This window comes from Sceloporus undulatus, chromosome 2 (assembly GCF_019175285.1).
Source record: "Sceloporus undulatus isolate JIND9_A2432 ecotype Alabama chromosome 2, SceUnd_v1.1, whole genome shotgun sequence".
NCBI lineage: Eukaryota > Metazoa > Chordata > Lepidosauria > Squamata > Phrynosomatidae > Sceloporus > Sceloporus undulatus.
Window position 1 is genome coordinate 110,745,983 of NC_056523.1, and position 141,354 is coordinate 110,887,336.

At 41.7% G+C, this 141,354-nt stretch overlaps 2 protein-coding genes across 5 annotated transcripts in view; one reads left to right on the plus strand and one right to left on the minus strand.

Annotated features, from left to right (window-relative positions):
• The first annotated feature begins 42,355 nt into the window (after positions 1-42,355).
• Positions 42,356-121,280, plus strand: NEURL1B (neuralized E3 ubiquitin protein ligase 1B). Its single transcript, XM_042454937.1, has 5 exons — positions 42,356-42,480; positions 106,969-107,529; positions 111,178-111,885; positions 113,384-113,509; positions 116,164-121,280. The coding sequence occupies exons 1-5, from the start codon at positions 42,447-42,449 to the stop codon at positions 116,406-116,408; spliced, it is 1,674 nt and encodes a 557-aa protein (XP_042310871.1). The 5' UTR covers positions 42,356-42,446; the 3' UTR covers positions 116,409-121,280.
• An 11,913-nt stretch (positions 121,281-133,193) lies between these two features.
• The window catches only part of SH3PXD2B (SH3 and PX domains 2B), a 169,096-nt gene continuing 160,935 nt past the window's right edge, over positions 133,194-141,354 (minus strand). For 2 of the 4 annotated variants that reach the window (XM_042451331.1, XM_042451330.1), the window contains one exon: positions 133,194-137,982. In XM_042451331.1, the coding sequence (XP_042307265.1) occupies positions 136,441-137,982 (1,542 nt within the window). In that variant the 3' untranslated portion in view covers positions 133,194-136,440. The remainder of the gene's footprint in view (positions 137,983-141,354) is intronic. The other 2 variants (XM_042451333.1, XM_042451334.1) reach the window with 2 other exon arrangements.

Below are 141,354 nucleotides of genomic sequence, written 5' to 3' on the forward strand. Positions count from 1 at the left end.
GAGCAGTGGTTCCCAACCTGTGGATCGGGACCCCTTTGGGGGTCGCCTAAGACCATCGGAAAACACATATTTGCATGTAGCAATGAAAATAATTTTATGGTTGGGGGTCACCACAACATGAAGAACTGTCTTAAAGGGTCGCAGCATTAGGAAGGTTGAGAACCACTGATCTAGAGAATCAGACCTTAGTTCTTTCAAAATTACAGTGGTATTTATGTGGGAAGAGAGATGCAACCCATTTTCCTTAAAGAGCTGGTTAAGGTGAGTATGGCTGAGGAAATGTGCAAAGACTTTGGTGTCAGCCTCAGTCATAATGTCCCACTCACACACATGCAAGCACACATTTCCCCAAATTTCAGACTTAGTTTTAGAAGGTTGTTTTAAGTGTATTCCACAGCTGCAGGGCTCTTGTCTTCATCCCTAAGCTGCTGTTTCTTGTTTTTTGTTGTGGTTTCTTTTAATATCCTGTCTTTATTTAACAGCTGATATAGCAGGTTCAGGCCCATGTGCCCTTGGGGAAGATTTTAACATTAGCTGCTATAAAAACACATCAGCGTTACTGAGAAACTGTCTGAGGAATAGAAGAAGTGGCCAGTGATTGAATTTACAGAAGTTTTCCAGCACTGCAGAAATTGTGAAGTCAAAGGCTTTCACAGCCAGCATCCATAGTTTTTTGTGGGGTTTTCAGGCCACGAGGCTGTGTTCTAGAAGAGTTTATTCCTGATGTTTCGCCAGCATCTGTGGATGCCATCTTCAGAGAATGCTGGTGTGGAAGAGAGTGGGGTATATATACTGTTGGTTGAGAGGAAGCGATTTACATGTCCATTTAATGAATGATCCTTTGTCTGCTGGGAACCCCCCCCCCCTCACCCTGAGTGGTTTCCATTTGCATTTGCTGAGTCTTGAAAAACACCAAAATCAAGAACCAGCAAATACAAATGAAAACCACTCAGGGTGAGGAGGGGGGGGGGGTCCCAGCAGACAAAGGATCATTAATTAAATGGACACCCTGAGGTCTTGCCATTGAACAAACAGAACAATACAGAGATTAACATGTAAATCGCTTCCTCTCAACCAACAGAATATATACCCAATTCTCTTCCATGCCAGCATTCTCTGAAGATACCAGCCACAGCTGCTGGTGAAACAGCAGGAATAAACTCTTCTAGAACAAAGCCTCATGGCCTGGAAAACCCACAAAAAACTGCAGAAATTCTCTTTTTCATCACCACCTTTCTGCAAGGATAATTCCATGAAGTCATGGCCACTATTTATGGGTCTTTTTTTTCCTAACACGAATATCAGTTCCCTTACCATATTTGGGCTGTTGTCTTGTTAAGCCAAAAGTTTACAAAGTGATACGAGTATAATCAAAATGTCAACAATGGTGACCACATGCTTTTATGGGATGGGAGGAGGGTTGGCATGGGGTCTTTTTGTCCAACATAGCAGGTGCCTGAGATGTATAGCCTTCCAAATGTTGATCAACTCTCATAATTCCATGCTTTCTAAAGCTGATGAGAACTGTGGTCCAACATGTGGATGGCCACACATTTCTCAAACACTGATATAGACACAGGCTGCAAGGCTGTCTCAAGAAATCCCTGAAATACAGTCAGTCGTATATATCTGGAGGGGTCCATTCCAGCCCCCTCCCACACAGATTGCAAATTCCATGAGACCTCTAGTCCCGCTTTTCTCAATGGTGGTGTGATGTGCACATGACTGCATTGGCATGGCCATGTGAATCCATCACCATTCAGAAGAATGGGGCAGGACCATCTGCATATACTCCAATCCATGGATGGAAAGCCCATGGATAGGAAGAGCCGACTGTACTTGTCCATCTCTTTGTATTGTATGAGCAGTTGTTTTTCACTTATGATATTTATCTGTGGTGAAACTCCACTAATACTAATAAAAAGTGCTCTGAAGCCAGGGATGATCTAGTGATGAAATTTTCCATAAAACTCATGTGCCTCTTTAAAACCTGTTGCACACGTTTTTCAGAGTTGCAAAACTTTGTGAATAGGGGTAATTCATAATTCAAAAATGTTTACAACTGTGAAAAGTTTCAACCTCCTCTTTGTCTAGAACACTTCCTATCTGTTGAACCTGATGCCTGACTTCCTCATCTCTTTAGTGTCTTCTCACTTCAAGCTCTTGACAGCAGCCTAGTCCATCCTGATGTACTGGTTGGTGTGCCATTTCAGAGTAGCTGTGAGAAGTCAAGGTTTTCCCTTGACTAAAAATCTCCCTCCATATAAAAAATTAGATGTTGGGGAAGAAGGGTTAATGCACAATCTTTTCCATGACATGCAAGGTTTGTGTGTGTGTCTGTGTGTGTGCAAGAGGATTAAAACCATACACAGTCTAAAGTTGCATGGTCCTGGGCAAGCTTTTCTACTTTCTTTGTGATCTGTATATACAAATCAGTCTAGTATCTTTCCTTTCAAAGATCCAAAGTAGCCTTTTAAACTTGCCCCTGCTGTTTGGAAGGACTAAATAAATGGTAAATTTAATTCTAATTCTTTGCCAAGTCCTGTTGAAAAAGTCTGAAGCACATTGCCACTTGTAAACATTGTTGAAATGTATTTTCAAGCATTGTTAAAAGGGGTGGGGTGAAGGTGTTAGTACACCCTGCATACTCTGCATTGTAGTTGGGGTTCTCTGTATTTTCATATCTGGAGCTAGCATGCTCTTAAAAGGTCACAATGACCTTTGGAACACCAGGTGAATTTCCGATGAGAAAGGAGCACAGACCCAAGGATGTGTGTAAGACCCAGGTAATGCTGCACACAAAGCTAAATAGGTGTGCTGATCATTCCTTCCTCTCCCAGGCCTTCTGCATATTCCCCTTGCACCAAGAGATAAAGGAGGTTTCATTGCACCAAAACAGTAAGCCAGTGCTTCCTACCTACCAACAGCTATATTCCCAGCCAACTTTCCTATACCTTCACCCTGGGGTTGTCCTAATCCAGCTGCTGTTTTTATAACCCTAAAGTTAAAGCCATCAGCTAGACTGGAATCCCATTGTCAATTCCTGGGGAAACCACTAGGTCTTTATTGCCTGTAAGACAGCAAACCCCTTGAGGCTAGGATATCAGATATAAATATTGATCCCAAAATCTAGACTCTTTGTACACATCCAGCACACAGCACATGCACACACAATATGCATACAATCAGTCCCTAGTCTGCAGTCCGTGTATGAGCTGTATCACTCTTAGACTCCAGTCTGAGCCACTTCTGCTTTCCATAGTCTACTCTTCAAACAGGTAATGATCACCCAAATACACTCTTAAACCTCCACTATCCAATCTCTATACTTTTTTTGACTAGCTCTGAATGATATGTATGGAGATTATCGCATTAACTTTACTGCCAAGATAGACCCAGAATGTAACTTTTTAAAGGCAGATCTTATTGCATTCACCCATTGCTGAGCAGTATGCAGACTGTATGGAACCCGGGCTTCTCCACATCTTTAAAAAGATTTGTCCCACATCTTTTTAAGAACAGGAAGATCCCGTTCTTGAAAAGCTGCCAGAGAAGCATAGGTTGCATATGGGCTGCATACTGCCCAGTAATGGGTGAATGTGATAAGATCTGCCTTAAGAAAGTTACATCCTAGGTCTATCCCTGCAGCGAAGCTAATACGATAATCTCCTGTGTTTGAATACTATTGTGTATTTGATTGCACTCTTGTATATTTCTACATAAGATCTTCTTAATTCATTCATACTTGCAGTCCTTATTGAATACCAGTACACAGATGGAAACAATCCTAAAGTTACATAGGCTTTCACAAGTTTAAACTAACTTCCCCAACATTTAAAGCGAAGCTGACACAGTTGGTGGGGACCCCCAGTCCAACCCATCTTTCTTTAGGTAACAAAAAGTGCTTGGCCATATTCTATACCCATATATAGGGCACCAGATCCCATCTGACCTTGGAAGTAAAATGGGTTCAGCCCTGGTTAGTGCCTGGATGGAAAATAGCCAATGAATTTTGGGTGCTGTAGGTTATATTTCAGAGGAAGGAACCTGCAAAATCACTTTTGAATATTCCTTGCCTAAGAAAACCATATGAAATTCACGGGGTCACCATAAAATGAGAGGTGACTTGAAGAAACATACACACTCACATGTAGTAATATATAACTATCCACTTTGGAGAGCAGATTGGCCAGACTAGGGATAAAAGCATGGAAGAATAGAATATATGTCACAAATACATCTTTCTCCCCACCCCCCACCCCCTTTTTTTAATACCAAGGACTAAGAATGAGCTGTGAGCAATCCTGTCCTGTCCCATCAAACACCCACTGACCATATTTTTGAAATCTGATTTCTTGGTCTTTGGGGAAAAACAGAAGTAAGATCTATTTGTCTTTTTTCTTTCCTGCTGGAACTCAGCCTTGTTACATGGAATTAAGAGGGGTAGGGAAGAAAATTCAACAAAGGGAACAGTATATGCAGCCGCTTCTGCAGCATTCCTACAACATGATGTCTTTCCTTGCTGGCTTTCATTTAGGGGTGAATAGTTAGACCAAAGAATAGTATGGTTCAGAAAGCCTGCTTAAACCAGGCTGTCTCGCTGCTGTTCACTATAAAGATGAAAGACACACTGTTAGGCTATAAATCATGGCTTACAAAATTTGCCCCCAAGAAAGAGGCACATGGTGGATTTGGATCCTTTGTCATTTGTCTGGGGATAAGGGTGGCTGCATGTCACACGCACCCAAGGATGCTGAATGCTGGCTGCCGAAATGCTAAAAGAACATGCTCGGGGAGATAGGGCTTTAAGTTTAATTATATCAGGCACCCAAGTAGGTGCAAAGTGTTTGGCAAAGCAGGCAAGGATGTATTCTGTTCTCAGAATGCCCTTTCAGTTGGATGACTTCATTCTCAAAATCTTTACTCACTGAGGCGGGGTTGGGTGAGGGTATCATAGCCTCCCCTCCACCCCCAGGATAGCTTTGTGTGTAGCAACAAATAAGTAGGGTGAATTTACATTTTAAGAGTGGCAATACAGCATACTGAATTTACTCTTTGGATCTGAACTCTCAGAATACTGTAGCCAACAGGGTGAACGACCATGCCGACTGTGGATTTCTGGGAGTTATCATTCAAAAGTAATATTATTATTTCTCAACTTCTGGCAACACCTGAGCGTAGTAATTAATTTTAAAATATGCAGCCACCTGTGGACCCTACCTTCCCAATATGGAAATGTTGTCTTCTCTTGGTCTTCTGTCCCTTGGTCTTCAGAGAAGAAAGATACAGTATTCTGCTCTCTCTCAAGAAGCCACATGAACAGGGCATTTACTGTCACCTCAGTATTAAACAGAGGAGTAAAACAAATCAAAAGTTTGAGCTAATATTTTTCTTGTAGCAGGAAAGGAGAGGGGTGGCCAAAAAAGAATCAATGCCAGAATTTGTACCTAGTACGTCTGTGCCAGCCTGTGGATGTTTTGAGCAGCTATCGTCGTCTCAGTACAACAGGTATGAATATTTTGAGGACCAATAAGGGATGAAAATCTACCACAGTACCCAGTGTTCTCCCTTATGCTTCAGATAAGATTGTTTTGTATGCTTCATCCTCTTTCTCTGTTGAAAGCAGATGGCATTGTTGTTCCCATATTTGGGAATGTTTGGCTCCAGGGTTATTCCATCTTGTACAGACTTTATTGCAATCACGCCAGTTCAAGGAAATGGTATTTTCAGACATCACAGATCTCTACTGAATTGGATCCCTGTGCTAATTTTATTATATATGTGTTTGCCAGGGGCCACGTTATCAGGTGTGACTAATCACTCTAGGAAAAGCAGGAGAAAAGCACAGGATCTGAAATGTTATAATCTGATTACTTGTACCTCTGTACTGTTTTTCCATTACATACTTTAGTGCTCTAAGAAATTTGTGGTTGTCTCTGGTTAGCTTACTGTCAAGTTATTGAGTGTAACATGTAGCCAGGGGCTAGATAAACTAAAGGCTGATCTTGGTAGCTGAACAGAGTCAGCCCTGGTTAGTAGTTGGATGGGAAACTGCCAATGAATACCAAGTGCTGTAAACTATATTTCAGAGGAAGGTGTTGGCAAAACCACATCTGAGTATTCCTTGTTTAAGAAAATTTTATGAAATTCATTTGTTACATGCAAAAAAGATCTAGAGATCTTAGTGGACCACAGGCTAAACATGTTCTCTTCTTCCCTTTCTTTCTAAGGTTTTGGAACGGGTTGTTTATTCGCGCTGTCTTGAGTTTCTTGAAGCCAACTCCATCCTCGATCCCTTTCAGTCTGGTTTCCGCCCAAGGCATTCTACTGAGACAGCTCTCACTAAAATCTCCAATGACCTTTGACAGGCCAAGGCTAATGGCCTTTACTCTGTTCTCATCCTTCTTGATTTGTCTGCAGCCTTTGACACCGTTGATCACTGTCTCCTAATTGACATACTCTCTGACCTTGGGTTCTCAGACTCTGTTCTTGACTGGTTTAGATCTTACTTGTCTGGCAGATCTTTTGCAGTAGTTGCAGGTGGTCAGACTTCTTCTGTTTCCTTATCTGTTGGAGTTCCCCAGGGCTCTGTTCTGGGTCCCCTTCTGTTTTCTCTCTACACACTGTCCGTACGAAAACTCATTAGCTCTTTTGGTTTTCCCTACCACCTGTATGCCGATGACACCCAGTTGTATCTTTCCACCCCTGACCTTTCTCCAAGGCTTGAACAGCAAGTTTCGTCTTGTCTCACAGCTGTCTCGCAGTGGATGCGCCATCGGCGTTTGAAGCTCAACATGTCCAAGACGGAGCTTCTTGTCTTTCCTCTTAAGCCCACCCTTAAACACTCCTTTTCTGTCTCTGTGGACAACATTTCTATTCAACCAGTCCAGCAAGCTCACAGTCTTGGTTTTATCTTTGATTCTTCTCTGTCATGTATCCCTCAGATCCAGACCACAGCCAAGGCTTGTAGATTCTATTTGTACAATATTGCCAAAATCCGACCATATCTCTCTGCCTCTACTGCCAAGATCCTGGTCCATGCCCTAGTGGTCTCACGACTTGATTACTGTAACGTCCTCCTGGCTGGGCTTCCTCTTTCTCACCTCCGTCCTTTAATCTCTGTCCAGCATTCAGCTGCACACATTATCACTTCCACCCACCACTCTGACCACATCTCTCCTGTGTTGGCATCCCTTCACTGGCTCCCACTCCCTTTCCGCATTCAGTACAAGCTCCTGCTGTCGACATTTAAAGCCCTCCATGGACTGGCCCCTCCTTACTTATCAGACCTTATTTCCCCTCACCTTCCCACTAGGGCCCTCCGTTCTGGTAGTCAAGGTCTGCTTTCCCAGCCCAGGATTTCCTCTGCCCCATCCCGGATTCGCCCCTTTTCACTTGCTGCCCCTCACTCCTGGAACCTTCTTCCCCCACAAGCAAGAGCCATCACTTCTTTAACCAGCTTCAAAACGGAGTTGAAAACCATCCTGTTCAGAGAAGCCTTCCCAGGCATTGCATAATTGTCGCTTACTATTTGATGTTCTTTTGGTGCCTGTTTATCAAACCATTTCCTGTATTGCTATCTACTGTATATGTATTATCCTACTTGAGAGTATATATTTTCCCTGGAAGAAGATTAACCATCCATTATGAAGCCAAGCCCTCCCTCCAGTCCATCTGCCTTGGTCCAGGCCTTGGAGGTAGAGAGGAACTGCTGGACCTCTTACCCTTTCCCTCCACCACTCCCTTTTCCTTCTGTGTCATGTCTTTTTAGATTGTAAGCCCGAGGGCAGGGAACCGTCTAACTAAAAAGATTGTATGTACAGCACTGTGTAAATGTACAGCGCTTCATAAATAAAGGTTAATAATAAAATAATAATGTAATGCAGCAGCTAACAATGCCAATGCAATTCTAGGTTGCATCAATAGAAGTATAGTGCCTAGATTAAGTGAAGTAATAGTTCCACTCGATCCTGCTTTGGTCAGACTTCATCTGGAATATTGTATCCAGTAAATCACAGTTCAAGAAAGATGTTTACAAGCTGGAGTATGTCTGGAGGAGGGTAACCAAAACGGTGAAAGATCTGGAAACCATGCCCTATGAGGAGTGGCTTAGGGAGTTGGGTATATTTAGTCTGGAGAAGAGAAGGCTAAGGAGTGATGTGATAGCCATGTTTAAATATTTAAAGGGATGTCATACTGTAGATGGAGTAAGCTTTTTCCCCCCTGCTGCTCCAGATACTAGGGACGTTATTCCATGGGGAGGCTTTCATCCTCCTCCTGTGATTAATTTGAATTTAAAGCATCCAAACAGTGCAGTCAGGGTTCACACACCTGTGCTTTTCTCCCATCCTTCTTCTGAGAGTAAATCACAATTGCCAGCCTCCCTATGTGATAATCTCCTTACCACCATCTTCCATGACACTTTACTGATGGGGCAAGTGTGCTGGTTGCAATTTACTGATGGGAGAAGGATGAGAGACAAGTGTGGGGGAGTGAATCCTGGTTGCACTATTTGGATGCTTTAAATTAGAATTAATCATGGGAGGAGGATGAAAGCCTCCCCATGTGATAATGTCCTAGGACACAAAGCGATCGGTTTCAACTACAGGAAAAGAGATTCAGTTTAAACATTTGGAAGAACTTCCTGACAGAGCTGTTCCACAGTGGAACACCCTGCCTTGGAGTGTAGTGGAGTCTCCCTCTTTCATGATTTTTAAACAAAGGCTGGATGGCTTTCTGTTGGGAGTGCTTTGATTGTTTATGCCTGTATGACCCTTGTGGTCTCTTCCAGCTGTATGATTCTATGATTCATGAGATCACAATAAGTCAACAGGCAACGTGAAGGCACTCACACACATGCACACACACACACACCATGGACACAGATACAATCAAATATTCCCTTAGTGGCCTGGCTTCTTAACTACAGTGCTCCCTTCTTTTACACGGGAGATCCATTCCAGACCACCCCACACATAAAAGAAAAAGTGCTTATGCTTGAGCCCCATTACAAGTAACGGGGCCCATGCTTGCGGTGGTGCAGGGTGGTGGCAGCGCGCATGCGCGCCACCGCTTCTTCCAACACTGCTTTCAGCATACACTGAAAGTCTCTTGGAGACTTAAAAGCAGAGCCTGAAAGCAGCTCTAGCATCCTTACTGTTTGTCTTCACCACCTACAATGTTTGGAGTGCTAGACTGGGACTTTGGAGATCCAAGTTCAAGTCCACCCTGAGCCTTGAAATTCACCTGGGCCAGACACTGTCTTTCTCCTGGTTTCATAGGAGTGTTGTGAGGATTAGGAGAGAAGGAAGAGAAGCTAGTGTCACGATCCTTTGAGGCTCCCCACAAGGATATATACAGCTTGAACCATCAGAAAGATTCCCATACTTGAAGAAGGGCTTTGGAACATAGTATCTTATTTTACAAAGCTTTATTATATTTCTGTTAGCAAGCAGTCGCACATACACATATGCACAATGCTAACTGGCCAGCTACAGCTGTGTCACAGAGTATGGAGCAGCTAGATATCCAAGTAAATGGGATAGCATACACAATCTGCACACTGTCTTGGGCTCATTGGAAGAAAGACAGGTTTTAAATGTTACTGAAAAAACAGTATATAAATATACTGATACTTATCATTGAGATTCCTAGCTTTTGACAGATCTAATGTTCATAAACATATTTAGCCTTTTTGAAAAAGGCATCTGAGATATTCACAACTAATACATCTTGTGGCAGCAAATCCCATGAGTTAATCATGCATTATGGCAGTGTGCACAAGAAATATTTTCTCTTTCCTTGGATTTCTCCAAGTTTTAATAATAATGACATACAAAGAGTCCTGCAATACAGTGAAAGAGAAGACCCCTACAGCTTTAGATGCAGCTCCTAGCTCTAGCAAAACTCCATGTATAAACTCTTGAGGTTTACCACGCCACAAGTGTAAAATAAAGACATTAATTTCACTGTCTTTGCAGTGAGTAAAATACAAGTAAATTAAAACATGAGTATACAATGCAAAAACCATGAGACTGGGATAGGCCAATATTGCCCAAATGCCTTTTACAGAGACCAGGGTGCTTCAGAGCAAGCAGAGAGAGGATAAAATAATTATGGAGTGATCTAAACCCATTCTGGTGATTTCCCTTTTAAGAAGATGTTTAATGTAAGAGTGGCTGTGTTACCCTATAATGCTGGTCAATACATCTGTTCATCCAACTTTGTATCATTGATTTTTCCAATTATTGGACAGTAGAGAGAATAAGGGTACTTGCAAGCAGATCTGTTACATTTGTTCACCAGTGTTAAGTAGAGCTTTCAACCTGAATACTCCTGCTGCACAATTTTGTACCACTAGAAAAAAATTGTCAAGTTATACCACTTCAGTTGTCTGTAAGTGTTTGTGTTCCTTAAGAACATAAGAAGACACTTGCTCTTCTTATTTGGCATACAGTCCATCTCATTCTAGTATGTGCTTGAATCCCTAGCTTCCAATCCAGTGAGTTAGGACAGGCTGCAAGACATCATTTGCTCTTAGGACAGACTGTAAGACACCCTTTGTTACCTATCAAAGGTGGTGCTGCCACTATTCACATGATTACTAACAGTTATTCTTAGCCTGAACACCTGAAAACATGGGCACATAGAGTAGGACAGGCACACTTTACAGAGCTCCTTACAGTCTACTTTAACTTTTAAGTCTTAAAACCATTGTAAAATGCTCAAGTGGTCAGACCAGCCTTAGGCTCAGAAAAAGAACTAAACACAATTTTCCAGTTGAGATTTTCCATTTTTCCAGTTGACTATATTTATTAATGATCAAAGTACAGAGAAATTCAGAAATACTGGTATAGCTCAAGTTGAAGTGAGCTTGATTATTACATCTGCAACAGAAAATTTGGTACCAAAGGTAGAAATAATATGGAAAGGGTAGGGATGAGTTTCTACATCACAAAAGGAAAAAAATAAAATAAAAAAGAATAGCAGTTGAATATGTTTCAGCAAACTTTTTATCCAAACTGTGAAATGAAACAACCAGGTCATGTAAGCTTTGCACAAGGAAACAAAAACATTTTGAACCTTGTAGAGACCATGTGAAGTTTCTTCCAAAAAGCATCCAGGCATGACTTTTTCTTTCACCATTTTTGTGGCCAGACATCTAGATCTGTGGTGGCGAACCTATGGCGTGCATGCCCTCTCTGGCATGCAAAACCATTTCTGAGGGCAAGTGGAGAAACGGGAGGGCGGGGGAAGAGTAGAAACAGGCGCGTGCCTGTTCCTCCTCTTCCCCTACCCTCCTGTGCCTTTAGCTGTCTCTGGGGAAGTCCCATCCCTGAAAGGCAGATGTCCTGCCCCTAGAAGGCAGAAATCTCACCCCCTGGAAGTCCTACCCTCACCCTCCCAGACATCCTGGCACTGGGTAACACCTGGTGCAGAAATGCCTTTGAGTTTGGGCACTGGTCTCTAAAAGGTTCACCATTACTAATCTAGCTATTTAAAAACTTGCTTGGGGGAGCTGGAGAGGCAGTTTAGCTGCTCTACCATTTTCTTTCTGTTTTGCTGTTCACGCATGCACAGTAAGGGCTTCTGAAAGCAGCTGCTGTTTATGTTGCCTGTTGTAGGCAGGTATGCATACTGACACTTGGACTGACTAAAGCAGAATCCCGTTCTTTGTCTATTGCACTATTTAATACAGACACACTGTTTTGACCTGACTCTGAAAGTGTTTCCCCAGGCCGCCTTCACCACCCTGCCAGTGTTGATGCTGTTTGAAAAAGACCTTCCATCTAATTAGAGGATGAGGAAGAAAGGGTGCTAGGCAGGCATAAAAAGTTGACAATACCACACTACACTGTTATAGTGCTATTATTCCACTTTTAAGTGTATGGCTGCCCCCAGTAGCATTCTGGGATTTGTACAGTTCCATACGCGGACTTGCCAAATGTAGATGTGATGTCAAGCAGACAGCAAGACCCTATTAAATGAATGGTGCACTTGCCTGCATGGTGTGGTGCACAGGAGCACACTGCCATTGAAAGCAATGGGACTTGAAGTCCTGAGGTATTTCTTTTAGGTGGTGGTGGTGGTGGTGGGAGTCTGGAATGGATCCCCCACATAAATCAAGGGCCCACTGCAGTTCAGTGAAGCCCAAGAAATCTCTGGCTGGGAATTGCAAATCCCAGGATTCTACAGTAGGCAGCCATAACAGTAAAAGTGGAATAATTATTCTTCACTGTCAGAGCCTGAAGTGTGTGTGTACTTGACTAGATCCACCTGTTTTAAGAATAATTCACTGAAGCTGCTGGTGGGGGGTGCATATGGGACTCTGCAGCATGGCACAGGACAGCTTTGATTCTTTGTCAGGCCCCTGAAGGAATTTTTACAAGTAAGGATATCTTGGAGTGGGGAAAGAGGAAGCAACTACCAGAAACACATTGTATTCAAACTGATCAAGAGATGGCCTAGGATGACATTATAAAGTGTCATCCAGGTGGTGCCTGAAGCCTATTAAGACGGATCTTTTCCGGCAGACCTTTCCAGGCTAGACCACCCCTGCTTACCTGCCTCCCCCTCCCCATCCTTCCCCTTTTCTCCTCTTTTTTTCCATCCTCATTTCTATCCTATTCAGAGCCTGCTACAAAATCTCTTATTTATTTTAATTGTTGTTTTATTTTATTGCTTTTAATGTCCCTTTGTTTTAATCCTTTTTAGAGTTACTTATTTTTTTATAACTGGGGCGAGGGATAGGGAGTTGGGAATTTGTAATATATACCTTTTTAACTGTATTTGTTTTAAAGCTGTAATCTTCTTGGATTCTCTTCAATTAAGCGGAATAATAATAATAATAATAATAATAATAATAATTATTATTATTATTATTATTATTATTCCTATTTAATGTAAGTCTGGGTTGTAGGAAGAAGGGGGAGGGGATCAAAGATCAATTAGAAAGTAATACAAACTTTACTACTTCTAGATGGGTATGTCTTTTGTTGAGAAACATGTTCTAGTAAAAAGAGAGAATAGGTTGGTCCTTCTTTGAAGGTGCCAGCCACAGATGCTGGTGAAATGTCAGGAATAAACTCTTCTAGTATATGGCCACATAGCCCGAAAAACCCACAAAAAACTAGAATAGGTTAGGTTTGTCACATGCCCCATTGTGATTCACTGTATATGTGCTACATTTACCAACAGGGAAACAGCCACTTCAAGAGAAAGAAGACGTAATACAGTTTAAATGGAAAGAACCATGTAGCTTTCAGGATTAAAGCGTTAACATGTGGACAAATCCTTGAAAGTGTCTATATCTCTGCTGGGAAATAATACAAGATTGAGCAAGTAATTTTGTGTGCTTTACTAAGCAGTCAGTAGATACTGTCTACTGATCCACCCAAAGGTGCCAGATGCAGATGGCATGGAAATGCATTTACCTCACCTCTCCAATTTCTTAAATGAGTTAATCCCCCACTTCCAGTTGCTAGTTCTGAGAGCTAGATCCAGTGTTAGTTCTAGAATCATAGAATTGGAAGAGACCCCAAGGGCCATCCAGTCCAACCCCCTGCCATGCACAATCAAAGCACCAGATGGCCATTTAGGTTCTGTTTAAAGACATCCAAAGAAGGAGACTCCACCGCTCTCTGAGGGAATGTCTTCCACTGTGAAGCAGCTCCTGCTGTCAGGAAGTTCCTCCTGAGGTTTAGATGGAATCTCTTTTCCTGTTGTTCGAATCCATTGCTGCTTGTCCTAGTTTCTCGAGCTGTGGAAAGCAAGCCTGTTCCCTCTTTGATATGACATCCCCTCAAATATTTAAACATGACTTTCATGTCTCCTCTTAACCTTATTTTCATCAGGATAAATATTCCCAGCTTCTACCTAAAGTAGACCCATTGAAATTAATATTGTTTGTTTGTCATAACTAATTTAACTCTCACTGATTTCAACAGGTCTGTCCTGGATAGGACTAACATTGGATTTATTCCCTGAATATTAAATGCAGACTGGTCTGGGTTCCTTCTTCCCAAAGCTGACTTCACAGTCATGGGCAAGACTGAGGTAATAGTTCCTGGTAGTTGATCACATGAGGCTGTTAGTGTTCTTAAATCGTTGCTAAATCGTTCTTAAATAGTGCTGTGTCCAGTGTGTGTATTTAACTGTTTTGAAATCGTTTTGTAATCATTTATTGCTGAATTCTGATATACCAACGTTTTAAGAACACTAACAGCCTCATGTGAAAATCTTTACTGTTAGCAAGTAGAGCTCTGGTAAGATATTTTTTTATTTTATTTTATTTTATTTTTATCTGTGCTCTTAAGGTTCTCCCCAAAATTAGGCAATTACAGCTGAGCAGTGGCACATCCTGAGGCTCCATTGTGGTGAAGGGTTTTTAGCATATTTCATAGCTACTGATGTAACTGTTCTTGTCCCCTGGCCCTCTGATCTCTCCCCCCCCCCCTTTTGCTATTGTGAGACTTTCTATTATGGTTCTTGTTTGCTAGCTGTCTTGAACATGTGGAAGATAGGATCTAAATATTTTAAGGAATACATAAAAGAAAGCAATATCTAGACCAGTGCTCAAGGGTGGTTGGCATGAGGAATAAGCAGAGGGGGGCTTTCTTAAGGCACAAGTAACTTTGACCTCAGAGTTTGGCCTGCTTGAGGGGAAGCTGCTGCTACCCTGTGAAAAGTGGGAGTCATACATTGGCTGATCTGAGCCTAGGGAACAGCATCAACCTCCCAGAAAGGACAGTGGCGGGTTGTGGGGCCACATTCTGCTATCTGGGTTGGAACAGCTAATGACACCTCTCCTCTTTTTTAAAGTGCTTAATATAAAAAACTAGCCAAGCAGTTTTGAGACACGTGACAGAAATTCCCACATCAATGTGGCCTCATCCCTGTGGCAGTAAGAATACAATAACAACAAATGAAATAACTAATGAGTTGCTACCCTTACATAATACATAACATCTGCTGCCTGAGGTGTCCAGTGTGGTCTCCCTAATGCAGGGATGGGGACTCTGTGGCCCTGCAGATGTTGTTGGACTGCAACTTCCAGCAGCCTTAGCCAGCATAGCTAAGATTGAGAAATGCTGGGAATTGTGGTCCAGCTATATCTGTAGTGCCACATAGTTTGCATATCTGCCCTTATGGTAGAGTTGGTCCTGGTGGGTGGATGTAGCCATCCTGGCCTTCCTTTTTAAGAGCAGGAGCTGCATTTAGAGGGGGCAGGGGGATTAAGACAGGAGTGCTTGGATTTGTAACAAATAAGTTATATTAACAAAGTGGTGGTGATCATTCCACGCTTTGCCTATTCCTCATTCTAAATGTGGAGACAAAACACTGAGTGAGCACACACAGATCTTGACTTTTATTTTAATCTGACCCTGTTCCAAGATCTATGAAGAAATCTTCAAGCAACTAGAATTGTTCACAGGGACCCTTCCTCCCTCTGTATGTACGTGACTTCTGAGATATTTTAACAGCAGCCCATTTATTGCAACTGGAGATCCAAGCAGAGCCAAGCTTTAGAGATTCATATTGGGGGCAGGCAGCTAACCTGAGGACAACATGTGTTAGCTTTCAGAATCTATGTCAGAGCTTTGCAATGGCTAAGGACACTTTACCAAATATGGGCCTGTTTATTTTTAACAAAAACATAATGAATAGATGGCTTAAGGGGATTGGTAATAGCATTTACAGATGTGCAGTTCAAGATTGCTGGTTTCAGTCCACCTAACACAGCTGGGATTTTTTAAAAACCTCTTTAGTGTTAGTGACTAATTTAATGCCAGTTCTTTAAGCCAAACTAAAACCTTTCCTAGCATGGAACTGAAAAGGGGAAAAAAATTACCAGCTAACTCTATGGCTTCTGTTAACTGCACAGGTGTAAAAACAATGTAAAGAGTGGAAATTCTATGCAATATACTGTAACTGGAAGTGATTCTCCAGGGTCCTAGGCTAGATCTCATCTGCCTTTGCAACTAGAAACTCCTCCTCCTTCCCCACAGGTGGAGACAGTAGTACAGAATTGGGTGTTGTTGTTTTTTTTTTGCTTCCCACCCAAAACAACGTGTCTCAAGGTGGCTTGCAATTTAAAGAAAAACAGATAAAAGCACATATCAGTTGAAACATAGCACCCAAACATACATCAAGTACCTACAGAATTAAAATTTTAAAATATAATCCTTTAAAAAGCAAAACATAAAACCAGTATAACACACTATTAAGGGCCATTTCCTTTTAAACAGTCAGTTCTCAAAGACTTGTTGAAATAATAAAAAATGTACTCATCCATTCATAGAAAGAGGGAGCCAGCCTAGCCTCTCTAGGAAGGGAGTTCCATAGCTTGGAAGCAGCCACCAAGAAAACCTTCTCCTGTGTTACCACCAGATGTGACTGTGGGCGTGATGGGACCTAAGGCAGGCTCACAGTGAAAATCTGAAAAGTCTGGGCAGGTTTGTAGAAGGAGAATATGGTCATTCAGATAGCTTGGATCCAAGTAGTATTGGATTCCATAGGTCATAACCAGTGAATTATACCTGTTAGCCAGTGGAGCTGTTCTAAAAATTCAGTTGTGTGTTCCCTGTAACCATCCCTGGAACAGCTGACATACAAAGTATATGTTTGGCCACAGGGCAGTTATTACCAGTGATGCAGATGTGAGTGAGTTGACTCAGACTCAAGTTGCTCCAGTGACTTGACTTGGACTCGACTAAGCAATAAGTGATGCACTGACTTGCAACTTGTATATTTTTAGCAACCTACTTGCTGGCATCATTCACTTTGAGGAGCAAGCAAGACCTGCCCTGAGAGCACAGGGACTGGGGTACATTTCTCCTAGGGTAGTGGTTCCCAACCTTCCTAATGCCGTGACCCTTTAATACAGTTCTCCATGTTGTGGTGACCCAAACCCATGGAATTATTTTTGTTGCTACTTCATAACTGTAATTAAATAGGTGTTTTCTAATGGTCTTAGGCGACCCCCATGAAAGGGTCATTCGACCCCCAAAGGGGTCCCAACCCACAGGTTGGGAACCACTGTCCTAGGGGAACAACAAATGCATTAGGCAGTGAGCTTGAGATGGAAGGATCTTTTTAAAAAAATTTTAAAAGCTTTAGAAGGCTCCTCTGATCTGCATCAGGCCTTAATCCTGACTGAAGCCCATTGCTTAACACATTTGCTGTTCCCCTCTGAGAAATGCACCCCATCTTCTCTTTTTTTTTTCCTGTTAGAAGTTGACTCCCAGACTTGGGACTCAACATGAGACATGGTTTAAAAGTATCTTGCAAGGACTTGAGACTTGATTTGAGACTTGGAGTAAAATACTTAAATACATCACTGCTTATTATGTAGTTACAGAGAGTGCTGGCTATTACATCTAATGCCCAAGAATGGGAAATATGTTTTCCTATGGAAGAGGGACCATTAAGATCCAGAGCACACTGCAGAAATAATCCAGTTTGAGACCACTTTAACTGCCTTGGCTCAGTGCTAGGGAATCATAGAAATTGTAGTTCATTGTGGCACTGGAGCTCTCTGACAGAGATAGCTAAATGTCTGACAAAACTACAGTTCCCAGAATCCCCTAGCATTGAGCCAGGGCATTTAAAGCAGTCTCAAAGTGGATTATTTCTGTAATGTGTTTTGGACCTAACCCACCAGAAAAATCCACTCAAGGCTGCAACCACTGGTGAATGGAGCCTAACAATATGGGGCTGGCAGCACCATAGCACTGCATGGTCTTTTCATTGTGTACTCTTCCATCCTAACCATTCTCTCTTTTTCTTGCTCACCGTCTCACCTCCTTGGGATGAATTGCTTTTTTTCTCCTTTGGACTACAACTCCCCAATCCTTTAGCCAACATGGACATTTTCCACGTTGTAGACCCAAAGACTATCATTCCCAAAGTTTTCTGTGTAAAGAGAGAGAAAGAGACAGAGAGTGACAGACACACACACACAGATAGAGGTATAGAAAGTAATTCCTGAAGAGCAAAAGTAAGGTCACATCATCTGAAGGAACAGATGATGCCAAAAACACCATGAACTTGGGCCCCAGGATGCATTCAGTCCACAGGTGTGCCACTCCAAGTTGGTCCATAATACCTCACCTAATCAACAGCAGCAATCCAAAGTATCAGGCCAAGGGGGCTTTCCCCAGCCCTGAACTTAAAGCATCAGTTTTACTGAGTGGTCATGCCTAATAATAAATGCATAAAGAACATTTACAAAACTTATCCATTCTGTGTTTCCTATCAGGCTGATTTCTCTTCACTGCCATCAAGCCACACAGAAACAAAACATTAGATAAAGAACATGGGCACTGACCTGACATCCTTCCTTCCCCACATTGCCAGGGTTTATAGATTACTGGAGAAGGCGCATTGCCACCTGCTTGTCCACCATAAGTGGTGCATGGCTGAAGAAGGAAAAAGCAACTATGAAACTTGAACTTGTACTACAACATTTACATGGGCAACTGTATGTATATTTTTAAACCGTAGGCCTCTGCAATGGAGTAGATGCAGTATTCAGGTTTCACATGCTATGTTGCCTGGGCAACATGACGCTTAATTGCTGTGACAACATTCTGCAGCAGTGCTTTTAGGGATGGGGGTCCAAAAAGCATGATTTTTTCTATTTGAATAATTTCATGATTGAACAGAGCCTGCAGTGTTGAATTTATAAAGCCCCAGGAAGCAAGATCTCTCCCTTCCTCCCTCCCTCCCCCCCCCACACACATGTACCCCTGTTTCATACATGTACCCCTCTATTTTTAAAATAGGCATATTTCACCCATGCTTTCCAACCCAGATATGTGTGTGTGCATGCAAAAGGAATTAGGTGATTTATTGTGGTGACACATTTGGCAAAATCTGTTTATCAGAAAAAAATGTTGCCATTTAACCTAGTGCTGGAAACCACCTGGGTTAACATTTAGGGCTCCTAAAAGGCTGCTAACATGTTGACATTTTATATTATCTCTACCTGCTGCCAAAAAAAGCTAGTTTGTGACTCTTTCAACAAGCCTTTGTGGCACACTATAACAAAAAGACCAGATGGCATCCAGTGCATTACTCCAATTCACAAATTCTGAATCTTTGAAGAATGGCAGGGGTCAACTGTGGAAGAGTTCTTTCTGCCAGCTTTCACTAGGAAAATTAGATTGCTTATTGGACTTGTGCACTGAGAAACAACTTTATTATTGGACAGATTTTGGTATACTTTTAACAGCATCACATTATGCAGAAACTAAGTAGGCAAAGTGTCATATTCACCCACCACTCTCCACGTCAAATATGCCTGTGCCAAGTTGTTATGAAAGGGAAAAAAGAAAGGATTATTATTATTATTATTATTATTATTATTATTATGCTTTATTTATATAGCGCTGTAGATTTACACAAGGCTTATTTCTTCCTTCCTTCCTTCCTTCCTTCCTTCCTTCTATCCATCCATACTGGGTGAGAGAAAGGTAGGGTAGAAATTATAAATAAATAAATAAATTTTCAAGTGTCAGTGCTCCAGGGGATGGAGAACATAGGCTATTCTTTTGCAGAAAGCATTTTGATTACTTTAAGTGTAAATATTGGATCAACTGGGTAGCTGGAGTGTTTATTAATTTGTAATTAAATGCTATTGATGAATGTGCTTTATAAATATATTTTGTGATTAATTGATAATGACATAAGTCATTAGAGACCTTTTGTTAAGTGGATGTATACAGTTTTACCAAACAGCCAAACAAATCTAGAGCCTTCTTTGGTGACCTTGCCAGAGTGTGATTGGGAAACTGTGTCCAGAGTACACTTTGCTACTTGCAAGAAAATATCTTACTGCTCTATTCTTTTGCTAAGAAGATGGATGAATTTTGACTTTGTCATTATGTTTAACCATTTGTCCACCTGCATCACACACCCTTATGAAAGCCGATGCATTGTCTCTTGTGTTTTCTAGGTTCTTGCTTTACAAAACAAAACAAAACAAAACAAATCCTGCCCACTTCAAGAACAGTTTGTGTCTCTATCTGTGTGCATGCCATTGTGTTCTACAATTCCACATCATTCAGCTTATTTGTGGTTGCAACTTACATAGCCCTGCAAGGAACAATATCTTATTCTTAGCTAACGGCTCTCTTAGGTGATTTCTGCAGGCCTACCTTTCAGGTGCTTAACTGAAAGCCCTTTTTCATATTCCTCATTGGGTGGGTATCTGATGAGGGTGGGCAAAGTATGGGTTAATACACTTTGCAGAGCCACTGCTTGGTTACTGCAGGGAGCTTTTTCAGTCCATTTAGGATGAAAGAAAAATCCAATTGCAACAGGAATGCTTGTTTGGCTTAAATTAGGTTACTTCTCGGCAGGTGCCAAATCAAATTAATCAATGGCATAAAGAGCATATTACCCATATAGTAATAGTTTATAGATATGATAGGTCAACAATTTGACATGCTATGTCCCATTGAATCTCCATTACTGTTTCTTCAGTACAATTAGTTGCCAGAGTGTCTTCCTGAAACCTGTGTAAATGAATGTGCATGTGTATAGATAAGAAGAGAAGAAGACCCCTGTTGGGTCAGACTAATTACCTACCATGTCCAGCATTCTGTTTCCACACCAACCAACAAACCAAATGCATTTGGCCAACCCACAATGAGGACTTAAGTTCAATAGCACCCTCCCACTCATGTTCCCCAGCATACTGCCTCTGATCCTAGAGGGAGCAGATAGCCATGGTCACTAACAGACATTGATAGCCTCATCTTCCTGTAGACTTTTATATCATTAGCATGTCAAAGAGAACATTTGTAGTTTAGCATTCGCTAGATTTTTTTAAAAAAATCTGCCTTTTAAGGTTAAATGGAAAGTAATTGGCTGTGCGTTGAAATTCACAGTGAGTAAATAATTTAATGCAAGTAGGTATGATTCATTTTGGCTTGCTAATACCATATACAAATAAAATCCCATATTTAAAAAAAAAAACAGTTTTGCACAATGCCATAACATTGGGCTAAACCTCTGGATTATGATGAAATAAAGTTCCTGTCTTGTTACCACTGTTTGCCCAGTCCAGAAAAAGTTTCCTCAAGCATGAATCTATTGACTGTACAGAGATTAAACTACAATGCCCATTGTTCCTCATAATTGACTGTACAGGCAGGGCTCATGGGAGTTGCAGTTCAACATCTGGAGAACTCCATATTTCCCTATTTTCTCTTATAATTCATTCCTTATAGATTATTTCTTTTGCTGTCTGCTAGTCAGTACTACCCAGCAAGCGCCTATGAGGATGCAGAGGATGTCACTTTTATCTTTTCAGAGAGAAAAAGTTTAGCTATTAAGATTATCAATAAAATGTATTTATTGATTTCATTTGATTTGATATACAACAGGGCATGAATGATCTCCAGATTATAATTCATGGCAGGCATGCAATTTTTTGCAAAATATGGAGTACTGGTGGGGAGTTTGTATAGTGTGTGTGTGTATGCATGTCTTCAAGTTGCCTGTTGACTTATAGTAACCCATGATTTTCATAAGGTTTTCTTAGACAAGGAATACTCAGAAGTGGTTATGCCAGTTCCGTCTTTTAAAATGTAGCCTACAACACTTGGTCTTTCTTGGCATTCTCCCCTCCAAGTACTAACCGGTGCTGCTTAGCTTCCAAGTTCAGATGGGATCTGGGGTCTTTAGGCTATTTATTGTGTACCCCATAATAAAAGGAATGATTTCTTGAAATCTATACACAGCACATTAAGGTTAAGACAAGGGCTCATGCAGTTTCACAGATGTAGTTCAGTCCCATGGTTTGTGGCATATGCAGCTATAGCAAACTATATGTGCAAAAATATTTCAAATTACATATAACTCCACTTCAACTATCCACTTCAAAGTAATTTCCCCTATGTTGCTCTATGTCAGTCCTACCGGCAAAGAAGGATATGTTATAATTTTTATTTGGTATGGTATAATTTAGCTGGCAATTTACTTACATTTCATTTGACCCTATGCCAAATGTGATCTTGATCTATCAAATTTAGAGTGTCCAAGTTGCATGGCTGACACACTAGCCATGTTTGGCACCTCACTGATGCTTGCAATTCTCTATTTTGCCAGTTGTCTGGAGAATGTTTTCAGACACTGGCAAAACACTCTAGATGACTGGCATGCACCTCTGCAGCCTTGAGGACTGTGAATTTGCAGCCATTTGTAATAGGACTGGGAAGGAGAGAATTCCCCATTAAGATAAGGAGGATGATCATTGAAGTTTTGTAGATCTTCAAGCCTCTTGGAGCAATTCTCGGGCTTTCATTATTACTTATTCTGAGAATGTGGTTTGGATAATGCAGTTCCTATGCTATACCCTGACTTCTGTGAAGATGAGTCACACACCCACTTGACACTTGAATAAACACACATCTATAATTTAAGCTTCCTACAAGGCTTTGTGGAGAGTCTCCCAGCAGGAAACACCTTTTCTTGCTCTGCATCCAAGGGCAGTTCAAGATGTTTTTTGAAGGGTGTAGGTTTTCCTTTGGCTGCACTGGAAGCTCCAGCTTCCCCTGATTTCCCCCTCCTGCACTTTAATGAAAAAACGGTTCCTCCACAGGTGACCTATGGAGGCCCTGGGCATCCTGTTGCTTGTGTTAGGAGCAGGAGAAAGAAAACAACTGATTTCAGCCTTGAAGCTGTGTGGGTGGCGTGACAGCACTGTGCAGGAATTGAGGACATGATGTATGCCACTCCTTCCTAAACAAACAGCTCTTGGATGTGCATTTTGGAAATTGATCAATCTGCTTGCTTGGACAATTATTAGTACTATTGTCTGCCTATTGGCACTGAGGCAACTAAATCACAAGACAAGAGAGCATTGAAAGTTCTCTAGCAAAGCCTTCTCTGCTACTCCTGTGTATGATGTGGAAGCCAATGGCCCTTTCTTAAGCAGAACCTTTCTGTTTTTTGGAGGAAGGGCAGAAGATGTGATTTCTCTTGCCATTCCTAACTGGATTGGGGGGAGGTTGCATGGTGCTGTTTTTTTTCAAAACAACAACAACATATTTTTACCTGTCACAGGTGTGACATCTATATAATAGTAGGTATATAAAAACATAGTAAGTATATAAAAACATGCATGTACTTGAATGGAAAGTTATGTCAAAATTTCAAAGCAATTGGTGAAGAACTTTTGGAGATTTAAAATTTTGAACAAATGAACATTTACATTTTTATTTATATAGATATCATTTCTATTCATTTTTGTAGGTTTGCAAGAGCAAATATTTTTTAAGAATTAAACAATTATGATGTGGTATAATGTTTTAGTTAACACGGTGTGTTGGGAAGTTAGTCTGATCTCACTTCAACCATAAACTTACCAGGTGGTCTCACGGATGTCACCATCTCTGTTTTAATCCCCCCAACACCCACCAGTTATGCTATCCTATATTACAAAGATGTGGTCAAAATAATGGAAATTGTGTGTGAAGTCAGATTTTAAAAACTCAAAACATTCTGTATGGGTGCCAAACAATGTAATGCTAGATCAGTAAAGATCATATTATTATTGTTGTTGTTGTCCTCCTTCTCCTCATTCTGTGTACCAACATTACAGAATTAAAGCAGTTTGACACCATTTTAACTGCCATGACACTATCCTACAGAATCTTGGGATTTGTAATTTGGTAAAGTGGTCAACCTAGTCTGTTAGAAAGCTCTGGTGCCTCACCAAAATACAAATCCCAGCATTCTGTAGAATAGAATCATTGTAATTAAAGTGATGTTGAGGAATTTCAGCACAGAATAAGTAAAGAGATAGTACAGGAATACCTGTTCAACCTAAACGAATATAAGTCTCCAGGACCAGATGAACTACATCTAAGGGTATTAAAAGAACTGGCAAATGTAATATCAGAGACATTGGCAATAATCTTTGAGAAGTCCTGGAGAACAGGAGAAGTGCCAGCCGACTGGAGGAGGGCAAACGTTGTCCCCATCTTCAAAAAAGGGAAAAAAGAGGATCCCAACAATTATCGTCCAGTTAGTCTGACATCGATACCAGGAAAGATTCTAGAGCAGATAATTAAACAAAAAGTCTGTGAACATCTAGAAAGCAATTCCATAATCACAAAAAGTCAACACGGGTTTCAGAGAAAGAAATCATGCCAGACAAACCTGATCTCTTTTTTTGATAAAATTACCAACTTATTAGATGAAGGGAATGCTGTGGATATAGTATATCTTGATTTCAGTAAGGCCTTTGACAAAGTTCCCCATGATATTCTTGCAAAGAAGCTTGTAAAATGTGGGCTAGACAAAGTAACTGTTACATGGATTTGTAATTGGTTGACTGGCCGAAGCCAAAGAGTGCTCAACAATGGCTCCTTTTCATCCTGGAGAGAAGTGACCAGTGGGGTCCCACAGGGCTCTGTCCTGGGCCCAGTGCTATTCAACATCTTTATCAATGACTTGGAGGACAAAATTGGGGGCATACTTATCAAATTTGCAGATGACACCAAATTAGGGGGAATAGCTAATACCCCAGAGGACAGGATCAAGATTCAAAATGACCTGAATAGACTAGAAAGCTGGGCCAAAGCTAACAAAATGAAATTCAACACAGAGAAATGTAAGGTACTGCACTTAAGGGCGGAAAAACGAAAAGCACAGATATAGGATGGAGGACACCTGGCTGAATGAAACTACGTGTGAAAGGGATCTAGGAGGCCAAGTAGACCACAAGTTGAACATGAGTCAACAGTGTGATGCGGCAGCTAACAAGGCCAATGTGATTTTAGGCTACATCAATAGAAGTATAGTGTCTAGATCAAGGGAAGTCATAGTGCCACTATATTCTGCTCTGGTCAGGCCCCACCTGGAATACTGTGTCTAGTTCTGGGCACCACAATTCAAAAAGGACATTGAGAAACTGGAGCGTGTCCAAAGGAGGGTGACTAAAATGGTGAAAGGTCTGGAAACCATGCCCTATGAGGAACGACTTAGGGAGCTTGGGATGTTTAGCCTGGAGAAGAGAAGATTAAGAGGTGATATGATAGCCCTTTCAAATATTTGAAGGGATGTCATATTGAGGAGGGATCAAGCTTGTTTTCTGCTGCTCCAGAGACTAGGACCCGGAGCAATGGATGCAAACTGCAGGAAAAGAGATTCCACCTCAACATTAGGAGGAACTTCCTGACAGTAAGGTCTGTTCGACAGTGGAACACACTCCCTCGGAGTGTAGTGGAGTCTCCTTCCTTGGAGGTCTTCAAGCAGAGGCTGGATGGCCATCTGTCGGGGATGCTTTGATTGTGTTTTCCTGCATGACATGGGGTTGGACTGGATGGCCCCTGTGGTCTCTTCCAACTTTATGATTCTATGATTCTATTCACCCATCATCATCGGACTTCATCATTATCATTATTTATACATCACCTTCCCCTCAAACTAAGGCTTACTCTATCACAATACTACTTTGCACCTGTACAGAATCACAGAGTTGGAAGAGACCACAAAGGCACCTAGGTCAACCCCCTGCCATGCACAAAATGTTTTTTTTTAGTTTCAGAAGTTGGCTATTTATGTGTTATCATAATCAATAATTAAATTAATAACCTCCCAGCATCATTGATGACTTGTGGAATCTATTCTTGAGCAAAGGAATGCAAGTTAGGAATTCCCCCTCCATCACCTGGATATTGAAGAGACTGTAATTAATACCGCATGTCGACAAACCCCTTGTTAATGGGCACTTCCAAAAGGCATAGAGGGCATTATTTACATAACACACATTAAACATGAGACTAATTGATAAAATGGCAATGCTACACAGTACTAAGGGAGCAACTATATCAAAGTTAGCAATGATGATAAGCTCCAAGGCCTTCAATAGGGATAGGAACATAGCAATTGCCACATATTTACAGCATACCAAACAATTGAAGGATACCATAGTTTCCCCCCTCTCCTCCAAAAATCACTTAGGAAACAAGACTGACTATAGCATGTGTAGCAATGTTAATAGGTTTCTATTATTGTTTCATCATGGTTTCATGAGATTAGGAATAGGGTTGTTCCTGCCAACCACTCTGCTGATGATTGTACAAGCAACAACTCTTGGCCAGCTGTGCATTTCTTAGCTGAACAGCATATGTACACAGAGTTCTTCCCAGAGCTTGGAGAAACTACTTTTTTAGATGATAACTCCCAGAATTCCCTGGGCAGCATGTGTGTGGGGAGTTTGGGAGTTGTAGAATGAAAAATCACTGTCCCAAACACTGTGGTTCCTCCACATGAAGGAGGATTCTGGATCTGTCAGGAATCCCCATGGCATATGCTCTGCTGCTCCATCTGTATGTAAATACAGCTCTTTCACATGGCTGTATAAACTCAAGCTGGTGTGAGGCTTTGGCAGCAGAGTGGGACTTGGACAGCACCAGCCCCTTGTAGGGTTGTAAAACCATGACTAGTTTGTGCTACATGTGACGATGAATAATTATCATACAGGTATACCTCAGATAACAAACTATATGTGTTCCTAGGCATTACTTCTCTAACAGAAAAATTTGTACCTGAGGCAGAAATATTATGGAAGGAATAGGGATAGTTTCCTATACCATAAGAAAGAACAGCAGTTCAACATGTTTTAGGGGCAGTACAGACAGGTGGGAAAACGCCGCCCCTTTTTGCCATGTAGCATTGTCACAGCAACCAAACGGCAAGGCACCAGTGTGCAGCAAAACAGGAGCTGCCTAGAGTGGCTCCTTTTCGCACTGTCGTAAGAGCTGCATCGCAGCCCTTATGACGCCGGTTCCTGGAAGAGATGTGTGGGTGCTACACATCATCAACACGCTTCCCCCCCCACTGTGTGGGCGGTGACACACAATAGTGGCACCGCCCGCATGTAGTAGTGTTATGCCCAAGATTGTAAGGGCAACCTGTTTATCCTGAGAGCGTGTGATGAGAACCTCTCCCTCCGTGGACCTATTCACAGCAAGGCTGAGAAAGACATTGAGACACCAAATTTGGTTTTAAACACCATGCATGTAACATTTATTGAATCACACAAGTAACACAAACATTGATTATCAAGAGCTCTTTCACTCACACATTCATACAATACTCACACACACTTTCCTTCCGCCGAACATTGATCAGTTGTTCTCGAAGGCTGGGGATGACACCGTTGCCGCGGTAGATGCCAACAAAATGGAGATGACAGTCCAGGGTCTTTATACTTTTTCTTCTCTCTGGCTTTTGGCTGCTGAAGTCTTGCAATATTGCAGCCCATTACTCAACTTCCTCTATTTGGGAGGACAGACAGGTTGTTCAGATCAGTCCGTGTTCAAAGCAGCTCATTCTGTTCAAAGCTCTCCATTGTCCTGTCAGTTCCTCATCATGGCGACTCAGGAGGTAAGGTTCTTCCCGGTCATAGTTCGTCACACCTGGACGGCACCCCGCTTCAGCTTCCAAGTTTTCAGACTTTCCTCGCCTCGGTTGCCAAATACTTTCGTCACATCAGTGCTCTGCGCGGAACCATCTTGTTTGGTCTTTTAGCTATGTTTAAAGCACAATTCCTTGGTTCTTCGGTTCTTCAGCTCTGGGTTTGAGTCAGAACTCACTCATTCGTCTTACAGTAGGGCTCAGGAACATGCAGTTGGTGCACGCCCTGAACCCTACTATCGCCACCAGGCCACTGCTTCCTGGCAGTGTGTATTGGGCCTTAGCATACTTTTTATCCAAAACTAGTGATATGCATGTATTAAATGGAACAACCAGGCATGCTAAGCCTTGCATAACCAAATAAAAGCATTGTGCCATGGGAGCTTACAGCACTTTTGAGAATAAATGAAAGACAGAAGTTGGTAGCATGAGGTTTCCTAGACTTGAGTCTACTTCCTCAGATACGTTTGGTGAACCTTCTGAAGACCACTGGAAAGCTTCTTCCAAAATACATCAAGGAATGTAGATCTTCTTTGTTTTTTAATATACTGGGGGTAGCTAATGAAGCAACTTATCTATTTTCCCCTTTTTTATCTGTTCTCCTGTTCATGCATGCTGAATAAGGAATTCTTAGGGTGGCTACTGTTTACTTTGCCTGTGGTAGGCAGGCACACATATCTAACGTAGAATTAGATGTTCGCACAGCTTCAGTTGTATTGCATTGTTTACAGCAGATATGCTGCTGTAAACCAAAACCAAAAGTTTGTTTCTCCAGCCCTTCTTCCCATCCTCCCAACACTGATGCTGTTAAAAAAAATCCAGCCAAGAGAATGAAAAAGGGCCTGAGCTGACTGGACACGAAAGGCCTTGTTAAAAGGAGCTTCTTTGCTAGAGGCTTTATTGACTGGGGTATGCCTGTAGTTTTCTTGAACTGCAAGAGAAAAATGAATATTTAACAATATTCTTTCCATATTCTAACATCCTGAAGCACTGCAGAGGCATTACTTTATGGTGAGAAAACATATTTTTGTGCGTCTGTGCAGAAAACAGATTTCTTGCTCACCTGTTATTATTCCCAGCAGATTTTCCCAGCCACCAAGAAACCCATTTTGGGGGGTTGAATAATGATACATTTTCTTTCCATTACTACCCTGTAAGAATTCTTTCAAAAGGAAGGGATTTCACTGAAACCTCTAGAACGTTCCAAAGCACTGTATGAATAGATGAACACTCTTTGCCCTTAAAATAAATGTCTCAGAATATGGCAGATGGGCATTGACTTTACTTCTATGATAGTTTGGAATGTATGTTTGTCTTCTGTAATCAGAAATACTCTGGTGAATAAGGATGGGAGCTGGGTAGCAGAGTTGCAGAAGTGAGAAATAATTGTAGACCTGTTAGAATATTAAACACTGTTTGCATAACAGTTCTTGTGCTGCTGTTAGCAGAATGCTGTCTGACTTTCTCCCACCATATTTCCAAAAAATAGACATAGGGACTAGACATAGGGCGTGAACAGATAGACCAAAATAAAGCTACTTCGGGTCACTTTGGAAGTATGTTATTTAAATGCTGCATGTGTCCTAAGAGGCCAGAAGTTGCGCCAAAGACATGCTCCAGTCCTAAGGACTGGAGTGAAGCTTTGGCACCACTTCTGGCCTCGTAAGATGTGTGTGTCCTTTAAACAGCATACCTCCAAAGTGACCGGAAGCAGCTTTATTTTGGCCTGTCTGTTCAGGTCCATACTTAAATAACCTTATCGGGTTAGTCTCATCTCCTCCTCCTTTTTTTTTCTTTGCTATGAGAAACAGGTTTAGTTCCAGCAAGGTTCATGTCCTGCGTTATAAAACTGGATTCATACTACTGCCGTAGTCAATAAAGCCGTAGTTGTTTGGAACTCTGTCCCACCAGCTCTTCTTCCTTCCCACTTCCTGTTCTTCCTGACCTTTCAAGGTGGATCTCCCAGTCTTAGTGATTACAGGTCTCTTGTTGTATCTGAAACCAGCACAGCATGACTGCCAAGACATTATGGATTGAGTGCTGCAGGTGGGGGTCTTTCAAGGCCAGTTTTATTGTTTGAATTCCTATTCTAAAATACTGAGAACAACTGAACTAGTTGCTTTACTTTATACTAGTCTTTCATTCCTTTCCCTGTTTTGTAGCTACCAGGGACTCATACTCTGTGGTTTAATTCTAATGGATTTTTCTTCCCCTTCTCCTTGAGCTATTTAACAATAAACTTCACATTAATTAAAGTTTTCATCACTTAGAACTAAATTCTTTAAGTGCCAGTTCTCATGAAGACCAAATGGCACCATCCATGCACAATAAGGTGGTATCAGTATAAGTGGGAAATCGTCCCCCCTGCTGTTCAGAAATGCTCTCACCAAAGTAGAAAAACCCTACCTAGGGTGAGGCTCAGTCCAATTAAAGCTAAGCATGCTTCACGGCTATGGAATGCTGGATAGCTGTGGAGCTTATTGCACACATTTTTGCCCCCAATATGGGCACGGGCAGGGGACACGTGTGGCTGAGTGAAAACACATTTTATCGCATGCCATATTGTTCTCAGGGTGTCCCCATGCCATTACCCAGCCATAAGCTATCCCCAGTCAGGGCTCTGCCGTGTGAATTTGCTCAATTGGAAAGCTTCTGTCTTTCAAAATTCACATGCCTGAGCCCTGATTGGGGACGGCTTAGGGCTGGGCGATGGCATGGAGATGCCTTGAAGACAGTATGGCATGTGATAAAATGTGTTTTCACTCAACCACGTGTGTCCCCTGTCCGTGCCCAGATTGGGGGCAAAAGTGAGTACGATAAGCTCCTGTGAGAAGTATAGGGAATGGACAGTGGGGATGAATTAGAAAAAACAATGATGGTATACAACAGCAACAAATTGGGAACAGCAAAGATGCTGAAAGGCTTCACATGCCCCCAAGCAAACATACAATGTCTGTCCCTTGTACCCATTCTTTTTACAGCTAACATACTTTGGAGTAGCACAGCCCTGTCATGCTCCCCCATCGTCCCATAATATTAAGGGAAACAGACCACTGAAAACACCTCTGCAGCCATCTTTATCTTAGGTTTATTCTTCTCTTCCTACTTAGAACAGAGTGAAGACACCAGGAAGTGATGTTGTTCTTCTTTTGTGTTTTGTGGGTTTAGGAGAAGGTGAACATCTAGAAGATTTCAAATTCCAAAGCACCAGTAGAGAACATCTGGATGGTGGAAGAAGTGTGGGTTAGAAACACAGAAAACTTCCTTATTCTCAGATTATTGGTCCATCTAGCCTAGTATCTATTGTCCCTGTGACATTGAACCTGGGCCTTTCTATATGCAAAACATATGCTACCCTGCCAAGTTTTTGCCCAGACATCCTTGTAGGAATCATGTCTGAATCCTGTTCCAATTCTGTTATTGTTCCACCTAGAGAACTGAAAGAGAGTGCAAGTAATTGATAACCTACATTTATATGTATATATAAAATTAAGCAATTTCAAAGGAACACCAGAGAAACTCAGAATTCTACCTGTTACGTCTGAGTAGTTAGGAGAATGAGCTGGATGGAGGTATTATCTGCCCAAATAATCATCCTTGATGAAATAATGGACTGCACTTACTTTCCTCAGGGAAAGGATTAAGTAATCCTTTGTCAGATGCCCAATACAGCCCACATCTCTTGTAGCACTGTTGTTGCTGTTGTTGTTGTTGTTGTTGTTTGGATTATGCTTGTTCCCTACAGAAGCCAGCTGCTATTAACAGCTTAATGACATCATATAAGCTTCCTTCATCAAAATATGAGATTAACCTGCCTTTTGCATGGTGGGGGGGAGGAAAGAAAACCATTTCTGAATGGTTGACTTCATTATGTGAGGTGTATGGTGTGGGGCAGTTCTTTCTGCTCTTCATTAAAATAAAGGAGGTTGTGTGGGAGCAACTCTTTGTGCCACTGTTCCTTTGGAAGGTAAAAGTGAGCTGTTACTTAGAATAAGGGAATCTCACCGCACACAACCCTGAAGTACTTCAGGGATTTATTAAGCCCTGTAATTATATTTGCCTTCAGAAATGTGAATTAGTTGAAGGGAAATTTCCTTTCTGGATGGCAACCCCTGCCTGTGCTCTTTCATGACCCGTATTTTCCTCTCTGGGTTTTTCTGTCCCATCCCACCACCTGAACACATTTTCCTTCTCAAAAGAAAGCATGTATTTTAGTGAGCATTTCACTTTTCTTCCCCCATTGGATAGTTTTTGTCTTTGTTTTGCTATCAAGGCAACTTTGCCAATGGTCCATATGTCGTTATACTGAATGAACTTGTCATTCAGTTCCTGTTGTAAATGGAGGAGGGAGTTCTCAGGGTTGTCAGGAAAGAGGAAAGGGGGGTTTTCTGAAGTCGAAGGCTGTCATGGCAGGCATCCATAGTTTTTTGTTGGTTTTTTTGGGCTATGTGGCCATGTTCTAGAATAGTTTCTTCTAGAACATGGCCACATAGCCCGAAAAACCCACACAAAAAAACTTATAAAAAGGGTTTTTTTTAATCATTGGGTGACTTCAAGGATGGAAGCGGGAACAGACAAATTGGGAATTCTTACTAAATTCTAGGACACTTATAGGCTAGGCTGGGAAGGAAGGAGGGATGTTTCTAGACAGTGACAAGTGTGTACAGTGCAGGAGAAGTGCTATTTTCTTATCCAAAACATCTTTCTGTCTTTGATTTGTCATATAGCATAGTTTGGGATGGATCTCTCATTTGTTGTGCATAGATTCCCACTGGATTGGGGCACTCTGTCTAGACAATGTTTTATATTACTAAATTTTTTGATTTTAAAAAAAAATCTCACTCCCTGCTCCTTAGGCTTTCAAACATGGACAACGTGTTTTTGTTTTTCAATAAAACATGGTTTTTAAGTGATATCTTCTTGCCTGCTGCACAACCCATGGTTAAAATAGAGGTGGTGGATAGTCATTCCTCAGACAAGGTTCATAGAAAGAATGTAACAAAGCAACCCAAGGACTTAGATACTCGCACAAAGTCTGTCCAATCACTTCTCTCCAGCCACCCAGAAAGCAAAGCTAGGCATCCCTGACTGAGGAAACCTTTTCAATAATGAGGTTTTCTGCTATCCTTGCAGAATATATATAAAGGGGGAAGACTGGGAACCCTCTGTCTTTGTAAATAATTTTCATAACTGAAAGACTGCTATAGAGAAATATCATCCAACCCAGTGCGGCTCCTTTATACTTTAGCCAAAGCTCTTTAAGTATCCAAGACTCTGCAAACTCCACACATACATGCACATTTTGACCCCCAAAAGTCTGCCCTGGCAGAATATATGGCATTTCACATAAAAATTATGGGGCTACATCCCGGCGTTTTGTCTCTTCTGAAGCCTTTTGTATGTTCATTTAAAGAACAAGGCTATAACTCTTTGCTGACTTTATTGTGCCACACCCTTGGTGTTTGTAATTGTTTTGTTTTTACTATGTTCCTCTTCACTGGTATGAATGAAGCCTTATTGACTGATTTTTGGGGGATCTCTAGCAATAGTTTGTATGCTCTTCTTATCCCCACCCTCGCATTAGACTATGCTTGATATAAAGAGTTGTTCTGCCATACTACCATCTTATTACTTTTTACTTTATTTTTATTGTGATTGTCTGCTTTTTACTTTGAAAACTCTTTGAGCTGATTTTAATTTGTGACAGGAAACAATTCTACCAATATGTTCCCATGTGTCCCTCACTTGGGAATGGTGATCATGAGGTGAATTTTCCCTGGCAAAATTTTCATTCTCTGATGTAATTGTTTTCTAGGCTAATGCCTGAATCAGTTGGATTAAATAATGCTATTGGGTAAGCATGTTATTAGATAACATGGTGTAATGCACATGTCTCTGTGTGTTTCAAGGTAGAAGCCAAGGATCTCTGACACCAAGGTACATCTTGATTGGTACTTTTGGGTGTACTGCTATCTTTAATGAGCACATGGTATGAATATTTGAATATTTAAGGTTAATCTGATAGCACAGCTATGCAAAAGCAATGGTGTAATATTATCTAGTATCTCATGTTCATCTGATAACCCAAATTATGCAAAACAAATGCCTCCGTCATGCTAAAATTTAGCAGATAAACTAATATCTAAAGCCAATCTAATGTTCAGTAATTATAGCAAACATGTTCTCAGATGAAACAGATAAGTCCATAAGGAACATTTTTTTACTTATTGTGCAAAAGTTGCACCTTATCCAGAAAAGACAAGATGAAGGCTGTAGTCTTAGTTTTACAAGGGAGTAAACATCCTTAAATATAGTAGGACCTACTGTATATACTCGACTCTCAGTCGACCTCATGTATAATTCAAGGTCAGGTTTTGGGGCTAAAATGGTGGATTTTGATATGACCCATGTATAAGTCAAGGGTAAAATTTAGGAGCATGTATAGGATGGCGCAAAGGAAAATGATGCCAAAGAGCTTAACAAAATTTCAGCAATTTGTGCTCCCACTAAAAGCTGGATGGATGAGAGAACAGAGGAGGGTCAGTGCTCTCAGGACAGATTACCCTTTTGCCTTTCACCAAGGGATGATTCCCTTTTTTTACATTACTTACATTGACCCATGGATAGGTAGACTCAGGTTTTTTAGGTCAATTTTTTTTACTAAAAATTCTGGATTTATATATGAGTATATACAGTATTTTACTTTACTTCCAAGTAAATAAGTTTAGGATTATGCTATAAAACTGCACTGCATGCACATATACCTGGGAGTAAGCCTACAGGACATAATGGGACTAACTTTTTAAGGAAGTGTGCAAACATTGTGCTCCAAAATACCAAAAAACAGTTTCTAGTAGTTTGCTTTGAATTTTCATCTGAATGGCAAATGAACAGCAGAAGGATCCCATACCGTTTGAAGCTCAACATGTCCAAGACAGAGCTTCTTGTCTTTCCTCCTAAGCCCACCCTTCAACTCTCCTTTTCTGTCTCTGTGGACAACATTTCTATTCAACCAGTCCAGCAAGCCCGCAGTCTTGGTTTTATCTTTGACTCTTCTCTGTTGTGTATCCCTCAGATCCAGACCACAGCCAAGGCTTGTAGATTCTTTTTGTACAATATTGCCAAAATCCGACCATATCTCTCCACCTCTACTGCCAAGATCCCTGTCCATGCCCTAGTGGTCTCACGACTCGATTACTGCAACATCCTCCTGGCTGGGCTTCCTCTCTCTCACCTCCATCCTTTAATCTCTGTTCAGCATTCAGCTGCACGCATTATCACTTCCACCCACCGCGCTGACCACATCTCTCCTGTGTTGGCATCCCTTCACTGGCTCCCCCTCCCTTTCCGCATTCAGTATAAGCTCCTGCTGTCGACATTTAAAGCCCTCCATGGACTGGCCCCTCCATACTTATCAGACCTTCTTTCTCCTCACCTTCCCACCAGGGCCCTCCGTTCTGGTAGTCAAGGTCTGCTGTCTCAGCCCAGGATTTCCTCTGCCCCATCTCGGATTCACCCCTTTTCACTTGCTGCCCCTCACTCCTGGAACGTTCTTCCCCCACAAGCAAGAGCCATCACTTCTTTAACCAGCTTCAAAACGGAGTTGAAAACCATCCTGTTCAGAGAAGCCTTCCCAGGCATTGCATAACTGTCGCTTACTATTTGATGTTCTTTTGGTGCCTGTTTATCAAACCATTTCCTGTATTGCTATGTACTGTATATGCATTATCCTACTTGAGAGTATGTATTTTCCCTGGAAAATGATTAACCATCCATTAAGAACCCAAGCCCTCCCTCCAGTCCATCTGCCTTGGTCCAGGCCTTGGAGGTAGAGAGGAACTGCTGGACCTCTTACCCTTTCCCTCCACCACTCCCTTCTCCTTCTGTGTCATGTCTTTTTAGATTGTAAGCCCGAGGTCAGGGATCCGTCTAACTAAAAAGATTGCATGTACATCGCTGTGTAAATTTACAGCGCTTCATAAATAAAGGTTAATAATAATAATAATAAATACCATGGATGTCAGAAGGAGATTCTTGTCCATATGAGCTTCCCTAATATGGGTATTTAGGCAAGCTTTGAACATTTTTTGTTAGAAGTGGCAGTGATGGAGTAATAAAGATTTTGTCTTAAAGCACATAGCAGTTTTCAAGAAATTATTCTACTCCTCAAAGCCAGTATACAGGAAAAGGGTAATAATAATTATTATATTTCTTACTTGCGTCTCCTATTGGATCAAGGTATGAATAGGATTGCCCTAAGGTGAGTTCAGTGTGGATACACCAAAAAGAATGGGTGGTGGTGATGGAATCAGACTTATGGAAAATGAGTTTAAAGTACATGACCTAAAATTATACATCAGAAAGCACTATTCAGTTAAAAAGCCTGAATAGGGCAACTAACAGCATGTTTATGAAGAACAAGAATCTTCTGAGAAGGAACTCCCAAGATCCAATTTCATCCTTAAAATTGACCTGACTTGTAATAATGATAATAGGATTAAAGGCTTTAAACTGAACTAAGGGAACAGTAGCCTAAAGAAAATGCACACACCTTAGGTGGGAGGACACTAGCAGCCAGGTTGTTGTCAGGTGTGAATTTTAGAGACTATATAACACTGGTCCTGCAAGAACTGCGCTGGCTTCCACTTTGCTTCCAATCTCAATTCAAGGTGTTGGTGTTAACCTACAAACCCCAAAACCTCCACCCTGTCATGGACAAGGTGGGACTGAAGGCCACTACCCAGATCCCCCTCAGGGGTAGTGACCTATTAGAATGGTCTGCCCTTGAAGGCTGATGGAACCCAAAAGGTTCTAGGAGGCCCTAGAGGGTTCTATGGTTGGGAATGACGGTGATTCTGTTGAAGCCTTGGTTGATACCTGGAATAAGACCATAGACATTATCGCTCCCAAGCGTCCTTTCCGAACTGCTTCCGATAAGAAACCATGGTATACTCAAGATCTTCGGGAAATGAAGCAGGCCGTGCAATGACTAGAGCGCTACTGGCGGAAACATCGCCGCTTATCTGACAAGACACTCCACAAGGCTCTTCTTGACTCTTATGGAGTGGCAGTCGATGCAGCAAAGAATTTGTTCTATGCTGCTCGTATTGCATCAGCAGAGTTTCATCCAGCAGAGCTGTTCAGGGTGGTTAAAGAGTTAACCCAATGGTCTCCCACCCTGAACTCTTTATTAGAACCAACTAAACCTGCTGTGACACATTCAACAACTTTTTTGCTTATAAAATCTCTCAGATAAGGGTCGTTCTTGACGCCGGTATTACAACAGAAATTATAAGAGAGGTGTCCAGTGACTCCGTGGACCATATTAGAATGGATCATTTTGAGTTTGTAAATACTGATGAAGTGGACAAGCTTCTTGGATGTGTAAGGAAGACAACATACCCCCTCGATCCTTGCCCATCTTGGTTGACTGCCCAGGAAGGGGATGCAGTAACAGCATTACTTCAATCTATAATTAATGCATCCCTTAGGGAAGGGAAATTTCCATCTAAGCTTAAACAAGCAGTGGTAAAACCACTTTTAAAAAAATCCTCCTTAGACCTCTCAATAAGAAACAATTATAGGCCAGTCTCCTTATTACCATTCTTGGGCAAAGTGATCGAGAGGGCAGTTGCCTTCCATTTCTAGGCTATCTTGGATGAAGCCAATTATCTGGACCTATTTCAAACTGGCTCCAGGGTGGGATACAGAGTTGAGACTGCCCTGATTGCCTTTGTCGATGAGCTCCATCTGGGCATCGATAGGGGAAGTATGACCCTGCTGGTGCTCTTGGACATCTAAGCGGCATCCGATACCATCGACCATGGTATCCTTCTGGAATGCCTGAGGGAGTTAGGCATTGGGGGCACTGCGCTCCAGTGGTTCCAGTCCTACCTCTTGGGCAGATTCCAGATGGTGATGCTGGGAGACAGCTGCTCTCGTAAAAGAGAGCTGACATCTGGCGTCCCTCAAGGCGCCATTCTGTCTCCCATGCTGTTTAACATTTACACGAAGCCGCTGGGAGAGATCATCTGGAGACATGGGGCGTGGTGTTATCAGTATACTGATGACACCCAAATCCATTTCTCTATGTCGCCGACTGTTGCAGTGACCAAGGATGGCGTCTCTCCTCTAAATGCCTGTCATGAGTTGGTAATGGGCTGGATGAGGGAAAATAAACTCAAGCTGAATCCAGAGAAAACAGAAGTGCTCGCGATAGGTACTCCCGGTCCAAGGACGGAGATTTACCAACCAGTCCTGGACAGGGTCACACTTTCCCTAAAGGACAAAGTTTGCAGTTTGGGAATACTCCTGGACTCGTCTCTACAGCTGTCATCTCAGGTGGAGGCAATGGCCAGGAGTGCTTGGTACCAACTTCAGTTGATATGCCAACTGCGTCCCTACCTGGGCCAGAGGGATCCTGAAGCAGTAGTACATGCACTGGTAACCTCTCATCTTGATTTCTGTAACATGCTCTACATGGGGCTCCCTTTGTACCAAGTTTGGAAGCTTCAATCGATCCAAAACGCTGCAGCCAGATTGGTCACAGGAACATCAAGATTTGACCATATTACTCCAATATTAAGATCTCTTCATTGGCTGCCGATCAGTTCCCGGGAGCAATAAAAAGTGTTGGTTATTACCCTTGAAACCCTACATGGCTTGGGCCCGAGTTACTTAAGGAAATGCCTCTCTCTACACAATCCGACCCGCAATCTTAGAACACCAGGGAAGAAACTATTGGAACATATGAAAACTAGACTAACTACAACTTCCCATAAAGTGTTTACAGCCACGGCCCCTAAATTATGGAACAACTTACCAGAAGAGATCCATCTCATTACCACCTTAGGAATGTTACAGACTGCCAAAATAAAGCTTCTTCGGGACTCTTTGGAGGTATGCTGTTTAAATGACGCATGCATCCTAAGAATCCGGAAGCTGCACCAAAACTGCACTCCAGTGCTTAGGAATGGAGTGTGGTTTTGGCGCAACCTCTGGACTCTTAGGACCCATGCATCATTTAAATAGCATACCTCCAAAGAGACCCGAAGCAGCATTATTTTGGCCGTCTGTAACAGGCCATAGAAGCCTTTAAAAAGGCACTTAAGACAGATCTCTTCTGGCAGGCCTTTCCACCTGACCTTTTATAGCTGATTTTATGGAACATTCCCACTCTGGCTTGATAGCACAGGAAATTGATGACAATTTGGCCTTTTTAGTGATTGGTAGTAATATTGCTGTTGTTTTACTGACTGTATTTTTAGATAATATTGTATTTTGTATTGTATTGTGGTTTTTATTCTTTGCTGTAATCCTGCCTCGATCCGCAGGGAGAGGCAGGAAATACAAATAACATTTATTATTATTATATTATTAAATGTCTTGAGGCCAAGATATCTGATAGACCGCTTCCACCCATATAAGCCTGTGAGAAATCTGAGATCTTCAGCACAGACCCTGTTCTGTGTCCCAACACTCATGAAGTTAGGTTGGTGGGTGCATGTAATGGGGGCTTTCTTCATAGCAGCATCTCAACTGTGGAACTCCCTACCAAGGAAGTTAGACTGGTCTCATCAATTTTAAGCTTCCACAGACAACCAAAACAGTTCTGTTCCACATGGCATTCAGTATTTGAAATTGCAGTTTTAACTGTTTCAAAACTGGATTCAAGGGCCTCATTCACACTACATTTTGAACCTGTTTGGGAACTGGGTTAAAAGGGGGTGGTTCACACTTGCACAAGTTTTCTTGACCTAAATATCAGGGAGGGGGGTGACGCAAATCTCCCTTAACCCAGTTCTTTTGAAACTAGGCATTTGCCGAGTCTTTTCAAAAGAACTGGGTTATTTTAGGGAGCCACCAACAGGAATGTGTTGCCAATCCCATTCAGGGCACTCAGGATGGAGGGGCAATGGGTAGAGGGGCAGAACATATCCATCCCACAGGTCTTGGCAAACCGCCATTGTTTTTCCCTTCTTGGCACTTCATGGGCAAAGATACATTCAGCTCTTTATGAATTCAAATTTACTGTGCTGTCAAGTGGTCCCTTTAAATCACTGTGCAGCTGTTTTCTGCTTCTGCTGGTGAATTGGTTCCCTTTCTCCTGTTGGCCAGAGGTCAGAGACGTCAGGGGGGTTCTTTGGGGCGCTTGATGTGACATGATTTTTTAAAAAAAAAAAGTTTGACAGTTTCTGCATAGTTGCATTTGCATGGCTTTGCAGAAGCAGGCATTCGTGGATGCTATGGGGGATTCTTCCCTAGCATGCATGGATTCATGGGTGCCATCGGGGATTCTACCCTGGTGTGTATGGATTCATGGCTATTAATTGCTGAACAAGATAGCAAGTACATTTCTATAGATCTATAGCAAGTACATTTCTATAGCAAGAATATTTCAAGATCTGCGATACTTGATTGATAGTAAAAAAAATGTTGGCTCCGATCGCCAGTTTAAATTAGTTCCAAATGAAATGTGAACACAAAGTGGGTTAAATTGCCACAGACAGCTTTGATCATGGCAAGCATAGTCTGAACATCCATTTAGTGTCAAATCGATGGTGGGATTCGAATCGATCCAGCGCAAAAACATGAGTGTGAATGAGGCCTAGGACTGGTTTTAGACTGCTTTGAGGGGTTGTTAAAGAGTATTTTAATCTGTTTTAAAAATGTTTTGACTTTGTATTATTTTAATTGATTTTTATTTGTTCTATGCCTCAGGAGCCCTTGTGAGCTGGGAGGTAATACAGAAATACTTTAAACAAACAAATAAATAAATATTAACTATAGTAGTTGCCAGAATTTCAAGGTCTGTTAATATTCTGTAAATGTCTGGTTTATTTTTCATGCAAATGTGAACTCTATGCAAGAAACACAGAATTTCTTGGACTAAATTAATTAGAATGCATTATATAGAGAGATGTACATGATGGAACAAAATGTCTTTCCGGTGTATATTTTTAAATGTATCACGAAGTTGATAATTTGATTCTGAGGAATTATTAAATTATGAACATCTCATCTTTTACCAAATGGTTGTGTACCACATAGAGGCCAAGATCTTACATAGCTGCACATAGCTTAAGAGTTCTGCATGTGGAGCACTTACAGCCCCCTATCACCAGCCCCAGGATTGATTGTGTTGCTGCAATAGCAATCCCCCAATGGACATTGTGTGGGTGGTGCTGGATCAGAGACGGTTGTGGGCATGTTCTGCCAAGATCCACAGTGGTCCTCTGGAGGTCTCAGCAGACGATGTCACCAGTCTATGGGACACAGCCAGATGCTTCAATATCTTCTGCTTTCCGCCAGCAAAGGAAGGAGGGGTCAGCTATAGTAGAAGCATCACAAAGGAGTTGCAAGGGGTGTGGAGTGCACCAGGTGATACCACTGCTCCCTAAACACCTGCCTTTTGGCAGAAATGGTCAGTGGCATTTGCCTGTGTCCCTTTAAAATGCTGGAGTTCAGCAGAAGAGATGGTCTGACTGAGAGGAGACTCAGTGGGAGGAGAAAGGAGGGGCTGGGTTTTATAAATTATGTCCCCCCCCCAAAAAAAAATATTATTTTTAAACTTTCTTTAAAAACATCACATCTTACCAAATTTTCACTTTAAGCACATGAAACTGTACATGCAGATACATTCAGGTTGGCATATGATATTCTAATTTAAAGATATAATTTTGCTAGCTGTTCATGTCACAACTATTGCCTTTACATTCAGTGGTATATGGGAATTACAATATATGAGTAAGGGTTAGTACAAAAGACATTGCTAAGGATTCTGTATGGTGTGATATGGGAGGAGGTCAGTGTGTGTGACACCGTGTGTTATTGCACTAGGTGACACCAACTCTAGTGATGCCACTGAGCTATAGCAGCAACATGATGAGTCCTGGGGGGACTTTGTTCATAGACAGGGGAGAAAGGGAATGCCAATTTCAACAACATCCAACAAAATACATATACAAGCACAAGGTGGAATTTTATTTACATATGCAGGCCAATGTATTTAGTCTCTCAAATTTTCTAAATACCCTTTTAGCGAGGGAGCCAGAATCATCTACCTGTAAATTCTGAGTCTTTTTTATTTTGTATGTCTGTTCTAAATAACAACATTCTTAATATACTTTGCATGCAGATACTTTTGCAAAACTGGTTCCATTTATTTATTTATTTATTTATTTCATTTGTATGCTGTCTTTCTCCCAGAAGAGACCCAAGGTGGCATACAAATTTATAACAGGAATAGAACACAAATCCAATATTTTTTATGACACTATTTTCAGTGAGTCCACAAGAATGTCGCTTGGGATACAGTTGAAAATTGATTTAACATGTTAATATCAAATGTTAACATCTTAGTATTCCCCTATGATTCCCTATGGGCAAGTATTCTGCAACGATTCCTTATGGGCAAATGGCTTCCCAGTGCTTCCCTATGGGCAGGTATGGTGTACCTATGGGCAAAGTCTTGTAATTTGAGTACGTCCCGTTTATTACCGTGAAGGTTTGGGGCTTTGTCCCTTTGGAGCCCTGTCCTCCTTCCTTGGCGGCGCTGAGGAGGAAGGGGACCCCCGCCCTGCTCTCCCCCCTCCCTCCCTCCCTCCCTCCCTCTCTGGGCCCATTGTGACGCCTGGGCTCCTCCAATGGGCCTAGTGCCGAAGGCAGGCAAGGCAAGGCCCGGGCGCTGGGCCCGCCAGGCGGGGGCTGCCAACTTTCAAACAATGCGTGCTGGCGGGGCTCCTCCCCGGCTGGGCGGGAAGAAGGGCTGGGCTGCCAGCCTTGGGCCGGCCTTCGCTGGTGGGGGCTGCTCCTCCTCCTCCTCCTCCTGCTGCTGCTGTTGCCGGGGCTGCTGGCTCACAGTGCTGCTGGGGGGAAGGCAGGGGAGGGGGTGGCAGGAGAGGAGGAGGGCCAAGCAAGCCCCCCCCAGGACCCCCGCCGCCGCCGCCCCCTCCTTTCCCGCCCATGGCAGCCCGGCCCGGCCCTTGGTGAGGGGCTGAGGAAGAGGCGAGATGGGCAACACGGCGCACAAGACCCTGGCTGCAGGTAAGCCCAGGCAGGGGAGACCCTGGAGGGACCTGGCCCCAGGAGAGCGGCTCTCTAGGGAGGCCCCCTCCAGACTCGCCTGAGAGAGAGAGGCTTCCCAGGCAAGGAAGGGCGCTCCCTCCCCGGAGATGCTGCCCTGCCCTGGCTCTGCATCCTCCGGAGGGATGGCAGGCAAGAGAAGGGCGGCCAGGCGGGGTCCCCCTCTGTGGCCCCCATTCCAGCCTCCTGAGGGCTAAGGACAGCCTTGCCCCTCCTTTGCCCGGACGCCGCCTCTATTCCAGCCTCCTCCCGGCCAAGCAACATCCCCGAGGGTCCTCCATTGTGGCCAGGACTAAGCAGCATGGCTTTCTCTTTCGAGGCGTGCTTCCCGCTTTTCTTTGGCCAGGGTCCCTACATTGCCCCCGAAGTCCTCTATGTTGAGGTGCCTGGTCCTCCTTGGCGGTGGGGGGAGACCTCTGGCCGCCCGAACTCTCCCTCTCGCCTTCTCCCTCAGGCCCCAGCCACACTGTAGATTTAACCCGGTTTGACACCGCTTTAACTGGCCTGGCTCAATGCTCTGGAATTTTGGGAATTGGAGTTTGTTGTGGCCCCAGAGCGGAGCCAACCCGGGTGAAATCCAAAACACACTGCAGAAATAATCCATTTTGACACCGCTTTAACTGCCCTGGCTCAGTGCTAGGGAATCCTGGGAATTGCGGTTTATTATGTGGCCCCAGAGCTCTGACAGAGATGTCACACAAAGCTACAGTTCCCAGAATTCCCTAGCATAGAGCCAGGGCAGTTCAAGCACTCTCCAACTGGATCATTTCTGCGGTGTGTCCTGGACCTTCATCTGCTAAACCAGATGGTCTTCATCCCCCGTGATTCAGGGTTACTGGGTCTTTCTCATGTTGTGGCTGGCTGGTGGGCAGAGGTGGGCAGGGGTGGTGCCTAGGGAGAGCCTTGCCACTCAGCCCTCAGCCTCCCTATTTGGGATTTCCTCCCTGGGAGAACCAGGGGTAGCCTAGTGCTTGGAGCATTAGGACTAGGACTCTGGAGAGGAGGGGTCTCTCCCAGCTCAGCCATGAAACCCATTGGGCAGCCTTGGGCAAGTTGCACTTTCTCAGCCTTAGGGAAAAGCAATGGCAAACCTCCTCTGAACCAGTCTTGCCAAGGATATCTCGTGACAGGGTCACTTTAGGGTCACCAGGGCTGCATCCACACTGCAGAGATAATCTGGTTTGACACCACTTTTAACTGCCAGGGCTTAGTGCTACAAAATTCTGGGAATTGTAGTGTGGATTCTGTAGCACTGAGCCATGGCATTTAGAGTGGTGTCAAACCAGATTATCCCTACAGTGTGGATGCACGTATATGTCAGAAAGACTTCAAGGCACACAACACACACACACACACACACACACACACACACACACACGCCTCCAGCCATCTCCAGGAGCTGCAAAAGGAGGCGTGGCCAGAGCACCGAACATGCTTGGCATGCGTAAGATTCCAGGTTCAACCCCCAGCATTTCTAATTAAAACCTTCTCTGGTTGCAGCAAGCAGCAGCAGCAAACGGGAAGATCTCCTCCCAGGGGCTTTCATAGATGTGTGATGGGTCAAGGCAGACACTGCTGAGCAGGGTGGGCTAGTGAAGTCTGAGTCCAGTGTAAGGCACCTTCATCAGAAAGAAGGGAGTTAACCTGCTTTTAAAAAACTGATCTGACCTGAAAGGAATCACCCCCCCCCCCGCTCCACACCTTCAGTCTGATGAAAACTGAAATGGCTGAGTCCCACATGATACAGTCTAAATAGTATATAAAAGCACCTGTCAAAGGCTACACCTCCATGCATTTACTTGGAATTAAGGTCCAGAGGAAATGTTATGGCTTCCCTCCTGGTCTATATGTCTGAGATTTGGTTAAGAAAGAGCCGGAGGGAACAGGTTCAGGGGCTTTTTTGAGATGAATATGATTGGCAAATTAGGCAGGCAATAGAGACAGATGCTGGCACTGGTGGCTTTTGTTCACTAGCCAAGTGGCATGCTAGCCACAAAAAAGGTCAGTTTCTAAGGCAGATGGTTTTCTGGAGGGAGGGGAGGAGGTTGGCTTCTTCTTTCCTTCTTTTTTGAAGCCTTGTCTCTGTAGCATAAGAAAGAATATGCTTTTGAAAATTCAGGGCCTTTCAGTATCAAGATGCACCCTCTCTCCCCAATCCTGAATTGAAATAAAAGCATTGGATTTCAGCAACAGAAGGGATGTACCCCCCCCCCCCCAAATATAACAAAAGATGGCAAAATTGGTGTTTCTGGCTGGGGATAAAGGCCATTTATGCTGTCTTTAATTGTGAAATGGGTTTGCAAAAGAGAGGTTGTTGGGTTTTTTTTTAAAAAAAACTTTTTTGAAGACTTTTGTATGTAGTTTCTGCTCAGTAGCTCAAACGTGGTGGTGGTGGTGAAGGGTATTTTGAAATCACTTTTATTTTGATTTATAAGAAAGGTTCTCCTCCTGCCCCAGCCACCCAGCCAGTATTGTTCTGATACAATGGAAAGCAAAACGTTTCCTTTTTTGCTAGCAAGTGTGTAATAGGGGCTCTGCTGTTCATCCCTGTTGTCAGTGGGCAATGAGAACATTTGTTTGATGAAGAATGAAGAGTATTGAATTGCTTCTTTGAGCTCCTGTAAGCCTGTAGCTTCAGCTGTCTACCTCCCTCTCCCCTTGCTTTCTTTTCAGCTTTTCTTTTGAGCAGTCTTATGTGTCACATTTAGTATACTTGGCTAATTTACTAAAGCTGGCAATACATTTCTCCAAAATGTGGCTGCTACATGGCATGATTATGAAGCTCCCATGCAATATGGTGTGAGGGATAGATGACCTCAAGCCTGAATGTCTCTTCTTAGTACTGTATTGCAAAACCATTTTATTAACTCTGGCTTTTGCTCTGTTTAGCTTGACCCCATCCCCCCCCTCAACTTAAATTTATGTTAATTCTATCTCTGCTTTGGGATTGGGATGAGATGTAGAAATAAATTAATGTAGTTTATAGGCACTCGTCTGATTCTACAAAGGAGATGTTACTGGAAACAGTTCTTATGTATTTGGGCACCTGAAGGATGTTTTAGAGTCTAGAATTTAGAATTCTGAGACCAGCTCCTAATCTGCATGAAACATCTCAGGAGAAAGAAGCTTTTGTTTCAAAACCTCATCTGCTGCAGCAGCCATAAAGGTAACAAAAGGTAAAGCTAGTCCCTTGACATGAATGTCTAGTCATAACCGACTGTAGGGGGTGGTGCTCATCTCCATTACTAAACCATAGAGCCAACATTGTCCAAGGACTGCTCTGGTGGCCATGTGGCCAGCATGACTGTACCAAATGCTGTTACCTTCCCACCAAAGTGGTACCTATTTAGTTACTTGTATTTGCATGATTTCAAACTGCTAGGTTGACAGAAGCTGGGACTAGTGACAGGAGCTCACCCCATCACTGGCATGCCAGTGGCTTATTGTGTTCATAGGCACGGTATAGTTTAGGCCAGTCACTTTTTCTGGGCACAACCTACTTCACAAGATTGTTGTAAAGACAGAATGCTTGGTATGAGAATAGTATATGCCACCCTGAGATCCCTAGAGGCAGTGCACAATGGAAGTACACATGCATGTGTGCACACACATCCAGTCTGCCTGTTTGCCCATCTATTTATATTCTTGGTATGCATAGTGTCAGAAGTGTTTTATTTTCTCCGTATCCTACAGAGTAGAGTCCTCTAGAAGCCTTGGGACAAATCTATTCTTGATATAGGGTTCATAGTAGATTCAAACGCACAAGCTAAATGAGTCACCAATAATGTAGGTCTGGGCACATTTGAAAGCATGGGAATTGCATAAAGGTCTTCAGAGTTTTGGCATGGAAAATGTTATTTCCATGTAGTGGGATGGTGGCAGCTATATGATGCCTATGAAATCAGGTAGCATGTTGGGCATGGATAGAGGAGAGTGAGCATTACATCTTCTGATGTGGAAAGCAATGAGAAGATGTTTTATGCAATGCCTGAAGGTTAAGAGGTTATTGTAGCTCTTTCTGTTGTTTTGCTAGGCTTAGCTGCTTATCTCTACTGAGCTGGCTTTGGAGTGGGGCTACCTACTCAAATATGAATGTTAATAGCTGAGAATTTAACATCCTTGACTCATAATGGACCTGCACTCTTATCTAGCATAGAACTGTCTCATGTCACTTTTGCAGTTATAAAATTGCATAGCTTGTGTTAATGGGTATTAATTTGAATTCCAGTCTGAATTTCATTATCCAACTGGAAGATCCTTGACCAAAAAAACAAACCCTTAACCAATTTTCTTCCTTCCATACATCTTACATGGTATGCATGTTTCTTTTTTCACCAGACCAGATTAACAATGGATAGTAAGTTTGGAAAGTTGTTTTTTAATATGGATATGAACAATTCCTAGTGGTTAAAACCCACTTTCCCCTACTTTGCTGGAGATGTTGTACAGGATGTATAACTATAATTTTGCCACAATCGTTAAAAATAACAGTTTCTTTGAAGAGCACATGACCTGAGGTTCATGAAAAGCAGTGCATTTGTTAAGATACATGGTTGGCAAAATAATGCCTTATTTTCTTGCAAAGGTGACACTCTGTTTTATGAAACTGGCATTTTCATCACATTTCCCCACAACAGTTGCTGGAGAATAGAAATTCTTCAGGGCATATTTAAATTCTTGGGCCAGTTCCATTTGAAAAATAGCAAGAGTGTTTAGAATGATTGTCTGACTGCCCTAATATCTCTAGGAGACTTTCATCTGAAATCTGAAGAGCTTCTTTTAAATTGTGACAGCAGATGCTCTTTCTTATTTAAAGAAACAAAATTTCTTTTGCCTTGTCAAAACAGCAACAATTTGTACAAAAGCTAGTACAAGCCAGCCTAATATTAGCTCTTTAGAAAATCTTAATGTTTCTATTATCACTTTAGAAAATCTTTTAGTTTTTGGACCCGTAGTTCAATTGTTGAGTTTCTTTTTGCTTTCTTGAATTCAACATTAAAGAGTTGGTTTTGCTTTGGTGGAGTTTTTTTTTTTTTTTTTAATTGGAGGCGATAGTTTTATTCTAATCCCAGACAGACAAAATCCAGGCAGGGCATATTTACTTACATCATGGAAAAAGCCCAAATAACCAACATACCTTGGTATCTGTTAGATACTTTAGCCTTTCATGGGAAAATATTGGGGGAAACTAACATTTCTGAAATTCTCTTCTTACTGCCTTTTAGGCTATTTGGCTGCAGTCCTATGCTCACTTACTTGAGAGTAAACACTATTGAACTCAGTGGAACTTACTACTGAGTAGACACAGGACTGTATTATCAGCCATTAGTGGGAGCTACTATACTGCCTTCTGCTTTTGCCATTTTTTAAACAAAATCTTTTTGAAAAAAAATCTTGGTTTTGACATCTGCTTGGCCAGTATTTTGATAGTTAACACATAGAAGAAGAAGAAGAAGAAGAAGAAGAAGAAGAAGAAGAAGAAGAAGAAGAAGAAGGTGGTATTAACAACAATTGCAGAGTACTGGAATGAATAATAGCACCTTGGGCAAGTCACATTTTCTTAGCCTCAGGAAGGCAAAGGCAAATCCCTTTTGAACAATTCTTGCAAGGAAAATCCCATGATAGGGTTGCCTTAGGGTTGGCATATGTAGGAAAAGACAAGAATGCACACAACAATGTCATTTTTGCATTGGGTGTAATAAATAGGTTAAGGTGCAATAAATATATATCTTGTTTTTTGAATACTCTGATGTGTATTTTAATACTCTGATTTTTTTATGTAGGTAACTGTTGAAACAATTGAGAGGACATAACCTTTTTATTATGCTTATCTGGAAAAACAGATTCTAAATTACATACTATCCAATTGTAATCATTGTGACTTTTCTGGATTAAACTGCTTGAGAAGTATAGGTCTAATTTGTCCACTCCTCCCCCATTTCTATTCTTGAAGTGGCTATTGACAATTCCTTGATAATCTTTATATATTGTTTCCATTTTTCATAGCATCTCACATCTGTTAAAACAGTGGTTTGTCATGGTATCTGAGCCCACTCAGTTTTATCCTTTCAGTGCTTTGTTGTTGTACTTTCCAATGTACAACTCTTAAGGATAACCTGTCATGTTGTTTTGTTAAGTGTGACTTGCCCAAGGCCACCTAGTGGGTTTCCATGGCTGAGTTTCCACCCTGGTTTCCCAGAATCCTAGTCCAACATTCAAATCATTACACCATGCTGGCTGTCCATTCTCCTCTGCCTTCTGTATTTTTAAATTGTCCAAATGTTGCTTGATTGCTTTTTAAATATTTTTTGTTAAATTGCTTTAAATTTATTTATTGTTTTATGATTGTGCATATTTACTGTTGTTTTTATGTTGACAAATCTCTTCCTAGGAATATTGTCATTGAAAGCATAGTGTATACATTTGTTGAATAAATAAATGGAGACCATAGTAGGGGCACATAGCATAAAGCTTAGAAAGGTTATCATTTGTGTAACAATTCTCAAAACGTCCCACCTAGCATAACTACTGGCTATGCTGGCTGATGGTATTCTAGGGGCTGTATTACAAAAAAAACCTCTAATGTTTCTGAACTCTGCATGTCACTGTTTCTATATAGCTGACTATGGCCCCGTGCAAACAGGCCAAAATAAAGCTGCTTCAGGTCACTTTGGAGGTATGCTGTTTAAATGATGCATGCGTCCTAAGTGTCCGGAAGCTGCACCAAAGCCATGCTCCAGTCCGGCTTCCAGACTCATAGGACGCATGCATCACTTAAACAGCATACTTCCAAAGTGACCCGAAGCAGCTTTATTTTGGCCTGTCTGTACGGGCCCTATGTTAGTTTCCTGCAGCAAAATCAACAAAGTCCTGATGCACCTTAAAAGCTAAGAAATTTATTATAGTGTGAGCTTTCATGAAAGTGGCCTATGGTCCACAAACATTCATGCTATAATAAATTTGTTCGTTTTTAAAGTGCCTCAATAATGATTATCTTTCACCAGGGAATGCTGGGAATTGTTAACTTATAATTTGTGCTATATGTTTGGGTTTAGCTGTTCCACTGTGTAGTGGCTTCCTGAACATTTATGAGCAAACCAGCTTCAGTTTGTTGGTCTCCTGCTGTATCAGCTGATCAGCTAGGTTTGCAACACTGCAGTGAATGAGTAAGGCTTGTTCTGACTTGAAAAACTGGCTAAAAGGCAAAGTTGCTGTTGCTGGATTATGAACAACATACCAATCTATAATTTTGTGACACTTTAGTGGCTTAGTATTTAATGGCACCCATTTGTGGTCTGAAGCTATTTTCCTCTTATCTAAATTAGTTTATATCTTGCTTTTCATTCAAGGTGGATTTATAGTTGACCACTCCCCGTTTGACGTTCATTTCACCCTTTCTTCCAACAGCCAGCTGTCTTTATGGATGTCTAATTATTACTTTTCACCTGTGCTCTGCCACTTATTAATGGGACATATCTTGGTTTACAACCAGACCGTAGCAGGTTTCTCTCTCATTCTCACTCTCTGTATGCTTTGGTGTTTGACTGTGTGCATATAAGAGAGAGAGAGAGCAACTGTAGAGATTGCTTTGATATTTGATTGTGTGTATGAGAGAGTTAGAGAGCACACATCTTCAAAAAGAGTAAGAATATATTCAGACACCTTGTCCAATCCAGTCTTCATAACGGTCATATTAGGTCATATGTATATCATATCCTTAGGACATCAAAACAGGATTTTGGTACTTAATTTTTTTTCTTTGTTTTTAATTTTTTTACAGTGGGAATTCAAAATGCTTAAATCCTTTCTGCAAACCAGTCTCCAAATCAAATAAAGGATATTGAGGAAAATGAAACAAAATCTGTGTCACCTGATCACAATGTGGCATTTGCTCATATTTTCCCCCACCATCTTCTCTTTCTTTCTGTTGCAGATCTACACACCCTCTACAGATCTCCTTTCTTCTTTATCTTTAGTTCATCTATCCTCATCTTGGATCTACTACAGCTCAGGAAAAAATTACTTTGTTAGATTACCATTTCCAAAATCCTCAAGATAGCATGGACAATAGTGCTTAAAAATATTCCCTCATGCTCTTTTTGGAGCTCAGAGTCAACTTTTCACCATTGAGTCCAACTGTTCCTCTTCTCTAAATTTTAGAAATACATAGTATTCTGGATTTCCAGAAATAGCTGAAGGACTTTCCCAGCTTGCTTCAGAGAAGTCTAGAGAGACATTTTTGAAATTCAACTCTGTAGCCAAATACAACTCTGAGGCCACATAGACACACATTTGGGATGACTGTTTGAAAACCACAGGGAAGGAAAAGAGGCAGCAAATGGCAGGCAGGCCTGATGAGAACATCTGGTCCAAGCATGAACAGAAACAGAGCAGCTGGCCACTCAGCTGATGTTTGGACCTCCAAACATCCATTTCAACTGATGATGGTATGCAGCTTCACCTCTGGTATAAGTACAAATTATGATAGAGGTTGTCCTGACTTGGCTAGGGAAGAGAGAATACTAAAATGTTCTAACAACCCCCTTCCCATTCTCCTGGACCAACATCAAGGATTTTCATTCCTTCTTGTAGTCTCTGGAAACAATCTCTTGGTAGAGGCTTCGTAAGAATATCTACAATCAGCACTTCAGTGTTGCAGTTTTCTAATGGTACAGATTCATTTTGACACATCTCTTGCACCTGATCTTGAATACGCTGTTTTATTTATTCAATAAATAGCCATAGTTTGTATAGAAGCATCTTACATGCTTAACTAATAACAATGGTGATAACATTGTATTTCTCTTCCTCCATACAAATTAATGCAATTGATATTTATTCCGAAGGAATTTTCAGAATTCATTCACATACCATGAAGTATCCAGAATTCACTGTTGTACTTTCAGGCTTATGGAATTGCATATTCCTCTCAAACTATCCAGATAGTTCAAGTGCTGGTTAGCTATTCTGGTACAGTGGTTACCAGAGCTACAACTGGCCAGTGATAAGGCAGAATGTCCAAATGGATTTTTCTTTTCCCCAGTCTTAAGAATATTAAAAACATATTCTCCCCCACAGCATTCTTTTGACACACTGAGTACTTGTATGACTCTTGTTCATTTTAGTGGGAATTGAATAAGAAAACATCCTGATGCATTTTTACCCATGGGTGATATCTGCCTGTCTCCCATTCTGTGACCCTTTCAAGGAATACTCCATGGGACTTGAACTGACTGCTATGACTTGCCTTATGCTAGGATTCCCTCTCTATAGTACTGAGAGCATGACTTAATCAAAAGTCCTTTATGCATCACAGGCTTGCCAAATTGCAATTAATTCAGCTTTGCTTCAGTATTAGTATTTACACTTAGTTTATGTCCCAACTGATTTTATGCTCTCTCTTTCTCCCTACTTCTTTTTGCCAGTATTTAACTTATTAAACCCAATTGGGTTATGAATTCACTTACACACACCCATCCCTTTTTCTGGAATCACTATTGTTGCCTTGATGCCTGAATGCTCAAATGTATAGATAAAGTTAGTGTCTCTCAGTCTTTTTATATGAGAGTGTAAGCTTCATTATGTGACCAATGATGATGATTCATTTGCAAGATTACGTAACATTCCTGTTCATATTCTAAAAATCTTCTTGCAAACCAGTTCCACTCTTGTTTTAATCAAAGAAGAAGAAAAAATCTGCCTCTTGTACACCCATGAATTAAGATAGTTCTGGGTATGTGGAGCCTGTTGTATAGTTACTTTAAAGGGAACCTCCATTCCAAGCATTTTGTCCCTCAGTTTAATCTTTTCAGACTACAATTCCCATGATCTTAGGTAGCATGGGAACACTAGTGAGGGAGGACAGGTATTGTACTCTAAGCAGTCTGGGGTTGGGGACATGCCAGCTGGGAAAACACTGCTCTGTTTGTTCAGTTTTTTCAGAGCAGTTGGGTAACTCAGGATCAGAGGCAGGGTAGATGGACAGTGGCAAGGTGTATGATGGGTGGCAATGACATCCTCTCAGAAGAAACCTGACGTGTTCTTTTAGGAGAGGTAAGAAGGGAGAAAGAGGTTGTTAACTGAACATTGTATCACAATTGGCAATCCTTTTTTGTTTGAAATTATTAATAAATGCTAACATCTCTTTTCTCCATTTGCTATTTTTAAAGAAAAACAAACACTTTTCAGAGACGTTTGACACTGAATGATAGACAAGGATGCCTATCTTCTGATGAAGACATCATATATCTGATGAGGACAGACGACTATATATTTTCAGAGTTTGGTAGAACAGGGAATTTTGGATAAACAGCTTTCTCTTCAAGTCATATTTGCTGGACTCTTCTTCCAACCAGGAAAGGCTGCAGGTGATCCTAGAATCCTAAAATCATAGAGTTGGAAGAGACCCCAAGAGCCATCCAGTCCAACCCCCTGCCATGTAGATTGCTTCCATTGCTCCTGATCCTAGGAGTTTATCACACGGGAGGATTTTCTCTTAATTTCGAATGAAAAGAAAGTGGGGCCAGAATGCATTCACATGAATTCGCTAGTTCAGTGAATTTATGTGAATTCAAATTGTGTTCGAACTGACTTCCCATTGCCCGAAAATAGCATGCCATTGCCCAAAATTGCATATAGAGTTTATCACGCAATAACGTTAAACCCCATGATTGCGTTCGGATTGCCATTGGATTATATTTCCAATTTCCCTTATCTGATAAACTCCCTAGTTTCTGGAGCAGCAGGAAACAAGATAGCTCCCTCAATATGACATCCCTTCAAATGTTTAATTTAATATCCTGTCTTCCTTTACATCTGCTTTCCTCCCAAAGATGCATGCCATTCAAAAGCAAATGTCTCTGAAAGGTAAATGGGGACAAAACTGGATTTACATGGTTTATTGTAAAGGGCAGCCGCTAATTCTCCTCCTCAGAGCAGTTCCATGTTTTGAAGGAAGAGAAGTCCTGTTTACTGTGAGCCATAGCCAGTGTGGTGTAGTGGTTTGAACGTTGGACTATGATTACAGAGACAAGGGCGGGGTACAAACCGCCGCTTTGCGGCGCTCCCCCGCCGCCGCCATTTGCTCCGCGCGGGAGCCGCAGCAGCCAAACCGCGCGACTCCCGCGCGGAGCAAAAAAGAAGCTCCATTTCGGAGCTTCTTCTTGCGGCTTCTCTATGACGTCGCGAGGCGCCTGGCGCGGACTCGCGACGTCATAGGTGCCGCGACACGTCTGGACGCTGTGCGTCCAGTACGTAAAGATGGCGGCGCCCATGTAGAAGGTGCGCCGCCATCTTGTACGTATAGGATACGTACTAGGGTTAGGGGGGTGCGGAAGCACCGCCCCTTCCTAACCCTAGTACGTATCCTATACGTACTATATGGCGGTGTGTATCCCGCCAAGGGTTCCAATCCCTGCTTGGCCATGAAAGCCCACTAGGCAACCCTAGGGCAAGTCACACTCCTTCAGTCTCAGAGTATGACAATGGCAAACCCCCTCTGAAGAGACCTGCCTTAAAAAAAATCTATGCTAAGTTTATCTTAGGGTCTACATAAGTCAGAAATGAGTTGAAGAAAACTACACAACATATATATTAAACTTTATACAAAAAACAGATTCAGTCTGTTCTTACGGCTTTTTTTTTTTTTTGGATAATACTTTTCCACTTCTTTTTCCTGTGAGATGGCAAATTATATACTCTTTCTGTTGTGAGAGCCCAAAGACCAACCTGAACATGTCAATATCTTTTACTCGACCACTTGCCATTGGGCTTGCTTAACCTGGAGGCAGGGAAGTCAAACTGTTAAGCATTTTGGTTCATTGTTAGTTCAGCTGCAGTTGCACTTTGGTTCTGATTCAGGTCAATAAAAATTCAGAATCCAGTTTCATACACATTTTCTTTGTTTGTCTGTTTTAGGGTGATGTGGCAGTGGGTGGCTGGGATTTGGGAGGGTGGAAGAGAGGGCTTGGACCCACAATCCTGAGATTATACTTTGGCATTAATTCAGGTGAGACAAAGAGAAGGGACTTTTATTTATAATTACCACTTTCAAACTGGAGGGGAGTTAAGCAAAAATGCCTAAATCTATTTTAACTGTCAGTCATAAGGACTCCAAAGAATCAGTGAAACAAAACATGCATTTTAAGCATCTGACAACTAAATGCTTAGTATAAATCAGAAACATGTGGAATATTTCAAGAATTAATCCAATCAGTTTCTATGTTATAACTTTTATGTTGATCAGACCCCACAAATGCTGCTCAGGCTGAGCCCTCAAAGAAGGCAGGGCATAGAAGCTAGGAACCCCAAGTACAGGTTGTGCATCCCTTATCCAAATTATTGGGAACAGAAGTGTTCTGTATTTCTGATTATTTTGGATTTTGAAATACCTCTGTTTGCATATACACAAAGAGACATAATGAGGCTGAAGAGAGACTGAGGATCTGTGAAATGGCAAGCAGCATGAATTCCTTCCATTTCACAGATCCTTACATCTCCAGCTGCATCTCTCTCCAGCCTCATAAATACAGTATATGTATGTATTATGCTACTAGTGTTGCAGCTCAAAATTTTGGATTTCAAAGTACTTTGGATTTCAGAATTCTGGATAAGAGATACTCAACCTGTATATAAATACTGTACTTCCAAAACTTGGTCTTATATCATCTGCTCTGATTCTAGTAGGATGGTTGGGTGTTGGGTGAGTCCTTGTTCTGAAGTTATAACCTTACCTCTATGCACTTACCAGAACCTTCACATCTGTTCTCATTCTATTCTTGTTCAAGAAGTACTTTCAGATAATGGTTTGTCTTCTAGCTTTATCCATAGATAGATAGATAGATAGATTGATATGATTTGCCATGGTAACTCAGCAGGTTGCTGTTACCTGTTTTTGTAGGAGTGGGTGAGATCTAGAGTGATATATTGAACTGTACACTTACTATAGAAACCAGGCTAAGTCATTTCTCACAATTACTTCCATTGTCTGAAGCAACAACTTCTTTGGTTTGATCATGGGATTTATTTATTTACTTCTTTTATTCTGCTTCTTTCTTCCAGGATTACGTAGATGTGGTTTTTATTGTAGGTCTGCAAGGAGCATAGTCTCCTAAATACAGTGGTACCCCGGGTTACGAAATTAATTCGTTCCGCGGTTAATTTCGTAACCCGAAATACCTTCGTAAGCCGAATTCCCATAGGCGCTAATGGAAAAATAGCTCTCTGCTGCCCTCCGGTGGCGGAAAATAGCGCCGCGGTTTTTTCGTAACCCGAAGAAACCTTCGTAAGCCGAAGCAATAAATCCCTATGGGATTTTTTCGTATCCCGAAAAATTCGTAACCCGGCGCATTCGTATCCCGGGGTACCACTGTAGTTGTCCTCTTTCAGTTGCAGTGTTGCAATCTCTGTCTGTCAGGGAGTGTCTGCAAAAGGCAACTCTTTCTACTTTGAGACATATTGTCCACTGGTGCATTTCTTGAAGTTGGCTGTTGCCTGTAAAATCAAAAACAAAATCTTTCCTTTTGTTATAGTGCTACAGGATTCTTTATTGCACCCGTTAATTGCAACAGAGTACCTTTTTGCTAGACAAACACCAGAGTTCCCTTTCTGGTTTTATTATTTATCTGAAAACAGTAAAAACACTATTATTATTTAGCTAACTCCACAGAAATTTATTTATTTGAGATGGCCTCATTCTTCTTGCCAGCCCAGATATTTGGAAGAAATGCATAGTATATGTATGCTGCAAGCGGCCTGAGAGAGATCCCACTACAGTATAATCTCCAGGAAGAAAATTTTCCGTTGTTTCTCTGCTTTTTGGAAAGTTGCTTTACTACTTCTGTCTCTTGAGTTCCTGGTAAATGTTAACACTGCTTACCCTGTTTGACAAGTCAGAGATTAATGAAAAAATACCCAAGATTTTAAACTAAGAAGGCAGGCAGAGTGAAGTAATTCAACCCATGTTTATCTTCTTTCTCTCAGTTTAAACAATGTGGTTACAAGGCTGTTTTTTAAAAAAGTTTATGTGATTTATTTCTGTTTTTCAAGGAGGCCCTAACTTTAATTTCAATCAGTTCTTTGACCTACATGGAATAAATAGGGAGTTACCCGTGATCTTCTTCTGTACAGACTTTTTAAAGGGCTCTTTCTTGTCACACACATTAGCTCCATTGGAGAGAAGCTGAACATGGAGTCTTGGGCTTGGTGAGTTAACATGGTGCAAGCTGGTGATTCAGTAGTTGGCAGGAATAACGGGAAGCTGTTTCACATCTTCCAGTAGGAATGATTAAAGAGTTATTATTTCACTCTCACTGGCACAGAGGAGCAAGTGAACTGGGGACAGGGAGAGACCAGAGCTTGGAAAAGAACCATTTTGGAGTCCAGCGTCTAGTGACTATGTTGGTCAAGGGTTTCTGGGAGTTGAGTTCCACAAAAGTAACTTTAATGAGCTCTAGGAAAGGCATAAGTTTGGAAGCATACTAACTGTGAGATGTCTCATGTTATTTAACTTTGCCTGTGGAATAACCTGTTTGTTAAATGCAATCTCAGACACATTCTTACCATAATAGCCTTTTCCCCCATATTTATACACATTACAACTCAGTCAAGAGATTTTTGAGTTGATGCTGATTTTCTAGAAAATCAGATCTTGAGCTCTCTCTCTCTCACACACACCTTTCTGTTCCTCATTTGTAGATGTTTAATCCTACTGATCAGATGAAAAGGCAATTGGGGAGTTTCTGTGTCGAGTCTTTTCTTATTAGCTTTATAATATGGAAGGATGGCAGGTGAAGCCAACTCTGGATGGAAATGAGACTATAAAGGTCCTGAAATGAGCCACATACACAAGTACAAATGTTACTGCCTTGTTTATACCCATTTCTCACTCAGCACACATGTTCACACCCTTGTTCCCATTTGATGAATCCAAAATAATTTCCACACTTTCTTTCTGTACTGAATTTCACCAGTGTGGATTACAGTCTTTTCCATATAAAAACATGGAATGGAAGCATTAAAAAGATTTCTTGTTTCACCCTCTCTGTCAGATATGCTAGCGAGTAATTACTTCAGGTTAAATCATTTTAATGATACCAGGTGGGTGACAAAAAGGAAATAATTTTCTCTCACTTTCTGAAAATCACTATTATATGTATTATTTTAAAAAAAACCTCCGGTAAAAGTTTCTGCTGCCTAATCTAGTGGGTACCTGTAATCATAACCAGTTAAGGAATCATATTAGTTCCTGTGTAGATTGTGATTAATGCTAAATAACTTCCCTTTTCACCAGGACCATCTATCGCATCAAACCACACTTACTGTGACAAATATTCATGTTGCTTATGTAGTGTTTAATTTGCTTTAAAACTGATGAGGAAGGAGAAAGTAGGTTTGCAGTGAGGTGTGGGTGGCTCTTTCTTGTGACATCAGCTACCAAAGCAGATGTTTTATTCACCATGGACAAGCAGTTGTGTAATTAGTCTTCTGGGGTAATTAGTCCTAGTGGGGATTTGAACCCTGGTCTCCAGAGTCCTAATCCAGCACTCAAATTACTAGGCCATGCTGGCTCAAATTTCTAATTTGAAACTAGTATATATTAATGCTTATACATTTCTATTTCTGTATAAATACCATTGGGACAAACTATTTTCATACTAAATTAACATCCTGGTATTTTATGTTGCTGCAAAATGTGCTAAGTTATGATGGAGTGGTGATGAGAAAGCTCAAGTAATATGCAAGACATTTCCAAAGGAAGTTGGGCCATCTGTGCTTAGATTTGTGGTATGTACACTCTGTCCTAATTAGGAATGCTTCAAATGATTTTGTGTTTCAGAAATACAACTCCTAAATGTTTTACTCTTGGGCCCTCTTTAAAGAAAATTTGTCCCAAATTACAGTGTTCAATAGGAGTATTCTCACGTCTTTTTTCTTTTTTTAAAAAACTGCTGCCTCAAGCATTATGAGATCAGTCAATGCTTTTGAATAGGAGCTAGTGGACAATCACAGGATTTTCATGTGCTTTTGGTTTGAGCTATAGTATGTTCCATTCATTAACTACACTGCGACGGACACTTGTGGACCTCCAGATGTTTCTGGACACTAATGTATATTACTATATCCAGCATAACCAATTGTGAGCTGTGGGATCTTGTGAGTTTCAGTCCAACAAATCTAAAGAACCACAAGTTATTCACACCCTTGTTTAATATGCTTATATGGAGCACAACAACACTTACCAAAACTGTTGCTTGTGTATTACTGTATTTGATACTGTGGGATAGAGACATTTCTAAAATACATTTCTGAGAAAAGCAAATTCAGCATCTGAAATTGTCTTAAGATTTGGAAATTTGGTCTGTATGCCATCTGTTGGCTCTTGAAGGAACTTTGGCAAAATGGCTGCGATCTTATGCTTTCCAATATAGTGTAAGAAGGTGTTACACAAGTTTTACAGACAGAAGGTAAAAGAGGATTTTATGGGAGAGGGAGGGAGAGAAGGAGTAACATTTGAATGCTTTCCTTCTTGAGCTCTGCATTTGCCAGTAGTCTAATACAGAAGTTTTACATCTATGCACACCAAATCTAGACATAAAATAACAAAATGAACTTCAACAGGGAGAAATGTAAGGTACTGCACTTAGGGCGGAAAAATGAAATGCACAGATATAGGATGGGGGTCACCTGGCTGAAGAAGATGACATGTGAAAAGGATCTAGGAGTCCAAGTAGACCACAAGTTGAAGATGAGTCAACACTGCGATGCAACAGCTAACAAGGCCAATGCAATTTTAGGCTGCATCAATAGAAGTATAGTGTCTAGATCAATGGAAGTAATAGTGCCACTCTATTCTGCTCTGGTCAGGCTCCGTCTGGAATATTGTGTCCAGTTCTGGGCCCCACAATTCAAAAAGGATGTTGAAAAACTGGAGCTTGTCCAAAAGAGAGCGACTAAAATGGTGAAGGGTCTGGAAACCATGTCCTATGAGGAACGACTTAGGGAGCTGGGAATGTTTAGCCTGGAGAAGAAAAGGTTAAGAGGTGATATGATAGCCCTGTTTAAATATTTGAAGGGATGCCATATTGAGGGGAAAGCAAGCTTGTTTTCTGCTGCCCCAGAGACTAGGACCCAGAGCAATGCATGCAAGCTACAGAAAAGGAGATTCCACCTCAACATTAGGAGGAACTTCTTGACAGTAAGGGCTGTTTGACAGTGGAACACACTCCCTCGGAGTGTAGTGGAGTCTCCTTCCTTGGAGGTCTTTAAACAGAGGCTGGATGGCCATCTGTCAGGGATGCTGTGACTGAGAGTTCCTGTATGGCAGGGGGTTGGACTGGATGGCCCTTGTGGTCTCTTCCAACTCTACGATTCTATGATTCTATGATAAAACACAGTAGCCTTGTGTGGAGGTGGGGTACCAATTATTCTTCAGTACTATGGCAATGGCAAACCTCCTCTAAAAAAATCTTGTCAGGAAAACCCAGTGATAGTCCATTTTAGGGTTGCCAGAAATGATTTGAAGGCATTCAGCAGCAGCAGCAGCAACAACAACAACAACCACAACAACATTTTAGATCTTCATTGTTGTTGTTTACTGTCAATTGACTTTGACTTACAATGACCCTATGAATGAGAGACTTCCAGGAGACCAGCTCATTAACAGCCCTGCTCAGGTCTTGCAAACTCAAGGCTGTGGCTTCTGTGATCAATTCAGTTTTAAAATGTAATGTGGTCTTCCTCTTTTCCTACTGCCTCCCATTTTTCCCAGCAGTGTATTTTTTTTCCATTGAGCCATATCATTATATGTCTCAAGTATGATAGACTCATTTTAGTATTTTTTTCCTCTAGTAAAGTTTCAGGCTTCACATCTTTTCAATCCCACTGATTTGTCTTTTTGGGAGTCCATGCTGTCCATAGAACTCTCTTCCAACACCACATTTCATACGAGGCGATTTTCTCCCTGTCAGGCTTCTTCACTGTCCAGCTTTCACAACCATACATTGAAATTAGGAATGCTGTAGCATGGATTTTTCTAGTTTTGGAATCATTCATTTTTATACCTTGTATATACCAAATACTGTATATAAACTGTATGTACTGTATATGCTGTCTAAAATCTGTATGCTCATTGATCATAGATTTTTGTTATTGTTGTTGTTGTTGGGGCTATTCACAACATTTGGGGAATGACGTCAATGAAATATGTTACTAGAACATTTCTTAGCATCTGAAATATATTCTGTTCCTTACATTTTCCTGTGCCTTTTGGGGAGCCTGCCAGGTTCTCCCACATATCTTCTGTTCTGCTGTATCATCTAGCCTTGTAAGTGCTTATCAGCTGTGTTGGTCTTTGAGAACAGTTTTGTTAGGTTCTTGAGCAGTAAAGATAACTGGCCATAAGTTTTTTTAAAAATGAAATGGCTGATTACTTCATTTAAGTCATGAAATTATTTTCTCTAGAGAAGTCCTTTTGGTTTTGAGTGACTTTTTGGAAGGAAGTGTCTTGAGAATTACAGGCAAAAGTATGCTAAGAATGGCACTTTTTCACACCATCTGCAGCTGATCTTCACACAGGGGTGGGGAGCAAACTGTACGGCATCTTGTGATCTGTCACTTCGCACTCTCCTTCCAGATTGTTGTGTTTTTTTAAGCAAAATCTTAAACTTTGATAACAAGTGCTAGATTTCTGTCTTGAAGAAAAAATGCATTCTTCCCTTGCCTGGCAGCTTACCCAATCCTTGTCTTTTCTCTGCAGAGCCCCTTTCTCTCTTGTTTCCATTTTCTTTGAGGCTTTTTTTTTTTTTTTTTGTGGCATTGCATCCTTTAGCCTTGCTTCCTTTGATAAGAAGACAGGGACCCATCATACTTTATCATGGTTCTGTGGCTTCCTTCCATACTATTGTAATAACATTTGTAAGGCTGGGTCAGGGTGGGAGCAACACTTGTTCCCTTTCATCAGAACGTTGTTCAGTCTTCTTGATTTGATGACTGAAGATACGTTGGGCATCCCATGGTTTGACCTCAAGAGGGTTGATATTTTGTGGGCTTTTGGTACACTTGTAGAAGGCTCAAAGCTGTTCAAGTCTACTTTCTGCAAGCCTCAGTATGGATACTGAAGAATTTTGCTTTGGGGCCCAGGTAAAAGTAGTGGAGACAGTAGCAAATGCTCCCTAGTCCTTCGAGGGACATGGACAACAAAGCACAGGACCCCCAATAGAAAAATGGCACTAGATGACTAATTTCTATTAGGTATTCTAGGTTGTAGTCGCAGATCATGACAAGAAAAGACATTCTGCTAGAGCCTTGGAGTAGGAGCTACTGCTGCTGGTGATGGTTGGTTGTGGGTTCAAGTTGAGCACAGTTCTGCTTGCCCTGCTCAATGCAATGTGTGAGCATGCCTGTGCTCATCCTGAATTTCTCACAAGCACATAAACAGGGATACTGACTTTTATGATTTTTTCTCCTCCTCAATTGCTTGTAATTTTCTATTGACTCTAGTCAGGTGGAATGGATTCACATGACTTCCTTATCCCCATTTATTTCCAAAATGCACTGCAGTCATAGTCAAAACAATAATGGGGAAGTGGCTTCCAGACCCCTGCCTTAACCAATATTGGGGAACTCAGAACCTGGTTGTTGTATGATCCTGTCTCAAGGCTCTTGAACCCTTAGAACTGACTATGTTTTAAATATGCTGTATTTGTAGAATAAGACTAGTATGAATTTCTGTACAGATATTTGATGGGGCAGAAGCACAAACATAATTTTTACAAAGATTTAGGAGAGATAAGAAGAAAGTGTTCATGCACTGATAAGCAACACATGTTCAACTGGAGGTACTCCACAACAACTGTGCCACCAACATGCCCCAGCAAGATTCATTGCTGCTTCTGTTTCACAGACGTCATTGTTAATTACTGATGTTGTCATTTGTTCCTTCTCCATATAATCAAAATATTTACTGTCATACTCATGTCACTGTTTTTCAGCAGATCAGATGTCTATGTAGGTGACAGTTTTGAGAAACCTGGAGGTCTCCACCTTCTATTGCAGTTGATGTCATATAGACAATCATGAAGATAGGCATTATATAAGTGGTTGGATAGCAGCTGCTGTTTCAAAGCTGCCACTTTCTTTACTTAGGAATCCTTCCTTCTCTCCTCCATTCCTTGTGTTTAACCTTGCCATTGCATATATTTTGAGAACCATTAATTGTGCCTAGATGTATGACTTAAAAAGCTTTATTTTTTTTATTTTTATTATTAAAGAAAGACATTACTTACATAAGCCACACACAAGATATCACAATAATACATTAAAAACAAAAACAAAAACAGAAACATTAAGGAAAAGGAAAAAACAAACAAACAAACAAAAAACAAAAACCACATGAAACAAACAATAAGCAAAACCATCAAAACAATACCATAAATAAAGGTATTTTCTTCATAAATGGGTTCGGCAGTCTGTGATATTTACATTATCAATACATACATTTTTTATCTAGTGTGAAGATCTTATTATATTAAATGACTATGTCTAATAGAGATGAATTTAATTATATCCACAATCCAGCAAATGAATATAACCTATTTCCATATCTGTTACATCCTTTTCTTCTACTTTAATACTTAAAGTTTTTAATTTTCCTATCTATTTCCACAAATTTTATCAAAATAGAAATAAATGGAAATTGATAAAAATTTGTGGAAATGACTTAAAAAGCTTTATAGTGTGCTCTTAGTACAACTGGCCTTCACATTTGTGGCTTTGACCTCTGTGGATTTGATTATTTGTGGTTTTAATACGTTCTCTCTAGGAATCTCTAGGTCCTCCAGTGCAACTCTGCCAGAAGTTGACCATGGAGTTGTGCTGGAGAACCTAGAAGTTCCTAGAGAAAACACTTCTCTAGGTATTTGTAGGTCCTCAAGCATGATTTTGTGATCAGTGTCTAGCAGAAGTTGACTATAGAGTTGCAGTGGAGGAGTTGGAGATTCCTAGAGAATTGTTCTCTTATATAAAAATAATTGTGGTTTTTTATTTGTGGTTTTTCCACATTCACTGACAGAGAATATGTAGGGATCATTATAGTGTCTACTCAGAAGTAAGTAGAAGTAAGTTTAGTGGGGCATCCTCCCATAGAAGTGGTATAGGACTCTAGACCTAAAATCCTTAACAGAAACCAAAGACAAAAAAGGGAATATAAAAATTAAAACACTGAGAAAATTGTGAGAATGGTGGCTATTGGTATGAGTCAGTTTCCAAATAAAAACTTTGCAAACTGAAAGGGCTTTGTTTACATCCTTACTCATTTCATTTGCATGAGTTATTTCACATACATTAATTATACTTAAGACTTCTGATTGAATTCTGATTAAGTACATTCATACACACTTTCCCACCCTGACCTTAGTACCTTATATCTTGTATGGCAGGGTCTTGTAGGGGCTCTACAGTAGTGCAATGCCACTTGCTTCAATACCTGTATATTTAATGAGCTTGCACAAGGAGGTCTCTGAGACCTATTTCCACAGGCAGCTCCCTGAGTGGCACAGCAGCACTTCTGGTCTGATCTCATTTGTTGTTGTTGTTTGCCTTCAAGTAGCTTTTGACTTATGGTAACCCTAAGCCAACTCTATCATGGGGTTTTCTTTGCAAGATTTGTTCAGAAAGGGTTTTCTATTCGCTTCCCTTGAGGCTCAGAGCACATGATTTGCAGAAAGTCATCCAGTGGGGTTGATGGCCCAGTGGAGAATCAAACTCTGGTCTTCAGAGTCTTAGTCCAGTAGTGCTAGTTAGTGTTAACACTAACTAATACCACTGGCTCTCAGCACAAATCCAAAACTGCAATTGGCTGGCTGAGTGCTCTCTGCACTACAGTGGAGTTATGCCAGTGAGCTTTTTGTTTCAGTGACTGTGAAGAAGATATGCGAGCTTCTTCTTAGGCTGTTTAATTCTTAAGTAACCCACAAGCATACCCATGAAATATTCAGTTAGGGTTTCTAATGTGTGGATTTCTTTTATTTTTTTAGTGATGATGCTTTATTGTTAAGGATGTCTTTCCTTTTTTGCTCTCTCCATTTTAAAACATTTCCCAAAATACAACTCAGTATTTCTAAGGGAAATAGCTTTTAGGTGATCCAGCAGTCTGCAAATTCTTGATTCTTCCCCCCGCACCCCAGGTGTCTTGTTTGTTTTGTGTTGTGCATGTGGGAGTGTGATGCTTATGAAAACTGTCTTGCCCTACAGTATGCAGGTTTTTTTTCTAAGTGAAAAGATGTATCACTTGCATGTCTGTCAGGAGTCATCAGTCTCTACTCATCTGTCAACTAGGCTTCTGAGAAATGAGTTAGCTCACAGATGAATATAATGCGACAAGAATTTCTTGTGGCCTGTTTCCTAAATTGCCTTGCATTAAGTTAATTTGAATGATTTTCTGTTCATAGACTATTTTACAGTAGTTAATTTAAAACTCTAAAGTATTCAGATTAGTAAATCTGGAAATCTTGTTTCTCCATAAAATTCTTTACATAACTACTGTACATATATACACAGCAAATAATTCTGCATGTATTTTAATGGATTGATGTGTAGTTTTGAGGTACAAGATAAGCAGGCAGTTAAAATAAAATAAAATTGGGGACATAAAATCATTTAGAAGGTTGCCTACTGTAAATTACTGAACATGTTATTTCTGAGCAAACAGTATGCATTTTCAGATGACCAAGATCAAAAAAGCTTTAAAAAGAACACCCTGTTCAAGAAGAAAATGTTCCTTAAAGATTTCCACCCAAAGAAAAATACAGATGTTTAGCTGGATCCAGAGTCAGCCATACATAAAACAGACCTTTTGAAAGTAATGTCTCTTAAATTGGTAGTGACTAATTTAAATCTCACTAATTTCAGTACGTCTATTCAAAATATGACTAGCTCCAGATTATTAAAATGGTCACATAGAGGATATAGGAAATAGCCTTTTTGTAGGGCTGCTGATGTGTGCCTCAAGCTATAACATCTAGACCTATTTACTCAGCATATTTGTGTGTAGGGGTTCTAGACTAGTTACAGACATTGTGGGAGAAGGAGCTCTGCATGCATTTGGAGAGATTAATTGGAGGTCTGGCCCCATATATTACCAGTACCTCTGCATTGAAAGTTAACAGTCTTGTAGCATCAGGTATACAGATTCTTTCCCTGCTGTTCTTTCCCCCTTCTCTGCTACACCATGAAATCTTCTTAAGCCTACCTGATGTTTTAAACAGTAACTACTATTTGTAGTACTTTTTACAAACATATAGCCTTAGGTTCAGTGGCAGAAGGAAGATGAAACAAAACAAACGATGAAAACCTAGGGCCAGAGACTTCTGAGAAGATGAAGAAAAATTACTAATGCCTGGGAGAATAAATCTCCTAGGGTGTATTTATATTTATTATAACTAGGGTTTATCTGAAATACCTCCTGAAGTAAATGTACCCCGTCCAGAAATACAAGTTAATGAGTTTGTAGATGCAAGCACATATGCTTGGCACCATGTTGAAGTTAAACTAATGGGCCTTCCTTCCAAGCACATATGGAGAGGTTAAGGGTGTTAGATTAGAGTGCAAACAATTGGCTAGGGCTGCTGTAACTGTCATCTTGTATTTGAATCTGCTTGGCTGTTTTCTCAACTGGCCACAGTTTGGCAGTATACGCAGAATGTATGTTGTGTGCCTTTTGAATTGGGAGGCAGAGATGACAGGTTTCATTATACCAAGCAGGAAACAATACTTTAACATTTGAAAGGGTCTAATTTTTCCTCTCTTCAAAGTAGAAGTGGGCAAACTGTGCCCCTCCAGATATGGTTGGACTGCCAGTGTTCTGCACCATTTGTTATGTTGGGAACCATGAAGCCCTCCCAATGGTTGGGACTTGGAACCCTACAACTTCTAGAGGACTACACAAATCCCATTCCTTGTTTAAAGGATTTGGGCAATACTTAGGGAGGGACTACCTCCTTTCATTGGTCAAGGGGCACAGCTTTAATGTCTTCCCAAGGGCTAGTAGAATATATTCTGCAAGATAAGCAACTATTTCTGAGTCTGCATAATGGGTGTTGGCATTTTTCTGTCCTGGAAGTTAAATTTGGATTACTTTGTCACAGACTCATGCAAAATGAATCGCAATCCATACACCTCCCTAGACATCTTAAAATGTCTGTCAAGGGGGTTATGATTCTCTTCCTGAGATCAACTGAGGTTCTTCATTCATTTTGTTTTAAAAGCCCTGACACATTTTGTCTGAACAGCATAAATGTTTGTCGGCAGTTCATACTTTGTTTTATTAACTCTGTGAGAGGGAACAGCCGAGATCTCACGTCCCAGAGGTGCAACAGCAGTGCAGTATTGCCTAACAACCTTCCTCTGAAAATTGGCAGTTTCTACAAGGAACACCTTTCCTTCAGGCAGTTATCTTTAGCCTCTCAAATGATAAAATATATTTCAGAAGAATGTTTGCAGTATTTGACTGTATACTAAGACTGGTTGAAACCTAGAACAACCAGCTCATGTGTAATGATACAGCTTAAACTGTTATCCTGGCAAGAAAATCACACCCTGATACTTGCCTGTTTTTGAAATCTCATCTAAACTAAAATAGCACATGGCCCTAAGTATGTGTGTGGGCCATTTAAAGTAAGGAGCATTGTGTCAGCAAAAGCAAAGAGTTCACCCTATGCAAATGACACCATCAGAGACAGTGCCTTGACCCCCAAAGTCTTGACTTCTTCAGGCTTTTCTCACATGGTGCTATTAACAGCCTGTCTATGTTCACTTGGAAATCAAACCTAGGAACCCAAGGTCTTAAATCCTAAGAAGAAAGTGGTTGATGGGAGGTGGTTTTTCCATTCATATCTGCCCTTAGCCTCTCTGAAAAGAAGTCCTCTTGAATAAGGTGGATGGTGGTTTGGTGGAGGGAAAAGTGAAAATGCTGAAAACCAGGCAGAGACATCCTTTCCCCCTCCTGATTTTTGATCCCTGATATTCAGGAGAGGCTTTTCACAGGGAGGCTTGGAGAGGAGTTGCTAGGTATAGTGAAGCTGTGAAAGTTACCTTCTGTCAACTCAGTTTTCAAGATCCATGACAGGCTGTTAATCAGCAGTGATCAGCAGTACCAAACTTGGAAAGAAAGCAATTGTAATCCAGACAAGGAAGGAAGATTAGACATCCTTGATCATTAGTTCTTTTAAAGAAGGTTTTTTTAAAAAAAAGAAATGCTTATCGCTTTGAAAAATAATCTTTGAGTTTCACCTATCTCAGGTTGCCTAGGATGTTACTGAAATATAGTGACATGCCTAATGTCAGCCAGAAAATTTATATCTAAGCTAAGGATTGGGCTTCAAGCTTTCTAACTCGTGGTCTTAATTATTATTATGATGTATCAGAGGCTTATGAAATATTTAAAGGATCTTAGCCTTCTTTGGGAGGCATTAGGGGTAGTGGTGAATGTTTTTGTTGTTGTTGTTGTGTTAGGAAAAGAAAAGGGGAAAACTGGTGTGAAAGTGGATCAGCAATAGTTAGTAGAGTGAAGGATGGGAATACTCTGTGTATGTATGCGCCTTCAAGTCACCTGTCAATTTATGGTGATCCTTAGAATCATAGAGTTGGAAGAGACCACTAGGGCCATCCAGTCCAACCCCCTGCCATGCAGGAAATCCAAATCAAAGCATCCCTGACAGATGGCCATCCAGCCTCTGTTTAAAGACCTCCAAGGAAGGAGACTCTATCACCCTCCGAGGGAGTGCATTCCATTGTCGAACAGCCCTAACTGTCAGGAAGTTCCTCCTAATGTTCAGGTGGAATCTCTTTTCCTGCAGCTTGCATCCATTGTTCCGGGTCCTGTTCTCTGGAGCAGCAGAAAACAAGCTTGCTCCCTCTTCAATATGACATCCCTTCAAATATTTAAACAGGGCGATCATATCACCTCTTAACCTTCTTTTCTCCAGGCTAAACATCCCCAGCTCCCTAAGGCGTTCCTCATAGGGCATGGTTTCCAGACCTTTCACCATTTTTGTCGCCCTCCTTTGGACACGCTCCAGTTTCTCAATGTCCTTTCTGAATTGTGGCGCCCAGAACTGGACACAATATTCTAGGTGGGGCCTGACCAAAGCAGAATACAGTGGCACTATTACTTCTCTTGATCTAGACACTATACTTCTATTGATGCAGCCTAAAATAGCATTGGCCTTTTTAGCTGCCGCATCACACTGTTCACTCATGTTCAACTTGTGGTCTACTTGGACTCCTAGATCCCTTTCACACGTAGTTTCATTCAGCCAGGTGTCACCCATCCTATATCTGTGCATTTTATTTTTCCGCCCTAAGTGCAATACCTTACATTTCTCCGTGTTGAATTTCATTTTGTTAGCTTTGGCCCAGCTTTCTAGTCTATTCAGGTCATTTTGAATCTTGATCCTGTCCTCTGGGGTATTAGCTATTCCCCCTAATTTGGTATCATCTGCAAATTTGATAAGTATGCTTCCAATTCTGTCATCCAGGTCATTGATAAAGATGTTGAATAGCACTGGGCCCAGGACAGAGCCCTGTGGGACCCCACTGGTCACTTTTCTCCAGGATGAAAAGGAGCCATTGTTGAGCACCCTTTGGGTTCGGCCGGTCAACCAATTACAGATCCATGTAACAGTTCCTTTGTCTAGCCCACATTTTACAAGCTTGTTTGCAAGAATGTCATGGGGAACCTTGTCAAAGGCCTTAGTGAAATCAAGATATAGAGGTGGTTTTGCCATTTCCTTCCTCTGAAATATAGTTGACAGGACCTGCTATTCGTTGGTGGTCTCCCATCTGAGTACTAATCAGGGCTGACCATGCTTAGCTTCCAAGACCAGATAGGATCCTGGTACCTTTAGGGTATACCAGTAGTATTCAAACTTTTTACCCTTGGGACCCTCCCCCCTTTACATCTATCTAAGGATGTCATCCCCCCCTTAAAGTGTGTGTGTGTGTATGTGTGTGTGTGTGTGTAATTATTTAGTGTGCATATTTTCATTTGCACATGCATGTATATTCATATTTTAATGTTTTATAAGGAAATTCAAATTAGAAGAATTTTCTTTCAGTAAATCAAATATTTAATTCAATGCATGTGTAAATCTGACACATAAAAAGTTTTGGAAGAAAACAAATTGGATTAGGGCCTCCAAGTCTCGTGTGTCCCCTTGATCAACTCTCCCATTTCCACAATGATCCTGCCCCACAGTTTGAGAACCACTAGTGTATATAGTACTATGTTCATATTCCTTCACACTGACTACTCAAAATCTGAAAGTGAAAGAGAAAAGAGACTGCAGTTCCATTGTAGAGAAATAAGGTGTTGCCACAGTACTCCTGAGAGGGAGTACTTTGGAAGAAAAAGAATGTGTGAATGGCCATCTATTAACCAGAAGGGAATTCAGTTGGAAATGGGGGCGGGGGGGGGGGGGGGATTGGATGAGCCACTGATGCTTATAAGTCTCAATGGACTTCCCTGGGTGGGGAGGGAACTGGAAGAGGGGGAGTTGGCTTCCATGAACCTGATGAAGGTGACCTGGGGGAAGCAAGTGGACAGGGGAACCAGCTTTCTCATTAGTTTGAGCAGGATTACAGTTGTCCCTTTGTATCCACTGGGGTTTGGTTCTAGGACCCCCCATGGATACCAAAATTTGTGGATGCTCAAATCCCATTAAATACAACAGCACAGTAAAATGGTGTCCCTTATATAAAATGGCAAAATCATGTTTGCTTTCTGGAAATATATATAGATATTGAATCCGTGGAATCTATGGATACAGAGGGCTGACTGTACTTCAGAAGAAGCAGGCAGGTGGCATGCCTCTCTTGTGGACGCTGAGGGGGTTTCTAGATGGGAAAAGGAAGGGCTACATGGGGTTTGCAGCCCCTTTCAGAGCTGATTGGCACCCTGGCCCAGTACCTGTCAGAACCACCACCCTTTTCTTTCTCAGCTGGGTCCCTCTGGAAGCGCAAGAGGTGTTGCCAGTCATTCCTTTCCCCCACAGGCCCTCATTCCAAAGATAAGCACCCCCTTCTCCTTTCTTTCATTTTGAAGGATTCTATGAAGAAAGTAGGCATCAAGAGAGAGCTCTATCCCCTTCCAAGGCCAGATTTTTGGTAGGTGAGGAGCTGATGCCACCCTACCTGTTGGGAGGTGCCTGGCCCAACCACATTAACATCAATTAACAGCTTGGAGAGATTTTTGCATCCTTTCCTCAAATCTGGTGGTGGTGAATCAGTCCATTGTTGCTGCCAAGACAAGGGTGTTGTGATAACAAGGGATGCCCCATCCAACAGCTTTGCATGACATCATCGAACACTTCTCTTCTGTGTTCCCAACCTTCCACACACACTTTGAATGATAAATCTACCTGGACATCTGCAGGGAAACAGATTCCCTTTTGTGTATTTTATTTGGAGATTGTACACTGGGCATAGGGAGGCACACAACTAATTGTGTCATGCTGTGACATAGACCGTCATTTGGGTGTCACCTCCTCTGATGGTGTCACATGATGGGGTGTGAACTCATGTATTCTCATAGCGATAACACTGGGGTTTGTATCCTTCTCAGTGAGGCTTTTGCAAGTGCAGTTTGTGATGCATTGGTGTTTGTTTCCACAACTCTAAATGACTCTCAAGCTCCATAGAGCAGTTGTCTCTCCCCTTCCATTTTTCTTTCAATTAAGCTTTAATAAACCAGGATCCTACCTAGTGTAAGATTAACCATTTCCATCTCCATTGGCAAAGTAGGCAGTCTTAATAGAATGTTTGTACAAGAGCCATTGCAACAAATGGCTCTCTTTAGGGAAAGCACAGTCTGTGCCTGAAACTTTAGCAACTCTCATGGTTGTTGCTTTTTTTTTTAACAGCAACAAAGAGAGACTGTTTTTTGTTTGTTTGTTTTTTGTTTGTTTTTTTACTTTATAGGGATAGCTTTCATCCCAGTGCCTTGGGAATAGTGATTTTCTGTTTGTTCTGAATTCTCTTAGATATGTTTTTCCCTTCACCTCCCAACAAGAGTCTTCCATTTGGCACAAGCAGAGCTTTATCCAGCCTCTGAAAATAAATGGACTTTGCATCCTGCCCCAAAGGCTGAGAAGTTTAAGTTAGGTAGGAAGGAAGATTATAAGGGTGCAGTCCTGTGAATACTTGAACAAAAATGCCACCAAACACATTGGAACGTCCAAGTAAGTTTGCTTAGGCCTGTGCTGTGAAAGACCTATTTCATCCAGTAGCTATGTATATCAGATGTGGGCAACTTGTCACCCTCCAGAAGTTGGACAGCAGTTCCCATAAATCTTAGTCAAAATGGCCAGTGGTGAGAGAAGGGAAATGCAACTAAACAACTTCTTAAGGTCACAGGTTGTCCACCCAAGGTTTTCCTCTTCCTTATCTTGATTTATCTAACTGACATAAGTTACTTCTTGGTGGCAAACTCCAAAGGGGTAGCTATATCTGTCTGTAGCCACAGAAAGAACCAAAGGATCCTTGTAGCACCTGGAATGACAATTTTTGTGGGGAGTGAACTTTCGTGGACTAGAGCTCACTCCATCAGATTTGCATCCAGTGAAAGTGGAATCCTACTCAAGAACTGAGACTTCCACTTACTTTCTTCCCCCACGCATCATTCAGTGCACAGAACTACTCAGCACCTTCTTTGCCTCAATCTGGTGCTCAAACTGAGGGAAATGGAGCAGAGGACACAATAGGGGAAACACAGCACAGAATCAGTAAAGAGATAGTATAGGAATATATTGTTAATCTAAATGAATTTAAGATTCTGGCACCAGATGGACTACATCCAAGGGTATTAAAAAAAACTGGCAAATGTAATTTCAAAGCAATTGGCAAAAATCCTTGTGACCCCCGGGAAAAAGGGGAAGCCCCAGCAGACGGGGGGGGGGAAAACTTTTCCCCCTTTTAAAAAGGGGGGGGGGGGAGGAAGAGGATCCCAGCAATTATTGTCCAGTTAGTCTGACATCTATACCAGGAAAGATTCTAGAGCAGATCATTAAACAGAGAGTCTGTGACCATTTAGAAGGGAATGCCATAATCACAAAAAGTCAACATGGGTTTCTCAAAAACAAGTCATGTAGACATAGCATATCTTGATTTCATTAAGGTCCTCCATGTTATTTGTGAAAACAAGATAGTAAAATGTGGGCTATACAATGCAACTTTAAAGTGGATCTGTAATTGGTTGACTGGCTGAACCCAAAGGATGCTCAGCAATGGCTCCTTTTCATCCTGGAGAGAAGTGACCAGTAGGGTTCGACATGGTTCTGTCCTGGGACCAGTGCTATTCAATATCTTTATCAACAACTTGGATGAAAGAATAGAGGGTATGCTGATCAAATCTGCAGATGATACCAAATTAGGAAGAGTAGCTAATACCCCAGAGGAGAGGATCAATATTCAAAATTACTTTAACTGGGTCAAAACTAACAAAATGAACGTCAACATAGAGAAATGTAAGGTACTACACTTAGCCAGAAAAAAATAAAATGCATAGATATAGAATGGGGGGACACCTGGCTTAACAAGACTACATGTGAAAGGAATCTAGGAGCCCTAGTAAACCACAACTTAACATGAGTCAACAGTGTGATGTGGCTGCTAAAAAGACCAACATATTTTTAGGCTGCATCAATAGAAGTATAGTGTCTAGATCAAGGCAAGTAATAGTGGCACTCTATTCTGCTTTGGTCAGGCCCCACCTGGAATACTGTGTCCAGTTCTGGGCACCACAATTGAAAAAGGATGTTGATAAGCTGGAATGTGTCCAGAAGAAGGCAACTAAAATGGTGAATGGTCTGGAAACCATGCCCTATGAGGAGAGACTTAGGAAACTTGATATGTTTAGCCTGGAGAAGAGACGATTAAGAGGTGATATGATAGCCCTGTTTAAGTATTTGAAGGGGTGTCATATGAAGGATGGAGCAAGCTTGTTTTCTCCTACTAGAGTTTTCTGTTTGTTTTCTGCTTCTAGAGAATAGGACCCAGAACAATGGATGCAGGCTACAGGAAAGGAGATTCCACCTCAACATTAGGAGGAACTTCCTGACAGTAAGAGCTGTTCAGCAGTGGAACACACTCCTTCTTTGGAGGTCTTTTAAACAGGCTAGACGGCCATCTGTCAGGGGTGCTTTCATTGTGAGTTCCTGCATGGCAGTGAGTTGGACTGGATGGCCTTTGTGGTCTCTTCCAACTCTGTGATTCTATGATTCTATACCCCACCAGTGAGTCCACAACTCTCTGGAGCAGATTTTATGCACAGAGAGGAGGCAGTTTCATCATTTCACTAGCAGTTTCCCGTTCTGTTTGCTTTGGCCAGTGCTGGATACAACCTAGAGTGGCACAGGACTCTCTTTGGGGATGTCAGGAGCATGCACAGTAATTTTCTATGTTTTCCTGCCTATGTACTATTTGTGGAGCTGAGTTTGCATACATTTCATCCTTGTCTTATAACAACTCTCCATCTCACTTGCATGTGAATTAATCTCATTTGGGTAGTTCTAAAATATGGCTGCACATTCTTGAATGCAAGAATGTCCATTATAAAAATTATGAGGGGAAATGCAAGACAGCCCAGAGGGACATCATTTTATTTTTCGATATAAAATTGTTGTGTTCAATAAATCCTCTTCCCCAGTCATGTATTCCATGTAAACTGTATATTGTATTGTATTGTTAGTTTGTGAGTAGAGTAACTTGGTCTGAAGGGTAAGATCTATTTTTGCTTTTTGCAGAGAGATCTGTTAAATTCTTTACTGAATTGCAGTTGTTAAACTAAATCTTAACTATGTTCTGAATTCTACAAAGGACAGACATTTCCCAAGAAAATAATCCCTTTCTGAACCCCTGAGTAGTATGATAAACAAGATAATGTTGCTAAGCTATTGGACGTTGTTTTCATGATCTTTTATAAATTGTATTTTTTGTTTGTTTGTTTGTTTGAATTTTACATTTGGGGTAATATTTTGTGAAGAATCCTGGGGTCTTTGAGGTTAAAACGCCAAATAGAAATAAGATCCCTATAATTATACAATAACTATGTTGTAATAGTTGTATTACAAACACACACACAGAGTAATATTTATAATAAACAAAAAAAAAATCCTCTCTGAATTAGTTATAAACAATTTCTGACTCTCCTCTCTCACTGCCCCCCTCTGGGTTCATTATAAATTATTTTTGAAATGTATACTTTAGTTCACAGTATCTGTGTAAAAATAAAATGAATATTTTATGAAGAGCCGGCCAGTGATTATTTAGCTTCACCCATGCATTCTTACACAAACATTTTCCTTCTGCTTTGCCAGAACCTTGTTTAAACCATGTATAAATAAGAAGTAAAACAGCAGACCACAATCCAGCACCACTCTGTGTCCAAGACTGCTGGAAACAAAATTCTTCAAGAGGCCCCTGTTCCATTACGGAATTTGTAACAATTCTCTAGAAAGAAGCCCTGTACATATATGCCTGTGTTGAGTCTACTGCTTAACAAAGTTGCTCTTGGTATGAATAACAATAATAAGCCTACTTAGAACTGGCTAGATAAAAGAGAGTTTGCACTCTTGTAACTATCAGGAAGAGACTTGTCATGTCTCCCCTTGCTTAGTCACAAAACTATAGTCAGCTTCTCTCAGCTGGGAGCACTCCAAATTTGATGGTGGGCTCCTGCCTTCACCATCAGCCCCAGAAGGGCCCCGTGTATAGTCCAATGCCTTTGGAGGGCACCAAAATGGAGCAGGCTCCTTTATGTACAATAACATACATACTTCAAACTGTCATGGAGAAAAGTAGTTTGGATCCTGAACGAACACATACAAATATTCTCTCTTTCTATCTCAAGCCTGAGGCTGGCCCAAAGCAGCTGTGCTGCTGCATTATTGCTTTGTTGAGGGGAGAGATTATGGACATGGGGAGTGTACAGCTAGGGGAGGTAAGGGGTGATTTTGTTGGTGTGAGCGGGGCTCCCATTGGAGTAGTATGGGGCAGGGGGAGATATAGCGGTAGGAGAGTGGAGTCATATTGGAAGGGAAGGCGAGATCGATGTGTAATATCTATCTCTCCTTCCATCCACTCTCCTAGCCAAAGGAATCTGAGGGTCAGTCCAACTGTACCACAAACCCTGTCTCTGCTCCTGTGCAATGCCAGGTCCGTAAAAAACAAGACCCACATAATATACGATCTATTGAAAGATAAGAGCTGCGACCTGGCTTGCATTACTGAGACCAGGCTTGGGCCTGAAAGCGAAGCTGTGTGGGCTCAGGCCCTGCCTGCCGGGTACTCAGTTAAGGACCAGACCAGGTTAGGTGGGCGGGGGGGGGGGGTTGCTTTGATTCATAAGAACACCCTTTTCTTAACCAGGAACCATGTCCGGCAAACTATCCATATCGAGTGTATTTACCTGACCCTGAAGGCCAGAGATAGTTTAGGGATTCTGTTGGTATACCGGCCACCCCGTGCGCTAACAAACTCCCTGGTCGAGCTGACACAGCTGGTCTCAGAGCTGGTGTTGGAGTCCCCTAGGCTTCTTGTCCTGGGGGACCTCAACATCCCCTTCAAGGCCAGCCATAGTCCAACTGGTGCGGCTCGGGAGTTCATGGCTACCATGACTGCCATGGGTCTATCTCAATTGGTCTCGGGGCCTACGCATTCCACTGGTAATACTCTTGATATGGTTTTTTGCACAGACATGGAGATTCCGTGGGCGGAAGTAACCAACATCTCCGCCTTGTCATGGACGGACCATTTCCTGGTGGAGGCTAAACTCAAGGCATCTACCCAGCTCCCCCCGGGGGTGGCGGACCTATTAGAATGGTCCACCCTCGAAGGCTGATGGAACCCAAAAGGTTCCAAGAAGCCCTAGAGGGGTATATGGTTGGAACTGACGGTGATTCTGTTGATGCCCTGACAAACACCTGGGATACTGATCTCTCCAGGGCTATACACAGTATCGCGCCCAAGCGTCCTCTCAGGCCTGCTTCCCAAAAACAGCCCCGGTACACGGAAGATCTCCGGGCAAGGAAGCGGGTTCTGCGACGACTAGAGCGCAAATGGCGAAGACACCAGGACTTCGCCGACAAGGCACTCCTAGACTCTCTTTCGGAGGACTATGGAGTGGCGATAAGCGCAGCAAAGAATTCATTCTTTTCTGCGCGTATCGCGTCCGCAGAGTCACGTCCGGCAGAGCTGTTCAGGGTAGTGAGGGAGCTTACTCAGCTACCCTCCTCCCTGAACTCTATTTTGGAACCATCCAAAGCCTGCTGTGACGAATTTAACAACTTCTTCGTGGATAAAACCTCTCGGATAAGGGCTGATCTCGACGCCAGTATTTCTACAGAATCCAGAATAGAGGACTCCAGAGCTTCCGTGGACTCTGTTGTACTGGATCAGTTTGAGTCCGTGAGTACTGAGGAAGTGGACAAGATCCTTAGAAGTGTTAGGAAGACAACCTGCTCTCTCGATGCCTGTCCCTCTTGGCTAGCAGCTCAGAGGGGCGTGGCTGTAACCACTATGTTACGCCTCATAATTAATTCATCTTTTAGGGAAGGGCATTTTCCATCCAGCTTAAAATTGGCCATTGTAAAACCGCTGATAAAAAAGCCCTCCCTATACCCCCTGATTCATAACAATTACACTGCTCCCTCGGGTTACGAAATTAATTCGTTCCGCGGCCGCTTTCATAACCCGAAAAGCCTTCGTAAGCCGAATTGCCATAGGCGCTAATGGGGAAAAGCCGCGTTTTGTGCGAAAAAGCGCCGAAAAGCACCAAAAATTTTTTTCGTAACCCGAAATAAATTTGTAACCCGGAACAATTATTTCCAATGGGATTTTTTCGTATCCCAGAAATTTCGTAACCTGGGTATTTCGTATCCCGAGGTACCACTGTATCGGCCTATTTCACTGCTGCCTTTTTTTGGGGAAGGTGATCGAGAGGGCGGTTGCCATTCAGCTTCAATCGGTCTTGGATGATACTGATTTTCGAGACCCATTTCAAACTGGCTTTCGGGCGGGCTATGGAATTGAGACTGCCATGGTCGCCTTGGTCAATGATCTCCGTCTGGGCATGGACAGGGGTAGCATGTCCCTGTTAGTGCTCTTAGACATCTCAGTAGCTTTCGATATCATTGACCATGGTCTCCTTCTGGAACGCCTGAGGGAGTTGGGAATCGGGGGCACTGCGCTACAGTGGTTCCGTTCCTACCTCTCGGGTCGATTCCAGATGGTGCAGCTGGGGGACGTGTGCTCTGATAAGAGGACCCTTACATCTGGTGTCCCTCAAGGAGCCATTCTGTCCCCCATGCTATTTAACATTTACATGAAACTGCTGGAAGAGATCATCCGGAGACACGGGGTGCGGTGTTACCAGTATGCTGATGACACCCAAATATGTTTCTCTGTGTCTCCGACTGCTGCAGTGACCAGGGATGGAATCTCTCCTCTAGATGCCTGTCTGGAGTCAGTAATGGGCTGGATGAGGGAAAACAGACTCAGACTGAATCCAGAGAAAACGGAAGTACTTGTGATAGGATCCCCGGATCCAGGTTTGGAGATTTGTCCACCTGTCCTTAATGGGGTCATGCTTCCCCTGAAGGACTCTGTTTGCAGTCTGGGGGTGCTCCTTGACTCGTCGCTCCACCTTACATCTCAAGTGGATGTGACAGTCAGGAGTACCTGTTATCAGCTTCAGTTGATACGCCAACTGCGACCCTACCTGGGCCGGGGGGGACCTTGAAACAGTGGTACGTGCTCTGGTAACCTCTTGGTTGGATTTCTGTAATGCGCTCTACATGGGGCAACCCTTGTACCAAACCTAGAAGCTTCAATTAGTGCAGAACATGGCAGCCAGACTGGTCACTGGATGCTCCAGGTCCAGCCATATAACACCTGTTCTGCAAGATCTACATTGGCTGCCTATTCGCTTCCGGGCGCAATACAAGGTGTTGGTTATAACCTATAAAGCCCTAAATGACTTGGGCCCAGGGTACTTGGAGGACCGCCTCTCCCCATATAATCCGCCCAGCACACTCAGGTCAGCCAGGAAGCAACTTCTGAGGGTTCCTCTTTCGAAACACTCTGCGACTTCACAGAGGGCGTTTTCAACCTCAGCCCCGCAGTTATGGAACTCGCTTCCCGAAGAGCTCCGCTCAACCCCCTCCCTCGACCAATTTAGGAAGAGACTCCAAACCTTTCTCTTCGAACAAGCTTTCCCCCAGATGTTGTAACGCTTCTTCCCCCCCTCCTTTTTGCACCTGCACTTTGGCTAGTTTTTGTATGGTTTTAATTCTGTGTTTTTAATTCTGTTTTTAAAGTGTGTTCTTACACTGTTTATATTTATCGTTGTTGTTGTCATGATGCTGTAACCCGCCTTGATCTCAAGGAAAGGCGGGCTATAAATAAATGATTTATTTATTTATTATTTATAATCAGAGAACGGATGCTGAGGCGTCAGAAAAGTACTGAAAGTCTGAAAGAGTCATGCACCATACAGCTTGCTTTGTGTCTAGGTGTGGTGGAGGATGGTCTTCCATCAGCAGACTTGAAAAATGCATTACTTTCCCAACCAGTTGGCTTTTGTGCATAAAATGTGAAGGGAAAAACCATGTAGCTCTTTAGGCAGCAAAATGTCTGGCCTTGAAGAATCAAGTACACATGTCTGCAGCAGAATGACTGTTAATGGCTGATATTTTTATTCTGCACTCCCATGCGTGATTGCTTAGAAGTATGTCCCATTAAATTCACAGAGGTTTTCTCACTGATAAATTGTCTATAGCAGTTCTATCTAGAGCAGGGGTAGGCAACCCTTTTGAGCCGGGGGCTGGGTTGCTGTCCCTCAGACAACTGGGGGGCCAAAGCCAAAAAATAAATAATTAAATAATTTTTAAATAAATAAATAAATAAATAAACTGAGACAAATGTAGGACAAAATTTTCAAATGGAGGGCACTTTTTAAATAAAAATGAAGGTCATGCGAAAAAATTTGCTGATTTTTTAAAAAATGTTAATATAAATGCATGTTTCTGAGGCGTCTATAGACAATTGCCCCACCATGCCCCTTGTGCAAGACGCCAAAGGCTCCAGCGGCAATCGGCAGCAGGGCCGGGCTGGGGCCGGTCCCAAGGCCTCGCCGGGCCGCATCCGGCCCACGGGCCGCAGGTTGCCTACCCCTGATCTAGAGTGTTCGTACTTGGATCCTTGCTGGTGCATGAGGCAGCAGCTGCAGTTTTGCAGAGTTTGCAGGAAACAATGAGGATATTAACAATAATATGGCACAAATATAGTATAGCTCCATGGCAGAAAGTAAAAAATTGGCAGTCCATGACATCAGATAACTTAAGAATTACTGGTCTATAACATTACAGCCAGTACACTACATCAGCCACTTAGTTAAGTATACTAACCTCTCTCCTGGCTTGAAACCCCCACCACTACTACTGATGGAAACACCAGTCACCTGTGCTCTGATTGCTGGCAGAATGCAACTGATGCCCAGTAAATTTGGTTACTTAGTTGTAACTGTTCTGTATTCACGATTGCTGCTTAGTTACAATTGTGACACTGTTGCCAGAATTGTACAAAATGCCCACCAACATACTTTAATTGTGTGGTGAGAAGGAGGTCCATTCTGCCACAGAAAATGAGCATGAGTGAATTATGTTTTTTTCAGGTTTGGGAAGGGTCTGGAAAGGAAAGTTTTCTTAAGTAGGTGATATACAATACTGGGCTACAGTGCAGTCTTAATGTCTTGAGACCTTTAGCTCTGTCTTTAGGTAACTGGATCACCAATCTTAGGCCCGTTACAAACGGGCATTTTAGTATGCGCTCCGCGCGTGCTAGGGTTAAAAAGGGGCGTCCTTTCCGGATACCCCCAACCCTAGGACGCGTGGAGCGTGCACAAAATGGCGGCGGCTGTTCCACACGGCCGCCGCCATGAGGACGTCACGACCGCGCCACCTCTATACGGGGCGGCGCGGAAGTGACGTCCTCGCTCCGCACCAGGGCACCTAGTGCGCCCTTAGCGCAGAGCAGGAAGGAGCTCCGTTTCGGAGCTCCTTCCTGGTTTGGTCTGCTGGGCACAGCCTTCACACGGCTGCGCCCAGTGGACCAAAGGAGAAAGGGGCCCTTTCTCCTCCTCCCCACCACCACAGGGTGTCCTTGGGGCTTGAAGCCCCAGGGACACCTCTTTTCAGGCTGCGGAGAAGCGGCGTTTTGCTGCTTCCCCGCAGCCTGAAAAGCGGTGGATCGGGGCCTCAGCGGCTGCCGTTCTGGCCACTGAGGCCCCGATACACCGGGGAAAGGGGCGGGTGCAGCCCGCCCCAAACAGGCGGTCTGTAACCCGCCAATCTTTTTTAATAGATGTGAACTGAAACCGAGAGAAGTCGCATATTCACACACACACACACACACACACACACAGCTTAAACCTTTTGATTCATTACAGGTTCTCGCCAGCAAACAGCTAAGCATTCTGACCACCTTGGTAGGTACTTAAAAGAAAGGTTTGTTGACTTTAGAAATGCCACAAGCAGGAAGCTAATAAATATTTTACAACAGCAAGATTGAGCACAAGAATTCCTAACATTGCATCCCTGCCATCATTTGTTACAGTATGAAAAGTGTTTCTTAGCTAATATTTACAAGTGGAACCCACATCAATACATTGCAGCATGGAGTTGTTCTGTTTAGTGTTCCAATCATGCAGCTCTGCCCTTCTACAGAATACTCCATTCCATTCCTTCTTAGCAACCAGCCATCATACTGTGGCTGTAGTCCATTTTTAGCAGTAACTTCCTCCACCCATTCAGTTTGTATGCCTGCAAGTCTTGCAGCGTCTTCCACCTCCAGTGACCGCTGCCTCATGTGTACAGATGGGGCCATTCTGGCTACATAAAGATTCACACTTACTCTAAACTTTGAAAACAAAAGGCCTGATTTCTATTATGCTATAAAGGTAAATGACACTTTACAGAAAGCTTCTTCCCCCTGAAGGTTTTTGTCCCTAAGAGCTTACAAATTTTAGTTCTGACAGTGACAAAAGTTAGCAGTGGGTGCGTGGAATGTATTAGTTCAGGGTGACACAAGGTGAATGATGTGTTATTGGTACAAAAACCACATGAGTACATGGTTCAAATGTTACTCCTGACATTAATTCAGCTGATGACTTTAGACGAGCCTCTTTTTATCCCACTCAGGCCCTTGCCTGCAGTATGGGAATAAGGCTGGTTTACTTAATCATGGACATTACTGACTTGCAGCAGTGCTACAAGAATTATAATGTGTGAGGAACACTCGATATAGAAATGCTAAATATTCCATATTGCCTCCATTTTATTGGCTGCTTATGAAGAGTTAGAGGTGAAATCCCAATGGTTTTGTTGATAACTACCATACTTTCTTACTACCAACCACACTAACTGGGGCATTGGTTTTACTATTCAGAAATATCTGGAGGACCAAAGGTGAAGAACCTTTGGACATCCAGATATTTCTGAATTGTAAAACCAAAGCCCCAGTTAGTGTGGTTGGCAGTAAGAGAGTAAGGCAATTGTCGTCAAAAACATTGGGATTTCCAAAGTTTCTCTACCTTTGAGGCTTTGAGAGAGTGGCCTGGCTAGATCTCTTCAAGGGATCAGTAACAACAGTACAATATGAACCCATGCCCTCTAGTTTTGGTTCTTCATTTTCCTTGGCCATGCTGTGTCTCCTTTATTTTAAAGTGTTCCAAAGTTCCATCCCCCTTTTGGTCATTATCTAACATTATTTAACTATTAGTCTTTAACAGTTAGTCACTGTAATGTAGTTCCCTTTAGGTCTATAGGGATGGAGTGGATTTCCTGTCCTCTACAGACAACAAAATTCTTTCCTTGTTCCTGCCTCAGTAGCAAACATCATATCAGTATATGAAATGTTTTACAAGTGAACACACCCTTTCCATGGCCTGCTACATCTGAATGATGGAACAAAATGGAGCATGAGCATGCTGGTACAATATTGTTTGGGATGTGGGAAAGGAGCAGCACTGAAGGCCCTTGCATCTGATCTAAAGTAAAATCTGCAGATGTTCTTATAAACACAAAGTGACATAAGCACTATTGATATTCTTGTTTCTATGCCATTTGTTATTACCTTAAAATGTTGTCTTATCATAGTTCTGGTCTTTTGAAAATGTTTTTCAGTTATATTAATATTTTGGTTAATATGATTTATCATTATATAATTTATAGAAAATAATAGAAATATAATGAATCATTTGGGGAGTGATACTAGCTGTTACAACTTAATTTAGCAGCATCTTTTAGTAACTTCAGCCAAACTTTAGTAAAAAAAAATTAGCAGATATCCTGAGAAAAGGAAAGTTCATGAGCTGGGTGTAAGGCAACAGCAGTAAAGCAGAAGGAATTTGGGCTAAGGCCTATCATGCATTTTTGTGGTGCAGTAACATAACACAGAATAGTGTTTCATGGATAGTAATGTTGTTGTGTCTTCAAATCATTTCCAACTTATGGCCTCTCTAAAGTGAACCTATTACAGGGTTTTCTTAGTAAGATTTTTCAGAAGGAGTTTGCCATTGCCTTCCTCAGACTGAGAGAGTATGACTTACCAAAAACCATGTCTTGGATTTTCCACAGTTGAGTATGCATTGGAACCCTGGTCTTCTGAAGTCCTAGTCCAACACTCAAACCACTGTACCACACTGGTTTTGGATACTAGTATACCACCCACCTTTAATGATGAACACAAAATCTTTGAAGACATTATCTCTTTTAATATTATATTGAAGACTAACGCTAGAGTCAATTTGTCTAAGAACAAGAGCTTCCTGTGTTCTCTTCTTCTTTCATTTCAAACTATGACAGGTATTTGGGAAAAGCAGAATGGCTCCCTTTCCTGCGAGGTAGGGTGAATTTCGTATCTCCAAGCACCAGGGTATGAATGACAGTGCGATGCATTTCCCTTTAACTGCTAGGAAGGTCATTGGCTGCCCCCTTACTAAAGTGAGGAGAGGTACAGTCTGTGTTGTGGATTGTCCAGCCAGTCTCATTCTTCTGCTATGACAAATACAGCCAGAGAGCAGTTGTCTTCCTTCTGACTCATTGTGAGGATGGAGAACAGGCAGGCTGGATCTCTGGTGATCTATGCTAGCTGTAAAAAAGGTCAGCTATGCTAAGCGAGGTATCGGAGTGATTAAGCCTGCTCACTCCATTTTTTTCTGAGGTGATCTTCAGAGTGTGAATAGCAGGGGTAGCAATTAAGGGTGAATAGCAGTAACAGTTGTTCAGGGCATGGCATATACCTCCTGCCTCAGGTAGTGGGACAATTTCCACTGTTTCTGGAAAGACACATAATGTTATATCTAAGATATAGCTCAGATGTAGGAAACAAACAGCTGTTTCTTATGCTTACTGAATATACTTACTCAAGGCCAAGTCAGATTTAGCTAGAATCTACGTGATTCTTTTTTCCTTTTTCTTTTAGGGTAAATCCAAAGCCCAGTACAAATACTACTGTCCCAATCCAGAGGCAGAAAGTATATTATGGTCTTACTTTGGATTGGTTCTCAGGCACCAGCAATTTACTTTGTAAATACTGTGAAAACAAACAGAAGGATCTAGCTGCTCATTATGTTCACTGTGGGTTTCAGAATTAAATCCCATTGAGTTCAATGGAACTTTCTCCTGAGTCAGTATTCATAGGATTGTAGCCTGAATGTCAAGTGACTGGTGCTGTTTATGAAGTATTCAGACACATATACAAAAGAAACAGGGGTGAGGAGGGACGCCTTGGAATAAAATCTATGTATATTCTTTAGCAATCAGGAACTTTCGAGTGAAAATCAATAGTTTTTATCAGGACAAGGCTCAACGTGGAAAAGGCTGCTTGTCAAATTTGCATGGTATCACGTGACTTAACTTCCACTAGTTGACTTCAGTGGTCCACAGTGTTGTAACATCTATGCCAAACATATTAATGAGTATAGTCTAGAAACTGACAGGCAGCTTTAATTGTAGTAAGATTAATTGCCTGACTCAGTGACAGCACATTTTTCTTTGGCCACAGGCTGAAGGTTTTGTGTCCTTTTTTCATATTTTCAATTCCTCGCACATGGACAAATCTTTCTAAAAGCTTTATTGTTGAAGTAAATATAAGCAGGGAAAAACTTGGGTGTCAAATGAATATGATCAATTACAGCAAATTGAAACAGCTTCCACGGCTCCCATCTATCTGTTGAGCAGTTGCTTCTATCTTATTTTGCAGAGGGGAGGCAGATTATTAGAACAGACTGAAAAACACTTATGTCCTGTTTTGTCTCCATTTGTCTTCAACCATTCCACTGTCAATTTTACAAAGCTATGTGAAAGAGGGAGGCTTGCTGACTGAAATTGAAGATTACTTTGTATATTTTTCAAATATGAACTTAGACCCGGTACAGACTGGCGCTATGTGATGGCCTGGGCCAATGTTAGGGCTCAGGAGGGTGGAGCGTTTGCATGCTCTCTAGCCCTATCGTGCATCACCGGCACCATCTTGGCATGCCCCCGTATAGGCGGGGCACACAACGATGATGTCCACATGGCGCAGCACCCAAACAGTGCTGCGCCGCGTGGATGTCATCAGTGTGTGTGAGTGTATGAATGGCACTGCGCGAGAGCCCTAATACATACCTGCCAGAAGTGGGTTCTTTTTAGGGCTCCTGGAGGCCGTGTCATTTGGTTGCTGCGGCCTCCGTCAGGGGCAAAAAGAGGCAGTCTGACGAGCCCCTTAGTATATACTCTTGAAAGTTAGGCCAAGGTCCAGTGTTCGCATAGGTATGCTCATCACTCAGTGGCTGCAGCAGTAAGTGGAAAACTACATGTATGAATGAGGTATCAGAGATCAGATGTACATGTCTGTGTGATCTGATACTTTGAAAATATGCTGAGACATAGAATTTGATCACTTGAACAAGCATATTAGTATACCCCAAGAGAGCCCCCTTAATCTTATATCCACTTGGTGGTTTTGCTTCAAGCCATGCTGGAAAAGATCAGTGTATAAGACAAAATTGTTACCCAGGAAGGGCAAGTAGAGATGCACCCATGGGGGCCTGAACCCTGTTAAAGGATTAAAGTAGACCATGTTTCTCCACACTTCTTTTGTATTTCCAAAGCAAGTCATTGTAAGCTATGATGGAAATGGCCTGACTAAGGGGCTATACAGACCGCCCCAATGGGGTAGTCTGCAGCCACCCCTTACTGGCCGGATCGAGGCTGCAGCAACCTCATGCCACAGCCCCAATCCGGCCTATGGAAGGTGCAAAAAGCAGCTGCAAAAAGTGGCTCCTTTTTATGACCTACAAGGGGCGCCATAGCTGCACCAGCACAGCTTTATGATGCCCTTCAGTGCTGCATCATGTGGATGAAGCATTGGAGTTGCGCCATGATGGCAAACGCTGCGTGGACTGGCACACATCAAAATGGCATCCTGGGGGTGGAGTTAGGGCACCCAGCATAAGGATGCTGGCCCTGACTTTGCACACAGGCTGGCACAAAGTGCCGGACTGTATAGGCCCTCAGTGTAAAATACTTCTTACAGCTGTATGTCTGGTTTAAGTGCTGTTTAACTTGTAGATGAGGGAAACAATTAACAATGAATTAAAGAGTCATGTCCTAAAAGAACTTGAAGCTCATAACTAATCTATTGCTGAGGCAAAGTGAAGCAGAAACTAAAAGGAAAAATATGCACATTGGCTTAGATACAAAGAGTATTACACCACAGTAAAGATGCTTCATGAGAGCCAGCATGGTATAGTGCTTTGAGTGTTGGACTATGACTCTGGAGACCAGGGTTTGAATCCTGACTCCGCCATGTAAACCCACTGTGTGACTTTGGCCAAGCCTCAGAGGAAAGAAAAAGCTATTGCCCTCTGAACAAGTATTGGCAAGAAAATTCTGTGATAGGCTTACCTTAGGGCCACCATAGGTTAGAAATGACTTGAAGGCACACATACACACATGAAGACACTTAACACACAAGGCAATCTCTCAAAATACCGACCTGCAAACACCTGGAAAAGCACATATGCATGTACAAAAGATATATATGCATGTGGGAGTCACTACCTAAATACTGACCATCTTCAGTTGATGATATCTTTAATGTGGAATGCCATCATATATTTTACTACTAGTTTTGTGTAGCTTGTACAAAAAGTTTTACCTAAAGGAACTGAGAGAACTTTAAAGGGTGTGTGTGTGTGGGGGGGGAATAGTATTTGCTTAAATGTTGCTTAGTATCCTCTGGTTTTAGTGCATCTAGCATTGTTCCTTTCATAAGTTGTTAGGGCTTTCCCACAGAGATGAGAAAAGCATTGTTTAATTTCAGCCTGATTTTGTTTGAAAAGCCTAATTGAAGCTGTAGTAGCCCATCCATACATAGTCTGTGCAACCTGTAAAACAGATACTGGACGATCAGGAGTGCCTGCTATCAGCTCCGGCTGATACACCAGCTGCACCCTTTCCTGGAAGTAAAGGACCTAGAAACTGTTGTACATTCACTGGTAACTTCACAACTTGATTTCTGTAATGCACTCTACATGGGGCTACCCTTGTGTCTAGTCTGGAAACTTCAACTAGTGCAAAATATAGCAGCCAGGCTGGTCGCCGGAAAAACTAGGAGTGACCAAATAACACCCATCCTAAAATTTCTTCACTGGCTGCTATTAGTTTTCAGGCACAGTACAAGGTGTTGGTTATAACCTTTAAAGCCCTACATGGCTTGGGTCCAACCTATTTGAGGGATCACCTGCTCCCACATAATCCGCCCTGCACCCTCACGTCCTCTGGGGGGAATCTATTGCAACGTTTAAAAACCAGACTAACTGCTACCCCTCATAGGGCCTTCTCTGCAATTGCTTCCACAGAATGACTGCCCCCCCACATCATTAACCCACCGCTCTGTCCTCGTTATATTTTTATTGTGTTTTTTAATTGTGTTTTTAATAGATATTTTAATTGTTTAATCCTGTTTTAAGGGGGGAATTTGAGACATAATGTTGTAAATGTTGATATTTTAATATGTTATGAGCCGCTTTGATTGTCTCGTCACAGAAAAGCGGGATAAAAATAAAAGTTTTATTTATTATTTATTAGATCCCTGCCAATGTTTTTGAACTTTTAGTTTTCAGTTAATCTGGACTCCCTCAACTCAGACTGTTTAAAACAGGAAGTGGCTGCTACTGTTCTCACAGACACATCAGAATAGGGGACAAGGGAGAGGAACAAGTGAATCTAAGGTTTGCTGTTCATTTAAGACTATTCTGTGGTATATTGCAGGGGTAAGAAAAGCCTACTAGCAGCAAGAGGTGTGCCACCAAAAAGTGGTGCCATCTCAAAAATGCACCCTTTTCCCCCTCTGTTTTATTATAGAAGGGAACTTGATGCCATTCTTCAAAGCTTTTTGCTGCAGGAGGTTCATGTGTGTTCGTAAAGAGATGGCGCAGTAGCTGCCAACTTAGGATGGCACAGGCAGTGATGCAGCCCCCATGAGATGGTATACATCGGTCCTTGGTATAATGCGGGGGATCCGTTCCGGACCCGCGCATACCAAAATCTGCGTATGCTCAAGTCCCATTGTCCCGGGGAACAACATCCCTCCCTCCCCCTCTCCTCCCCCCAACTCTTTCCTTCCCTCCCTCCCTCCCTTCCTGCCCTCCTTACTTACCTTTTCTCCCCGGTGTCGCGTCGCTGCGCCGCCGCGCCAGCCGTCATCGCGTAGCAGGGGGAAGGCCGGGTGGGGGTTTTTGGGGCAAAGAAGCTCCACCCACCACCCGGCCTTCTGAGCGGCGGCAGCAAGAGGACCAGCACCAGAGGCCTCTGGGCCTCCTCTCCGCACGCCGCCGCGACAGCACCTCTGTGCAAGGGCCGGGTGGCGGGCTGGAGGCCTCTTGGCCTCCAGTCCACCACTCGGCCCCTGCACGAGGTGCTGGGCGCCGGCGGGGAGAGGAGCCGAAGAGGCCCGGGCGCTCGTCCTCCTCCTTTCCGCGGCATTGCCGGGGAAAGGCCCGGGTGCTGCTCTTAGATGCTGCACCAGGCCTTTCCCCTGAATGTAGCTGCGGAGAGGAGGCCTCCGGCGCTGGAGAGGACCAGTGCCAGAGGCCTCCTCTCCGCTGGCAACCCGGGCTCGCCGGGGGAAAGGCCTGGGCGCTGCTCCTGGAGGCCTCCAGGAGCAGCGCCAGGCCTTTCCCCTGAATGTAGCTGCGGAGAGGAGGTCTCGGGCGCTGGAGGACCAGCGCCAGAGGCCTCCTCTCCGCTGCCACCGCTTCTGGGGGAAAGGCCAGGCGCTGCTCCTGGAGGCCTCCGGAGCATCGCCAGGCCTTTCCCCCCGGCAATGGCGGCGGAGAGGAGGAGGAGGAGGATGAAGCGCTGGGGCCTCTTCGGCCTCCTCTCCACTGCCGGCGCCAGCAGCTCGATGCAGGGGCTGAAGTTGGCGGATTGGAGGCCAAGAGGCCTCCAGCCCGCCACCCAGCCCTTGCACAGAGGTGCTGGCAGCGGCGGTGGCGGCGGAGAGGAGGCCAAAGAGGCCTCTGGCGCTGGTCCTCCGCTGCCGCCGCCGGGGGGAGGAAAGAGGAGGGAGGGAAGTTGTCACCAATGGCGGCGTGCGTGCACGCGCGCCACCATTGGGGACAAAATCCCCGGATTTGCCATACGCATATGTTCAAATCCGTGCATGGCAAATCCGCCAACTGTAATATGACCACACACATACACCAGGAGGTTGCCCACACCTGGCTTATCATTAGGTCCCAAATAGAGCTTGGTTGCCCCTGGGAATGCTTGGGGAAAGGATATGCTGTCTTACAATGGATGAAGTTCAGGAAAGTTACTTTTTGTGGGGGATTACAGCTCCCAGGATAGCCATTCTGGCTGAGCAATTCAGGGGACTATTGTCCAGAGTAACTTTCTCAAGCTCTGGCCTCGGACACAGGGGGAATGTCTGAATGTAGTTTATTATAGATATTCTGTATCACTCCAAAAGAGAAGTGAATTGTGACAAGATTTTACTCCTGACCTTTTTATTTATTGATGAAATAAGGTATGCCTTGTTCTGGATTTTATGTGACAACTAGGGGTATTTGAATTTAGCTTCAGTAAGCCAGTTGTTTGTTCTCTCAGCAGTTTGGCTTGTGACACTATAATATGGCTAAGGGATGTTCTGTTAATGAGAATGACATGGCCCTTAGGTAATTTTCCCATTCCAGGTAACAGGTCCATTGTATGTGGATTTTAACGATGTGACTGATCCTTGCCTTTGTAGGAACTTTCCCACTGCAGAGAATGAGATGTTTTTATTTATTTTTTATAGAGAGGAACTGCAATGCACAAAGGTTCATTGCTCTAGGACATGTCATGGGATAGATGATTAAATTGGTAGGAGGGAAGGAAATTAAGTCACAAGTGAAACTCATGAAGTTTGCTCTCAATAACACAGTCTACTGTTTTGCAAGTCGTTGCAAGATGAAGCTGCAAGGAGGAAAATGGTGGCTATATCTTGCCATTTCAGATAATGATGTAGTAGTGATGTTAGTGAGAGCCTGTGTGGAGTAGTGGTCTGAATATTGGACTCCGGCCTTTGGAGACCAGGGTGCAAATCCTCACTCAGCTAAGAAAACCCACTAGGTGAACCTGGGCAAGCCATATTCTCTCAGCTCCAGAGGAAGGCAATGGCAAACCTCCTTTGAATAAATCTTGTAAAAAAAAGTCTAGTAAAAGTTCAGTATAAATTAGAGCTGACTTGAAGAAACATAACACCACAAATAATGCTAGTCCTAAGGTTATGATTTCTACAGAGCTTGGAAAAGTTACTTCTGGATAGTAAAATTCCCAGAATCCTTCAGCTAGCATATCCAGTGCCATATTGGGAACTGTGATTAAAAAAAAAAATCCTGTGCTCTCAATTACTAAGTGAAACAATGGGGTTAGTGTGATATGAGAACAGAATAAAGACTGTGTGTAATAGGAATTCTAGTGGAATTTCTGTGAACTTTCTGCTGTTTGTAAAGTTTCATTTCCTGCCATCCACGTCCTCACTTGGTTCCTTGGCCTAGAATCTAGACCCTAAACCTTTCTTTAGAAATCTGGGTCATATAAAACATTCTCTGGTTGGGAAGAAAAAGAAGGAGGAGGAGGAGGAGGAGGAGGATTTTCTTCTAAGGACATTTCTAGTCAGTAAGCACGTGACAGATAAATACAGCTCCTTGTATGACAAGTCAGATTCGCCCTCAGAGTCAGCTAAACTGTACATTTGCACATTTGGAGACAGTATGGATCAAAATCCAGAATGTAAAACCAAAGCTGCTTCCTGCCCACATTCAGGGCAAGAAGCCATCCTAGTGCTGTAGTGTTGGTCTTTATTATTATTATTATTATTATTATTATTATTATTATTATTAACCTTTATTTATAAAGCGCTGTAAATTTACTCTGTAGTAACACCAACAAAGCCTCATCCCTCATATGTAGCTTCTAAAATGTGAAAAGGAAATGATTAAATATGAATCTGTGGCAATGGCTACCTTATCCATTCTTCGTTCCAAAGGTGTTTTGAAGTCTTAAAAAACATTCTAGATGGGTTTGAGGTCAACCAAAAATGCAGCGGTCACCCACCTCACATCATTTGAACAATAGGATATTTTAAAAGGTGTGTGATTCAGAGAGTTATGAATCCCAAGAGTGGGAAACACAGAAAAATTAAGGAGCAAAACATAATTTTCTTTTTTTGTCTACAAAGCCTTATTTTATTGAAAATTTGGGGAATGGGTTGTGGAATATTATATTTTAGAATGATAAATAAAATGTTTAACACAAGTTGAAGTAGCCTAATGGTTTGATAGTATATTTTTTTTCCAATTATTCCTAAAATTTTCATTTTATTTTTGGATGGTGTCAAATTTTCTGGGAACTTCAGATCTCTCTGTCTATACTTATAGATATAGACAGCTATAGATATACTTCTTTATTTCTGTAACATCTAAGCAGCACACATATTGTGAAGACTGCATCTTTTGGGGTCCAGAAAAAAACACAGAATGAAATAAACACGTAAAAATATTCCAGATTTTCTTTTGCTGTATTTGTTTATGGAACAGTTACCACATTTTAAATATATATGCTTTAAGAGACTTTATTCATGCACTAGATTCAAAAACCTGGAAAATTATACCTTCAAAGAGATGTCGATCAGCTGTTTCTACCCATAATGTTCATTGCCAGGGATTAATACAAATAAAACAAACTGGTGAAAAAGAGACTTTTTTCCAGCAAATATATCAAAGAACGCAAAGAGATAATGCTTGTAGATGTAAATTAAAAAAAAAATAGTGAACTGTGAAGACACAAAAGATGGCTTTATAAAGTAAAGGAGGACTGTTGAAAACCTAGCAAAATACAATGGGCCCTCCATATTCATTGATTTGTTATCCATAGATTCAAGCATCCACAGCTTGAAAATATTAAAAATATACATAAACACCAAAAAGCAAAGCATGATTTTGCCATTTTATATCAGGCATATCATTTTACTATCCCTTGTATTTAATGGGAGTTAGACATCCATAGAACTAGTAGGAACTAGAGGGGGGGTGGTTAAAAGTTGAAATAAAGTTTTGATGGGACTTTAAACTGATAAACAATTAAAACATAATATGCCAGACATAACTGTAGTTGAGAATAAGAAAGTTTGAATTATAGATGTGGCTGCATTTGCACTGTAGAAGAAATAATCCAGTTTGACACTGCTTTAACTGCCAGGCACAGTGCTATGGAATTCTGGAAAATATAGTTTTGTGAGCCATTTAGTCTTCTTTGTTTAGAGTTCTGGTTCCACAACAAGCTACAAATCCCAAGATTCTGTAGTACTGAGCCATGGCAATTAAAGTGGTATCAAACTGGATTATTTCTGCTGTGTAGGTGCAGCCTAAGAGCAGGGAGAGATGATAAAATATTGAGACCTACAAAGGGAGAATCAGTGCCACTGGGAAAAGAAAACAACTGTGGCTCTATTGCTGGTAGGTGCTCTTGAGAGCAATTCCAAATAAACTGAGAAATCATCTGAATTAAATTGCCACAGATAGGAACACAATAGGCCATTGCAAAATGTGTCATTATTTGAAATGTGCCACGTTGTCCAGTGATTCTTGAATAGAATCCAAATCACTGATAGTCCAGAATGCCAGTCAGTATTGTATGAAACTGAGAATAATAATAAATGGAAGACTAGGTCCCCATTTCTCTACCCATGATAAAGAGAAGTTAAACCTCTTCTGGTTTTGAGGTAAATTCCACATTCCAACAACGATCCTAGAAGCTCTTCTTTGCACTTGTTAAATTTTACATACATTCTTCTGCAAAAAGGATGATTTAATAGCATGGAAACAATGTTAAAAAAAACTATATCAATGCCTTATGTGTAAATAAAAATACTTCCCTGCCTTAGAAGAAACACTATGCCAAATGCATCCAACAACTGCAATTGCTTTTTATTGTTCCTTCAGATTCAGTATTACTTCGGTCACTCTCGTGCCATAAAGATACTTGGATTTTGAGGTTGTGGGTTACCTTGGCACCTGACAAAGAAGCACCAGGCAGCATCACCATAATATACTTTCTAGAACTTCAGACTTCTAACCTGAACTGAAATCCAGAACAAAGATTAAGAAAACTCTTTCCTTAACATAAGCTAACATGAGAAAATGCATTTTAATGGGCTTTGTGGGTCAGGTACAAAAAATGGGGGTATTACACCCAGGAATTGTGCCATATCTACTTCTCATGGTTCATTGTAGAGGTGTAGCAAGAATTCTGCTACCCTATCAAATTTCCCTTCCATCTCAAATTTCTAGCAGCACAGAGAGTGAGACACTGAAGACTGTTCACGCCTAAAACTCTGATACTGGCTGTGTTCACATTCCCTTGGTAACTTTGCCTGTTCTTTTCTGTATATGCCTAAATTGTATTTTTAATTACCCAGCTGGATTTTTGAGCTCCATGCTAGAAATTTGGGGACTGAAGAAAAATTTCATTTGGGAGGAGCAGAATTCTTACTTAGGGTGGCAATGCCTCCCCTGTAGTCATACCCCTGGCTTACACCCTACAAATAACAACCTTCAGCTTTATACAGAACACTGAGAACTTCCTAGAAAGCTGCATCATATAAAATGTCAAAGCCCATTCTTGCCTCAGTGCTAAGTCAAAAGAACCAAAATCTAAACACCGAATGAATAAATGCTTCTTACAGCTCTGAGGCACAAACACCTGTTCTCATTTACAGAGACAGGCAACAGGAGCAATTTGACCAAGCTCTCTATCTAAAGCATGTGAAAGAAGAACCCCCAGAGATCTATATGCCAACAAGCCTCAGAGCTTGTTCTCATAAATCAATTACTGTTTAAAGCTTTTTCATTTGACTTTGTTCTCTCCTGGGTGTTTCAAACTGTATTTCAAATGGAGTCTTCTACTCCCATTGTGAATATGCCGTAGAGGTTTTAATTAAGTGAGAATATACAAGGGCAAGAGCTGACAACAAGTAAGGGCATCATTTATGGAGTCCCTCTAGAAAAGAGTGTTTGTTCAACATCTCCTCACTCCCACTGGTTCTATTTTTCCAAATCCCTTCTTCCCCATGGCACAATACTGCCTCTGTGCCTTCAAGATGCCTGTCAACATATGGTAACCCAATGGATTTCATAGGATCTTCTTAGGCAAGGGAAACTCAGAGATGGTTTTGCCTGTTCCATCCTCTGAAATAAACCCTATAGCACCTGGTATTCATTGGCAGTCTCCCATCCAAATACTAATCAGGGGTGACCCTGCCTAGCTTCCAAGATGAAACAGGATCTGATACCTTTTGGGTATATAGGCCCTCACAATACTGTATTTCTCTGTTGTTCCACTCATCATGAATCCAAGTGGACTTTGAAAGTACTGTACAGATTGAAATAATTCGGGGACAAATCAACAAGAAAAATAAAACATGTTGGACAAAGCAGCTAAAGGCTAGCACTCTGGTGACAAGCACCCAGTTCTACTGTATGAGGACAAATGTCTTAATAACACGAATTCCCACGTGGAGCAAATAGATTCACATTGTGTACATAGTATCTGAATGTTTCAAAAGTGCTTCCAGTGACATAAACCCTGCAGTGAAGTTGCAACTGTAGAGTAGGTAGTAAAAAAAGCAGTTGTATTAAATAATTGTTCTGAGTGGAATGCGACTAATAAAAAATATTGAGTTGCATTTGCCTCTGACAGTGTTGTTCATTTGTAGACTAAAACCTCAAGCACCTGATGTGCCATGAGAATTTGTTCTCACCTCTAAGGCTAGAGGTGAGGACCCATCTGCCCTCCAGAAACAGATGGACATCACTCCCATTATGCCTTACTGTTGACCAGAATTGCTACAAATAATGGATCTTGCTATACAACATTTGGAGGTCCAGGGAACAAATGGACTATTAAAGATAATGCCAAAAGCTGGTGAATTGGCCAAAGGAGATTATATTTATTATATATTAAATAGATGAATATAAATATTCTATTTTTTCTTGTAAGAAAAGGCTTGGGAGTATGGGACTGATATGCTCCATACACGCCAGGTAAAGGAGGAGGGAGTAATTGTGTCCAGTCAACAGTACCATCAATTTACTGGATAAGTAGTGTGCTAAAGGAATTTATAACCTGGATTATATTTCTAACATTAAATGTTGGTTTTAAGATTTTGTGTAATCTTTTTATATACTTGATACTAGTATTCTCTTTCACTCTCTTATGTTGGATATTGTCAGCTTGCAATGTTCTCAAATATTTGCAATTTTCATCCTGAGTGACACTTGTAATGATATTGCCATTGTGGGTCTTTAATCTTTCTGACTGAACAATGTTACTTCTATTTATTGATAGTGTAGCACATTTAGGATTGCGGGGAGAGAAAGAAAACAGAGGAAAGGGAAAAGTACAAGAATGACTGACTCTAAAATTGTCACTAAATCTTTTAGGAGGAAATTGGTGGAAACTGTCCAAGAGCAGCTTTGGATGCTAGTAAGAAGCATCAATACAGGATGCTGAAGTGACATCCTTTGTTCATGATTCCTGTGTAATATCTGCAATAGGGATATGCTGAAATGTGTGCTCCCCATGCATCTGGGGATTCCACCACAAAGTTGTATAGTTTCCATCCTTACAATGTTAATGATTCAAGATGTATAAGTGACTCTTTTGCTAGTTCTTTAGAAGAACAGGCCTGAATCACTCTAACTGTCAATCTAAGAACCCTATCACATTCATTTTTCCCCCATTACAGGAACGGGAAGGAAACACTTGGGACCGCGCATCACCATTCGGTGCTGAGGGGCGCCATTTTACTTGGCTGGAAGACTTCCGACCCGAACATTTAACACCCCTTAGCACTGAATGGAGTCGGCTTGGGGCCGGGAAACAGAATGGAGCCATTTTGAGGACACTTTAGTGAGCAGTAAATTCCATTTTTTCTTGGTGACGCACGGCCCCAAGTGTCCCCTTCCCATTCGTGTAATGGGAGAAAAATTCGTCTGATAAGCTTCTAAGTTAGCATCTTACTGCCCACAGCCAATATTTCCCCCCTCTCTGCCTTTGAAATGTTGAATAATTTAGGACAGGATGCTGGATATATTGGGTCTGCTTAAAATGTTCTCTGACAGAGAGTCAAGGGATGATTTACTACTTGCTGGAGGGCTAGCACTACCATATTTGGGCTTGGGAAGGAACATCCTTCTAATTCAAATGAACTGTTGGCTCAGATGGGAGTTGGGAAGGATTTGTTTTCCTGTAATATGTAGCTTGTTTGTGATCTGGCACTATCTGATCTCTAAGCATCTTGGCCAGTTCTCCTTGTTCTCTGATCATGGAACATTGTAGTCTGATTATTATGTTGGTTAATATTTTGTGGGCTGATATGTAGTTGTTCTGGCTTGATGCAAGGCATTGGGCTATATCAGGATTGACCAACTGCGGCTTCCCAGATTTATTTATAGCTTAAAAACCTCATCAGCCATATCCAGCATCCCCAGTGGTATGGTCATTTGGGAATTGCAGTCCAAAAACAACAGAGGTGTCATAGCTGCCTGCTCCTCTTCTGGCCTCTTCTGCTTTCATGATTCACTAAAGCCAGATACTCCTTTACTCTTCTTGTGCATTTTTTTTTTTTTTTTTTTGGTAAGAGGTATGTAGTTTATTAATGTGTCTTTCAATTTCAGTATTTCCTATAATTTGCTTGTAATTGCCATGGCTGTTGAGAGACACCAAACAGCTTAAGTCATTTGAGTGTTCAAGAGATGAACATTGTGTGATTGTAATGTTGATAAGTTTAGTTAAGAACCAAAGAGGCACAGTATTTTTCTGCTGTGGAGGAGAACATGCAAATTATATTTTGAATGTCTCGGGGAATCTTTTTTTTGGTTTAAATATTGTTTACAGTAAAAGTTATATTCTAAAATGGAATTTTGAAAGCTACAGCATATTTTTAAAGTAAGCTTTGCTCCCCCCCCCCCCTCAGTTACACAGCCAAACAATACCAGAAATGTACTGAGGGTAACTATTTTTTAAACTTATTTCTCTGGTTTTCTTTCTTTCCTTTTTTAAAAATATACAATGCAAAGCCAAGGTTTTGAGACACATCTTATTTTTTTAATGAAACAAATATAACAGCAAAATTCTATTAAGATTGGCATCCAAGAGCTTTTCTGAATCCAGATGGGTGGGATACAGCATCTGGCTCTATATCCATACAGCCAGGCTCCACCAGTCACACATCTGACTTAATTAGCTAAGTAAATTAAAAGAGATATGGATTAAATGAATATGTATAACTAATGAGGGCTACACAAAGGAGTAGGAGATTACCTGGAATATTTGCAAACCAATAATCTGAAGAGATTAAAAAAATAAAATAAAACCACTGTGATCTTTCTGTTTTTAAGGAACAGAAACACATTCGTCAAATTCAGATTACTTGTAAATAGAACCATTACATAGCTCAATTTCCCCCCAGCTGCCACCACCCCCTAAACTCAAGACAGTGTGTAAACCAATTGCCCCCAACAAGCTGGGTACTTGTTTGAGCGACCTCTGAAGGATACCAGGCTGGGTTGAACCTAAGCCCCTGGCTGGTATTGAACTCACTTGTGGTTTGTGAGTGGCTGCAGTATAGGCATTTAACCACTGCACCACCAGGGCTCACTGTTTACATTACATGAAACAAAACTTCCTCCATTCCAAATAGACCGTATCTTCTTTCAGTTCAACTCTTTATTCCCTGCAACATTTCATTTTTTTTTCTTTCAGTATTGCTCTGTACATGCCCTGAATCTAAAGCATTATAGGTAGAATGTCCATTTCCCTTCCAAATATTTCTGGATGTTCGGGTGTTTTGCATTATGTGTTCATTTTTGTCTTTTGTGGGGAAAACCCTGAAATTCTTTAATAAATCAATTAATTAATAAATAATAAAGGGGGCACTTAATGGCCACTTAATGTTGTTCACGTTATATTTGATGTTAAACCTCAACCAAATTTAATGTCACAAGTTCCCATATGATCAGTCATACTTCAGGAGATGAGCTTGCAGTCATATAGAAAAGCTTTAACTGAAGACCATGCCTACTTGAGTGGGCTCGAGCACTTATCACTGCTTCTTTTGCCACATGTCACAGAGGATGAATAGACTAGAATTTAGTTTAATATTTGCAGGTTTATGGCTTGTTGGTTCACGAGAACCCAGGTATTGTAAATTAAAATAAACCCTGTGTTAATTGCTAGATGAACCATCTTCAAATGCTGGACTATTTGTATGGTTTGTTTAGCAAAACAGAATTTATTTTTCCTGGCTGACATGTGGCAAAAATCCAGGAAGCTGCTAATGTAACACTAAATTCTGGTCTGTTTCTCCTTCCAGTCATGTGAAAGGAAGAGGAAAGGACACAGGAAGTATGGGAGCCTGGCAAACCATGCAGACTCATTTTTGTTCATCACATAACCTGAAATTATGGCCAACAGTTGCATACAGATACAATCATTTCCTGTTAATACTTCAGCTATTACAGTTTACCATCCATGGCTTGAAAATGTTTTTTTTAAAAGATTCCAAAAAGCAAACCTTGATTTTGCCATTTTATAAGTAGAACAGCATTTTACTATGCCATGGTATACAATGGGAATTGAGCATCCCTGGATTTGGCACCCACGGTGTATCCTGGAACCAACCCCACCAATTCACTGATTTGAACCTCTATTATATAATGCACCAAATCTGTTGCTGATTAGATATGCAACCTCATATTATAGCTGCACATTTCCCTTCACTGAAAAAAGTGGTGATTATCCACTGGAATGACATCAAGTTACTAGACTGTGCTGATTTAAAGTGCATGAGAATAGTTTTTTACACTCTTTTCACCCCATCTCCTATGTAAGGAACTGATTTTCAGCCTTCCAAGTTTTTAAAGTACCTTGACCCAAAATGATACTTGCTATTGGGACATCTGTGTTTTCAGTGCTCTTTGATTTTCTTAATATCTTTCCTGGCTTTAGCCAAGTATTTTATTTTTTGAAGGATTACTGACAGGTGTTCATGCTAGTAAAAGGTGGCATTATAAATGCATTATCCATTCATTTCCTTCTGGATAATTTCCTATTGTATAATCTCAACGTGCTTTCCTGTTTTTTTTTCCTTCAAAAATAACCTCTGGCCTAAACTTCCCATTCATCAGCTGAGAATGAAAGTGGCACTTTGGCTATACAATTGCTTTTCCATCTCATTTGACATTGCTCGTCAATCCTTTCAGCATTCTCTAGTTTTGTGCACCGCATCAGTAAATAAACAGAAAATTCTGGTTGATATTCAGCTCTGTTCGTGTATTGTACTGTCCTTCTTTCCTAGACTTTTGTGCAAAATAACTATGATGATTGTTGTTTCTGTGTTTACCTTGATAACATTGTTGGCATGTTTTTGAGGGACCAAAACATTGTACTAACAGAATATTTTAAAGGAAAGTTCAATGTTTAAAAAATTGAGAGCAGCTCTTATCTGTTGTTTTTTGTGTGGCGAACAGAGTAAGTCTAATATTAGTCCTATCTACTGCAGATCCATTGAAATTAATTAATTGTGATTATCAAGTTCCATTCATTTCTGGGGATCTTCCTAGATATAACTAATGTTGGAGTTAGGCCAGTACAGGTTGTTGTTGTTGTTGGTGGTGGTGGTGGTGGTGGTGTTGTGTGCCTTCAAATTGTTTCCAACTTATGGAAACCATAAGGAGACCCTATCATGGGATTTTCTTGGCAAGATTTGTTCTGAGGGGGTTGTCATTGCCTTCCCCTGAGGCTGAGAGTATGTGACTTGCCCAAGGTCATTCAGTAGGTTTCATGACAGAGCTGGGAATCAAACTCTAGTCTCCAGAGTTGTAGTCCAACACTCAAACCACTACACCATGCTCAACACTCATAAAACATAAATTGCTTTTGTTTTTAGGCTTAGGTCCCCTCTCCAAAATATCTTATTATGTATATATATGCAAATATGGGTATTCCAAAATCAAAACAAAACAAAACAAAAAACTCCAAAATCCAAAACACTTCTGAACCCAATTTGGATAAAGGAGACTCATTATGTAACAATAAAGATCAGTTGGACTCCATACAAACTATAGCACTGTTCTGAGAGCAAGCATATAGTTTTGCCATTCCCAAAGCAAATGTCTTTTGTTTATGACAGTGGCAACAACTGGAAGAAGGCTGTATTTCATTAACACAAAGCTGGATTTGTTAATGGTTGATATGTCTGTGTATGCAAGTCTTTGTTTTGGAGTCCTTTGGTCTTATCATGGTCTTATCAAAGTTTACAATAAATCTTCAGCTATTTACTGAAGTAAATGCTGCCTTGAATGCCTGGGAAATGTTTACCTTTAAGCCTATCTATTACTCACTATTCATTAAGCAGTGAAGTGTGTACCACTGTTGTAGTTCTCAGTCCATTCTTTCCCTATAACTCTTTGTTCTTAAGATAAATGTAATGAAAAGAAATATTTTACCAGTTCCGTTTCTGTTTGTCACCTAAAGATAAAACTGTGTGCTTATATTATTCCCACTACTGGTTGTTGGGTTATTTTTTAAAAAAAGATCCTAAAAGGGCAGGTGTTTCTCACCTCTCCACGACTGCCTTGTAGTCTGTTGTTGTTAACTGCCTTTGACTCATGGTGACCCTGTGAATGAGACACCTCCAAGACACCTCAGCCGCTCTGCTCAAGTCTACAGACTCAGGGCTGTGTCCTCCTTGATCACGTCTATCGATCTTATATGTGGTCTTCATCTCTTCCTACTACCTCTACCTTTCCAAATATTATCATCTTTAGCGAGTCATGTCTTCTCATGACATGACAGAAGTATGACAGTCTCAATTTAGTGTCTTGGCTCCTAGAGAGAGTTCTGGCTGGATTTGTTTAGGACCCATTTGTTTGTCTTTTGAGCCATCCATGATGTCCACAGAACTCTTCTCCAACACCACAGTTCACATGAGTTGATTTTTTTTATCAGCTTTCTTCACTGTCCAGCTCTCACACTCATATACTGTGCTGGGAAATACGATAGTATGGACAATCCTAACTTTAGTGTTCTATTGTCTATTTTTGCACTTCAGGATTTTGTCTCATTCTTTCCCAGCTGCCCTTCCCAGTACTAGTCTTCTGCTGATGTCTTTACTACAATGTCCATTCTGATCAATGATTGATCGAAAGTATGGGGAAACTTTAACTATTTCATTTTCCTTGTCATTTACATTGAATTTGTGTAAATCCTCCATGGCCATTATTTTTTGTTTTCTTGTAATTAAGTGTGTGTGTGTGTGTGTGTGTGTGTGTGTGTGTGTATAAAATCACAGAGGTGGAAGAGGCCACAAGGGCCATCCAGTCCAACCCCCCTGTCATGCAGAAATTCCCAGTCAAAGCAACCCTGGCAGATGTCCATCCAGCCTCTGTTTAAAGACCTCCAAAGAAGGAGACTCCACCACTCTCCAAGGGAGTGTGTTCCACTGTCAAACAGCTTGTACTGTCAGGAAGTTCTTCCTAATGTTTAGGTGGAATCTCTTTTCTTGTAGCTTGCATCCATTGTTCCGGGTCCTATTCTCTGGAGCAGCAGAAAACAAGCTTGCTTCATCCTCAATATGCCATCCCTTCAAAGAGTTAAACAGGGCTATCGTATCACCTCTTAACTGTCTCTTTTCCAGGCTAAACATACCCAGCTCCCTAAGTCGCTCCTAGGACATAGTATCCACAACTTTCATCATTTTAGTCACTCTCCTTTTGACACACCCCAGCTTGTCAACATCCTTTTTGAATTGTGGTGCCCAGAAATGGACACAGTATTCCAGGTGAGACCTGACCAAAGCACAATAGAGTGGCACTATTACTTCCCTTGATCTAGACACTATACTTCTATGTATGCAGCCTAAAATTGCATTGGCCTCTTTAACTGCTGCATCACACTATTGACTCACGTTCAACCTGTGTGTGTGTGTGTGTGCGTGCGCGTGTTTGTGTATAAAGTTCTCAGAATGCTGTGGCCAAAAGCACCACATTTTTGCCTGCAGGAAATTGCTACTGCTTTCTGGTCTCAACTTTTCTACTTATGCTAACTTATCCAGTAAAGCCAGAGGGTAAATTATAACCCACAGGCTTCTCATGGGATGCTCAAAAGCTTCTCTCCCATTTATTTATTTTGGTTTACTAGTCATTTAGTTTCCCTTCTTTTGGAAAGTTTTCTTTAAACATGTATCTGTCATCCTTAGCAGGATGTTTACATTATAAGCCTATCCTTGTAATGTCCTAGAGGTACTACGGCCTACAGATTTGATCTATTAAAGATATCAGTCAATAGATTGTTTGTGATGGTTGCTTGTTTTTTACTGGTCCCTCCTTCCATGCCTATATATTATTATTATTATTATTATTATTATTATATTATTATTATTATATATGCCACCCAATCACTGGGAATCCCGGGCGCTTACAACAGAGGGGATAATAGATGGTTCCCGCCCTCAGGCTTACAATCTAAAAAGACACGACACAAAAGGAGAAGGGAATGGGGGGGGGGAGGAGCGGTCCATCATCTCTCTCCCCTGAGGCCTGGACCAAGCAGATGTACTGGAGGAGGGCTCTCTTCTTCAGGCTAGCCCGATGGAGCTGGGCCAGTCCCACTCTCCCCCCCCCCCACAGGCCAAAGATGACAGTTATGGAGAGAGGAGCCTCTTCTTCAGGCTAGCCCGATGGAGCAGGGCCAGTCTGTTCTCTCCCTCACAGGCCTAAAGATGACAGTTAGGAGGGAGGAGCCTCTTTCTTCAGCCTAGCCCCGATGGAGCTGGGCCAGCCTATTCTCTCCCTCCCAGGCTGAAGATGATAATTATTTAATGAATGTGTATCTTCATTAAAAATAAGGAAATCATTATTGAATACTTGCCATTACATTGTTCCGCCATAGAATCATAGAGTTGGAAGAGACCACAAGGGTCATCCAGTCCAACCCCTGCCATGCAGGAAATCCAAATCAAAGCATCCCGGACAGATGGCCATCCCCAGCTGTTTTGAAGAACTCCAAGGGGAGACCACTACACTCCGAGGACAGTGTGTTCCACTGTCGACAGCCCTTACTGTCAGGAAGTTCCTCCTAATGTTGAGATGGAATCTCTTTTCCTGCAGCTTTGCATCCTGCTGCTCCGGGTCCTAGTCTCCTGGAGCAGCCCAAAACAAGCTTGCTCCCTCCTCAATATGACATCCCTTCAAATATTTAAACAGGCTATCATATCACCTCTTAACCTTCTTTCCCCAGGCTAAACATACCCAGCTCCCTAAGGCGTTCCTCATAGGGCAGGTTTCCAGACCCTTCACCATTTTAGTCCCCTCCTTTGGACACACTCCAGTTTCTCAATGTCCTTTTGAATGTGGCGCCCAGACTGGAACAATATTCCAGGTGGGGCCTTACCAGAGCAAAATAGTGTCAGTGCACTATTACTTCCCTTATCAGACCTATACCTATTGATGCAGCCTAAACCCGCATTGGCCTTGTTAGCTGCCGCATCGCACTGTTGACTCATGTTCAACTTGTGGTTACTTTTGGACTCCTAGATCCCTTTCACATGTTGTCTCCTTAAGCCAGGTGTTCCCCCATCCTATATCTGTGCATTTCATTTTTTCGCCCTAAGTGCAGTACCTTACATTTCTCCCTGTTGAAATTCATTTTGTTAGCTGTGGCCCAGCTTTCTAGTCTATTCAGGTCATTTTGAATTTTGATCCTGTCCTCTGGAGTATTAGCTATTCCTCCTAATTTGGAGGAGAAGTCATAGGTTAGACCCATAAGGAGAAGTCATAGGTTAGACCCATGAAAACAGCTTTGCAGGAGCCAATTGTTTTTTTCATAAATTGCACGTGCAATTGGAGTGCTTCACAGAGCTTAATTTATCTTTTTTAATTTTCCCCTGGCTGTGCAATTCAATTCTGGCATCATAAAACAAAATGTCTGTCATTATACAAGATGAAATATCTGAAATACAAGACAGGAACAAAGATTCCCCAAATGAGTTTTCAGAATGTAAGCTATCCTCATCTACAACTCATGAGAATTATGTGGCTCTCTGGATGTCATTGGACTCTAACTCCCAGTAGGCCTAGCTGGTGGGGAGGGGGTGCAGAGAGTTGAACAACATCTGGAGGACTATATTATTCCCACCCTGCTCTAAATTTAAGATGCTAAAGCTTGGAAACAATTAAAATTGAAAATCAAGTTTTAAACACATACTATAGATTTCAAGTAGGCATGATACAACAACATAACATGGTGTCTTTTAGGCACTACAAGATGCTTGCTTAGTTGGACTGTTTCAGCAGACTATCACACGAGTTACTGATTTGTGGGCTTAGTTCTCCTAGGCTGCATCTGCACTGCAGAAATAATGCAGGTTGATACCAGTTTAACTGCCATGTCTCAGTGCTATGTAATCCTGGGAACTGTTGTAGCACCAGAACTCTCTGACAGCAAAGATGTCTAAATATCTCACATAACTTCAGTTCCCAGAATTCCACAGGATTGAGCCATGGCAGTTAAACTGGTGTCAACCTGGATTATTTCTGCAGTGCAGATGCAGCCCCATTTGGTATGACAGACATTGCTTTTCATCTGGCAGAAGAAGATCAACAGTACAAAGATAAATTGAACATGTCTCAGAATGTTTTTAACCCATGTTGAAGATGTCATGATAAGGGGGGCTCCTTTTTAAATATGTGGTGGACCTTAAGAAGGTGAAGAGTTAGTGGGCTAAGATTTTTATCTTAATCCAAAAAAAATTAAAGGTAAATTTTGTAATATCACGAGAAATATTTTCATTAGGCATTATGGGGAAAAGGGCATGCATGGTGGCTCAGTGGTTAAGCTGCTGAATCTGATGGTTGCAAGATCGACAGGTTTTCAGTTCAAGGCCCAAATGCTGCATGATGGACTGAACCCCCGTCACCGACGTTATGGCAGAACCACCCTGGCCCAATTTAGGAAGGGTCTCAAAACCTTCCTATTTAATCAGGCATTCCCCGTCTAAATTTCCTGTGGGCCTCCCTCCTCTCTCGTGGCCGTGAGGTTGGGCTAAGGGGTTTTTTATTGTTTTTAAGGATTGTTGTTTTTATATGTGTTTTAATCTGTTTGCTGTTTGCACTTTGGTGCATTTTGTTAGCCGCCCTGATCGTTCGGAAGGGCGGGGTATAAATAAAAATTTTATTATTATTTATTACTAGTCCCAGCTTCTGCCAACCTAGCAGCTTGAAAGCATGTAAAGGTGCAAGTAGAAAAATAGGTACCATTTCAGTGGGAAGGTAACAGTGTTCTGTGGGGTCATGCTGGCCACATGATCACAGAGTTGTCTTTGACAACAGAGTCTCTTTGACTTAGTAATGGAGATGAGCACCACCCTCTACAATCAGACATGACTAGACAACCTTGTCAAAGGGGAAACCTTTATCTTTTTATGGAGAAAAAACTAGAGAGGAAATATGATTACTTCTTTGATATATGATAACAGCAACAAGAATACTGTTTGCTCAAATTTGGAAATGGACTGAAGCATTGGCCATGGAAGAATGGATTGTTAAAGTTACCAAGTTAGCCCAAATAGTCAAATTAATGTGGGTTGTAAAGGATAAGCCAACTGAAGATTTTTTGAAAGATTGGAAACCATTTATGGATTTTTTTTTAGCAATAAGAAATCCGATGATGTAATAATCTGTGTTTATGCTATTTAGTTATTTTAGTAGGATTATTTAGTTGGGAAAAATGTTTTGTTTTTCTTTCATTCTGGTCAGGATGTGTGGGAGAGCAGCAGATGCCTGTTGTATACATTCGTTATATGCCCTTTCCCCCTTTCTGTCTTTTTTCTCCTGCCTTTTTGTTTTCTGAATGTCTGTTACTTTGCTTGCAAATCAGATTGTTTGTGTTAGAATTGTTTTTTTTAAAGGGGAAAAAGGGGGGGGGGAGAAAAAAGAAAAATAGTACAAAGATAAGTCTACACCTTAAAATATGGTACTATACAGTGTTCCTGACACACAAGTTACCTCCCTACCTGTGGAGTGAATAGTTTAAGGATGACATTAAAGATTCAAGGAACTTCACAAAAGCAGGTACCTTCCTCCATGCTGCTCCATTTATAGAGCAGTGCATGGAAACCAAGGAGCAGCAGCCAATCACAACACCTTCATCAGTGGCTTGGCCTTTTCCTCTTTCTTGCAGAGCACACAGGCTGCCTAAGTAGGATGTTCCAGACTGGTTGCTCTATTTTACATCCACATTGAGTTTGGATGGATTGAAGTATTTGATATTTCATAGTCTGGAACCCTAGAACTAATTGCTTGTGTTTACCTGAAAACCAGAACAGTTGCCCCGTCAGGGGATCTGTTGGTACCCAACAAAAGCAAAGGGGCAAAAGCAATATTTGAACATTTCATCTTTTTTTTCCTTTTTAAAAAAGTTTGTGGAGGTTAAAAGGAAACAATTTGTTGGTGGTGTTTTTATAATTTTAGAACTAATTCTGTTTGAATATTGGCCCCAAGCAGTACTTGTTTTAAACTGGTAGGAAAGGTCTCTTATATCATAATTTCAAGAACATAAAATACCAAAGCTTTGCCCAGATGAAGGAATGGCTAATACCAAGTTACTTGTCAAAATGTTAGCAGCGCAGAGTCTGTATATGTCTCAGTGGATGGATGAAAAGAAGCTGCTCTTCTAGCATTACTGTCTAAGTTAGAATGGTTTGCTTCAAGTGAGAAATTCTTACAATGCCTTTTCTTTCCTCTTTTTGCAGACTCCAGCCAACAGGCCCGCTCAGTATCTCACAGACCTTACTACACATTGCCTAATGGTAGCCATGAGAGGCGTTCTGTCCTCACTATTACTGAGCCCCCGCGTTTCCACTTCCAGGCCAAAGGAAAAAACATCCGCCTGGATGCCCATTCTCGCAAGGCCACCCGGAGGAACAGTTTCTGCAATGGCATCACTTTCACTAACCGACCCATTCACCTCTATGAGAAAGTGCGGCTCAAGCTGGTCTCCGTGCACCATGGGTGGAGTGGGGCGCTACGCTTTGGCTTCACCACTCACGATCCATCACTGATGAGTGCAGATGACATCCCAAAGTATGCCTGCCCAGACCTAGTAACAAGGCCTGGCTTCTGGGCCAAAGCTTTGCCAGAGAGATTTGCGCTAAGAGATAACATCCTGGCATTCTGGGTTGATCGCCATGGGAGAGTTTTCTACAGCATCAATGATGAAGAGCCAATTTTGTTTCACTGTGGCGTCAAAGTCTCTGGGCCTCTCTGGGCACTGATAGATGTTTATGGAATCACCCATGAAGTGCAAATACTAGGTAAGTATGCATATTTTTTGTAACAAAATTTTTCTATCTATATGCTAATCTTTTCTACAACCAGATATGTGCTCACAGAGAAGGCAATTTCAAATCAAATTTTGGGGTTTTATTATGAGACGGCTACAGGTTGCTTGTCTTTCATTTTACTGTTTGCTTTCTGATTGACCATAACTGTGTAGAAGAAAGCCAAGACGGCCATGGAAAGTACCTAATGCTGCTTACTTTCAAAAAGTTTCCTTTTGTCTCACCCATCTGAACCTTCTCATTTTATTATTGGCACTCAAATAAAACTGCTGCTTATATTGACAACCATAAAATCCCAATACTAAGCTTTGCATTTTTATTTTCTTCTAGTCAGGTCTACTTAGAACTTTCACTCCCCTAAGTGTATTCACTCCTCTGGCAGATGAGCTCCTTACAAAATGAATGGAGATTAACATTGCAAGCAAAAAAGCCACATGAATATATAATTTCCACTTATCTCCCAGCTCTTTAAACCCTTGAGAATGCTTCCTCTTATCTTTTACTTGGGGAGTGATGTAATCTAATCATTGTTTGCAGCATAGAGCTTTGGTTCAGTTCCACTGGGATATGTTTATGGCAGCACCTCATATCACAGTGCCTGCCATATGTTTTAACATTCAGCTTCTACAATTCCCCCCTGTTGATTGTGTTAGCAGAGTCTGATGAGAGCTGCAGTACGGAATATCTGGCAGGCACCAGGCTGGGATGGTCAGCAAGGAGCAGGTGTTTACTTTATTCAACTCCATCTTCCATATAGGATTGCAGTTGAGTCCTTCCTGTTTCTTCTTAATTTACAGCACTGGGATTTACAGAAGAAGCAGAGGTTAAAAACTGCACAAATAATCCCAAGAACTATGTCTTCTGTTTGGGTTAGGAATGGTGTTGTGCAGCAGCAGCCTCACCAGAGCTTCCATTGTAGACAGAAAAGACAAAGAAGGTGGTGTGATTTGGGACACAAGTGACCAGTCTTAGAACCTCCACAGTAATTTCAAAACCAAACCCATTGCTAGCTCTTGCATGCTTTTGAAAATACCTTTACCTTTAAGCTTGTACCTTTAAATGACTGACAGCACCCTCTCATGAACCAAACCTCCACTTGAAAATGGGAAACCTGTAATCAGGTTTTTGCCCTCCCATGGTTAAATGTATCACCCAACTAAAGTGCAGAAGATTCCTTATCTCTTTTCTCATTTCTACTTTCCCTTTAACTCTTCCCCACCCAGAACTATTTTATTTGGCACAGAGAGATAGCAGTTAAATTGCAGTTTACTGTCTGCCAGTCACTCCAACACAGCTCACAAGTTTTATCTGCAGAGCAGGTTTTCCTGAAGCAAGCAAATGGAGGTCTGACTTTGTACTCTTTCCTATGGTGCCAGTTTGGACTGTAGCATACCTGGGCATCATGGTACACATACATTGGCAACAATTTTTAAAAATAAGGATGTCACCTTTGCCAGAAGCTGCTCTCCTCAAGTCTTAAATAGCACATCTTCTACATGGAGCCCCTTGATAAGGTCCCAGTTCAGTTGTGCAGGTGTCCTTAGTATGAAACAGGGCTAAACCTTTGGCAAAGTGTGCACCAGTGACCAAGGAGCCCAAGGAAATGAGCTGATGCCCCTTGCACTTATGCTTTGGCTTCACAATTTGCCAGGAGAGTGCTATGACTCATCTTCAAGGTCCGTCCTTTCTCTCCTTTGTTCAGTCTTTAGATCTCTTTATCTCCTTGGAGAGCCACTTAAAGCCTCTCACATTACATTCCTGCCCTATCAGGGTTTTTAGAAAGCACAGCACCTAGACACAAGAGAAACACCAGCTTCTCTGCTTATCAGAGAACTCTGGGAGGGACAGCAGTGTCGTAATGCTCTTTCCAAGAGTTTGGAAACTTTTCCAAAGTGTTGGCTTTTTCCTCTCCTTAAATCTATCCCATTTAGACAAGAGATTTATTGCTCTTGAATTATCACCTTGTCCTCCAGAGTGATAACTTGGCTTCAGTTACTCTTACCTACAAGTATAGCTCAATGAGATGTGATTGTGGACTTATTTTTGTCCTACAGAGACAAGCCCCTGAATACATATTTACAAAGCACTAAGGGTCTTTGGTGCCACTGCCTGTGATGCATTTGCTGTCTCGGGTCTTCTCAGAACATGCTCTTAACACATGCCTCGGGTATACTCTGGGGTTATCGGAATAAAGCCAGCATCATTTACCCAGCTTGATCTTTTTGGTGTCAATTTACTGCTTGTATCTGCTGTAGCTCTAGAGTTGATTTAACAAGAAGGATTAGGTATGCTTTGTCATCTTATTGTGGGCATAATTGGAAAAGATAATTTTGATGGAGAGCTCTGGAAGTGACATGATGAATGCATTAATGGGACTTATCTCAAATGGTTTAAATTAGAGCACATAAAATGGTTTAAATTTTTTAAAAATGGTTTAAATTAAATTAAATAAATGGTTTAAATTGGTGCACATAAAAACCCAAGGGTAAAAAAACCCAACTCTACCAGTACAACATCCCCCCCAACCCAACTCTCACATTCTCCAGCCTCTTTCCCATACTATTCCCCAAGAAGTTAGAATTCAAAGTTCTCCAAGGAGAAATACAAGGTGTTTTTTGGCTGAAGACTGAACAGACACTGAGCAATATGGCTCCTGTTGGGAACATCCAAATGTCCTAATGCAAAGATCTGGCTAAAACATCCAGCCCCCCCCCCCCCCCCATTGTCAGCTCACAGTAAGAATGAGTAGGACAGTTAATACAGAGTGATCTGCTTCTAGATTTGTTTTCTTGACATCTGATGCTATCAGATGGGACATGGTTCCAAGAGGGTGTGCTGCTTGCTCACATGGCCTGTAAATAACAAAGAGGCTAGTGTGCTTTGAAACATTTTTAAAAGGTCACTACTTTTAGCATGCAACATATTACACAATTTATTATTAATGGTCTCTAAAGTGATTGAATGTTTTCTCTTTCCAGTCCCTCTTACGTGAATTAAATTGGCAAGGACAAGCAGAGGAGGGAGATGGGACATGAAAAGGAATATTTTCTCTCCTTAACAAGAAGATAAGAGTGTGCAAAATCTGTTCACCCTTAATTCAGGGAGGGGAGGAGGTCAGAAATAGACCAATTTTTCCGCGTGGACCTCAATTTTCATGAATGCAAAACAGAGTGGTAGGGAATAAGAATTCCTATGCAAAGCATCTAGAAGGTGGTTTCTATGGACTCTAGAGACAATAATAGCATATTGACTTGGTGGGACTTTGGTTAATGGAAAGATTCTTCACTGCTTTGTAAATGATGTACTTCCAGATATTTTCTTTTACCCTTAACGTGGCTTTGTTTTAAAGAACCAGAAAAACAGCTTGACTGGGAAGATGGTCTTCCCCAGTTGGAACTGTCCAGATGTGTTGAGCTACAACTTCAATCATCCCCAGACAGCATAGGCCATACTGATGGTGGCTGAGTTGTAATCAAAGACATCTGGAGGATGCCATATTTTTTTATGGGGAAGGAAGACAGTAATGAATTATCAGGTCTAGCCAATAGACAACTAGCCAGCAAAAGCATGTTACTGTTTTCAGCTTGTTTCTAATACAGTTTTGCTTTTAAAATTTCACAGACAGCATGTTTGCTGAAACGATGACTTCTACCCGTCTCAGCAATGCACGACTCAGCACTTGCCTTCCACAAAGCAGCCATGATTCAGCCAATTTTAACAACAATGAACTAGAGAATAACCAAGTAGTGGCCAAAATTGCCAATCTGAACTTGAGTCGTATGCCTGGGCTGCCAGCAGATAACCACACCATTCCTTGCTGCCCCAGCAGACGGCAGCTTGCCCAAGTGGTGCCTGCCTTTCTGGATACCGATCTCCGTTTCCACCCTACCCGGGGGCCTGACATCAACTTCTCTCAGGACCGGATGTCTGCCTGCACCAACTGGCAAGAGAGCAATAGAACTTTGGTGTTTTCTGACCGACCGCTGCACATTGGTGAAAACCTCTTTGTAGAAGTTGGGCACCTGGGACTGCCCTATTATGGAGCTCTCACATTTGGCATCACCTCTTGTGATCCAGGTACTTTACGGACCAATGAGCTTCCAGCAGATCCAGACTTCCTTCTGGATCGCAAGGAGTACTGGGTGGTTTGCCGAGGATTCCCAGTCCTCAACAATGGTGACATCCTCAACTTTGTAGTCTTGCCAAATGGAGAAGTGCACCATGGAATAAATGGGATGAGTCGTGGGATGCTGATGTGCGTCGATACCTCACAGTCACTATGGGTGTTCTTCACAATCCATGGCGTCATAAATCAGCTCAAAATATTAGGTAAGTCCAGTTCAAAAGTAAATAACTAGAACTAAGTGAAAAAGGCTAGTGAAATAAGGCTTTACAGACATCTGGAATATTATCTCTCAGTTTGGTTCATTGGGCCCTTGTCTATTTCTAAGGAGTTTATTGCATTTAATTTTCACACCGACCCAGGCACGGGACAGGATTGGGCTGGAATGGGTTAAAACTGATTTTACCACATGCAAAATTGCTGCTGCACTACCGCCTGATCATCACCCGTCCTCTGGCAACTGATTTTGGTACTACGGAAAGGTGATGGTTGGGTAGTAGTACAGCAGCAATTTTGCATGTAGTAAAATCAGTTTTAACCCGTTCCAGCCTGAGCCTATCTCGTGTCTGCATCAGCGTGAAAATTACATGCAATAAACTCCTAAGTCTCTTAGGCAAAAGCAGCAATTTGCATTGGTGTTGCTGAAACATAAGCTTATACTTGGGGAACTATTTGTCCTTGTTCTTTCAATAAATTGAAATTCCTGAAGCTGTATGCAAGTTTATGTCTAAAGGATACGTGCAGAAGGTTGGGGTGGAATCGATGAGATTTTACTCATGTCAGGAGAAAGCATGAAAAAAGGGGAGCCGTGGTCACAGCACAGATGCAATGATACAAATTCTCCTTGAGCACCAGCACTGCATTTTTATGGGCAACATCCTCAGGACATAGATCAGATCATTTGACTTCTATGTTTCTAGTTTAAAAGAAACATTGGTTTGATGACTCTAAATCAAAGCATAGCATCAGAACTGTCTTTGCATGATTAGCCCAAGATGTGAATCCTTTTCCCGAGAGCAGCTGACTTATCTTTGTCCTCTAGCCATCTTAATCTTTGTCCACAGCATCTGGTACTGAAATGCACTGTCTTTGGCTAGGGAGGCTCCATTTAGTTAGCAGAGCTGATCTGTTTTGATTAGGCCTCTTGTTTCATTTGTTAGCCCTCATGTCATTAGGAAGATGTAGGCTGTATTATCTTCCATTGTGGGGGGGGGGGGGGGCCTGGATTTGGTGGGCAAGGCAAAACCTTTTGATGGGGGCCCCCTAGTTCAAAAATAGCCAACCATTAGCAACAACAACAAATAAAAACAGCCCAGAGCGCTCCCCCCCCCCCCCAGTTTTTTGGTGTACTAGAATGAGTGCAGTAAGAGGATTTAGTAGAAAAAATGCCAATTTAACAAAGGGGGTCTCAGCTTTCAGTCTTGCCAATCAGACTGGGGCCCCTACAATCTGAGATAGAAAACGAGAGTGCCATAACAATGCAATTAATTAAGGCAAGGCTGGGACCAAAGGAATCTCATTTTCTTTAAATAAATTGGCAGCTGAGAACAAGGAACAGGGTACAGCCAGAACTCTTTTGTAAAAACCCATTGCAGAGATTAAATAGATGCTGTTATCCCAGTATACTCAGTTCAGCATTTTAATATCTGAGAGATTCCTGTCCCAGTACTGAAGCCGAATTGAATGTGTATTTTGTATTTTCAGGCACAGTGCAGTCCAGTCCAGTGACGGTCTCCCCCTCAGGATCCCCTGGAGGCTCCCAGTATGACAGTGACTCAGATATGGCTTTCAGTGTGAACAGGTCTTCTTCTGCTTCTGAATCATCCCTAGGTAAAGGACACTTTGCATTTCCCTCTGTGCTCTTGTAGCTGGAGTATTCACATCCTGTATTCTAAGAACCAAGCCTTGCCACTTGAGTTTTGCCTCTTCTGAAAGAGGGCACATTACAATAAATCCCTGCCGAGGGAGAGAGGGAAGTACCTGCATTTCCTCAGGGTGCCATTTACTAAGATGACAGGTTGCGCTTTAAAGCACACAGAAAGTAACTTAGAGAATCATGAAAGAAACAATGTCTAAGAAATGGAAGCACAAAGTACTGCAGGGGTAAGCAACAGTCTGCGCACTGTCTGTTTCTTTGGCCCTTCATTCCACCCCAGACCTTCCTGGACACTCCCACTGATGCCCCTCCCATATTGAAGGATCAGAAAAAACCTCAATAGGTGACTTGAACGTGCACACACACAGCCCCTGCCCCAAACCTCAGAAGAGACGAGGCCCAAAACCATATGTGGGCTTCTCATCCCCTTCCTGTTTTGATTTTTGGAGCATTGCAACCTAGGTTGGTCCTGTGAAGGAAAACTGGTCTTTGGACCTCAGGACTTGCCCCTCTCAACTCAAACAACAGGATACATTTGCTCTTGTTCTCATATGCTTCAAGGGTTTCCTTGGCAAGGTTTGTTCAGAAGAGGTTTGCCATTGCCTTGCTCTCAGATGTAGATTGTGTGATTTGTCCAAGCACTCAGTGGATGTCTGTGGCTGGCTGGGAATTCAAACCCTGGTTTCCTAAAAAATCCTAGTCCAGCTCCCAAACCATTGCAGCACAGTGTATCACATGAAATCTATGCTGTGATAATGATCAGTGGAAGCTCCACCTTGTCTAATCCTGGCCAGTGAATATTTCAGGAAAAGTGGAATAGTTGGGTTTTGTGGTTTCAGGCCCTATTTTTTATTTGGCTCCAGTGGAATACCAGTTTGGATGCTATTGAGACCTCTAATGAGAGATAAGGCCACAGCTAGGGTGCCAGAGCAGAGAAGGCTGTTTTCCATGTCCTCCTACTTTATGTGAGGTTTCCCTTGAAGGTAACTGTTCTGGTCAAAACATTAACTGCTGGAATTTCATTGATTCAACTTTGGACATGCATTCATGGAAAGCCTTCCATAAAGTACCTTACAGTAGTTAACCTGGAAGGTAGAACCAGCATTATGTAATGGTGTTGAGTATCGGACTAGGACTCTTGGAAACTAGGGTAAGTCACACTTTCTTAGCCTCAGAGGAAAGTAATGACAAATCTCCTCAGAATAAATCCTTCCAATAAACCCAGTGATAGGCTCTCCTTAGGGTTGCTACAAGTTGGAAAAGTCCTGAAGGCACATGATAACAACAACAAAAAGTCAAAATTACACTGTGGACTACTGTGGCATACATTGTGAACATCATATGGAGATTAATATACATGTCCCCTGGGGAAGACGTGTCTTTGCTATTGCTGAAACATGAAGTTTTCACCACCATTCTGGCAGCTGGGTAGGAGAATTCCCACTGGATAGAAAAGGAGGAGTATGCCAGATTTAGACCAGCCTGACCACTAATCTCCAGAGACCCATCCTGAAATATGCCATTAACATAAAATGAGATAAATTATAATATGAAATTATTTGCATTAGAAATCATAATGATTTAAGTAATCTAACATGTTTGAAAGAACAGTTATAAAATTGACAAAACAAATGATATTTTTCCTGCTACTACTGAAATCCCCAAAAGGATAAAGTTCCTACGTATGAATGAAATACAGATTTTGTATGCAATGAACCACAGCTGGATGAGAGCCAAAGCTACTTAATCACTCATCATGACCTCCTCTGCTCTAGAAATATTCACAGCTGGTCCATGTCCTTAGCTACTTCAGACCAGATGCTCTAGAATTATGTTAATGGAATTTTGGATGACAGAGTGTCTTCTGAACTGTACTCCATGGAATCCTGGTTCAGATGTTCTCTGTTTCAAAACAATTTCTTAATCTTGCATTGGCAAATTGAAAATGTTGCCACCCTTAATGAAATAGAACAAGGAGACTTTTATGTTGCATAACCACCACTAATTGCAAGTCCGTTACATTAAATGCAATTTATTATTTTTAAGTCTCTCTTTCTAGATAAATATATGTATGTGTGTTGCTGCATAAAGCTCACCTGAATCTTTTGTGATATATGGGCAAGGATTATCTTTTCCAAGGAGTAATTCCCACTGGTCTGATTGCTTTCCATACCAGGCAGTAAACACAATATAGTTGACAGTGGTTTCTTCTGCAGCTGCAATAGGAACAAATCATTATGTGGAGGTCACATAGCAGTTTCCCGTCAGCGTCATACTGTGTGCTCTAGAGCTTTAAAGATCTCTTGGAAACAGAAAGTAGTTTTTAAGAGTGCAGTGACAGTCTGATACAGATTTTGCTTCCTGCAAGGGACACACCTTTCTCTTGTCCCGTTGTCACATCTGTGACAAAGTTTCTGCAAGTTTTTCAATCACTACAGAAAAATCTTTTTGCTAACAATTAAAAAATGGGTTGAGCATGTACACCATGATCATCAATACTTTTCTCTCTCTGACAAAGAAATATTGCCTATTTCGTGCCAGAGGTAGTCTGAAAGGACAGAGAAATGGCTCTTCTGACCAAGGTTTCTTTGTTCTTGCTTCCTTGCAGTGACTGCTCCAAGTTCTCCTTTGAGTCCTCCGGTGTCCCCAGTGTTCCCACCACCAGAGCCCTCAAGCAGCAAGAATGGGGAGTGCACCGTTTGCTTTGACAATGAGGTAGATGTGGTGATCTACACCTGCGGACACATGTGCCTCTGCAACACCTGTGGTCTTAAGCTGAAAAAGCAACTCAATGCCTGCTGCCCCATCTGCCGACGGGTCATCAAAGACATTATTAAAATATACCGTCCTTAACCTCACTTCACCCCCCACCTGGGTGTGAATGATGAGAGACAGGGGGAAGAATGTTGTTAACAGTTACTACAACTTACTGTCCCTTCTTTTGGGTTATTGTGCTGGTTGGTGGTTCCTGAGTGGCTCTTTTGTCTCTATTTCCATGTGTTTGACCAGTAGAAACAAATCAGGGATAATTAAGTGAACTGGGCAACTCTCTGGTCCTCGTGGAGGCTGAAGGTACAGCTGTGCAGTGGGCAGGGCTTTGTAATGGTGCTGCTCTAATGGGTGAAAAACAGGGTGTGGTAGGACCTGAACTCTAAATAGACTGTAGATTTCAAAAAAGAAAGAAAACTCTTGTGCATTTGTTCTCATTACAAATTACAGTACTGCTGTCTCCTATCACAAAAGGTGTTACAGCAAGCAATTTTTAAAATTATTTGCACTTTATCCCAGTTTAGGAAAATTAGCAAATTAGCCAGCTTCTCATAGAGTTTCAAGCAGGAAGGAGGAGATTTTAATGATTAAATGTTTTCTTTAGAAGTCAAGAAGTGCATCAGGCCATGAAGCCTCTCTTGTCACCTTCTGAAGAGTGTTGAGAGGCCAGGAAACACTGATGACATTGGATAATTTCAAGGCATCCCCCCCCCCCGCCTTTCACAGACCAAGGGGCGAGAATATAGGGCATACGATTGAAATCACACTTCAAAACAACTGAAGGAAGAAGTAGTCTATGTCAGTGTGACCTTCTCATTCACGGTTTAGTGCCCCACATTTTCTGGTTTTATCTTAGTTTGTGAACCCAGACTAAGGAGCAAGACACTTGCATGGATGAATAAGTCTGTCTGTGAGAGAAGCAAAAAGCTATAAATGTCCTCTGAATACGAAAAGTAAACAATTTCTGGGCAGAGCTTTTCCCTCCTTTCTTAGGCACCATTTGAAACTTCCAGCTGCTGTACTGAGCAACTGCTGCGTATATCTTGATGTAGAGAGATTCATTTACTGGTAGCAGTAAGCCTCAGCCTGCAGAAGAGGAGTACTGGATACCCCTGAAGGTTATGAATGCCCCTAGTCAAGCAGCTGTGAACAGTGACATGTGCAGGTGGCCTTGTAACCAGGCAGCAAAGGAATAAGATTGAGGGAGAATTTGGCATTTCAAACTTCCACAATTTCCTTCCTTGTGATTTGTAAATAAATGCTTTTATTGATGTTTTCTGCCATCCTTCCACAGAGTTTGTATCAACAAATTAGGCAGCAATGTGGGAGCCCTCCTTTCTTCCTCTCCAGGGAGTAGTCTTCTATTCTACAATGGAGGCATCTAACTGAAATCAAGAAGCTTTTCACTTTGCATTGTTTGTTGGAAAAAGAATTTGCAAGCTATTATTAGATGCTTGATCTTAAAAGAGAAATGCAACTTTGGTTGTAGTGTTAGGAAGCTCTGAATGGCATTATGTGAAACAGGCTTGGGACATTAGAAAAAGAGCAATAAAACCACTATATCCTTGGCCCATTTACTAATTTTCTTTTCTCAGTGAGGCCTTGTTGTGTCACATCACACACAAATCTGGCCATGCCCTCACTGTTCCCTAGGCAGTCTAACCTTTTTTTTTTTTTTTTTGGCTCAACCAAAGCCTGTATGAAGAAACTCTGTCAAATCAAATGGAAATACAACAGTTGTGTCTGCCATGATAGTAATTACTGTATTTCAGTATGCTACAGGTGCTCTGCAAAGTAGACGTAATTGTATATTTTCTGATTTATGCCCCAATCCCTGTGAACCACGGTGCTAGAACAGTTTGTAGGATCCCCAGAGAATACATCTCAAACACTCCCTATATGGGAGAGCTAAGAACCCACAACAGATGAGAATATAGCCACTTGGGTTGTTTCTTAGAACGCAGGCTTTGTGCTCTTGCTCTCAGGGAAATGGCAAGTTTCTTTCCCCCTCCTTTTAGGTGACCTACTCTGATGTTTTGGGAGGGAGAGAAGGACTAGAGCAGACTTTGACCACAACAGATAAGGTATGGAGCTCTCTAACTCAGCAGAGAATTGTCATTAAACCTACAGGGATGTAGTTGGCATCAAGGAGACTATAACAGTTCTTCCCATGCATAAACTCTATATTCAGTGGTGCACAGATTGGGCTTCTTGTAGGTGGCTGCCCAGCTTGACTGTCAGTGGTACCTTAGCATCCACCTGGCTCAGCCTTCAGCTCCTAGCAAAATCATACTTGTACTCCCAAAATGCTCACACTTAGAACCTAAGTACCCTTAAGGCACCAGATCCCATCTGATCTTGGTCAACCCTGATTTGTTACATGGATGGGAGATCACCAATTAATATTACAGAGGAAGGAACTGGCAAACCACCTCTGAATATTCCTTGCATAAGAAAACCCTATGAAATTCATGCAGTCACCATAAGGCAACAGACAATTTGAAGGCATGCACGTATGTGCGCGCACACACGCACGCACACATATTTATAGACTATGGTAGAAGCTGAATACTGGTAAGGTACAATTCCTTCCCTCAGTTGGTTACGGTCATGTTCTGAATACAGAAAATTAGTTCAAAGGCATCAGACTGGACTTCTCTTGCAAGTTCCTTCAAGCAGCAGATAGTATCTTGGGTCAAGCAGGAAAGCCTGTTTATTTTAGTGGTTTGAGACATTATAGTGCATGCCAACTACCAGTCATTTCATAAAACTTGCAAGTGTCTTAATTAGCATACAGAGGCTTGCAGAAATGGTGAGGTTAGTGTTACAGTGTGGTTGGTTGGTACAGCCAACTGTTTGCTCAGATGGGATGCCAGCTGCCTTGTGAGATCAGTATAGCCTGGAATCACAAAATGTCCCCAAACACTAATGTTTAATTCTCTTGTTTGTACTGAAGTTATAAACCAGTGAACACCCCCCTCCCCATGGTTATCCACATGGAGAGGATTCTTAATACTGATAATGTTAGAATTACAGATTGTGAAGGCGATATGCAAGCAGTATTTAAAGCAAGCAAAGCATATTCAGATAATTCCTACTACAACAACTGGAGAGTGTAGATTTCTTTTCCTTTGTATTCCATAAGCTTCACAATATGCCCTTGAATAGCTGAACATAGATAAAGCTGCTGAGGAGAGGCACCATTCGTGTGGGGGTGGGTGGGTGAGGATTTGACTGTATTGTTAACAGATGTTGGACAGCCAGTTCCAAAATGTCTATACAAGGTATGTTGAAAGTCCAGTTAAGGGTCACTTCATATCTTGAAGGTATATATTTACCTATTTTTGCAATATATATTTATTGCATGATAGGCTTCAGTGCTCATAGCTCCATCCATGGAAATGAGCTCTCTACCTGAAAGCTGACCTGCTTCACATAATTAAGCCATTCTTCAAAGTTGCAGTTATGTGGTCAGAGTAGTTGTCTGAAACAATTTTTTTTATTCAGATATGAAGCCATCCTAGTCAAGCCAACACTGCTTAGTTCCCTGACCTTCTGCTGTTGACCATAGAAGCTCCTGCCTGCCTAAGTGGCACTGAACAGTGTGGTCCAAAGAGATTCCTTTGCTTGCAAGAGGATTTCTAATTGTGCATAATCACAGTCCCTGTTGTTTAATGCCACAGACATGATGAGATTATTCCCTAACCATCTTAACTCCAACCATGGAACTAAGCAACATGTTGACTGCAAACTACAATGAATTTGAATGGAATTCCTTTGTGGCAGCTGTGGCTACCATTTTAAGTCTCAAAAGCTAAAGGTGGAAAAGTGGATAGAGAGGTTTCTCAAAAAGAAAGGCATATATTTTTCCAGATGTGACATAATTCTAAGCAAGCCTAGCCATTTAATAATTGGTCATTAGCAAGTCACTAGTACCGAGTCATAGTCACTACCTCCTTTCTACTACTAACATTTTGGGGGATTAACTGCTATGGTGTACTTTCCCCCATATCTCCTTCAGTTTAATACTCAGTTGCTATGTCAGAAAAACCTGCATGAGCATTTGCTTAGTCTCTTTGGAGGTAGAAGTGTTTGGCTTTAGTTGGTCTGGTTCAGTATGCCCTGCAACTTTTTACTAACTGCCAGTGAGATTATATTTCAAGAAGAACTTTAAGTTTACACCGTGGTGCAGAGATGGAAAGGGTGCATGTTGACTTAATTATTTTGGTTAAAATGGATTTCTCCAAAGTAGCAGCATCTCACAGGGCTTTGGGGCAGGATAAAGAGTCCATAGCTATGGACTGTGAAGCAGATGGAGAAAAAGCAGCAATGGATACACAGCTTTACATAACTCCAGCCTCACAAGGAATTCTCAAATTCTGACAGATAACTTTTAAGAGATGGACTTTACTTAGCAATTTGTTCTTGTTAGTGCTCTTCTTAAAAAACAAAACAAAAAAACAATCTCTTTTCAGAAGATCTGTTTGTGCCTTATAAGGGTGTCTGTGCACTTTTTATCCTTTTTAATGCTACTTTAAATCAAACGAAGGAAAAAAAGGAACTTAACCACAGAAGGCTGGTAGTTTTATAGAATTTTATGTGTTCACCAGGAACTCTTGCTTTTTTTTTTTTTTATTGGAGTGGAAATTGTATGTTTTCATTGAATTTTTGCTGCCACCCTCCTCCCCATGTCCTCTTTGTATAAAAAGCTTTTTAAAAAGTTTCCAGATTTCTAATACTTCTTGATATTTTTTCTGGTTCATGACTGTGGTCTGTACATCACATTCTAAAATAAGCCAGATTTGATTGTCTCTGTGATAAGACTTTCAAAGCAAATTATTTGGAGAAGGAAGTTTGCACTTCTTTACATGTTAATACTCTCTAGCATTGTGACCTGTAGTGTGTGGTTTTTTTTTTATTTTGATCTGTTTTACATTAATATAAAGTTTTACCTGTTTATGAAACAAATAAAATATTGGATTGTAAGTATTCACTCTAGCCTAAAGTGTACAAAGGTAAAAGCAGAGACCATTGGAGCATGGTTGTGTCTTAAACCCAGGACTAGACCATGGGTTACTTTTTCAAACCACAGTTCCCAGAATCTTTCAGCCAGCATGGTGAATAATCATGTTTGCCAGGTGGTGGTAGTCAGAGTTAAAACTGAATAACTTTTTAAAAGTCTGCCCAGGACTTATAAATAGCTTATCATAGAAGTTATTTGTTTGCCTGGCCATGTAGCGCTATTACTCACTGTGGGGAAAATATCTAGTGTATATAGTGCAAGAACTCACACCTGTCATATTGGAAAGATAACTGGGTAAATCAATTGTGAAAATAAGAGGAACAACGATAGAATACATGCAGCTCTGTATATATTGATGTCTTAATGTTTGGGGAAAGCAAATGAATGGGCAAACTAGTTCAGATTATCATCACTTAACAAGCCAAGACTCACTTGACCTAACCTGGGAAACTATGGTTGCCAAGATCTTAAATCATAGTTTTAAGTTGGTTTAATGCACAAGTAAAAGATTAATGTATATCTTATCTTGTTAAGCCAAGATGCATATGTTTCTACCACTTCAGTAACGTTTTGTCCCAAAGCTGATAGGCAGGTCACAAAACCATATTTCTGCAGTTTGAGTTAAAATTCATAGAATCATAAGTTGGAAGAGACCACAAGGGCCTTCCAGTCCAACCCCATGCCATGGAGGAACTCTCAATTAAAGCATCCCTGACAAATGGCCATCCAGCCTCTGTTTACAGACCTCCAAGGAAGGAGACTCCACTACAATCTGAGGGAGTGTGTTCCACTGTTGAACAGCCCTTATTGTCAGGAAGTTCCTCCTGATGTTGAGGTGAAATCTCTTTTCCTGTAGCTTGCATCCATTGTTCCATGTCCTGTTCTCTGGAGCAGCAAAAAACAAGCTTTAAATTGATACAAGAATCCTAAATTCATGCTTTAAATTGATACAAGAATCCTAGATTTTGCCACCTAAAGTTAATAACAGCAAATGCAAGACAGTCCTGTTTGTTTATCTGTTTGCTATTGCTTAAGAAGAATCAGCTTAATACATGGACTAGTGCAAGCAAGTCCTTTAAACAAAATCCATTCATCTCTGAATTTTGGGTTGTTACTAGCAGGGACGTAGCCGGGGGGGGGGGTTTGGGGGCGGCAGCCCCCCCCCCTCCCATTAAAAAAATGAATGGTGTGTGCTGCTGCGCCGCTGTACCCAAGCCCCATTATAATGGTGGCACTTAGTCTGGACCCCCCCTTCCTAAAATCCTGGCTACGCCCCTGTTACTAGGTTGTTTAAACACGCTTAAATAAAGTTCCCAGCAGACAATGATCACCAGTTAGCAGACACTAATCCTCTTTTGCATATCCTCCCACCCTAAGGCCTTGCCATCAACAACAAAACAATACACAGATTAACATGGGAATCCCTCCTCCTTACACAGGGTCAAACAGTATATATATACTGTACAGCCACTCTTTTCTAGATCAGCATTCTCTGAAGATGCCAGACACAGATGCTGGTGAAACATCAGGAATAAACTCTTGTAGAACATAGCCACATAACTAAAAAAAACCCACAAAAAACACTTAAATAAAATTCACTGCCTTCATGAATATCAGTATTGTGAAAGGAATGGTATGTAACTGAGCAAGGCTAGCTTTTCAGATATTCCAACACAAAAGGAACTCAAAATTATTTAATTTGTTCCCAAAGGCCTTTATTAGCACTGATACACTCTGATAAAGAGAAGTTAAACAACACTAAAGAGAGTTTCTACTTTGTTGCCTCCCCTTAGAATAGAAAATCCCCCATATTTAGTGCCAGGTTTTCTGGAAAAAAATGCTCTGCTATGTGGAGGCAGGAGATGTTCTCTTCCTTCTTTGACACCCCCCCCCTTTCCATATCTGAGTCTTGGGACGTTTGTGGCAGAAGTCAGATTCTTCTTCACCCCTCCTAACTAAAACTAAACGATGGTTAAGGGACATGTATGCTAACATGTAGTGCTAATGCTACACACTGACAATGATGAATGACAGAGAAATATAAAATAGTGCGCTTAGGGCAAAAATAAATAAAATGAAATACATAGACATATGGGAGACACCTGGTACTATGTGTGGAAAGGATTTGGAGTCCTAGTAGACCACAAGTTGAACATGAGTCAACAGTGTGATGCAGCAGCTAAAAAGGCCAATGTGATTCTAGACTACATCAATAGAAGTATAATGTCTAGATCAAGGGAAATAATAGTGCCACTCTATTCTGCTTTGGTCAGGCGTCACCTGGGATACTGTGTCCCGGGCACAAGGAGAGTGACTAAAATGATGCACGGTCTGGAAATCATGCCCTATGAGGAGAGATTTAGGAAACTGGGAAACCCCAACCTTCTCTTAGCCTGCAGAAGAGAAGGTTAAGAGGTGATATGATAGCCCTGTTTAACTATTTGAAAGGATGTTATCTTGAGGTTGAAGCAAGCTTGTTTTCTGCTGCTCCAGAGAATAGGACACAGAACAATGGATGCAAGCTCCAGAAAAAGATTCCCTCTAAACATTAGGAGGAACTTCCTGACAGTAAGAGCTGTTCGACAGTAGAACACTCCCTCAGAGAGGGGTGGAATCTCTTTCTTGGAGGTCTTTAAACAGAGGCTGGATGATCTTCTGCTGGAGGAACTTTGATTGTGAGTTCCTGCATGGCAGGTGGGTTGGACTGGCTGGCCCTTGTTGTCTCTTCCAACTCTGATTCTATCATCTGTGAAGTCTGTGACATTCTGCTACCCTGCTTGAAAATGTTCTGGTATGTTATCCATCATGCTTCTTCTTTTCTTTATTGACAGGCCTGATTTGAACTGTAAGTCCATACTTCTTTCACATTCAGAAAGAGGATACCAATCCTCATGGGATGCAAATGCCAATACCTTCTTCCTCTTGCCCAGCCCAAGTATACCAGCTGAGGAACCTTGGCCACTGTCCTCATCTACTCACCTTTCCTTTACCTAGCTCATGGGAAAGGCTTTAATAGTAAAGATTACTGCCCATCTGTTGGTTGTTTTGGGGGATTTGTTACTGTAGTATCAGCTAAACTGGCTAATTCTGATAAGCAGGGAGAGAGAAAAAGGGTTGCCATAGAGGCTTGTAACATGCTGCTACAAATAAGTGGGAGGCAAGTTCTGTGCATAGAAAGGTCATTCCCTCCCCAAACTCAAGGGCTGACCTAGATGTGACCCATGCCCCCAAAGGTGACCATCCTTACAATACAGTCTCTGCATACATTGATGTCAGCTGTTGCAATTTCTGCAGAGTAAAGACATGGCTTTGAAACCTACAACTGAACACTAGGACAAACAATACACTGGTGAACATTCCACTTGTTAACTGCAGTCTAATAGCTTAATTGCTAACCTATATTTGTTAGTTAATTACTACTATTGTCACATGTAAATTCAACTGCAATTGCACTCCACCTCACATGCCTCCCTATTTCGCTTTCTTTTTCCCTCCCCAGCTTTCTCTTACACACAGTCTCCCTCTCTGCAATGTCCCACCTTTTCATACTGCCTGATCTCCTTTATTAGAACCATTTTGGGAACCAGAGACAGAGAAGCCTGATTCAGCTCTCTCTCTCTCTCTCTCTCTCTCTCTCTCTCTCTCACACACACACACACACACACACACACACACTTTTTCTTGCACAAAATGACATACCAAGCTGTGGTATGCCACATCTTACCTCAGTGACACCTCCTTACAAGTCTCACTCTCTTCAGTCTGGTAACAGTTCCTCAAAATGCAAGACGGCTAAACACAAAGATGGTTTGCTTGTTTAAAGCCAAGGCTAGGTGTCAGTTCAGCTTCTTTGACTCTGGCAGGAGTCAGGGTCCCTTGCCTGTCTGGCATGGCTGGACAATGCCCCCGGCTCATTTTTAAGCTAGCTTGTCACATCCTTTTTGATTTCACCATAGATAGCTTGACAGACTGTACTGTTTTAAGCTTTTTGCAATCTCCCTGAGGCTCCCGTCCTTCTCCCCATGTTACAGGCATTAGAAATAATTCTCAAGGCTCTTTCATTTGACACTTGGCTATTCCAATGAATGGACACTCTCCCTATAACAGTATCCTACTTTCTCAAACAACTACAGCAAGAATAATCTTCACCTAAAGTTACTGAACTGCATTTCCTGAAGCTGTTCAAAAGAGTTTGGTTTAATAAAACAGAACAAATAAAGCAGGCACCCTATCATCCTGTTTTATACTAGATGGGTAATATTACAAGAGGATGTTCACTCGAAAACAGAGTAACAGCAGTTCTGTTCCTGTGTAGTTATTTTTGCTCAGAACCCAGCCACATGAATGCAATTTAGCCAGTGAAACTGCACTGAATTGCAAGTGTCATGGCTATCCACACACAAACAAAAATTTTCCACATGTTCACCATGCTTTGTTCCTGAACCTATTCAGCCTTGCCTGACTATCCTTTTCACATATATCATGCAGTTCATGCAAGGAAAAAAGACCTTTTGCTCAGACAGGCAACACCCATTTCAGCAGTTTTTAAAAAAGGAACAACAAGATTAATAATTCTATTGCACACACACTTTTTTTTGGGTTTGTTATCTACCATTATCAGTCTTCTCACTGAGAAACCCCAGAACAGAGTTCAAAAAACACTCTCCATTACATCAGTTTCTCTCATTCAGGAGGCCATCTTAGTTCTATTATATTCTTATTCAGATGAAGGCAATACATTTCTAGCCTGTTTCAATAGGAGTATAGTGTCTGTCTAGACCAGGGGTAGGCAACCTGCGGCCCGTGGGCCGAATGTGGCCCGGCAAGGCCTTGGGACCGGCCCCAGCCCGGTCCTGCCGCCGATTGCCACCGGGGCCTTTGGCATCTCACACAAGGGGCATGGTGGGGCAATTGTCTATAGAAGCCTCAGAAACATGCATTTATCTTAACATTTTTTAAAAAATCAGCAAATTTTTTCGCATGTCCTCCATTTTTATTTATTAAGTGCCCTCCATTTGAAAATTTTGTCCTACATTTGTCCCGGTTTATTTATTTATTTATTAAAAATTATTTAATTATTTATTTTTTGGCTTCGGCCCCCCAGTTGTCTGAGGGACAGCAACCCGGCCCCCGGCTCAAAAGGGTTGCCTACTCCTGGTCTAGACCATGGGAAGTAATAGTACCACTCTGTTCTGCTTTTGTTTGACATCACTTAGAATACTGTGTCCAGTTCTGGGTGCCACAATTAAAGGATATTGATAAGCTGGAACAGGTCCAGAGGAGGGTGACTAAAATAGTCTGGAAACCATGCCCTACGAGAAGCAAATTAGAGAGCTGGATATCTTTAGCCTGGAGAAGAGAAAGTTAAGGAGTGATATGATAACCCTGTTTAAATACACTGCTCCCTCGAGTTACGAAATTAATTCGTTCCGCGGCCGCTTTCATAACCCGAAAAGCCTTCGTAAGCCGAATTGCCATAGGCGCTAATGGGGAAAAGCCGCGTTTCGTGCGAAAAAGCGCCGAAAAGCACCAAAAAAATTTTTCGTAACCCGAAAACACATTCGTAACCCGGAACAATTATTTCCAATGGGATTTTTTCGTATCCCGGAAATTTCGTAACCTGGGTATTTCGTATCCCGAGGTACCACTGTATTTGAAGGAGTATCATATTGAGGAGGGAGCAAGCTTGTTGTCTGCTGCTCCAGAGACTAGGACACAAAGTAATGGATTCAAGCTATAGGGAAAGAGATTCAACCTAAATATTAGGAAGAACTTCTTTCTAGTTAGAGCTGCACAACATGGAATACGCTCCCTAAGAGTGTGGTGGAGTCCCCTTCTTTGGAGGTTTTTAAACACATGGTCATTTGTCAGGAGTACTTTCGAGTGAATATTCCTGCATGGCAAGGGGTTGGACTGGATGGCCCTTGTAGTCTTTTCCAACTGTATGATTCTATTCCCCAAGAGCTTGCTTTATTTCCATTATTGCTGTTTCAGTACAGCTTCAGTGTAATTTCTCAAGGACTACCTGAAAGATCAAAGATGCTGCTGAACCCAAGGAACTTTCTTCCATGCTGCCTCCAGCTAACAGGTGTTGCTGAGCGGTTAAATGGGAAGAAAAACAACAGCAGCTGCTTCAGCAAAGCATTTGGTAACTGCATTAACAGCACCACATAGTGGTCGTTTGATGCTCAAACAGTGTAAATGTTAAGAAATTGAGGGGGGGGGAGACACCCAGGCATCACACGTGGGCCCTTGCTATCCATTGGGTTGTGTTCCAGCAGGGACGAGCCGGGGGGGGGGGTTCTTGGGGGCCGGACCCCCCCTTCCATTAGAAAAATGAATGGTGTGTGCTTCTGTGCCGCCGCACCCAAGCCCATTATAATGGTGGCACTTAGTCTGGACCCCCCCCCTTCCTAAAATCCAGCTACGTCCATGTTTCCATGGAGCCGCCAGGGATATTCGAATCTGTGATGCTCAAGTCCCATTAAATACAATGGCATAATAAAATGTTCCTTACATAAAATGGCAAAATCAAGTTGTGCTTTTTGGAATTTATATATATTTTAAACATTTTCGAGCCATGGATGCTTGACTCCATGGATGAAAAATCCATGCAAATGGAGGGCTGACTGTAAAAGGAAACAGACTTCCTGTAACCCTTCTTAGAATTAATCATACTTGATTTTCTCTTGCTGTTGGAACTGTTGGGCTGCTGGTATGGGAGAAAAAAAAAGTGGGTATAGCTTACCCATAGTAAAAATTATGTAATTTTCCTTCGGTCCCCAAATTTCTAGCATTACAGTAACTTTAAACTTCAGTTGAGCATTTAGAAACACAGTTTCAGCATCCAAACACAAAGGGGCAGGCAAAGGAATGCAACACTAGCAAATAGAAAAGTTGTAGGTGTCAATGATTTTCAGTGTCTCACTCTCTGCAATGCTAGAAATTTGGGGACTGAAGGATAATTTCATGAGGGCTTAAATTCCCTAAAAGATACCAGACCAAGTCTAATCTTGGAAGTTAAATAAGGTCAGCCCTGGTTAGTACTTGAATGGGAGAATGCCAAGGAAAACAAGATGCTGTAGGCTATATTTCAGAGGAAGGAACGGGCAAAACCACTCTGCACAGTGTTTCTTGCCAAAGAAAACCCTCTGAAATTCATGGAGCCTTCATAGGTTGACAGGGGACTTGAAGGCATGCACACACATAATTCTTACCTGGGTGGGTGGGTGCCCTCATTTTGGCCCTTCCCATGGTCTCAGTTGTAAAAGACAAAATAGATTCACTGACTGAATTAATTTCTCTTGAATATGTTACTGGGTTTTGATTTGCAGTGATTTCTGAAGAACTCAACCTTCTGCAGAATCTGCCATGAAAATCCACTAGGAGGTGATAGGCAAGTCACACTCTGTCTCAGAGGGAGGTAATCTTGCCAAGAAAACCCCATAAAAGGCTTGCTTTCCAGAGTCACTCCTGTCTAGCAATGCGAATTCACGTTAAAATGTGATGTTTTACCACACCTGGTTGCCTTTCTGTTGCCCTTCCGAATTGAGGGGGAAGCGGAGTCAGTTCGATTCCAAGCAAGTCACGTGATGCGGATTCAGGCAAAGCAGAGTGAGTGCACATTGTATTACCACACTGGTGCATACCATGTGGATTCAACGGTTCGAATTGGGCTCCTTGTACATGCTCAGTGGGGCTCTGAAGGCATCCTGAACCTTTGCACTTACGGGGTGAAGAAGAGAGCCTGTTTCCACTTTCACGTGAATGACAGCTTCACCTTTCTTCCTCCCTTCTATTTTTTCTTCCCTGGCAGCCAAATTCAAAAGAGTCCTCCCTGTCAGAGCCCCCATCCATTTCAGCCACATCGACATCTATCTTCTTGTCATTCTCCTCATCTATTTCATCTATATCTCTCCTTCTCTTTGTAACAGTTGCCTTCTCTTAAGTTGCATCCACACTGGGGAGGTAAATACGGTTTAACTCCACTTTAACTGTCCTGGCTCAGTGCTATGGAATTCTGGGAACTGTAGTGTCCTGAGATATTGAGCCTTCTCTGCCAGAGAGCTCTGGTGCCTCAGCAAACTAATAGCTTAAATTATTATTATTAGTTATTATTATTATTTTAAAAATAAATTATTATTTTATATTATTATTATTATTATTATTATTATTATTATTATTATGGGAGTTGGAGTTTGTTGTGGGGTCCTTGGCTTGAGGCTATGGAATTCTGGGAGTTCCATCTCTCCCTCCAGTCTCCTGTTTCTTTCTCTTCACATCTCTTATCTGGATCTACCCTCCATCCCTAGCCTCACGTGAATGATAGGGAATGTCACCTATATCTAAATGCCCTCTGCTTCATCCGAATGTATCACCCACCAGCAAAATTATTATTATTATTATTATTATTATTATTATTATTATTTTGCAGTGGATTTTTTATTATTAATAATAATAAATTTCTTTCATTGCAAAATAATCAGTGTAGAAACTGCAGTTCTACTTGGAAGTAAATCCTGCCTCCACATTGGCCCCACTTTGGGAGACGTCCTGCCCACCACCCCCAAAGAGTCCTTTAGAAACTTTACTAACCCCTCTCTCTCTTTGTCTCCCTCTTTTCCCCCTCTCTCTCTCCCCCCCAATCTCCCCCCTTCTCACCAGCATGTTTCCTCTCTATGTTAAAACATGAATGCATTCATTCAGGGGGAGTACCGGAAGCAAAGGGGCAAAATTGCAGCACAGCATCATGGGAAATTTGCAACCCGGGGGTTTTGCGGTGGTGTACCGGAGCACAAGCAAAGTTGCATTCCACACCAGACCAATCCGCAGTGCAATCGATGTGAGCTTGAATGTGAATTCTGTGAAGTCACTTTTTTTCAGTTTTACCAAAATGAGGGGTCACTTTGGAATCACTGTGGAAGCACCTCGCAAGGAGCTCCCATAGAAAGGAATGGCATCTGAAAACACATTCACGTTACAACGTGAATGTGCATCGTTGAAAGTGCAGTCATATCTGAACTGAGCCGGAAAATCCTCAAAAAGCTCTGTGTGATATACTCCAGTCAGAGACGTAGCCGGGGGGGGGGGGGGTGTCTTGGGGTCCGGACCCCCCTTCCATTAGAAAAATGGTGTGTGCTGCTGCGCCACCGCACCCAAGCCCCATTATAATGGTGGCACTTAGTCTGGATCCCCCCTTCCTAAAATCCTAGCTACGTCCCTGCTCCAGTGTCACTGTAAGCCAGAAACAACTTGAAGGAAAACAACAACAACGGGGAGAAGAGAAAGGGGCCGCTTGGCCCCTTTCTCTTTTAGTCCGCTGGGCGCAGCCGTCTGAAGGCTGCGCCCAGCGGACTAAACCAGGAAGGAGCTCCGAAACGGAGCTCCTTCCTGCTCCATGTTCAGGGCGCACTAAGCGCCCTGGCGCAGAGCAAGGACGTCACGTCTGCGCCGCCCCGTCTAGAGGCGGCACGGCCGTCACGTCCTCACGGCGGTGGCCATATGGAAGGGCCGCTGCCATTTAGTGCGTGACGAGCACGCACTAGGGTTAGGGCGGTGCGGAAGCACTGCCCTTTTGTAACCCTAGTGCGTGCTCGTCACGCACTAAATTGCCGGTGTGTAACCGGCCTATGCTTTCAAATTGCGAGAAAAATGAATTGGAAGGGGTGGGTTAATGTACTTGGCATTTATTCTGTGGACTCTGCCCCAAGAGAAAAATACTGTATTTAAGGCTTCATCTATCCTTGCAAATATCTCATTGACACTGGCCAGCTCTTATGTCACCTTCCAGAGTCATGGAAACTGAGGTCCAAAGCATCTGGAAAGCATCTGGGATGGCTGCTCCACACAGATTGTTTAATGCTCTTTAAAGCCATCTAAGCTAGTGGCCATCACATCCTACAGCAATAAATTCCAACACATTTTGCAAAAGTGTAAAATACAGCAGTCAGAATATATCAAATTTGTACTTTAGAGACTACATAGCTGAGTTTCTGGTGCCATAACTAGATTGTTCTGTATGTCTTTGGTACCTAAAAACTACAGTTGGCATTTGAGACTGTTTTACTGTATGTTTTAAAAATGTTTCAGTCTGTCCTTAAATAATGTTTTAATCTGTTGCATATTAATGCCAAAGCCCTACTGGGCAGAAAGACAATATTAATTTTAATGAATACATTAAATTACACATTGTGTAAAAAAATAATTTAGCTGATTGGTCTGCTAAAAGAAATTTCAATCATGTCTTTGTTTAAATGTCTAAGGCCGGTATCCATATAAAACATTAAAATAGAAACATTAAAAATAGTAATTAAGACACTATCAATACACTATCAGTATCTACCCATGCAATATAAAGTCTGATGCGAAGAAGAGAAATGTCTTCACAGGGTAGTGGAAGGCCACTGAAGGAGGAGTCAGGCAGGTCTCTTGCAGCAGGAAGTTCTCAGGTCCATGGCCATCTCCTGTGTTCAACCAAATACACCTCAGATGTTTGGAGAGCCACAGATGATGACCATACCAGACCAACAAGCTCATCTGAAAAAAGTGGTCCTTCATACATCTCAGGCCCATATCACAAAGAGCTTAAAGAACATAACCAATGCTTTGAATTGGAGATGGAAACAGACTGATGTTCTCTTCTGCCTTTCCCAAATATACTGCCTATTTATTTTGGTGAGCCTGGGAGGAAAGAAACATTTCTCTAGGGAGAGAGAGGCATGGATCCTCCACTTTTGTCCACACTACAGATATTGATTCTTTCATGCTCCTACCTCTAGACACATTTTCCTCTGAATTAAAATGCCTCAAAACATTTTATGTGCTTCACACTGAGGTGCTAAAACTCCATTATACCTTTGATTGCCCACTCCTGAATCTTTTTCAGCCCAATAGTATCATTTTTGAACTGTGGCAACCAGGAGAATACACAGTATGCAAAACAGGGATGGAACATATGTACTAACCACTTTATTTCAATCCTTAACTTACCCTTTTCCCAGAACTGACATACTAATCCAACATGCCATTTGGTTGTCTTGTCATTCAGTTGGAGAGCTCTTATTGCAATCTACTTGCAATTTTAACATCCTAAATATATTGATGACACCCACAAACATGGTTATTATATACTGTAATCAAATAATTTAAAACAACCCCACTGATTATTACACTCTGTCTTAGCTTCATTTTCTTTAACTAGTTTCCAGTTCATAAGAGGGCTTGTCCTCTTGATCTATGACATAGTAGATCTGGACTGACGCTTCTGGTGATAGACATGGTCTATCAAAAGTCAAAAGATTTTTTGAAATTTAATTATCAAATGTTGATCAGATCACCTTTACTAACATGCTAATTGACACTTAACAACCCCATGAAGGTTGATGAGACAGGATGGCCCTTGTCAACAGTGAGGCTTGCTCTTTGGTGTGTTTAATAATTTAAGCTTTTATAAAGTTACCTCAGCAGCTATGTTAACAGAAGCAACTAATGGAGCCTCTACATACATTTTTAGTTTTGCTCAGGCAAGATGGATCACACTGCATGTGAAAGATTACTTTTGTTCCTTTCTAGCTTCAAAAGGTCACCAAATAACAAACACATCCAGTACTGTGGATGACGCTAGCTTGCAGAAGGTGGATTTTTCCACAGCAGCAATTTTGGACTGTCACCTGAAGAATTAATGAGTGGCTCTCTTTTAAAACACCTGCAGAGTAAGCATTTCATTCCCTTGCAAATCTAGTCACAAACCTGGTACTAATTGTGGAGCTAAGTTATGATAAATATAGTTTTCAGAAATAGAAGCAGCAGCTCAACCACTTGATTGTGGACTTTGGAGTATTAAGACAATATAAACTGGAAAACAGGACACAGAAAATAGGAGGGCAAAATACACAAGATGTGTAACAATTCTGCTTGAAACCAGTCAAGCCTATTTTTTATTTCTTTACTTTTAAAAAAACAACAACCATCATCCTTTAATGCTGGAAGTATACATGATCCCACCCTCCCATCTCCACCCACCCACGGTTAAGTACAGGTTGATACAAGTTTATATAATAGACTAAAGATTGCAGAGGAGTGTAATGCCATTTAGGCAACCTTCCACCTTGCCAGAACTTCCCAGACAGACAGCTGTAAAGCTTATGTTGGTAGGTAAGAGGCCAAATGCCCTTTAACCCCACACTGAACAGTTACTCCCAAAGGTCACACAATAGTTAAGCTCAGTTACTGTATCAGAGGTCAATGAGCTGAGGGAAGGTAAACAGATGGCAAGAGCTATGTTAACAGGCTATTACGTAAAGTGGCTTTCCTATTTCAGAATAGTATTGAGGCCAATGTCAGCTTACATATTCTCATATGTCTCCAGCATGACAATGTAGACTGACTGTGTGTTTCAGGTAATAATAAACATGGAGGCCATGATGTATGTCTGTGAACATACATCAGTATGTTCACAAAGCTGGAGTAGTCCAGAGACCAAATTAAAGTAGAGCCCTCAGTCTGCAATCTGTCAAAGATTTTGCCAAGTACAGAAAGGAGAAAAACAGAGAATAGTACTATGAAAGAATTCTCAACCGCGCCTTCACAGCCTGAAAAATTGGAAATGAAAGCCTTTTCAGAAAGATAATCAGCACAGGTTGGGCCGAGGAGAATGAGAAAAGGAGGAGACATTTATAACACTTGTTTTGGTATTAAGCTATTTGGAATACATGTTCTGGAGATGCTACAACAAACAGATCAAACAGGGTAGGAAAGGAGGTAAAGGTAAGTTGAGCATTGAATTCATATTACTGGGTAGCATACTGTTAGAGGATTGCTTTCTTGGTATCAAGAGGTAAGTACTGTAAAGATAACAGACGGGAGGACTATGAGAAATGAAGAATGGATCCCATCTCTCATGGATCCCATGAAGGCCTCCAAAACAGAGACTTTAGGACTTACTTTTTGAATGGACAGAAAAGAGAAACACAACAGTACTTGGAAAATGCAGCCACAAAAAAGTCAAGTAATCAATTTCAAAGGTAAATTTAGTAGCTGAAAAAAAACAAGAGTCCCCAAATTCTTTATAAAAATTGGTCCATTTAAAGGAAGAGTTCAAGTAGTTTGTAGGTTTAACTTGACGGGATAGTGAGATTCAGCCCACGAGAATCCAAGCTAGGCAAATCCATAACAAGAATACACACGTATAGCTTTTCACACCTGAGTCCTTCACAGGGCCTCTCCTTAGCAACCAAAACATATGGTAAATTTTCATGCACCAGGGCCTCAGCCACATCCTAGAAGCATGGTGAACCTGTTCAAGTTTGAATTGCTGAAAACTTGAAGTTAAAATCTGCTGCATTATGGATTGGTTTGAAAATGTCCAGGATTGAAGACAGGAGATCCTTTCTAGTGTTTTAAAAACCGAAGGGAGAGTACACTTACATGCAAATGCATTTTTCTCTTGTATTTGTGCCTTAAATACACATGAAGAATAATCAGGAAGGGATCAATCTGTGTTGCTGCATATATTTAAAAGGTACAAACATCAAATGCACATGGGCACATTTCCACATCTGATGCCTCATTGTTTCAAAGCATAAATACATATTAATCAGCTCTCCCACAGCAAAAGGTGTTCTTGAATACAGTATAGCTCTCCTTCAGATGAGAATGAATATCATGATATGACAGAAACTTGTATGCTCCATGACTGAGAGATAAGGATCCACATACATGTCTTCTGAGCAAGATAAGTACAAGAGTTCACAATACTCTGAGAACTACTGCTTTAGGACAATCCAGATTGGGAAACCCTGTACTAGAAATTATTAGCACCCACCAAAGGGCCACCTTCCTGGTACCAGAGCACTGCAAATCCCGGGGAATTAGGGCAGAACAGGAGAGAGCTACTTGGAGAGGCAGGTAGGAAAAATATTAAGTGTGATATGGTAGTGAAGAACCAGCACCATATTCTACCATTCACGTCCTGATAGCTAAACAGCATGAATAACCTAATGCACTGTCTTACAAGTTGAATCTAGATTTATATGTGAGCCACTAGGCTGGTGAAAGTGAAGTCCTCCTCCTTCTGATAGCCTCTCTATCTCCCAAAAATGCTAGAGAGGTTGGGGGGGGGCTTTGTACAAGATAATGTGTGTGACTGGAGAAGGAATCCCCGAAAATGTGGCTTAGGGAAGAGACACTTTCCATGAGTGTATCCTTTTTTCTAGAGAAGATGGATCCTGGATCTTCTCTATTTACTGAAATGTGACTATAAGGCTGAAAAATATAAGCTTATATAAGGGCTGGTGTATCAGAGAGCACAAAGAACTCCACTAGCACAAGTGTGAACATCACAAAAATAGGTGTTACATAACACCAGCTGCCACACAGAAGACATCTATACTGGCAGGGGAACAAACAACATGGACACAAGACTAGAAAGAATACCTTATCCACTTGGATAGACCATCGCACCTAAGTACAATAATTATTACTACATTTCCTATTCTTTCTTTTCTTCTTTGCACTATGGAATCTCTTTCCTCCTTATTGTTTTTAATGGTCAAATATGGCACATGATATTAACAGGAAAATCAGCCCAAACTGTGGCCTTTCCCATTGTTACTTCCCTTTTTTGGCTAGTGGGATTGATTTTGCTTCTTTACCAAACCAAAAACTCTCTTTCTCTTCAAGACCCTCTGAAGATGCAAACATATTTTAATGTTCTCTATGCTCAATTTCTCTGTTTTGACACTGTTTACTCCAGAATTTGTACAAGATTTTTTTAAAAAACATTTTCATCAGCAAGTCCTGTGATGGGTCTGTTCACCTAAACCACACAGAGGCTGGGAAAGAGATGGGGTTGCTACTAAAAATTGGCCAGGCAGAGTGATCAAGAGGAACAAAAGCTAAAGCCTACTACACAAAGGCCTTTTCCTCTTACTATTCTTTCTTGGGAAAGACACAAATTGGAATGTACGGTATCCCAGATACTTTTTTTTTAATTACAGAGCCAGCCTTATGAAAACTATAAATAAGCTAATTAAATATTTTGTTGCTAAAATGGGGAATGTTGAGCTGCTACTTAAAATGAATACAAAGAAGGGATTATGGCTTTTTTCTGAGATAGTTGGAAGGAATCCAGCCTTCCCAACATGGCCCTCCAGCAAGAACCTTGCAAAACCACCAGCCACTGCTGTTCTTCTCACGGACTTCAAACAAGGTCCCTTCTTTAAAGCTGCTAGTTTCTTCATCTCCATCAAAATCAGCCACTGCCACATAGAGGGATTCTTTGGAAATATCTGCACTGGTGATGGGGAGGGACACTCTCTCCCTTTCCAAGGGCTTGGGTGCTGCCTTTTGACCTATACCACTTTTCACTTTGGCATCTTCTTGGCACGGAGATGGCAGGAAACCTTTGGCTTTTGGTGGAACCAACATTGGCCTCCCAGGCACAGGGGCAGCTCTGACTTCAGGCACTTCCTTCTGTGGGGCTTTATGTTCTGGAGAAGGAGCAGACGATGATGCAGGTGATGAAACAGAGGCTTTCTTAGGAGGAGGAGGCCTCCGGGGTGGTACTACAGGCCGCTGAGGTGGTTCTCTGGGAACAGGAAAGGTGCTCTTTGGCTCACTCTCATTTGTCTTTGAGGAGCCAAAGGGAACCTTGGGTAAAGGAACTTCCTTAAAGACTTGGCTATCTGGTCTGGATGGAGGCCTTGCCTCTGTATTTGGTCTTTCCTGAGATCTGACAGAAGATTCTATGGGAAGCATATTGTTATTGAAGGCACTCTCACTAGACATGGATTCCTGTTCACAAGGTTTCTCTTGAGTCTTTGCAGGGCGGAGTTTGCTCCTCAGATTGCAAATGTCTAGTTTATCATCTGTCTGAGGAGAATCTGCCCTAGGAGCTGGTGGCGGTTTGGGTCTGATCTGAGGTTTCGATTTTACAAACAGGTTTTGGGTAGCTGGCTCAGATTTGTTATCTTCTGGGGGCTCAACTTTTGGTTTGGTTGGCTTGACTATGGGCCGGAGGTTTGGCTTCTTGACTTCCTTAGGTGAAACCTTGTGCCCACACTCTAATCCCATTTCATTTTTCAACTGGAACAATTTCCCTTTCTCTGTTTTGAGCTCTGGTTTCTTGTTGTCCCTTGGAGGGATGGCCTGCTTTGGGGGAATCACAGGCAAAATCATGCCAGGTGGCTTGGGAGGTGGCCTCTGCTCCAACCGCTGCCTTTCCATTAACTCTTCTTCAGACTTAATTATAGATTCCTTCCTAGGAGGGAGGCTTGGTTTCTCCTCTGTATCCCGATCACAGATCTCCTCATAGCCAACACACAGAGATGCATCACTTGTCTCAGGCGTGGCACCCTTGGAAGGCTCGCTTCCTTTCCATTTTGCTCCACAGTCTATACCATTAGGTGGTGCTTCAGGTAACGGCCTGGATGGCCCAAGCTGTTCTCCATTAGGGCTGTTCTCTGCTATACCATCACCAAGTCGCAGCTGTGCCATTTCACTTGGTAGTGGGGCCAAGAAGTTAGGTCTAGATGCATTACTTGTTTTCTTGTATTTGTCAATAAAGGTAGCTGGAGCCCAGCCTTCCTTCTCCTCAATCTGAATATACCACCAACCACTGAGGTTCTTCTCAATCACCTGGAGAAAGAAATAAAACCAATGGGCCTTAAAACAGTTTAAAAAAAGTTTGATTACATATTAGATCACTGTATCCTCAGGCTCAATAGTCATAATCTCAAGCCAACAGTATGCTTTCAGTTCACATAACGAGTCAGGCTAGCTCCACCAGACCTGCCCGGAAGAAGAAAAGCCCTCCCTTCAGCCACCATCTTGAGGGAGAGAGGGGCAGGCTAGCTCCACCAGTCCTGCCACCATCTTGAGGGGGAGAGTGGCAGGCTAGCTCCACCAGGCCCGCCTGGAAGAAGACAAGCCCTCCCTTCAGCCACCATCTTGAGGGAGAGAGAGGCAGGCTAGCTCCAAGAAGCCAAATCCTCCCTCCAGTCCATCTCCCTTGGTCCAGGCCTCGGAGGTAGAGAGGAACTGCTGGACTTCATCCCCTTCCTCACCACCTTTCCCTTCTCCTTTTGTGTCATGTCTTTTTAGATTGTAAGCCTGAGGGCAGGGAACCGTCTAATTAAAAAGATTATATGTACAGCGCTATGTAAATTTACAGCGCTTTATAAATAAAGGTTAATAATAATAATAATAATAATAACAACAACAACAACCACCACAGGTAGGCAATTTCTACAACAGGTAAGGTGAGGGGTTGCAAACTCCTTTACACAGAAGCCTTCAGGGACCACACTACTAATTGTACAATGTGAGCCATCTTTTCATGTCCCGTTTTCAGAAGAATTGCTGAGATTTTTGTATTAAATAGGGCCAAGCCTGTGTTATCCATCCTGTTGACTAAATGTAGTGAGTTGTGTTTGTAGTTGATTGACAGGAAGTTTTTAGCAATTGTCTTCTCATCTGTTCATATACATCTGTTATAATATAATTGCACATAGATAAGAGTGCTTGCTTTGAGGCCCACATTGCTTCATAATCTTATTGTTCTCTGCTTGACTTACTCAGCAGAGAGGCCTTAAGCCTAAAGGTGAAAAGAGATGCAGTAAGGGTGATTATACTAGTCTTGGTTCTGGTAAGAAGTTCTCTATTTCCTTCTTTCTTTCTGAGAGCAGGAATTTTTCTCCTTTCCCAGTCTCAGAGGGGAAGGAACAAGGAGACTATACTCTATCTCTGACAGTGAGTGTCATCTTGTAGCTTCTAGAAAATTAACCAGCTAAAGTATATAACCCCTACATGGGAGGGTGTCCTGGCCTTGGGAAGGCCCATGAAAAACCAAGAGAACAAAATAACATCCACCAATGCAAATCTAAGGACCACCTGCATTTAGGCTGTGACAGTATTTCTCTGAAGATATGTGAGAACACTTTCTTGGTCTAATTCTGTTTCGGTATCTTTTTTCAACCTGCATGGCATCAATAAAGTTAGGATTTTTATTCTTGGTTTTACTTCAGTGTATCCTTTCAACTTGAATCGAACAGGATCTGAATGGGTCAGGCTCTCCTGATAAGGCATCAAGATGAGAGTCATGAAGGATATAAAACTGGAGGAGTTACTCCCATTTAAAATGGAATCACTTGCTTCAACTGTGCAGCGCCATGATGTCAGAGAATGAGAGGCTCTCAATGACATGCCATTATAATCTTTAAATACAAATAATTTGTTTCGATTCTTGTAAACCACCTTGAGTCTCAGGGCTAGAGGATAGGAAAGATATAAATAAAATAAAGTAAAATAAAATTCTTTTTAATTTGTATCTTCTTTTGTACATTTCTTTATTTTTCTAGCATTCCACTGCATAGACTAGCGCTGAAATTGAGGAGCTGCTGCAAATTGCATATTTTATATATTTAAAAAGTGACCTAACTGTCCTTATCTCTTTTAATTATACAGTATTTTGCTACTGAATTTCTTCTCAGACTTGAAATGTCAGAAGACCATTTCAAAAGCAACACCACATAGGTGCAGAATCTGACATGTTGTATGTTGTTGTCATTTCCAACTTATGGCGACCCTAAAGTGAACCTATCACCGGGTTTTCTTGACATGATTTGTTCAGAGGGGGTTTGCCTTTGACTCCCCCCTGAAATTTCACTGCTGGAGTAGGACTCTGGAGATCAGGGTTTATATTCCCACTCAACAATGGAAACCCACTGGGTGACATTGGACACGTCATGCTTTCTCAGCCTCAGAGGAAGGCACTGGCAAAATTCCTTTTAAATAAACCTTGCCAAGAAAACCAAATGTTAGATGCCAATTAAAACATGGCACTTTAAGGTCACCAGAAGTCGGAAACAATTTGAGGGCACACAATGAAAACAAGAAAATATGGTCACTAGATGTCACTATTGAGATGTCTATAAAGATACTTGTTGGATCTCTGTCTTTTCAAGGCAGAGCTGTGTTAGTAAAACACACATTTTTAGATTTAAATGAATATATTATTCTAAGAGGAATCTCACCAAAGTAAAATTCAGGGTGACTGGGTGGCAGGAAATCATGGCCTAAGAGCCTAAGCAACAACTGTACCGTAGAGGCCTATCTAGTACTGTGTAGCAATCTGTTCCAACATTGACCAAACAAACACCTATAAAAGACTTTAGTATTATAAGATGGCTTGAATCTTTGCATTGTTAGTACTTGGATGACAGACTACCAATGCATATCAGATGCTGTAGGCTATATTTTAAAGGAAGGAAATGGCAAAACCATCTCTGAGTTACCTTCTCTAAGAAAACCCTATGGAATTTAGTGATGTGAGGGCACACACACACACATGGTTTTAAACTCTTTCAACATTTCAAATTGTTTAATTTATAAGCTTTTTAAGGTTTATTTTTTATTGTTTTACATATTAAATTGTTAAAACTGATGTAATTGTGAGCCACCCATAAATCTTAAGATATACAGCAGGATGATCATGTAAACATTGTAATACACAGCTCTCTGATTATCTCTTCAACCATCTTCTGCAAATGAATTTTCTGCAAAAATTATAGATGGATCACTCAGCCTTCATACATACCAGTTGAAAAGGCCCTATCCCATGTCCTCCCACAGTAAATTACTGCCAACAGACAGAAGCAGGCCTCTCCAGATTTCAGTTCTCTGCCACACATATATAGGAAGAGCCACTTCTTTAAATATTGAGATCATAAGACTTTTAGGGTTTTAGGGCATCATGGATTCAAAAATAAGCAAAATGGCAACCAATCCATTAAATTTCTTCCATAGTTTTATGGCTTCTATTCTGCTAATCAAACTTGCTGCTGCATTTTGCCCTTGCTATGGCCTGGGCATCATTTTCATGGGTAGGCCCATGCAGAGTGAATTGCAGTAGTCTAAGTAGAAGCTTAAGAGTGCGTGACCTGTCCAGGCGAGACTGTATAGCTGGCAGTCCAGCTGGAAGTGGTCTCAAACATTCAAAGACTAATAATA

Bases quoted from the DNA above. Each gene is read 5' to 3' on its own strand.
- NEURL1B (XM_042454937.1), top strand. From the start codon at position 42,447: ATGGGCAACACGGCGCACAAGACCCTGGCTGCAG. The intron at 107,530-111,177 runs GTAAGTATGCAT...AAAATTTCACAG, and splicing joins CCATGAAGTGCAAATACTAG to ACAGCATGTTTGCTGAAACG. The intron at 111,886-113,383 runs GTAAGTCCAGTT...TTGTATTTTCAG, and splicing joins AAATCAGCTCAAAATATTAG to GCACAGTGCAGTCCAGTCCA.